Source organism: Grampus griseus (genome assembly GCF_964374135.1).
Source record: "Grampus griseus genome assembly, chromosome: 19".
NCBI classification, from domain to species: Eukaryota; Metazoa; Chordata; class Mammalia; order Artiodactyla; family Delphinidae; genus Grampus; species Grampus griseus.
Genome location: NC_139013.1, coordinates 12,460,875 through 12,603,996, shown reverse-complemented (window position 1 = coordinate 12,603,996; position 143,122 = coordinate 12,460,875). Strand labels below are relative to the sequence as shown.

The window sequence follows — 143,122 nt, the reverse complement described above, 5'->3', positions numbered from 1 at the left end:
AGATCTTCTGTTAGTTTTCGGTTGGTTTTTTGTGAGAACTGTTCCACACGTAGACGTATTTTTGATGTGTTTGTGGGGGGAACTGAGCTCCATGTCCTTCTACTCCACCATCTTGATCCCCTCCCACCACATCTTCTTTATCCATTCATCTGTTGATGGACACTTAGGTTGCTTCCATATCTTGGCTATTGTAAACAATGCTGCTGTGAACATTGGGGTACATGTATCTTTTTGAGTAAATGTTTTCATTTTCCTTAGATGTATACCCAGGAGTGGAATTGCTGGATCATGTTATTTCTATTTTTAGTTTGTTGAGGAACCTCCATACTGTTTTTCAGAGTGGCTGCACCAATTTACATTCCCACTGACAGTGTACAGGGTTCCCTTTTCTCCACATCCTCCCCCTAATTTGTTATTTGTGGTCTTTTTTATGATAACCATTCTGACAGGTGTGCAGTGATATCACATTTTGTTTCATTTTTTAAAACAGCTTCATTGAGATAGAGTTCACAGGCCATAAAATTCATCCATTTAAAGTGTGCAATTCAATAGTTTTTAGTATATTCATAGATATATGAAACATTCATGATAGTCAATTTTGGAACATTTTCATCACCTCAAGAAGAAACCCCATACCATTAGCTATCACCCTCTAGCCCATCCTTCCCAGTCCGAATCAACCACAATTCTCTCTCTCTCTCTCTCTCTAAATATATATATATATATGTATGTATATATAATTTGGTTATTATGTACATTTCATATAAATGGAATTGTACAACATTATAACATGTGGCCTTTTGCATCTGGCTTTTTTTTTTAACCTTACTGTAATGTCTTCAAGGGTCATTCATGTGTCAGCCCTTCATTCCTTTTTATTAATAATATTCCATTGTATGGATATACCACATTTAGTTTGTCCATTCATCAGTTAATAGACATTTGGGTTGTTTCCAGCTTTTGCTACTATGGATAATGCTCCTATAAACATTTGGTGTTTGTGTAGACATAGTTTGCTTTTCTCTTGGGTATATCCCTAGGAGTGGAATCATTGGGTCATGTAATAACTCTATGTTTAATCATCTGACAAACTCCCAGACTGTTTTCTAAAGTGGCTGCAGCATTTTACATTTCCTCCAGCAGGGTATGAGTGTTCTTATTTCTTCACGTCCTCACCAACACTTATCAGACTTTTTTTTTTTTAGGAGTTTATTAATTTATTTTTGCTGTGTTGGGTCTTCGTTTCTGTGTGAGGGCTTTCTCTAGTCGTGGCAAGTGGGGGCCACTCTTCATCGCGGTGCGCGGGCCTCTCACTGTCGCAGCCTCTCTTGTTGTGGAGCACAGGCTCCAGACGTGCAGGCACAGCAGTTGTGGCTCACGGGCCTAGTTGCTCCGCGGCATGTGGGATCCTCCCAGACCAGGGCTCAAACCTGTGTCCCCTGCATTAGCAGGCATGTTCTCAACCACTGCGCCACCAGGGAAGCCCTGACTTTTTATTTATGGTTACCCTAGTGGATGTGAAGTGGTACTTTATTGTAGTTTTTGTTTGCTTTTCCCTGATGACTAATGATGTTGAGCATCTTTTCATGGGCCTATTGGTCTTCTGTATGTCTTCCTTGAAAAGATGTCTATTCAGATCATTTTCCCATTTTTAACTGGGTTTGTCTTTTTTATTATTGAGTTGTTTAAGTTCTTTATATAATATATTCAAGATACAAGCCCCTTTTTATATATATAATTTGCAAATACTTTCTCCCATTTTTTGGGTTGTCTTCACTTTCTTGATAGTGTCCATTGAAGCACAAAATTTTTTTATTTTGATGATGTCTAATTTTTTCTTTTGTTGATTGTGGTTTTGGTGTCATATCTGAGTTTCATAGTTTTTCCTCTTACATTTAGGTCTTTGATCCATCTTGAGTTAATTTTTTAATATGGTATGAGGTAAGGGCCCAACTTTATTATTTTCTCTGTGACCATGCAGTTGTCCCAGCTCCATTTGTTGATGGGACAATTCTTTCCCCATTGAATGATCTTGGTAACCCTGTGGGAAATCAGTCAGCCATAGACGCAGCTCTGTCTCTAGGTGTGTTCACACACTACACTGTGAGTCTACAATATCTCCAAACTATGCCTGTACAAGATCATGTCATCTGCAGTTTACTTCTTCCTTTCAATCTTGATGCTTTTTTTTTTTCTTCCTTAATTGCTCCAACTAGAACTTCCAGTACCATGTTGAATAGAAGTGGTGAAAGCAGACATCCTTGCCTTCCTCTTGATCTTAGGGGGAAAGCATCCAGTCTTTCCCCACTAAGTATGATGTCGCTTAAGTGTTTCATAGATGCCTTTATCATGTTAAGGAAGTCCCCTTATATTCCTAACTTGCTGAGAGTCTTTGTCATGAATGAGATTTTGCCAGATATTTTCTTTATATCTATTGAGATAATCGTGTGGTTTTTGCTTCTTATTCTACTGATGTGGTGTATTACATTAATTGATTTGGGGATGTGAAACGAATCTTGACTTCCTGGAATAAATCTCACTTGTTCTTTGTGTGTGTGTCCAAATGCAAATTTTATTCAGAATAATTAGGGTTTGCCTATAAGCTGATGGATGTAATACACAGTGGCAAACAGCAGAGTTCATGACCTACTTCCTACAGATGCTGAAAAGTGGCTTGAGTCTTGTCTGATTCCAGTTTTATGTCAGAAAATTTGTAATTGGCTATAGGCCAGCCATTAAGACACAATACCCAGGTCTATCCAGGAAAGCTCCTAACCGTCAATCCTGGGTGTGGATCACACCTCTGCTCTTGGCCTAGATACTGGCCCCAAAGCAGCAAAGTGTTAGACATGATCAACTTCTCCTTCTGTGGAGCAATAATGGAAAACCCACATGGAGCCATCTTTTCCAGCCAGAGCTAGAAGGCAGAGGAAAATCCCACTTGTTCTTGATGTGTAGTTATTTTTATATGTTGCTGGATTTGGTTTGTTAGTATTTGAAGATTTTTGCATCTGCATCTGTATTCATAAGAGATACTGGCCTGTAGTTTTCTTGTGATATCTTTGTCTAACTTAGGTAGCAGGGTAATACTGGACTCACAGAATGAGTTGGGAAGTATTCCCTCCTATTTATTGGAAACATCTGTGAAGAACTGGTATTAGTTATTATTTTAATGTTAGGTAAAATTCAGTGGTGAAGCCATTTGAGTCCAGGTTTTCTTTGTGGAGAGTTTTTAGATTATGAATTAAATATTTTTACTTGCTTTGGGTCTCTTCAGATGCCCTATTTCTTCTTGACTCAATTTCAGTAGTTTGTATCTTTCTAGGAATTTGTTTTTCATCTAAATTATCTAATATATTGGCATACAGTTGTTCATAATATTCCTTTTTATTTCTGTAAGCTTTGTATAATGTCCCCTCTTTTGTTTCTAATTCTAATCATTTCAGTCTACTTGCTTTTTTTTCTTGGTGTACCTAGCTAATGTTGTGTTCCTATCTTGATCTTTAAAAGAACCAACTTTTGGTTTTTCTGATTTTCAGTATTATTTTTTTATTATCCATTTCACATATTTCTGCTCTAATCTTTATTGTTTTCTTCCTTCTGCTGCTATAAGTGTAGTTTGTTCTTTTTCAGTGTCTTGAGGTGCAAGTTTAAGTTATTTATTTGCAATGATTATTTTTTAGTATAGTATTTACAAATATAAATTTCCCTTTAAGCACTGCTTTTGCTGCATCCCATGAATTTTAGTATATGATGTCTTCATTTTCATTTATTTCAAAGTCTTTTCTAATTTCCCTTTAATTTCTTTTGGTTATTGAAGAGAATATTGTTTAATTTCCACATACTTGTGAGTTTCCCAAATTTCTTTTGTTATTGATAACTAATTTATCAAGTTATCAAGTTATCGAGTGCCTAGAGCCCATACTTTTAAAGAGGATAAGAGAAGAGAGGAGAGCAAGCATATATTTATAGCTTTTGTTATATTAACCTTCTTACCATTTCTTGTTCTCTTCATTTGTTCTTGTTCATTTCAAATTACCATCTGGAGTCCTCTCCTTAGCCCAATACAACTTTGCTTTAATGTACTTCCTTTGTGCTGTTGTTGGCAGTTATATTACCATTCTATATGTTATAGGCCCAACAATACTATATGTACATGTATGTATGTACGCATGTGTTGTGTGTGTATACACCATTATTTCTTAGAATAATTTTTCTTCTGCTCTCTCTCTCCTCTCCTTTTGGCCCTCCATTAAGTGTATACTGTTTTGCTGAACGGTGTCCCACTTTTCTCTGGGTTCTGTTTATTTTGTTCATTCTTTTTTCTCTTTGTTCTTTAGAACACATAATATCTCTCTTCAAGTTTGTTAATTATTTCTCCTGTCAGCTCAGATCTACTGATTTGTTCATTTCAGTTAATGCACTTCTCAGCTCCAAACTTCCATTTGGTTCTATTTTATAATATCTAACTCTCTATTGATACCTTAAATTTGGTAAGTCAGTATCATCATACGTTACTTTTACTTTTTAAGTCATGATTCCCTTTAGTTATTGGGACATATTTATATAATGGCTACTTTGAAGACTTTGTCTGTTAAATCCAACATCTGGTTACTCTCACAGGCAGTTTCTCCTGCCTGACCTTTTTACCAGTTGCGGGGGGTGGGGGCAGTCACACTGTCCTGTCTTATGGAACCCAAACCACTCCTCCTTCCCAACCAGCACTGTCCAATAGAACATTCTGCAGTTATAGACATTCTGTATCTGCATTGTCCAGTGCAACAGACACTAGCCAGCTGTGGCTAACGAGCACTTAAAGTGTGGCTAGCGTAACTGAGGAACTCAATTTTAAATTTTATTTCATTTTATTAATGAAATAGCCATACGCGACTAGCAGCTACCTTCTTGGATAATGCAGTTCCAGGCCATGCACAGAGGACCCAATTCTCTAGAATCCTCTACCCAAGTGTTCCTGAACCTGCTTCCAGCACCTGGGTGGACCTTGTCATGGTCCTTCTCGCCCCCAAACCCAGGGCAGGTCATGTTGGTGTGCACACCTCTAGATCCAAGGGGTGGGCAAGAGGTGATTTGAGATGGACCAAGCTCCACCATGCAGATTAGGGTGCCCTCACACATGCATGGATGACCCCACAAGGGTTCAGGATGTAGACAGGAATGGGAAGACAGGGTGAGAACTATAGGTAGGGAGCCTCCATTTGCACTGTTGGTCCAGGATCCACAAATGTTAGGGAAGGTTTTGACTGGCAATGTCCCATTTCTTACCTATGTGGTGGCTACACATGTGTTCAGTGTATAATTTTTTTCAACTGTATACACATGTATAAATTGTGTATATACACACAGATATACTATATGTCACAAGTTTTTTTAATGATTTAAATTTTTTACTACTATTAAGTTAGAGCCCAGGTTCTTCTCATGACACATAAAGCCTTGTACAATCTACATTCTGCCTATATGTCTGACCTAATCTCCTGCCATCCTTCTCCCTCACTCTCAGCTCCAGCCACACTGACCTTCTTGCTCTAGCTAACAGGTCAAGTTATAGAGGAGCTTGCTGGAGGGGAGCTTAACTGGCTCTGCAATTAAAGCCATTTTTATTAGCAAAGCAAAGAAATGCCTGTGATGGGGGTTGGACAGCCAGTGTCAGGAATGATGTAGCAAATGCAGCCTACTAGAGGTTAGAAGGAAAGGGATCTGCTTATATAAGCAAGCTGGAGACAGTTCTGAAGGCAGACAAAAAAGGAGCAGTTGTGGTTGAAGGAACCATCAATCAGGTTCCCTGAACAGGTGGAGGCTGGGGCTACTCCCAGCGGAAAGCTGGGCTCAGAGCTCCAATTACCAGCACAGAGAATCCAGCTATCAAAACTGATGCCAGAGGGGAGGGAGAGGAGGAGAAAGAAGCCTGAGTCAGTGGAAAAGAGCGATTCCAGAGCACCTGAGGTGACTGCCGGACCACCAGAAAGGGAGTTGGAGACCACTAGCAGTAACATCTAACTCAGTGGTTTTCAAAGCAGGGTCCCCTGTACCAGCAGCATCAACTTGACCTGGGAACTAGTTAAAAATGCAAATTTCCAGGCTTCCCTTAGTGAGAATCAGAAATTCTGAGGGGAGGGGAGGGCCGAGCAATCAATGTTTTAACAAGCCCTCCAAGGTGATTCTAATGTCCAACAAAGTCTGAAAACCATGGATCTGACTTTAACGAGCGTGGACTATGTGCCAGGCGCTATTCTGAACGATTTACCCTATGAACTTACTGGCCTGCATAACAGTACCATCAGATAGAAGTGCACCATCTTGCAGGCAGGAAAGGTGAAGCAGGGTGATTTACGTAACTCACCTGAAATCAGAGGGCCGGACAGAGAGGGGCAAAGACACAACTTGGACCTCAAGCCTGTGCTGTTTCTCTCCCGCCATGCTCACCTGTGGTGATGCTCTGACTAGCACAGCCCCTGGCGGGCTTCTCAAAACACTCTTGCCGGAACCCATTCCGAGTTTGTGATTCGCTGAAGTTGAACCCAAGAATTTGCATTTCTCATAAGGTCCCAGGTGATGCTGATGGGCCTGGTCCAGATTCCACAGTGTGAGAACTTCTGTTACACTGCCTTTTCCACACGAGCACTGGGTCCAGCTAATGGAAACGTTGACTGGGTCTTTTTAAACAACTCCATGTGCATAACCCCCTGCAGGGACTCTTTGTGCTACAAATAACAGAAAACCCAAATTCAAACTGGCTTAAGCAGAAAAAATATTTATAGGCTGATCTAATTTGAAACAGGTTAAGTTTGCCTTCAGGTACAGGTGGACCCAGGGCCAAGGAGGTAGCTAGGATTCTCTTTCTCCTTCCGTCTCCCAGCTCTGCCTTCCTTTCTTGTGTTGTCTTCATTCCCAGGCAAGCTCTCCTTTCACAATGGGCCCCTAGCAGCTCTGGCCTTAGATTCTACCAGCTGGGAAACCATATGATAAAAGGAGTTCCCCTTCCCTACTAGTTCAGCAGAAGCCCACCCTGGCTCTCGCTGGCCAGGTTCAGATCACAGGCCCATTTCTGAACAGTCACTGTGGTCAGGGAGATGGAAGATTCTCTTTAGCCAGGCCTAGGTTATGGGCTCATACCCAGAGAAGCAGCAGGTGGACTTTGCTGCCCCCCAAACACACAGATAAAGAGTGAGGGATAATCTGGGGTGCTGCAACATGAATGGATGTTGGACAGGCCAATATAACCAATGTCCACTACACCGCCTTCAAAGGAAGGGGCACCAGGAAGCCAAAGTGTGTGCCCACTCCTTAAACACTCGTAAGATGGGTCCAAGCACAGAGATCATGATAAAAGAGGAAACCCGGAGGCTGATACACTTTATTATTTCATTTATACACAGTAAAGAATTGGGGGAAAAAAATAATCTACGGTATTAGAGGTCAAGTCAGCACAGTGGTTATCCTTGGGGAGAGGGGGGTGTATCAGTTAGCTACTGCTGCTTAACCAACCTCCCTAAACTTAGTGACATAAAATAGTGGTAACTGATTACTATTATCACTCATGTTTCTGGAAGTTGGCTGAGCTCGTGAATATGTGATTGCAGTGTTGGAATTCCTTGAAGGTGATGGGCGGACACAGCAGTGTGTCTAGACCCAGGAGGCATCCAATGGGAGGCAAGAGCAAGCTTGACAATCTGTAGTGTCTTTGAGGGCCCACAGCACCTCACAGGGGTGTTGTGAAGATGCAAAGAAATCATGCAGGTAAGGGCCTCACATACGGCCTGACACGCAGTAGGTATCCCCTGTGAAAATTAATAAAAGGAAACCAACTAAAATTGGAGTCAGAGAGGCCTGTAGAGGGAGGTCTCATGCCCTAGCACTCGTCGTCAGTTATCTCAAACAGGAGGAGTATCAATTACCCAGACGGGAAGATGCCAGTTACTGACCCCAGCAGGAAGAGAGGTGCCTTGCACTCCCAAACAGGAAGCACAACTACTTTACTACCCTAGCGGGGGGAAGGAAGACTTCCTTCTTGTCTTGCAACAAGCCCAGCCAATGGAAGACACCACAGTTCAGGCAGTGAGAAGCCACTGTCACCTGAACTTTTGTTTTCCACCAATGAACTTTCATTTTTTCCTTGCTGATAACTTCGTTTCCTTGTCCCATCCTCCTTACTATAAAAGCCTTCCATGTTGTGTAACTTCCAGGAATATCTGTCTGCCGTGTAGAATGCTGCCCAATTCATGAATTTTTAAATAGTGCCAATTAGATTTCAATTTACCCAGGGATATTTTTTTAAGTCTTTTATTTTTTTTTTAATTGGAGCATAGCTGCTTTACAACGTTGGGTTAGTTTCTGCTGTAGAACAAAGTGGATCAGCTATATGTATACACACATCCCCTCCCTCTTGAGCCTCCCTTCCACCCCACCCCCCATAAATTTTGTTTTTTAACACCCCTAAGATGTTAGCAGTTAACTCACTCACCACGCGGTCACCAGTTAAGATGTATTTGGCTACAGATAAGAGGATCCAAGTCAAAAGGGCCTGAATCAGAAGGAAATGCGTTACTTCACACAGCAAGCACTCCAGAGGCAGGGTGTTTTGGGGTTGTTAAATTCAAACAGTTAAGAAAATTGTATTTTACTTCCAAAAGAATTTTACTTAAAAGTACCTATATTTATTGAGCTCCAAATAATCACCGGGCATGGAACTGGAACTGGAGACATAGCACAGAAAGCAGTGTCCCTTACCTGGCTCAGTGATTAAGTGGCTCAGGTCCTTTCTTCTGCCTGACCTCCTCAGCATGACAGGTAGGTGAGTCACCATATGGTGGCATATGCCCCCAGCATCACCTCCTTACACAGTATATCCAGAGGCACAACAGGGAGTCTGTTCTGCCCACTCTCCTTTTTAACTCAGCTTTACTGAGGTATAATTTATGCACAATAAAATATACCTATTTTAACTGCACAGTACAACCAATCCCAAAAGATTCCCTCTCCCCCTTGCTATTTTAAGATACAGTTTTATCACATATTTTCAAATGCCTAAACAATGTTTCTGTGTGCTTGGTTTTGAGCTTTATAAAATAGTATCATCCTATATGAAATCTTCTGAATTTTGCTCCTTTCACACATTATTTTTCTTGCGCACCTGTAGTTCCTTCCTTTTCATTGCTGCATAATGTTCCACTGTGTGAAGATACAATTCATCCATTCTTCTTTTGGTGGACATCAGGTTTGTTTCCGATGTTTTGCCGTCAGTGCTATTACGTACTTTCTTGGACACCTTGCCTGGTGCATGTGCTGATGAGATTCACAACATGTCTACTGTACACCCAGTAAAAGTTAAAGCAGTTCAGAATGCTGCGCTGATGTCAGGGCACATTAAACAAGACCTCGAAAGCGGGCTTCATGGTCCAGTTCAAGAGTTACAGGTGCACACGACCCACATCTTGTCGTTTCTTAATTCAGTTAATGGATATTACTGACTCTGTGCCAGGTTCTGGAGATAAAAGTGGTGACCAGAAGAGACTTTGTCCCCATCCTCATGGATTTATCTTTCTAAAGAGGGAGACAGACATTTATATCGTGAAAGTGTCCCTCCTACTGTCTCCTTGTGGCTTCTTCTTTGTCTTTGGACGTAGAATATCTTTGCTGGTAGGTTCCAGTCTTTTTTTGTTGATGGTTGTTCAGCAGTTAGTTGTGATTTGATGTTTTCGTGAGCTCAAGTCCTTCTCCTCCGCCATCCTGTCTCCAATCTCCGGGAGACAGACGTTTAGACGCTGACATCACAGATGGTCAGGGCTGGGATGGGGGAAACCCAGAGAGCAGAAGCCCAAAACGGATACCTGACCCACCCTGGGGGATCAAGGGGGCTTCCTGGAGGAGGAGACATCTTGAGACCTGAAAGATGTGTGTGATTAGTTGTGAAGAGGAGGTAGGGAGAAGGGGGGGGTGCTTCAAAACGAGGGAAAAGCATGTACAAATGTTAGAGGTGAGAAAGAGGAGAAACATAATGAGAACCACAGATGTAATTTAAAAATTTCTAGTAGCCACATTAAAAACCAAAACCAGGTAAAATGAATTTTAATAACATTTTATTTAACCTGATAGATCCAAAATATTACCATGTTAACATGAGATCAATATAAAAACTATTAACGAGATATTTTACATTCTCTTTCTTGTGCTAAGTCTTTGAAATCTGGCTGGTATTTTACACTTAGAACACACAGCAGGTCACACCAGCCACAGTTCAAATCCTCAACAGCCACACGTGGCTGGTGGCTGCCTTACTGAACAGCACAGCAAGAGCCTTGTGACTCAAAGCATTGGCATCATTTGGGAGCTTGTTAGGAATGCAGAACCTCAGGCCCCTCCCCAGACCCACTGACTCAGAATCTGCATTTTAACAAGATCTCACGGGATTTATATGCACATTAGTTTGAGAAAAATGGGTCCAGTTCTGCCTAAAACACTTCTGTGGCTTCCTATTGCCCTCCTGATAAACGCCCAGATATTGACCTTGGCAATCATTCATTCATTCCTGTTACTGAGTGCCTACTGTGTGCCAGGCCCTGTGCTGGGTGATGCTCAGGTCTCCAAGACAGACCTGAGTCGTGGAGCTCCCAGGCAATTAACAGATAAGTACCCAAATCCCTGTTTCATTTCGACTATGTTAAACATAATGTGCTTGAAGTTACAGAGTGCAAGGGGTGTTACAGGAGGCCTGACCTGGCTTGAGTGGAGGGGGCATCCAGAAAATAACCCAAATAAGGAAGAGGCCACTATCACGGCAGAAAGCCACACGTAGATTAAATGTCCCTCTGAAGGGGTGGGCCTGCCAGGCAGCACCAGCCATCCACGGTCACTAGGAGGGCCGTTTTCAGGCTTCAGGGCCACGTGGAAAAATGCCCGGCGCGGTAGAGTTTCAGGAAATGGGAGAGCCAGGGGCGGAGCCAGGGGCGGAGCCAGTGATAGGATCACATCCTGCACAGGTGTGTCTGCATTTGGAAAATGAGGGGAGAGGGAAGAGAGAATCAGGAAGGTGTACAGTTTGCCAGAAGGGGGAGGACTTGGGGCAGGGAACTGTGGGTCCCCTTTTCTTTAAAGGCAAGGTCTTTTATTTTATTTATTTATTTTGCGGTACGCGGGCCTCTCACTGCTGTGGCCTCTCCCGTTGCGGAGCACAGGCTCCGGACGCACAGGCTCAGCGGCCATGGCATGTGGCATCTTCCCGGACCGCGGCACGAACCCGCGTCCCCTGCATCGGCAGGCGGACTCTCAATCACTGCGCCACCAGGGAAGCCCAACGCAATGTCTTTTAATAAAACATACCTGGATTTGCTTTAAAATTAACTGAGCAGGGGAGGAAAAGGTGCAGAATATGGATGGAACAAGAATGGCCGCATGCTGGTTAACTGCTGAAGCTGGGTGATGGGTGTTCATTAGACTTCTCTCTGCTTTTGTGCATGTTTGAAATTTTCCCTTAAAAAGTTAAAAGTGTTTCTCTTTGCAAGTAATTGGGGATGTTGAAAACAGATTTTTGGCAACTAGAAAAGAAAGTCATTTAACCTCTTCTGAACAGAAGAAATTGCAGTATTCAGAACTGTGAACATCTCAGGGACCTCCCTGGAGGTCTAGTGGTTAGGACTGCGGGCTTTCACGGTGGAGGGCCCGGGGTTCAATCCCTGATCAGGGAACTAAGATCTTGTTAGCCATGCCGCGAGGCCAAAAAACAAAAAACAACAACAAAAGAAGGAACCTGAGCTTCTCCTTTAAGAATGGAGTCCAGGTCCAGGAGGAAGGGGGTTGAAGGCACAAACAGAACCAACGGTATTCCTGGGTTCAAATCCCAGTCCTGCCACTTACTAGCTCTGGAACCTGAAGCAACTGAGTTAAACTCTAAACGCCTCACTGAAAAACCGGGATAATGACAGCAGCTGCCTCCTAAGGGCCATGTGAGGTTATTACTGAGTTCATACATGCAAAGGGTGTACACTGGTGCCTGGCCTGAAGCAGCGCCATGTCAGCGTGGGCAGCACGTGCCAGCCAGATGTGAAGCCGCAAAAGGTCTCAAAGCAGATGCACCCATAGTTCCTTTACACAGAATTCACTGATATCGGAGGATAAGACAAGAATTCTCCCAACACCAACGTACTTTAGTAACCTTCCTTTAGACGTACAAAGTCCTTTTCTACAAGTCAGTTGTTCCAAATGCTTGTCAAACACCGTCTAAATGACATAAGTCCTGTCTATAATGATAACTGTGAAAATTGACGGTAGAAAGTTCCCTAAGTTGATGTGATTTCAAAAGGAATCTTACAGGCACTCCTCCGAAGTCCGGTCTGGGGTGACTGTACAGTGTGCTTGAGAAACACACCTCTGTCCTCCTCCTGCCTGGCAGGATTCTGTAGGTAACACAAATGATTGAGAGGTCTCTTCCTCTTAGGCTCAAACAGCATGTGACCTTTTTCTTGTTTAGTTAACTCTCTCTCCCACAACAGCTCTTGCTGTGTTATGTTAGTAGTCAGCGAAAACGTGTTTGTTGTAAAAAAATTTTGCAACTCCCCTACTCCCAACACTCAGAAATGACCACTGGTTACATCCTGTTCATCATCTTTCCAGATGATGTCTGGGAGTGTTTCAAGGTAATATGAGTGGGAAGAAAGTGGGAGGTATGTGGATTGGGCAGCAATGGCTGGGCTGAAGGTTGCTGGGGCCAAGAGAGGGTCCGTGCCGAGGCCCAGGTGAGAACACTGGCCACGCTCAAGGGAAGAGAGGAAGTTCAGTGTGTCTGCAGCTCAGGTGGTCAGGGAGACAGGCTGAGCGACAGTCAGAGACCAGATCACACCAAGTCTTCAGCATTAGTCTAAGGAGTTAGGACTGGGTCCTAAGGACTCTGGAGAAACATGGAAAGGCTTCAAGCAGGAGGGCATGATCAGTTCTCTTTCACAAAAATCCCTCAGCTGTCAAGTGGGAGGGGGGTTAAACAGTGAGATGGGAGGCCAGGCAGAGACAAGGTGGGAGAGGACAGGGTTAGACCGAGGCAGGGCCATGAAAGGTGAGAAGGGGCAGGTGGGAGAAGCGTCCAGGAGTCCTAGTGGTCAAGCTCTGGAGGATGATGGGTTGGGCTGCAGGGTGGGGATGGGGAGGGAGGCATCAAGGATGCAGCCCCGGGCTCTCTCTGGGAGCCTGGGGTGTGGAGGAACCACCCCTAAGATAGGGACCAAGAGGAGGAGCAGGTCTGCAATGTGGGACACGGTGAGTATTACGGGCTCAGGGGTCACCCGGCCTGAGGGCAGGATGGGGAGAGAGGGCTTCTTGAGGCCTCAGGACCCTGAGGTCTGGGGCCCAGGGAGGAGGTGGGGCTAAGGGCAGAGAGTGGACATCATCAGCACAGAGACAGGAAACAGACCACAGAAGAGGGTAAGATGGCCCGGGGTGGAAGGGGAGAAGAGCCCGCCAGAGTTAAGAGGTCAGCGAAAACAGAACTTCTTGCAAAGAAGCAAGACACAGGAGAAAAACCAGGGGACAGGATTGTCACAGAAACCCAGGAAAGAGTATCCTTACGGAAGGTGGGCATGGCCAACACTGCCAGTTCTTGCCAAGATGGCCCATAAGATGAACACCAAAAAGTGCCCGCTGAGCCAGGTTTCTCATTGCCAGAGAAAGACGTTAACAAAGAAAACGAGGGGGGAAGGTGAGAACGAACCCTCTGGAGCTGGATTAGTCAGAGACAGCAGTATGGACTGAGGTATATTTTTATACACAGATATCTGTATCTATACATACACACACACACACACAAGTATAGACGTGTGTATACATGGGTTTGTACACATACATTTTCCCCAGCTCTGTCAGCTGAGAGGGACTAGAAATAGGAAACCTCAGCAGCAATGACCACACTCAGTGTCCAGACCTTGGTGTCTCATACCATTCTCTATCAAAGGAACCAGGGCTCCCTGGAAAGGGGCTGATTCTAGGGCTGGGGCAAGGAAAATGCAACGTAAGCCTGGAGCATCTCACAGTGCCAAAATGTAAGGAAGTGCTCAAGGAAAAAAAAGAATAAAGAATACAGAGCCAAACTCAAAGAGTCCCTAGGGCCAAAACTGAACAATTTGAGTGGAAAAGTTAATTATGATAGTATTGGGTTATACCCAAAGAATAAAATAAATACCCATGAGTCCATACTGATATAAATTAATGATTGTAGAAATAAAATAAATGGGGTAGAAGGGACAAACCTTCCTACAGAAGAATTCCCAGTAATTAATGTAGGAGAAATGAGGAAAATAGAAAAGTGTCATTAGAACACACCACAGTAATGATTTCTGCAGGCACGGTCCACAGATGAATGCCAAAATTGGTGGAACTTTGAGGAGAAATAGGACATTTGCACAGCCTCAAAGGATCTTCCTGTGTTTATCAGTTACTGTAGTGGTTCTGACAATATGAACACAAATTCTTTCATATTTTCCCTCCAGGAACTGGAGCTTACGGGCTGGATTCTGTGACCTGCTTCTAAACAGCGTAAGGGAAGGGAAAACCTGTCAGGTTACAGCTGAGAAACCTGGCGGACACGGCTGTAACGAAGTGATCCGGGTTACCATCACCTGAGTGATATTCTTCCCCAAACGTACAATCCCGGTCTAACCATGAGAAAAACATTTAGACAATCCCAGACTGAGGGACATTCTACAAAATACCTGACCGGTGCTCCTCAAAACTGTCAAGGTCAAGGAAAACAAAGACTGAGAAACTGTCACAGACTGGAGGAGACCAAGGAGACAGGACGAGTAAATGCAACAGGGTACCCTGGATTGCATCCTGGAACGGAGACAGAACATTAGTGGGAAAATGGGCGGAATATGAACAAAGTCGGGAGTTTCAGTAGTAGGATACTAATCAACATTCATTTCTTAGTTTTGACAAAGGTACTGCAATTAAGTAAGATGCTAACATTAGAGGATGCTGAGTGTCAGGTATATGGGAGGTCTCTGTACAATCTTTGCAACTTTTCTGTAAATCTAAAGTTATATAAAAAAAAATTTTAAAGTATCTACTAACTGGGCTACAAGCAGTCACCAGCAGAGTCCCTAACTCCCTTCATCTGACTCTTCAGGTCTCATCTCATGGGGTCTCTACGCCAGGAAGTCCTCCCTGATACCTTCAACTAGGTCAGGTGCTTCCTCTGGGCTCCCCCTTCCCGCCCTGACCCCATCTGGTAAGGGGTTGTCCCCCCACGATGTGTGCTCTGTGAGGGCAGCATGGAGGCTGTTTCAGTCGTCGCTGTGTGTCCCTTACTGTGGGAGCACCCACAGGTGGCAGCTGTGCTGGATCCCCACCACCTTCCCAAGCCGACCCTAACCCTTCTGAGCCAGAGCCTGCCGGACCCCACCTTCCTGGTTTCCCCTGCCCCATCACCCAACCCAGGACGAGTCTAAGGCTATGTAAATGGTCTGTCCCACCCACCTACCAAAACAGGGTCAAATCACGCCCAACGCCTGCCCATAATACACCAACTATCAGGGATACCGTGTGAATGTGTGAGGTGACCGCCCAGTCCACAGCCCTTCCCAGCAGACAGACATCACTGTAGGAATCCTCCAGCTACAGTGGGTTGAGCAAGATTGGATGCTGGACGCCAGCAATCCAAGTTCTGTCTGGGGGAATTTGGAATGGGGACAGAAGGGCTGTGGGGCACCGCAGCTGCCTGCAAACAGAGGAAGCAGCAGATGCAAACAGCAGCAGAGACCACAGGGCCTGGGGAAGGAGGGAAGCAGAGTCGCTGCCCCACGTTCTGACTCTATTCTGTTCTCAGGAGGCCCTGGTCCATTTCTCTGTCATCACCCGCAACCAATCCATTGTGGGTTCTGCCTTCAAAATACATCCAGACGACCGCTCACGCCTGCCTATGCCCTGGTCCGGGCCACTGTCATCTCTCGCCTAGACGACTGCAGTAACCTCCTCACAGAGCTCGCTGTTCCCACGCCCAGACCTCGGTTCCATTCATGCTCCCTTCCTTAGTGATCTCATCCTGGGCCTCACTACCATGAAAATGCCAACGGCTCCCAAGTTTATATCTCCAGCCCAGAACTTGCCCCTGGATGCCAGACTCCTGTATCGTGGTGATGCTCATCCCGCTGGGATGCTTACCATGTCCACAGGCTCCCTCAGCCCCCGCCCCACAGCTCAGGCTAAAAATCTTACAGTCGTTGACTCCCCTTTCTCCCCCCACACCTAAGTCCTGCCCACTCCTTCCTTCAAATTACACCCCCAAACCAACCACATCTGCCCACTTCCACTGATACCACGCCGGCCAAGCCACCATCGTCTCTCAGCTGCACTAGTGCAGCAGCCTCCTCGCTGGAGCCCTGCGTCCACCTTGGTGCCCACATGGCAGCCAGAGGAATCCCATTAGGACGTGAGATCACATCACTCTTCAGCTCAGGATGCTCCAACTGCTTCCCATCTCACTGCCAATCAAATTCAAGCCCTTCCCAAGGCCCATCCAGCCCTGCATGCCCCCTTGCCCTCATCTCCTTCCTGCTCAACGGGCTCAGTCTGGTCCAGTTCACTCCTTTCTGCTCCTCCCACACACCGAGCACACCTCAGGGCCTTTGAACTTGCTGTTTTTTCCAGCTGGAATGTCCTTCTTCCCAAAACAGGTGCATAGCTGGCTTCCTCCTTTTTTGTCAGGTCCCTCCTCCAATAACATTTCCTCAAGGATATCTTATTGAACCCCTCCACCTAAAACAGCAGCTCTTGTCACTCTCTATCCCTGCCCTCAGCCTTCATAGCTCATATCACTAATATTAATCTTTAAAAATCATCTACCTTTGGGGCTTCCCTGGTGGCGCAGTGGTTAAGAATCTGCCTGCCAATGCACGGGACACGGGTTCGAGCCCTGGTCTGGGAAGATCCCACATGCCGCAGAGCAACTAAGCCCGCGAGCCACAACTACTGAGCCTGCACCCTGGAGCCCACGAGCCACAACTACTGAGCCCACGAGCCACAACTACTGAAGCCTGAGCACCTAGAGCCCGTGCTCTACAACAAGAGAAGCCATTGCAATGAGAAGCCTGCGCACCGCAATGAAGAGTAGCCCCCGCTCGCCGCAACGAGAGAAAGCCCGCACACAGCAACGAAGACCCAACGCATACAAAAATAAAATAGGGCTTCCCTGGTGGCGCAGTGGTTGAGAGTCCGCCTGCCGATGCAGGGGACACGGGTTCGTGCCCCGGTCCGGGAAGATCCCACATGCCGCGGAGCGGCTGGGCCCGTGAGCCATGGCCGCTGAGCCTGTGCGTCCGGAGCCTGTGCTCCGCAATGGGAGAGGCCACAACAGTGAGAGGCCCGTGTACAAAAAAATAAATAAATAAATAAATAAATAAAATAAAATAAAAAAATTTATTTAAAAAAAAATCATCTACCTTCCCCACTAGAACGTAAGTTCCACAAGGACAGGGCTTTTGAGGGTCTTGTTCACCATTATAATACCAGCACCTAAAACAGTACTTTAAACAGTATTCCATATCTGATGAATCAACAAATAACAGAACCCAGGAATCAGGATGTTGGTTCCAAGTAACAGAAAGCCCAATTCAACTGGGCTTAAATGATTAAAAAAAAAAAAAAAGATTTATTGGATTCCCTAATAAGAAAGTCCTGAAGTAACTCATTTCAGGTGAAGCCTGATCCAGCACTTGACAACATCACCAAGGACCTGATGCCTTTCTGTTTCTCCACTAGGCCTTCCAAGAAAATAGCTTCATCCTTGTGGCCACAACACACTTGGATGCATGCTTTGTAGTAATTAGCATCCCTGCTGTATATTAGATGTTTGCCCCCCGTCAGACCCTGTGCTCCTCACAGTAGTCCTCTGAGATGAAGAGTATTATAATTTCCATTTTACAGTGAAGAAATGGAACCTCAGAAAGGTGAAGTCACTTATTTAAAATCACACCACTAGTAACTAGGTTAATAACGCTCTAATTCCTTTTACTATCACTTCTTTAACAATTATGGAAATTTTAAGGCTGATGAACGTGCTGCTGCTAACAGCTGTCACACGCTCAGCACTTACTATGTGTCAGGTATCTTGCTAGCACTCCACTAACTTCTCTGTGCCCTGGTTCCCTCATACATATAAAGGCAATAATAATATTACCACATAGAATGACTAATGAGGATTAAATGAGCTAATACATAAGATGGTAAGATCTCAAAAAATATTTGTTTGTTTCAGTTAGCTATTGCTGGGTAACAAGTCATCCTCAAAACACAGTGGCTTAAAATAGCAACCACTTATTTGCTTCTGATTCTGTAGTTTGGACGAGGCTCTGACTCAGGATGGCTCGTCTCAACGCCACATGGTGTCAGCTGGCAGCTGGGCTAGACTATCTGAGATGGCATCACTCATGTGTGATTTAGCACATCGGCTAAAACGGTGGAAGAGCTGGGGGATGACTGGGCCTCTCTCTTTCCACGTCTCTCTCCACTGGGGGAGCTGGACTTCTTTCTGCGGTAGCCCAGGGCTCCAAGAGAGTAAAAAAGCACAGCTGCCAGGCCTCTTAAGGCCCAGGCTTCCCAACCAGCAGAGCATCACTTCTACTGCATTCTGTGGGTCAAAACAACTCACAGACCAGCCCAGATAAAAAGGGAGGAGGAGACTCCACCTCTTCCAGGGAGAAACAGGAAAGAACACGTGGCCGCCTTTAACAGCAGCCATTTTAATCTCATGGTAACAGCCTCCTCACTGGTCTGTCTACTTCAATCCTCGATCCCCACACAACAGCCTGAGGGAGTTTTTAACACTCGTAGCTGACCATGCCTGCTTCCACTGTTTAAAATTCTTCTACAACTTCCCTGGGAATTCCAGGAAGCTGCGTGGAGAGGCCAAAAAAAAAAAAAAATTCTACAACTTCCCACTGCACGTGGGCGTAAGGACACAAACTCCTTACAGGATCCACAGGGTCTGGCCTCTTGCTCCCCCTCAGCCTCTAGGTTCCCAGCACCACACACACACTTACCTCTTAACAGAGTTAATGCCTACCCCATCACCTCAAACCTCACTTCCTAGGGTCCTTGACTTCCTTGACTTTCTGTCAAGTGCTCTTATGACACTCTACCTTTCTTTGTAATTTCATATTTGCGTGAGAAGTTGACAATCTGAACCTCCACCCCGGAGACTGTGAGCTCTCTGGGGACAGGGAAACTGCTTTGTTCTCTGCTGTATCCTCAATCCTGAGCACAAAGCAGAGGCAAGATGAAATGTTTGTCGAATGTCTGAGACCTCAGAAAACGTTAAGGCAGCCCCTTAAGGTTCTGTGCATAGGGGATCAACAGAGTCCCTAGAATGCTAGGATCAGGAACTGTACTACTGAAATCATCCATCCATTCATTCAGTAAATAGTTATTGAGCCTGTACTACATGTCAAGAGCTCTTCTAGGTGTTAGACATAAAGCATGGAGTAGACAAAAGCTCCTGCCCTCATGAAGCTCATGATCTACTACGGGGGTGGGGGGGGAGACAGACAATAAACAAGATAAATAAATTATGCACCGTGTTAAGCAGTGATATGATTAATGCTAATGAAAAAGTTAAAGGGAAGACAGATATGAATTTTTTTTAAATAAGTTTATTTTTGGCTGCGTTGGATCTTTGTTGCTGTGTGCGGGCTTTCTCTAGTTGCAGCGAGCAGGGGCTGCTCTTGTGGTGCGCGGGCTTCTCACTGCATTGGCTTTTCTTGTTTCAGGGCACAGGCTCTAGGCGCGCGGGCCTCTAGTTGTGGCGCACGGGCTTAGCTGCTCCGCAGCACGTGGGATCTTCCCGGACCAGGGCTCGAACCCGTGTCCCCTGCATTGGCAGGTGGATTCTTAACCACTGCGCCACCAGGGAAGCCCAGATACAAATATTTGTGGCACCATTCTAGAAGGGTGGTCAGGAAAGATCTCAAGGAGAAAGTAACATCTGAGTAAAGACCTAAAGGAGATGGTGGTGAGCCTTGACTATTCGGGAGAAGAATGTTCAACATAAAGAGAACAGCAAGTGCAGAGGCCCTGAGGCCAGTGTGGCTGGAACAAAGGGAACAAGAAGGGAGTAGATGATGTCAGACAGGCAACAGGGACAGATAATGCAGGGCCTTGCGGGCCATGGAGAGGAACGTGGCATTTACTTTCTGTGAGATGGAGCCACAGGGTACCGAGCAGGGGAGGGATGTGACCAGACCCAGGTGTCCACAGTGTCCCTTTGGCTGCATGTGAGAAACAGACAGTGGGGAGCAAATAGACCACTGAGGTCTAGGCAGGAGATAAGGGTGGACAGGGCCAGGGTGACAGGAGTGGAGGTGGGAAGAAATGGTCCGATTCTGAATATACTTTGAAGGTATTTGCTGATGGACCAGACATGGATAAAAGACAAAGAGGGGAACTAAGGACAACTCCCAAGCTTTTGGTCTGAAGGACTACAAGAATGGAGGTGGCATTTAGTGAGAATGTGGGAGGTACACGTTTTTGGGAAAAAACCAGGAGTTCAATTTCGCAAAGATTACTCTCAGTATCTCTAGATATCCAGGAGGAGATTATCATGTTGGCAGTCAGTCAACAGGCCAGGAGAGGGGTTCTGGGCTAGAAATAGAAATTGGGAATATATATTTCCATGCTCATCACAAATTCCTCACAGGACCCACATGATTTGACTCCTGCTGATGTCTTGAGGTTCATCCTGCACCTTGCTAAGTCAATAGTTCACACACAAATCCTGAGCCCTCCACTTCCTAGCCATGTGATCCTGGGCAAGTTACTTAATTTTCTCTACCATTAGTAATCTTATTTGCAAAAGGGAGATCATAGTAGTACCTGCTTCCTATGACCGTTCATTCAAAAAAAGTTTTATAATCATTTTTGATATGTCAGGCACCGTCCCACAGTGCTGGAGAGATTCCTTTCGCGCCCGTCTTTGCCTCCCTCTCCCACACAGCCTGTGAACTCAGCCTTCTGGAAGTCTCCCCCACCGACACTCATCCTCCCCTCCCATCCAAGGCCCCTGCCCTGCTCCATCCCCGACATCTCTTGCCTAGGATACCACAGCTGCCATCCTGGGCTCCCAGACCCTAGTCTTTTCCCCGTCAATCTATTCCCAGCTGGCAGCAAATTGGGCCCCTTCCCTTCTGGAAAACCCTCCGTGGCTCCTCACTGCCCTCAGGACAAAGTCCAAACTCCTTAAAGAGCCAACAAAATCTTCCACAATCTAATTCACACAGCACTTTCAGTAAGATTTCCACCAACACCAACCACCTGCAGGTCATTCACACACCAGGCTATTTCTCATTGTTGCCTTTGCGCAAGCCATTCCACCACACCACCGCCATCCCCAAACGTCCCTCCGTCTTCAGGTCTCAGCTCAGACAGCACCTTCCCCCCCGGCAAGGTTTCCCTACCGGCGCCGGGCCTGGGTTCTCTCCGCGTTTCACGCTGCCTCCGTTAGCGAACACACGCAGGCCCGTAACGGGGCCTTTGCCCGTCTCTCCTACTGACTGGGGCTTCCCGCGAGCCGGGCCCAACACAGAGGCTAGTGACGCCCCACGTGGTGGGGCCGCTTCGGGCCTCCGCGCTTACCTCCTGCTCGGTAACGATGAACGCCTAACCTGCACGCTCTCCCGGCACAGCGCAGTCACCCTTGTTCCGCAAGCCTTAGAGAACTCAATACTCCCGCAGAGTCTGGCCAAAGCCACCCAATCACGGCCTTCTCCTCCTCTACAGCCCGCCTTAAGCATCCGGGCCCCGGCTGCTTCTGACTGTCCATTGGCTACCTGAGAACCCGCCCCTAAACACGTGAGCGAAAAGAATTCTGGGCTTTGTAGTTCAGCAACGAAAACGAAGAGAAGAAATTTCCAAATAGAACTCCATTTCCCAGGAAGCCCCGCGCCCCGGTGGCGGGGGACGATACCCTTTGAACCTGACGGCTCTTGATTGGCCGGTTAGAGACAGAAGTTTCCAAATTACTATGGAAACAGGCCCACTTACCTGGAACCCCGGGACTTTCTTTTTGCCTGAGAATCTTAAAATGCTTTGCTCCACAATGGTTCCGAAGAGTGAGACAAGACGTGTGGGGGGTAAATTCCGTACCCACTGCCTGCCTGCCATTCCCCAGGTGGCACCAATAAGGCCTGCAACATGCACTCAGCACCTACCGGATGACCGGCAAAATGAGCCATGCCTGTGCAGACTCTGTGGAAGCCCTGGCTTATTGCGGCAGAACCTGATGTTCCCCAGAGACAGGCCAGAGCTGGGCCTTTACCTTTCAAGGTCTCAGTTTACCCTAGAAAAAGCACGTGTGGGCTAGCATCCTATCCAGGATTTGTGTCTAGATTTCCACAGCCCCAGACCTCCTGCAGTCCCATGCCTGCATCAATAGCCGTAACCTCCCCAGGGACCAGGGACTCATTCCACACGACAAAGCTCTTCCAGCACCGCCCCCCCCTTCCCCAAACACCGTTCCCCACCACGCCTCTGAGGGCTGGGTGAGGGGAGCCGAGGGCCTGCAAACGCTCAGGCGGGAATGTGAGAAAGCTCTTTACTGGGAGGTACAGCAAGGAGGAGCAAGGCCATCTCCCCCTACCTGCCCCCACCCCCTCCTAGGGCCCTGGGGTGAGAGGGAATCTCCCCCTCCCCACACTGGACCACCACTGTCTTTGGTACAATAAATAGAAAACAAGGGGAGAGAAGGGACCAAGGGTCCAGTCCTTAGTGGGGAGATGAGCCTAAACCCCTCTCCTTGAACCCCTGCCCCAGGCCCCAATCAGTGCAGGCCTCACCCACCCCGGCTGGGTAGCAGCAATTCCAGTCAAGGGGAGAGATGAGGATGGGAGCCCAGGGCCCCCAGATTGGGTGGTGGGGGGGTATGGCTTCAGGAGGGGCCCCAGGGAGGGGGCAGGGTCATGAGCTGGCTGCCGTGCTCTGGGGTATACCACAGAGGCCCAAGTGCGGCCCCAGAGTGGCAGGGTCATCAGGGGGTGGGAGGGGTGGACGACCTCCTGTCATCCGAGTCCGGAGGGCTGAGGCAGCCGGGTGCTGGGGGGCAGGCGCTGGGTGAGGCTGGGAGCAGTCCGGAGGGCCGCCCACCAGGCTCACATCCATCAGCTCCGGGGGTGGTGGCGAGGTTGGTGACGGGGGACGGCCAAGGCATCGGGGTTGAGGGGGTAACTGGGCCCCGGCCCCTGGCAGTGATGAGGCAGAGGCAGGGGCCTGATGTGTCTTGTGCGGCACATCACCCCCTGCCCAGGGGCGCAGTGGCTGGGAGGGCAGGACCTAAAGGAGCAAAGGAGCAGTTGGTGATGGAGACCTAGGTCCTGAAGCCCCAGACACTCCACCACCCACTTCCAAAGTCCCCAAGGTCCCATTACCTGGGGGCTGTTCATCTCACAGTCAGTGACGGGGGGCCCAGGGCCCCCACAATATCGGTTGCTATAGCGGTAGGTCCGGTTGTCACTGGAGGAGCCACTGGAGCCTCCTGGAAGTGCCAGGGGAAGAGAGGACAGGCCTTAAGCGAGGAAAGGCAGGGCTGAGTTTTCAGGTGGCTGAGTCTGGTTCATGGTCCAGGCCCAGGTCTGGGCTTTGGGGCCAGCACCCAGTCGAAGGATCAGACCCAATTTTGAGATCAGGGGTCAGAGTTCAGTTTGGGGTGTCAAAGAGTCAGAACCAGTTTTAGAGCTCTGAACCCAAGCTCAGTGTCAGAGACCAAATCAGGGCCAGTCTGAGCTCGCCTACCCCACCCATTCTGGAGTTGAGAATCATGCAGTTTCATAGCTCTAGGTGAAGGCCCAGTGACAAGGTCCCCCCCAGATCAGGCCAAACCAGAGCTGCCCCGACCCCTGTTCTACCCCATCTGGCACTGAGCACCCACCAGAGCTGGAGATGGAGCTGGCGGTGCTGGAAGAGGGGCAGGTATCGAGGGGCGCGGGCGAGGTGGAGGCACTGCTGCCTGCCGGGCCCGTGTTGGTGGCCTCATCAGCCGTGCGGCGGAAGAAGCCGTGCTGCAGAGCCCCCAGTGGGCTGATGCGGGCGGCGGGCTCATACTCCAGCATGCGCAGCACCAGGTCCTGGAAGCGGAGGTAGTCGGCGGGGCTGTGGCCCGGCTCCCCCGCCCGCCGGCCCCCGGGCCCGCCCGTCTGCACGCCCAGCACCTCCTGCAGCCGCCGTGTCCCGGGGCCCTGGTAATCCTGGCAGGGGGAGGTGGGAGGGGGGGCAAGAGAGTGGCCGTCAGTGGGCAGGAGGGGCAGGGAGACACACACGGGGAAACAGAGGCACAGGAGAGAAAGTGGAAAGAGAGGAGCTAAGAAGAGTTGTGGGGTAGGTAGTAGGAGAGATGGGGTGGGTGGGGGAGGAAGGAAAGGACAGACGGGGTGGAGGGAAGAGGAAGGAAGGGAAAGACACAAGGGAGGGGAAGCAGGGAGAGAGGGAGCAGGGAGCCCCAAGTGTGAGAGTGAGGGGCCACCGGGGTAGGAGGAGCGGCATGGGGCAGGGGCCGCACCTTCCTGAGTTCCTTTGTCCTTCGCAGGGTCCAGCCACCCCCAGGCAGCCGCTCAAAGTACTTTCGAGCCTTGGGTGCCTGGTCCAGCATGGGGGCTGGTGGGATGCCCAGCACCTCCACAATCCGGTTCATCTGGTCCACCTGAGAGCAGGCAGGCAGTCAGGATCATCAGGCCGGCCAGGCCTCCACCCCCTCCAGCACACCCCCTCCTCAGGAGCACACCTCATTGGAGCCACTGAAGAGGGGCTCTCCAGTGTGCATCTCCACCAGGATGCAGCCCAGGGACCACATGTCAATGGCCAAGTCGTAGGGTGTGCCCAGGAGCACCTCGGGCGAACGGTAGAAACGGCTCTGGATGTACTGGTAGATCTGGGGGAAGAGAGAGGGCAATAGTCAGAGGTCCCGCCTCCCCAGCTCGCACCAGTGACACCCCCACAGCTAGGAGGACTGACTAAGGACAGGTCTCCTGCCCCCAAAACTGGGGACGGGGGTCTCCAAACCCTGATGTTATCAACACCAGCTTTCCAGGAGTCACTCTGCTGGCCTAATCTGATCCTGATCTCCATTTCTGCTGGCCTGATCCTGATCCCCTCTTGGTCACCAAAGGCTGGGAGTCTGTAAACCTAGGCCCTTCCCACCCTCCCAAACTGGACACTTTTCAAACCACTACCAGCATCATCTTAAATGCCAGCTCACAGGAAGCTGCAAAGCTGAAGAGCCCCACCCCCTTCCATCCCCAGCTTTAAGAGCACAGAGTAAACAAAACTTTGTAAACTGCCACGCCAGGCTCAAGGCCACCCAACTCCTCCTCTCCAACCCTACAATCTGGCAGCCTCAAAACTGCCTTGTTCTCCCAGGCTCCACTCCTCTTTCCTTCCGGCAGTATACCTGTGGCCCTCTCCTTCACCCACTAGCCCCACCCTCCGTACCCGCACACACCCCCATCCCAAGCACTATCCCTCAGGCATCAGCCACTCCACGCTGCACATTACGATCCCATCCCCTCCTAGCCTCGCCCCTTGGCCCCAGGCCACCAGTTGGCCCCGCCCACATCCTGGCCACACCCACACCACTGGCCCCACCCCGGGGCCGCACCCGCTGGCCAAGCTGGCAGGAGCTGCCGAAGTCCACGATTTTGATGGCGCTGCGCTTGGGGTTGCAGAGCAGGATGTTCTCGGGCTTGAGGTCGCAGTGAATGATGCTGAGCTCGGGCGTGGCCAGGAAGAGCAGCGCCGTGCAGAGCTGCTGCGCTAGCTTCCGCGTCAGGTTCAGCGAGACGCCACGGAAGTGCGTGTTGCGCAGGAGGTCGTATAGGTTGTAGGAAAGCAGCTCGAACACCAGGCACAGGTGGTTCCGGAACATGAAGTGTCGCTTCAGGTGCACTGCCGGGAAGAGGACGGAAATGGGCCGAGGGAGAAGAAACTGAGGCTCAGGGAGGGCCAGCGGCAGCCTGGGGCCCACGCTCATAAAGAGAGAGGCTGGAACCAGATCTGTGTCTCTGCTTCTGGAGCACAAGCCAAACTGTGGTGCGCCCACAGGTACCAGCTGCTAATCAGGATGTTTTTATATGTCTATAACTTGATTCACACAGGAAGTTAATTTTCAAGTCTCTGTCAAACTTCCTGATTAAACCAAAGAGAAAGTTTCCATTTGGTGCTGATGGGTTTTTAACACTATCCTACACTTCCTCATTTAATTTTATAATCTTGTTTTAGTCTCAGTTCTGTTTATTTTTGTGACAAGGGATGCTTGCTTTCCATTTACTGTAAGGTTGTATATTTTCCTTTTAAAAGAAATGCATTCCTTAAATCCACTTGCTTTTTCTAAGAGGAATCAGTACAGGAAAGAGGAAAAAGACTGGCATAGATGTTAAGAGTAAAGGTTCTGGAGTCCACTGCCTGGTCAGATTATAGCTCTTCTGAGTACAAACACTGTGACCTTCTGCAAGTGGCAGCACCTAAGTGCCTCTGTTTTTTCATCTCCAAGCTGTGGGCAATGATAATGGGGCTTCGGTGTGGGTTAAACAAGTGACTTTATGTAAAGTTCTCACAACAGAGCATGACCCTCAGTGAGCACCGGACAAACTCTGACCAGCATTCTCATGTGAATAGGGTAGACATCCTGAAAGCGGCAGGAGAAATCACTGATGTCCGGGAATTACAGACCAAACCCTGCCCTGAAGACACCAGCCCCTTCCTGTACCGAGGGTGACCCATCCCCAGGCAGCTCTGCCCCAGGCCTCACCTATATAGTACTTCATCTCTGTGTCATGCTGGTTCATCAGCTCCAGCAGCCGCAGCTCAATCTGGGCCTGGTTCAGGAAGGCCTTTTTGTTCTTGATGATCTTGATGGCCACCAGCTCCTGGGTCTGATGATCATAGGCTTTCACCACCTGTGACCACAGGCATGTCACAAAGTGAGGGAACGGGGGCGTGGAGGGCAGAGCCAGGTACCACCACTCTTCTCCCTCCAGTAAGGAGACCCACCAATATCACCATCAGTAACACTAATAACTCAATTTGAGTGCTCACCAACAGTCAGACATGAGTGTAAACACTGGATATGAGATAACACAACAACCTTATGTGGAGAGTCCTGTTATTTGCACTGTTTTACAGAAAAGGAAACTGAGGCACAGGTAACCAAGTGATTGCACTGGGGTGAGTGGCCCAGCACAGAACTTGAAGCCACTGAACCACTGGCTGTGTGGGTCAATATCAGTGGGTGCCCGTACCTCCTAACCCCTGGATCAGGGTCGGGTGGGGGGCATCCCGCACCTGGCCAAAGGAGCCTTTGCCAATGAGTGAGTCAATCTCATAGCGCTCCAGCCAGCGCTCGCCACTGCGCACGATGTAGTCATGGTTGTCATCGTCATAACCGTGGTTCAGGACCTTTTTCTCCTTCTTGGTGCTCGAGTCCTGAGGTGGCACCTGCTGGGCCCGCCGCTTCTTCTTCGCATAGTATACCTGCCCGGCCGGCCGGGAGATGAGGACTGATGAGTGACCGATGCCAGGACCCCTCAGCACCCAGCCAGTGTCCCTCACCCCCTGCCCACCTCATTGATGTGCTTGTAGGTCTTGATGAGGTCCACGGAGAGCTTGCGCAGCGGGGCTGAGGTCGCGTCTCGGAAGGCCAGGGGCAGCCTCCGCGGCAGTAGCCGCCCATCAGGCAATACCTGGGGGAGGCGGGGTGACGGGTGAGCACTGAGGACAGGCCTTCACCTCTGACCTCAAGGAGGAGAACTCAGTGGGCAGCTGGCGCATCATTTCCACACACATTATTTAGCTGGTCACTGTCTGACAGCCCCACTAAGACAGAAACTCCCCAAGGGCAGAAACTTTATCTTGCTCTTGCTTTATCTCCTGTGCCTGGAGCAGGCCTGGCACATAGTGGGTGTTCATTAGAAATCTGCTGAGTGAATGAAGTGAACTATTTACCCCTTTCTTTCATCACATACCTTTACTCTTTTCTAAACCTCAGTGGGAGAGATCAGACAGGAAACCTGGGCTCTGACCCTCCCAATCCTTCACCTGAGACCATCCATTTTGGGTATCCCATGTTGAGGAGCTCCCTATCTTGCTCCATCCTCATCCCTACGGCCTTCCTAACCCTCACCCCCCACTCTGTGCATCTTTGACCAGTTTTCTCATCCTAAGGATCTTGGAACTGGGTCCAGCACCCTAGACCACCTACTCCATCCTGCTTCCAGCTCTACAGTTTAGAGCCTTAACAGTCTACCCTTGAAGGTCTTTACCCTGCGCCCGCAGGCCTTGCTGGCTCCAGGACCCTGCAGCTCAACCTTCTTCCCTTTCAACCCCTCCAGATCTTTCACTCTGGACTTCTTTTTTTCCCCTTAATGAACATTTATCGAGTGCTTACTATGTGCCAGACACTGTCCTCAGCATTTCCAATTGCATTTCATTAACTTGTTTAATCCTCACAACAACCCTGTGAGGTAGGTATCACTATAGGCCCCATTTGACAGAACAGGAAACTGAAACGTGGAGAACCTAAGTAATATAACAGTGGTGCCAGGATTTGAACCCAGGCTCTCCAAACCCTGACTCCACCAGCAACTCCTCTATACCTTCCACTCCCATGGCACCCTTCATGCTCCTGGGAGACTGTCTTGGGCAACCACACCATCTTTTCGGCCCCAAGATCCTTCTATCCCAGCCTCCCCCGACCCCCAGGCAGGTGAGGATCCAGCTGAACGCGTACCTGCGTGTGCTCCTGGGGCCCCGGGAAGCCAGAGAAGGGACCATGGCCCGGTGGGACGGCCATGGTGGGCTCAGAGGGCCGCAGGGGAGTGAGGCCTGGAGCGGGAGCCCGGCCGGGGGGCGCCTTCTCGCATCCTGCACCTCGGCTGCCACCGCCGCTGAGACCTGAGAGCAGGCGGGAGGCGGGGGAACAACATGGAACAAGGGGATGTGTTGGGCAGTACCAAGCGGGAAAGAGGTGGACAACACAGAGAAGGCAGGGCACAGAGTGAGGAAGAAAAGGGTACAACACAGCAGCAGGTGGCAATGAAGAGAGGGGACAGAGAGAAGTGGTAGAGGTGGGGCACAGCGGAGTCCCCAACAAATGATTACCAAATAAATGAAGTAGGCAGCACAAAGAGAGGAACGTGGAAAAGGGAATGATTGGGAGCCAGGCAGGGATGTGGGCCATGACAGGAAAGGACAGAAAGACACGAATAATTGCGGGGGAGGAAGAGAAGAAGAGAGAAACCACAGACAGTATAGGGAGTAGGGTTCACTCTTCTCTCCCCATTTCTACTCATGGCCCTCCCCACACAAGATCCCACCACCCTGTAGTCTTCCCTAACGTTATGACCTCATATTACCACAGCAAGGTCCCTCCACTTCAAGATCTACCCTTCCCAGTTGGTGCCCCAATCCAGAGAACTCTAAGAGCCCCCTAAACCACATGAGGGTCTTCTGGGCCCCCTCCAAACCACAGCAGGATCCTCAGGGACCTCCTGATCACACCAAGGTTACCTGAGGACCCCTTCATAACAGGGTCCTAACCCTATGGCATTCTCACCCACCAGGGTACACCCTTCCCAGGGGACCCTCCCCATATGGTGCTAAGACCCCTTCCCTATCATTTCCTCCCACTGGGGACCACCCCTCCGTAATTTCCCAAACCATATTCCAGTTCCCCCATGCCACATCAGGGCCCTTCCCCACATTACCCCAAGCCCCCGCCCACCCCCAGTCAAGGCCCACTCCTTCTGATGGAAGCAAGGGGGAGGCATTCCTTCCCACGGTTTAGTGGATGGTCCTTGTCTCCCCTACCCTGGCTCCTACCCCCACCCTCCCTAATCGTTTTTTCCTGTCAGGGCCCTTTCTCCAGTCACTCCTCTACACCAGGGTCAATCCACAACTGTGCCCATTCCTAGAAGGCCCCCATAGGTAAATTCCCCAAATATCACAGAGTTCTCCCCTTCCAGAGCATCTATCACACCAAAATCCTCTCCCCACGGGCCTTCTCCCATGTCAATCCTCTTCCCCTACGCCAAGCCTTGCCACTCCACGACCCCTCCTCTCTCTTGGAGCTCCCCCACAAAACAATCTCTTCCTCGGGGCCCTCCCACACCAGGACCCTCTCTCCCAGCCCCCACCCCCTACCCGGGTCGGGGCTGGCGCGCCCACGGGGGGCTGGGGCGCGGTGGGGCCCCCAGTGGGGTGGGCGAGCGGCCAGCATGGCGGCGGTGTCTGTGGTGAGAAATCGGCCGCCTGTCCCGGCCCGGCCGGCCCGGCAAGCCCCGCGGCGGGGAGGACAAGCGGGACAGGCGGCTCGGTGGGTGACAACAGCAGCCGCCGCCCCGCCAAGGGCGGGGAGAGGAGGGGACGAGGGTCAGCCCAGGGCACGCGGGGGAAGGGGAAAGCAGGTGGACGGGGGAGGGGCGGGTTAACCCTCGCCCCGCCAGCACCGCCCCGCTCAGCCACCCGCCCCAGGGGACCCCAGCGTCCCGCCTCCCACCCTGGAGGCCCGCCGGGGCCAGCGAAGCCCTGGCGGGCGGGGCCGGACAGAGCTTGGCAGTCCACACCTACGATGGCAACAACCTTGCCATTGGCCACTGCTGCCAAGAGCTCAACCAATTACAGCCCAGGACAGCTGTTGCTAGGCGACGAGGATGCGGCCGGCGGAGCCGAGACCAAACAAAGAGCGGGAGCGAGGCCCGGCTACCCCCTCCCAGTCTCCCTCCCGAGACTGCTACCTCGGGGCTCGGCCCCTTCCAGGAATCCGACTAAGAATAGCCAGGCAAGGCCTGCACCTGCCCACCGCCCCCCTCCTCTTCTCCCTCGGCCTCATGCTAAATCTCGCGGCGACGCGGGCAGGGCGGGTCCCGTACTACCCCCCTCCCGAGAGCGCGTGCTGCCCCGCCCGTAGCCGCGTCGTTACCTGAGGGCGCGGGCAAGGGAACTCAAACTGCTCGGGAAGCCCGAGCTCAGTCCTGCCCACTGGCTGAAGATATCCGGCAGACGCGGCGAGCCAGGGCCCCGATTACCCAGTAATGCAACCAGCAAAATGGCGACCACAACAAACCGGCCCCCCCCGCCCCGGACTCCGCCTCCCGCCCCCCCAACCTGTTTCCCCCTCACGTGACCCAGGGAAACACTCCGCGCCTGCGCTCAGAAGAGCTTACCGGGATCTACACGCAGAAAGCAACCAACCCCGCCCAAGCGCCGAAATCCACGTTACGGCTGCGCAGGAGGCAGCTAAGGTAGGAGCATGCGCTATATGACCGGATGAAAACGCCCGCCCCCACCACCACGCAAGTTGACCGAGGGCGCATGCGCCCTGTTGATAGAGGTCGCCAAGCAATCAGGGGCAAAGGGAGAGACTGAAGAGTCTTTTAATAGAAAAACACACGTGTTTAACAGTAGCAACACAGTCTCTCGCCATCCTGATGGCGCTGGGCTTCAGTTCTTCACCTTGGGGGGTGGCCTGTGAGAGGAAAGAGATGAGGGGACTCAAGAGCTCATCACCACTGTGGGGCACTCCTAACAAGTATTGACTGGACCCCCTGCTCACCTGTACACACCCACGACCACAGCGTGGTCTCTTTCGTATGGCTCTAGCGTCAACTGCTCCTGGGGCTTCATGTTCTCCTGCTGCATCTTTTTCACTTCAGAGGCAAACACGGCCTCTGCAGAGGCTGTGGAGTCAATGCAGTTGGCCTGCAGAAGAAAGAGGATTTGAAGTCCACAGCAAGGCTTTGGGCTGCTTTCCCTTTTTTGTGCTTCTTTAAACCAGTAGAATTTGTTTTCATAGGAGACTAGGCTTTGGGAATGTGGGGAAAGACTTCGTTAGATAAATTTTCAATTTGGTTTGGATTGGAACAGGAAGCCTTCAACAGCGCCCTATTTTTCTAAAAGCCAGTGTTTAAATCTTACACTCCGGGTTTTTCTTTTTTCTACTTCCTCTTCTTTAACAATAGCAATAATGCAGCTGAGAATGCTAAAACAAATGCAGCAAAGGCTGCAGAAAACAATGGTGAATCTGGTTGAAGACAATGGAGAGGCCTCTGTACTTCAAAATGAAACATTTTTTAAAACGCATCCAGCATTTATCTGGTATTTAGTTTACACCAGGTTCTGTTCTCAACACTCCATACATATTGAGACATTTAGTCCTTACATCAACATTACAAGAGATGGGACTAACATTGCTATTTTGCAAGTGAAGAAACAGGCATATAGGTTAGGTAACTTGCTCAAAGACACACAGCAAGATGCAATTCAAACTCAAGATACTCAGACTCAGCGATCATGCACTTAATCGCTACAGTCTATGGCCTCTTTAAATTCTAAGCTTTTTACTTTTGTAGACATTTTTCATTATGTGCTATTTGATTGGGTGGCTTATAGGGAGCTGGGAATAGACTGACTGGATTGGGGGATGGAGGCCCCCTTGTTTTGACTGGCTGCTTGGCAGTTACAGATAGAGAAGATACTGCCACCCCATCTTAGGACTCCTCTAAGCCCCGCACCTTAATGGAAATCACAAAGTGTCCTCCATTACGCAGGAAGGTGTGGGCATTCAGGGCTACAATCCGCGTCTGGTCTGGCTGGGCCACGTCAGCAAAGATCACATCCACCATTGCTAGGGAGAAACAAGTAGCGGTTAAAAGCTGGATCCACTGGATTTCCCAGCTCCTCCCATGGGGCCTGCACCCCAACACCAGCAGGTTCCTGGCAGAGTCTTCCCTGCCTCCAGTCTCACTTCCCCCTGTTGATCCCCCTCCCTCCAGAGTGCCCCCAAGATGGGTCCAAAACCCACAGTCACACCATTCATTCATTCCTCTTGTAAACCATGTTGCCACCTACTCTGTGGCCAGCCCTGGGCCGGGTGTGGGGGACAGAGAGACGAGTCAGACCCGGACCCTGCCCTCGAGACGCTCCCGGGTCTGGGGGAGGGAGACAGACACGTCATCAAAAAGACAAGTAAAGGTGAGCACTTACAGGCAAGAGCGTCTGCAGGATTGTCAAATGAAAACAAGTTGCAGGACAAAGGGTAAGGTATGAATGCACAGGGGAAAAAACTCACGAAAAGAAAAACCCGGGGGAATGCAAAGTAGTATTTTTAAGGCAGAGTAATTTAAAAAATAAATAAAATAAAATAAAAAACTTAAAAAAATGAAAAGATGGTGCAATGAAAACTGACTTTTTTAAAATCAGGAAAAGCAGACATCAAATTGTTCATACTGGTTACCTCTGGGGGTGGTTTATAATGCACTCCATTTTTACACTACGCTTCTGAATTTGTTTTTAAAACAAAGTTATTTACATTCACAATGGGCCCCTCTGGGCCAGGCCGTACTCCGTTTGTGCTTTCTGGGTTATGATCTCCCCAGACGGTGCTGATGAGGACCGTCAAAGCAGGCTTTTATGCATAAGTCAGGGGTAGTATAAAAGGTACCACACTTTGCAGGGAGGCAGGAAGTACTGGGGTGGGGGAGATTAGGGGGAGGGGCAGGAGATCGGAGGAAAGGAGGTTGGCCCTCCAGACATCCCAGACCCTGAAGCAGGACTGCCACCTCCACAACCTCACCTGGCTCCCCCGACCCTTTTCATTTCTGCAGACTTAAGAGGCCTGTTCATCCACTCCAATTCCATCCAAATCAGGGCTCTGGAGGCCTCTTCCAGGAAACCTGGAGTGGCCTGTCCTACCCCACCCGAGCCAACCCCAGACCCCTCACCGATGAGCATGCGGTATTTGTGCGGGTGCCGAGCATCTTCAATGACAGGAATAATGTTGGTCCTCTTCTTGGCCAAGTTAATGAGGTCACGGCCAGAACGGTGGGAGAATTCAACTGCATAGACCAGACCGTCCTAAAATAAATCAAGATCAAACAAAAACAACGATACTAGTTCTCATGTACGGAGTGCCTACTTTGGCCCATATACTGCATGCATCTCTTTAAATCCCCAAATCCAAACCCTACCATTTAATGACTTGTTATCATTTTAGATGAATAAACTGAGGTCCAAGGGTTATTCGATCCTGCTTTGCCTGATCTGAGAGCCCAGGCCCCCAGTTCAGGCTTAAAATGAGGAAGCTAGGGCACAGAGATGACATCGTCACAGCTAAGAATATCTGCAAGGGGCCAGGCACTGCTCCTGGCACTCTACAGGATTTAACTCATTTATCTTCACAATGACCCTATTTTCCAGACGGGTAAACTGAGGCTCAGAGAGGGACAGTAACTTGCTAAAAGCCACTTCACTGTTAAGAGCCCGCACCAGAGCCTGGGGTTTTTAACCACTAAATTACACAGCCTACAGTCTTGTAGCTGAGTGAGGGGTCATGAAGTGAGATGCATGGGTGCCCTCTCAGCAGGGAGCCTGTCCAGCCACACAGAAACACAGGCCCAGAAACTGACGCCTTCTGTTCTTTCAAGAGAAACCAGAAGACCAGATTTGGGGGGTATCAATTTTTAAAGAGGGCTATCAAATCAAACGTCCTCTCAGCTCTAGGCCCCTCTATCACTGGTCACCCCAATACCCACGCCCCTTCCCTCCAGGCCGAGAACTCAAGAGTGAGGCTGAATGAGGCTTTGGAGACGATGTGGTTCAAGCCGCTCCTTTCACTCACAGGCACTGTGACCAGGAAGGGCCTGGCTCCAAGCCACACGGTGCAGAGAAGTGGCCAGGGCCTCTGACCTCCAGGCTGGCAGAGGAGGTGGCCTTTCCCTCCCTCCCACCCCTTCCTGCCCCCATCTGTCTACTCACCGGGCCTACGATATCAGAGACGTGAGAGACAGTGGTGCCCGAGGCAGCCCCCAGGTAGAGCACCTTGGCCCCTGGCTTGATGTGGATCTGGTCCACGCCGCCCAGGATTGCTGCCGCCAGCTTGGAACGGAAGGGGTTCCAGGCGCGGTACTCGATTTTGTCATCTCCCTCCTGGGCCGGGAGAGATGGGGACAGAAGTCAGTGCCAGGCTCTTCTGTAAGAGCGCACTGCTCTTAACTCCTGGGCCCTCAAAAGCGACGGGGCGCCCAGTCATCGTACAAGAAACGAATGTGGGTACACATCTGTGGCCACGGCAGAGGCAGGGCCTGCCCTCTCGTGGAGGTTCCTGACTCAGGGGCAGCGACGGGGACAATAAACAAACAAGATCATCCCAGGTAACAGCAAGGCAAGACCTATGCATTCATTCTATAGACACTGACCGTGCCCCTATGCTTAGGAACTGGAGAAACACAGTGAAGGGGACAAAGGCCTCGCCCTCAAGGAGCGAGGATACGCTGAACTGACTAACACACATGGCATAATAGCTAGTGACGGGGCTAAGGAGAAAAGATCAAGCCAGGAAGGAAGATCTGAAGCATGGGGAGCAGGGCGAGGGCAGGTGAAAATGAGAAAGGGTGGCCAGGGAAGAGCCAAGGAGGAGACACCTGAAGCAGACCTGAGGCTGAGGGGCCACTCAAATTATCTGGGGACGTGCATTCCAGGCAGCAGGAAAGCCAGCAGAAAGGCGGTGAGGGCAGCTTTTGATAGACAGGGTGGTGCAAGGGGGCCTTGTGAGAGAGACAATGTGACACCTGCCCAGAGCTGCTGGTGATGAAAAGGAACCAGCCATGCACAGGGCTGGGAGGAGAGTGTTCCAGGCAGAGGGAACAACAAGGTTGTCGTTGTGGCTGGAAGACACTAGGTTAGGGGGACAGTGGGTGGAGACAGTGGGGAGGCGGGGCTAGAATGTGCAGGGCCTTCCAGGCCACACCGAGGACTCGGGACTTTAACCTGAAGCCAGCGGGACGTCACGGAAGGTATCTGAGGAGGGGGTGCATGATCTGACTTATGGATTAAGATGATCCCCTGGCTGTCACGTGGAGGACAGACGGTGGGAACAGGGAGACCAGGCAGCCGGTTACACCGTCAGCTTGGGGCTCTGGTGGCTTAGCCAGGCGCCCAGGTCTCACCGAAATCGAGACTCTCTTCTCTCCATAAACCGATTCTCCAGGGACCAGATTCTTGGTGACCAGTGCATCTTCCTTTCCTCGACAAATGAAGACACCTGGGTGAGGGGATCAGAGCAGGGGTGAACACCCCGGCGGGCCACACCCCACCCCTAACCCCAGGGGCTTCCCTGCCTTCCTCACTCACCCTCATGCCGATGAGGCTCGACCATCACATTCTTCCCCGACTGGTTTCCTTTTCTTCCTCCCCGACCACGACCCCGGCTGCCACCAGACTGGAACCCGCCACCTACAAGGCAGAGATGCAGTGAGAGGGAGACCCCACCATGCTTCCCTCCCCGCTCCCCAAGCCCAGGGAAAGCCCCCTCCATCACCTCTTCCTCCCCCTCCTCGCCCACGGCCCCTAAAGCCTCCGCCTCGGCCTCGGCCCTCGCCAAAGCCTCCACGGCCTCCGCCAAAGCCTCCGCGGCCTCCGCCAAAGCCTCCACGGCCTCCGCCGCGACCGCCACGGTCACCAAAGCCACCTCGGCCACTGAAGCCGCCCCCACGGGGGCTGAAACCTGTGGTGGAAACAGAAACAAGAACCATCAACGGGGCCACGGAGCTTGAGAAGTTACTCCTACGCCGAGGACCTCCACTCGGGAGAGAAACGTGTGCATGTGGGTGCCAGGAGAGGTGCCCGCGCGTGTCCACAGCAGCAGAACCATGGACTAACCTGAGCGTCCATGAGCAGAATGGACAAACGAAAGAGGGACGATTCCTGACCAACAACGAAAAGCATCAACAGATCCACACAACAGAGACATAAATCTCGGAATCATGGTAAGGGAAAAAGCAAGCCCTAGAAAACCACATCTAACACAATATCCTCTTTATAAAGGCCAGCAACAACTAAGAGGTGCTATGCGGTGTGGATGTATGTGGTAATCCACGCCCCACCCGCCCCCCAAAAGAGGCAAGAGAATGATAAATGCGAAACTCACGATATTGGGCTTTGGGAGAGAGAAGTTATGGGGTTAGGATAGGGGAGGAAAACACAGAGAGAGGTAGATTTACTGTCAATATTCTGCTTTTCTCGGTTGGTTAGTAAGTGCACAGGATCTGTTCTATTGTCAATATTAATTAGTCTGAAGAAGAGTGTGCACCGTGTGTGTACGTGCACTGTGGCAGTAGGGCCCCCCGGGCCCTGGAAACTTCTTCATGCCCTCCCACTCCTGCCCTCGTGTGTGGCACAAAAGCGCCAACCCCAAAACAGAGGGGAGGCATTCGACATCACATCTTTCCTGCTAACTGATCCCCCTGCCTCCAAGCACGCACAAGTCTCTCCCAACTCAGGGGGGAGAAACGAGCAAAACCCAAAACTGTCCTTTATGGAAGGGCGACTGATCATAGCAGTTTAGGGCCTGTCAACAAGATGGGAAGTTGAAGGGAAAAGAAAACATTCAGAGAGACTTTATTTTCATCACTTCAGGAGAGAGCAAACATTGTTCACTGAGCACAAAACAGTGTCTGAAGCAGACAGAACTCTCCTGGTGCTAACAGATTCAGTATTTGACTTTTCTGTGATGGCTTCAAAGCTGCAGTACTTTCAGAAAACTGCATTATCAAACAATCGTTCGTGTGAAAATTAGTGATGGTTTAAAATGATGTCACTTGATGTAAACTATTCAATAACGAACTTTGCTAAAGTTTTTGCAAAGGTGCATTATATTCCCACCCTATGAAGGCTTCATTCGTTTTAATGGTGTTAGAGATGAAAATGTAGAACTCTGAATAGCTAGTCCTAATTTAGTTGTTAAAAATGAACGGTTTTCAAACTCCTACACCAAGAGTTGTTGACCTCTGGTCTCCCACTCCCTCTGCAGTCTACTGCCCACACAGCAGCTGGTGACTGACCTTTGCGAAACAGCAAATCAGCTCTCATCATTCCCCTGCCCAAATCCCTTCAAAGGTTTTCCGTCACACTGGCTTCCAAAGCTAGAAATCGGTGGGTCTCATCCTTGCCCAGGGCTGTGGCTTAGATTCTCATGTAAATTGTCTGGGGTGGAGGCCTGGGCATGGGGCTTTTTTTTTTTTTGCGGTACGCGGACCGCTCACTGTTGTGGCCTCTCCCATTGCGGAGCACAGGCCCCGGACGCGCAGGCTCAGCGGCCATGGCTCACGGGCCCAGCCGCTCCACGGCATGTGGGATCTTCCCGGACCGGGGCACGAGCCCGCGTCCCCTGCATCGGCAGGCGATCTCTCAACCACTGCGCCACCATGGAAGCCCCATGGGGCTTTTTAAAGTTGCCCAGGTGACTCTAATGTGCAGCCCAAACAGAATCACCACCATTGGGCTTGGCTTTTGCTGACTTTTCTGACCTTTCTCTATGTTGGGTCCCGTGCTCTTCCTCCCCAAGAACAAACTCACTTTCCAGCTTCTAAACCTTGAGCATCTCCTGTTCCCACTGCCTGGGTCCAGAGGACATTGCTTGACTCACCCACCCCACTGCACTCAGGTCTCTGACCGAATGTTCCTTCCTCAGAAGGGCCTTCTCTGGCTACCTGACCTTTACTCTGCTTGCTTTTTCTTCCTATCGGTTATCATACATGGCATCTTAAAGATTATTACTGCCTGCCTCTCCCACTAGAATCAAGCTCCAAATGGACAGAGATGTTTGTTTTGGTCATCACTGCATCCTGCACAACACCTGGCACAAAGTATGGGCTCAACAGATAGTAAATGGGCTGATAACTCTTAAACCCCTGGGTTCTGTCTCATGAAGAAAACACCCTCTCTGTTCATTCAGGAAGCAGGTGATCAGATGGTGACCAGAGCCCCAGTCCCTCCCTCAAGCAGCTCATGCACTGACTACAGGGAGACGGCCATGCCATTCACGACCCTAGAGAGTAGGGAAGGTCTGTGGGTATCCTGAAAAGTTCACCTGTAAGAAGGAGATATGGAAATAACACAGTGTCCACCTCGCAGAGTTGTAAAGATTAAATGACAATACACACAGAGCACTTAATATGCTACCTCGCACACAGTTTGAATATATTATTCAAACTCAGGAGAATGAATCCCTCCTCCTTCCTACTTAGGGGAGAAACCACTAGGCCTAAGAGACCCTCAACACAGGCCTGATAGAACAGAGACCCAGAAAGTGTGGGCACGGCATGGGGCACAGTGGGCATGATACTCAAAACGTATCTTAATCCATTTCAGGTCCTGGGATTCTTAGAAAAATGTACTGAAAGTACCCACTCCTCAGAAAAAGGCACATTCACATACCTTTATCTATAAGTTTTGGCTGGAGGGTCCACAGACCCCCTCCCCGACCCCAGTGTAAAACTGCTCTCCTGCCACAGCCTTCCCCATCTCAAAACTGGAAACTCTACCCCTCCAGTTACACACGCCAAAACCCTTCACTGTCCTTGACCCCTCTCTCTCACACCCACATACAAGCTGTTGGCTCTATCTTCAAAATATATTCCCTGACAATCTGTCAGCCAGGTCCATTGCTACCACCCTGGTCCAAGCCACATCATCTCCTAGTAGATGACAGCAACAAACTTCCCACTGATGTGTCTACTTTCACTCTTGTTCCCCGAAAGTCTTTTGCACACAGAAGCAAGAAGGATCCTTTTAAAGGTCTCAGTCCAGTCTGACTGACCTCAGGTCCCTGCTCAAAATCTCCCAAAGGCTTCCTCTCTCAACCAGATGAAAATCCTCGCTAAAGAGCTGACTCCGGACAACTTCTACAACTTCTTACCCTAACACAGTGAGGGAAGGGTTGGGAAGGCGTATCCTCCATTCCTGGCACAATCAGAGCACAGGATGCCTGCAGGCTTGTCCGGGTCTCAGTGGGAGCCACACTGCCTGGCACTGCCTATTCCACCAGTAGATCCGTAAACACTGAAGAGAAAGGGAACTTGAGAGGGGGCATGGACCCACAAATTCTGCCTCCCCCAGATGACCCCATCTCTCCACAGGCTGAAGTGTGGGGGGAAGGAAGGAAAAAAGGAAACCTGTATTAGGAAACAGACCCTTTCAGTCATGGCAGAAGATTTCCCCAACTCCAGGGGACCAAGTTGCGGGGAGGGGAGAGGGGCTCGACCTGATTCAGGAAGAGCTGAGACACCAGGGAGAAGGACCCTAATTTTGCTCCCCTTGAGAAGAAAGATAAAGATAACAATTAGAGAAAATACTATTATATGTCAAGCACCGTGCTATATGAGACATAACTGCAAACTGTAACATTGTGTAAGTTTAAAGTGTACAACCTGTTGATCTAATACACATATATTGCAAAATGATTACCACCATGTGCTATTTTTTCTTAACATGCTCTCACTAAATTAGAACTGGGTGCCATTTTATTGATGAGATAACTGAGGCTCAGAGAGGTAAAGCCACTTGCCCAATGTCACACAGTAAGTTAAGCATAGTAAGGATTGAAACTTTGAACTGAGGCCCTTCTGCTGTCAAAGCCAGGACTCTCATCATTCCACTAGGAGGGAGGTGTGGAGGGTTCATCAAAATCTCGAGTAAAATCGGAATGAATAAAACCACTCACGCCCTGTGATTACCTGCCTTGCCCACCCCACGATAATCCTATACTGGGCGTGTGAAGTTTCACCTCACCTCTCACCGCGACTTGAGAATCACTAGGCCCAAGAGCTCCTCTCCATTCTCAGGGACCCGCCCCCCTCCGGAGAGTAGAGAGCGGGAAAGTGGGCCAGGGAGGGCAAGCCGGGAATACTCATCTATGCCGGCCCTCTCTGAGAAGCTAGGTTTGAAGCCAAGGGTACTGCTGTTGCGGCAGCGACTGGGGAGCATATGGGGTCCTAGAAGGCCCAGCCCCCGCACCCAAGACCGGGGGCTCTCCGCCTCCCAATCAGGACAAATCCCCAAATCCCACGCCCAGAGATCCAAGACCCCGGATGCCTGGATCTAGATTCTGGTTCAGTACCCTCGACTGCCGCCCGCGGCCCAATATCCAAGACCCCTAATGACTGCCTCAATGAAACGAATCCCAGTTCAGGACACCCCCAATTCTACGCCCAAGACTCTCTACTAACGACCGTGACCTCTGAGAAGTCAATCACAAACCTCTAGACCAGGAACCCGAACCCCAGGCTCAGGTTCGATCACAGGGCGGAACCAAGCCCTCCCATCCCCACAAGAGACCGGAACAAGACCCCTTCCCCACAAGAGACCGGATCCAGGGCTCAGAATCCTTGCCCCCAGGCCAGGACCCCGCCCCTCCGTTCCGGCCCGGCACCCCGATCCCCGCCGGATCCCAGTCCTGAGCTCCGACCCCAACCCCGGGCTCCACCTGGCTTCATAGCGAGCGTGGAGCTGCACGGCTCAGTAATCTGCGGCTTCCCCGGGTCCACGCGTCTGGGGCTTCCGCACGTGGAAAGGAGCGCACGCGCGCGGCGACGTACACTGCGTGATGCAACCACGCAGCCCCGCCCCTCGGAGCCTCAGCCCCGCCCGGAGCCTGGTGTGCGCGCTGTGGGCGGAGATTTCTGAGCCTCTCAGGGCACAGCCCCCTCGACCGTCCTTGGAGCTGCCTTGACCTGTGCAGCGTTCGCTACCCAAGATACGCTCCCCACTTCCCTTTTACTGGTGCGATCACCCCAGTAATCAGGGCTTATCCCCAAACTTTCGCACGGGCTATGCCCTCTTCTTCTCTTCTCTATTCCTAGTTAGCTCCCTAAGATTCCCTCTACACTCAAAAGCCTTCCCTGATCCATTTCCATCCCCAAGAACAAGGGCCGACTCTGGACTCCCATTCATACATTGGAAAAGCATTTGTTGTGCGCCTGAATGTACCAGGCACTGTTCTAGGCACTGGGGATACAGTAGGGAACAAGACACACAAATCCTGGAGCTCATCTTCCAGTGGGGGAAACAGACACCAGACAAGTTATTAAAAGCATGCTGAATGATAGACGGCAATAAGTGCTTCGGAGAAAATAACAAGCAGGGAAGGGGGACAGGGACTGGTGCTGGGACGGGGGTGTGTGGGGTGTGTGTGTGTGTGAAACTGCTTACGAGGTGGTCAAGGAATGCATCCAGTGACTTTTCTTAAAAATTAATTAATTAATTTTTGGCTGCATTGGATCTTGCGTGCGCAGGCTTTCTCTAGTTGCGGTGAGTGGGGTCTACTCGTTGCGGTGGCCTCTCTTGCTGCGAAGCACAGGCTCTAGGCGTGCGGGCTTCAGGAGTTGTGGCACGTGGGCTCAGTAGTTGTGGCTCATGGGCTCAGTAGTTGTGGCACACAGGCTTAGTTGCTCTGCGGCATGTGGGATCTTCCCGGACCAGGGCTTGAACCCGAGTCCCCTGCATTGGCAGGCAGATTCTCAACCACTGTGCCACCAGGGAAGCCCCATGCGGTAAGGAGTGAGGCATGCTCCTATCTGGAGGAAGAAAGTTCCAGGCAGCTAGGATTTTAGGTGCAAAGGCCCTGAGCCAGGAAAAGTAAGGAGGGTTGCAGAAACACTGAGGAATGTGGTCGAGACAGAGTGAGGAGGGGAGAGTGGGAGGAGATGAGGGCAGGGAGGTTAACAAGGCAAATTATGTGAGACCTTGGGGTGAGAACTTTGACTTTTACTCTGAATGAGATGGAGGGTCCTGAACAGAGAAGGGATATGATCTGACTTGGGTCACTCTGGCTGCATGTGGGAAACAGAGTGAGGGAGCGGGGTGGGAGCAAGAAGACCAAGGAGGGGCCTGCTGCAGTGGATCAGGTAGGAGACAGGATGGACCAGATCAGGATGCAGGCAGAGGAAGGAGGGAGGAGGGAGAAGATTCTGTGTAAATACTGAGAATTTTTTGGTAATTTTATAATTTGAATATTCATCCTCATATTCATTCCACAAAACAAAACAAGTGCTACTAAGAGAAGTTACTAACAACCTCCAGGAGAATCCACTGGTCTGTTCTGTTCATTGTTGTATCACTTTGTACCCAGAACAGGGCCTGGCACGGAGTGGGTGCTCAGTAAATGTTTGTCGAAGGAACGAATGAACCTATGCTATCTTGAGTTCTCTGTGAAGGGTCTCAGAAACATTCCTGAAAATTTGTTTACATATATATTTTGTGTGTGTGTGTGTGTGTGTGTGTGTGTGTGTGTGTGTGTGTGTGTGGTACGCGGGCCTCTCGCTGTTGTGGCCTCTCCCGTTGCGGAGCACAGGCTCCGGATGCGCAGGCCCAGCGGCCATGGCTCATGGGCCCAGCCACTCCGCGGCATGTGGGATCTTCCCGGACCGGGGCACAAACCCATGTCCCCTGCATCGGCAGGCGGACTCTCAACCACTGCGCCACCAGGGAAGCCCTGTTTACATATTAAAATGGAAAATCTGCTGAGTCTATGCTGGATTTCTAGGAGCTATGTAATAATTCAAATGGCTCCAATTCAGGGTGATGTTACCTACTACTGGTGGATTTTACTGTTTGCCTTCCAATTAACAATGTTTTTTTCTCTAAAGGATGAAAATCCTCGGTGTACAGTGCAGACTGTATTCTGGAATCCTGGCACCGTGTCCTGGGTCTGAGGTATTTCACCTGCCAACTTGCAACCTGAAATGGCCACTACCAGTGAGTAATTAGGGGGTGCCTTCTGGTTTTGTGCTGGGGGCACAATGGTAACTGAAAGAGTCCAGGCTTCCTGGAGCTTCCAGTCCCCTGGTCCTCAGACAGTGGCAGCCCAGAGGGGTCAGGGCCAGAATGGGGGAAGCACAGGCAGAATGGTCAGGGCTGGGATGGAGGAAGCACTGAGGGCTTTATCGGATGTCCCCCATGTCCTCTGAACTTTCCTTTTACCTTGCTGCTCTGACCACAACCTAGCTCTCCCATGAAGACATGTCTTTCCATGCAGCCCTTCTAAGCAGAGGCTGTTTTCTCTTCCTCAGCCTTCATGCCCCCTGGGCCTCTAGATAGCATAAGCTCCTCCGTGCTCCTTGTCGCTGCTTCTAAACCATTTTCTGCCTCTTCTCTAAGCCCCTTTGAAGTTTATACACAGCATCTGCTCCCATTCTTGTAACCAGCTTTATCAACTCCCAAGTCACTGCACCTCATTGCATCTTTTTAGTTCCAGGCTCACTGCCACACAAGCTGTTCCTCTCATAATTCTTGGTGATTTCCAAATTCAGGTGGATGAACCTTTGACCGTTCTGGCCTCTCGAGATGCCTTGTCTTCCTCTTCTCTAGCGATCTCGTCCTCCACCCAACACTTCCCTCCCACACTTAGACTTTGTGCTGGGGACACAATGGTGACTGTGGCAGCCCCGAGATCCCAGGCCAGTGGGGGAGAAAGGCCCACCCCCATACAGTGGCAACCACAAAACCACAGCCCCTGCAGTCTCAGTTCCATGCATCTCACTGTCTGCCCATCACCTCCTGTCTTTCCCGCTCACTCCCTCTAAACCTATTGCTCCAAGGATCCTTCACCCCCATAAGCTGACCTCCTTTTCCCTGCCCCTCACCCCCTTGTGACCACAGTACTCTCACCACCCAGCCCGAGTCCTCATCCAGTGTTCTCTCCTTTGCTCCCACCCTCAAACTTCTAACTTTATCTTTTGCACCCAATTGAGTCCACTCTCCACCTCCTCCGCACCTGCTCACTGGAAGCTGAATATGGATGGAGAAAAACCCACACCCACTGCCAGAGTGGGTCTCACTTCGGATTCACGACCACAAACCCAGGTGGGCCCTAATGCGGCCCAGCCATCCTATCACATGTCCCTAATTAATTCATTCTCTCGTTTCCTTTTTTTTCTTAATAGTATGGGAAATGTGCTCATTTTAAAACGCCTGATTAAGGCATAACTTACATACCATAAAATCCACCTATTTTAAGTGTATATAGGCCCGCACATTTTAGTAAATGTATACAGTTGTGCGCCCATCACCGCAATCCAGTTTCAGAACAGATCCATCATTCCATTTCATACAAATAAAACCATACAATATGTAGCCTTCTGCGTCTGGCTCTTGTCACTTAGCATCATGTTCCGAATGGTTGCATGTATCAGTAGTTGGTTCCTTTTCATTGCTGAGGATTCATCGTATGGCTATACCACATTTCGTTTGTCTGTTCACCTGTCGAGCCTTCGAGATGTTTCCAGTGTGCAGGTTATTAATGCTGCTACAACCATTCACTTACAAGTACTGGTGTGGACAAATGCTTTCATTTTTCTTGAGAAGAGTCCCAGGAGTCAAACGGCTGAGTCACGTGATCAGAGTATGTTTACCTTTTTAAGAAACTGACACACTGTTTCCCAAAGCAGTTGGACTCATTTTCCTGAAGGATTATTTTATGCTTTCTCTTCTCATCAGACCTCAAAACTTACTCTTTCTTTCTTACTCTTAGCTGATGACCTTGCTTCCCACTTGAATGAGAACATACAAGCAATCATAAGAGAACTGCAGTATCCTCCTATCCCCGTATGTACCAGGCAACGGCACCTGTTACCTCCTATGCGGTAAAAGAAAACTGTTTTTGTGCTCATACACTTCACTTCTGACACCAAATGTATCTCCACACCAAGCAATTCTCCAGTTCTCTGCAGACTCCACCTGCTGACCTATACTTTAATTCGGTTTGGACACTAACTACCCAGAGTTGCCTCAGACCCCACAGGTTAAGGACGGAAAGGAACAGAGGAAATCACTTTAAGTGAGGTGGTTGTGGAAGCCCTCTCTAAGGTAGCAACATGTAAGTGGACATTTGAAGGATGAGAAGCATCTAGTCATGTGATGACAGCTTTTCGCAAAGGAATGAAGTGAAAAATTTTGGCATGTTCAATACCCTGAAAGATCAGGTTCCCAGATCGTAGTTAGCAGGAAGGACAGTGATAGATGAGTCAGAAGAGATTAACAGGGGCCTTGTAGGACAAGGTGAAGGAATTTGATTTTATGACAAGATAAATTTATAGCCAGTGGTCCTATTTATATGTAAAGAAGAGTCATCTAGTGGCTGTGAGGATGAATTACAGGCAGGGAAGAGCAGATGGTACGCTACTGTTGACATGAGTGAGGATGGTGGTGACAGTGGGCACAATAAGAAAGACAGATTCCAGGTGTGTTTTGATACCATCCAGAAAGATTTGTTGATGGACTGAATAGATGGCAAAGGGGAGGGAAGAAGAACAATTCCCCATTTTCTGGCTGCTAGACTGAGGACTGGTAGTGCTATTCACTGAGGTGGGGAAGACCACTACAGGCAGGGCACAAGACAGGTTTCAAAGGGAAGAGAGACTTCAATTTTTTGACTTGTAGTTTGGATGAACAATTAAATCCTTGTTCCAACTCTGAGAGGTAGGTACTATCCTTAACTCTACTTTATTATTTTTTTAAACATTTATTTATTTATTTGGCTACACCGGGTCTTAGTTGTGGCATGCAGGATCTTTAGTTGCAGCATGCAGGATCTTTAGTTGTGGCATGCAGGATCTTTAATTGCAGCATGCAGGCTCTTAGTTGTGGCATGTGGGGATCTAGTTCCCTGACCAGGGATCGAACCCGGGCCCGCTGCTTTGGGAGTGCAGAGTCTTAACCACTGGACCAGGGAAGTCCCATCCTTAGCTCTACTTTAAATATGATGCTTTTGGCTGAATGTTTGTGTCCCCTCAAAATTCATGTGTCGGAACCTATCTCCAATGTGATAATATTTGGAGGTGGGGACTTTGGGAAGTGATAGGTCGTAAGGGTGGAGCCTTCGTGAATGAGATTAGTGTCTTTATAAAAGAGGCCCAGAGAATACCCTTGTCCTTCCACCAAGGGCGCATGAGATAGCCACCTATGAACCAGAAAGCAGGCTCTTACCAGACACCGAATTTACTGATGCCTTGATCTCGGACTTCCCAGCCTCCAGAACTGTGAGAAATTTAAACTTCTGTTGTTTATAAGCCACGCATTTTATGGTATTTTGTTACAGCAACCTGAGTGGACTAAAACGTATGAGGAAACCGAATGACAGAGACATTAACGTGCCAGGGTTATAAACGATCAAGTCAGAATCTATTGATCTTTCTTTTCATTTTCTACTTCTTCCCTGCAATTATTCATCTTCTCATCCATCCATTTTTCTAATCCTCCATTTCTCCATTTTCCCATTTCCCCACCCATCTTATTCCCAATCTACCCATCTATCTCCATCCATCCATCCCCTCACCTGCCAACAAATATTCATCACGTGCCAGATTCCCCAGGCATCGGACACCTGCTGTGCAGGAAGGAATGTCAGGGATGAGAAGACATAAGACAGGCACACTGGTATGCAGCTTAGCTTAAGATATTTATTCAATGCTTTCCCAGTTGGCCTCAGTGGCTCAGCAAAGGGGTAGAGTGGATGAGGGACATACAGTGACAGAGTGCATCCCTCAATTATTGCAACCTCCAGGGGGCTCAGGTCCTGAAGTCCTCATTCCCGGTGGATGACGGATCAGTCCAGACTGCAAGAGACAGACACTTAGCACTTTTTGTAGACTGAGCACCCATCCCGACTGCCCCTTTCCCATGAGGACCCAAGTGCCCCTGCTCCAATTAGCCTGGCTTCCAAGCTACATTCCTCACCATGGGGAGAAGTCCTGTGCTCTCCAGTTTTCCAGTGTTGTCTCCTTCTGGGGGTCATGCCCATCATTGGTCTGGTCCGCGTCAAAGTTTCCGCAGGCCCCACACAGCATCCCAGCATGGTCATCGCCGACCACCACAGCTAGCTGCCCATCGGTGCCAAGCTGCACCCGAACCCCTGCCTTCTGCTGGACTAGCACGGAGCCATCAGGATTCCGACTCACGGACACAGACGTTAACACCTCAGCTGGGAGATCCACTTGGAGACCATTCACCTGGTGGTTGGGGGAGGGTGGGTGAAACACAGAGGTGAGCTGGAACCACAGGAGAGCTGGGGTGTTACTAGGATGGAGAGCCCAAGGAAGACAACAAGTTCAAGGAGTGGAAGCAGAGATGCGGATTCTGAAAGAGATGGAGACCTGGATGATTGCACCAAATGGAGAGATGGAGACCTAAGGTAGCTGGAGATGTGGATGGACGGATAGAAGGACAGGGAGCGGATGGATGAACAGATGGATCAATGCATAAGCGGGTGTGCACACAACATTCCAAGGGCGGCCGGGGTTGGGGGGAAGCACTTGTACCAGATAGATAAACAAACAATCAGTCAAACCCCAGCATCATCCTGTCTGATTCTAGTTTACAAAAGAAAAGAACACTTGGGCATTTCCTGTAAGTTACTGGTTCCCTAACAAGGCAGCTTCATCCCTTATTTTTTCAATGCTGATGTCTGAAGACAAGTAATGACCTAGCAAGTATAATGATCATGTGAGAAAATGACTATATTTCTCCATCACTGGCTGTGAACTCAGTAACCTTGGTAACCTCGTGAGTTTTCCCCTTTAAATAACTGTGTCTGTTGGTTTTTTTAAAAAAATTAATTTATCTATCTATCTATCTATTTATTTACTTATGGCTGCATCGGGTCTTCATTGCTGCACACGGGCTTTCTCTAGTTGGGGCGAGTGGGGGCTACTCTTCATTGTGGCGCACGGGCTTCTCATCGCGGTGGCTTCTCTTGTTGCGGAGCACAGGCTCTAGGTGCATGGGCTTCAGTAGTTGTGGCGTACAAGCTCAGTAGGTGTGGCTTGCGGGCTCTAGAGCGCAGGCTCAGTAGTTGTGGCACACGGGCTTAGTTGCTCTGCAGCATGTGGGATCTTCCCGGACCAGGGCTTGAACCCGTGTCCCCTGCATCGGCAGGCAGATTCTCAACCACTGTGCCACCAGGGAAGTCCTGTTGTCTGTTTTCTTCGATGAGTTAACCCTTCTGAAGTTAGATTCCCTAGCAAGCCTTGTTTCAAAGAAAAGTGCTTTTTTTCTAAATGCTTTTTCATGTGACTCTTCCTCTGCCAGATGATTGGAGAGGTGGGTAGATAGACTGGAAAGATAGGCAGATAGGTCTGAAAAGATGGATGGATGGGTGGGTGAATAAATGGTTGGATGGAAGGAAGGAATGGAGGGAGGGGAGGGGTGAGGAAGAGAGGGAAAAAGGAAAGAGACGTAGAAGGAGGAGAGAAGGAGGGATGGATGCAGTGAAGGATAGTTGGGGAGATGGACGGAAAGTTTCACCTGGCTGCAAGCTTCGACGATGTAAGAACTGGGTCTGAGTTATCTGTGTTACCCAGCACATGGCCTGGTGCGGAGGGAACAGGGATGAATGTATTCACAAAACCAAACTTTTCCTGGGTACCCTCTTGGTGCCAGGCCCTGATCTGGGTACTGGTGACAAAGTGATGATCAAGATGAACAGGATCCCTGCCCACCTGAGGATTGTATTCTAGTAATGGAGAAAGGCAACAAACACAAAGAAATAATGGATAACCTCAGAGAGTGATAAGCACTTGAAGGAAATAAAACAGAGTAACAGCACTGAGACTGGGATGGAGTCAGAGCTTCCATAGGTAGCTGGGAAAGGCCTCTTGGTAGAAGCAATGCCAGAACTGAGGTCTGAAGGATGAGAAGGAGCCAACTCTTAGAAAATCTGCATTGCAGCAGTGGGAACAGCGAATGCAAAGGCCCCGAGGTGGGAACAAGCTTGCTCTGCTGTATGAATAGGATAAAGGCCAGCTTGGCCTATTATCAGCACAGCCAATGAGGGAAGGAGCTGTAGGAGATGAGGTTGGTGAGGCTGGCAGCAGTCCGATCACACAAGGCCATGGAAGGGAGGTGGCTTGAGTTTGGAATGTTGTTCTGGGAAGTCACTGTAGAGTTTTAAGCGCAGAATGCCCTGATCTGATTCACATTTCTAGAACATCTGCTGTGTAGAGAATCGTTTCTTGATAGAGGAGCAAGGGAAGGTCAAGAGCAGGGGTCTGTTCACCTGAATTATGGATCAAGCAGAGGCCAGAGAAAAAGAGGGACTGCTCCGGATTACACTAACAAGAGAACTCAAGCTTCCCTGCTTTCAGCAGGGCTGAGTCTTGGACCAGCTCGATGCCTTGGTGGAGGGATGTAGACAGACCATTCACTGGGGGAGCATTGGCTTTATCGCCCCCCTAGACCCAGAAGACACCAGTGGATGTCTCTGCAATCAATGAACAGGTCATGGAAACAGACATGGGAACTTTAGGGCAGCCTGACATCTGTGTTTGGGTCTTAGGCTCTATTACTTGGGCCACGGATGATTAGACTGAGTCAGCAACAGCCCTCAGTTTGGCCAGATTCTCTCTCTAGAAATTTGGAATTGGGGTGGTGAGAACTGTGGGGTTTGGTAAATGCAAGGCAGTGGTAAGTCAACAGAAGTCAAGGGGCAGAAGGGAGAACCCACTGGGGCTGGAATGGACTCATGAGGCAAACAATGACAGGCCTGAGGGGGCCCTAAGAGCAAGCTGAAAGACGGCTGAGGGAAGGGTCGAGTGGCCTGGGATTGATAGAGTCCAAAGGGTGTTCCCACTGAGCACTGCACCTGGAGTCCATCTTGGTCCCTTATATCCACACAGTCACCACCACACTCCATTCCCATCGAAGTGGTTCAGAGCCTGGGTGCCGGTGGGTTCAAAGCCTGGATCTCCCGGGTACTCTCTGAGTGACTTGGGTAAATGATGTCACCTTCCGGGGCCCTAGTTTCCCCTCTGTGTAAAATGGGGATAATAATAGTCCCTGTCTCATGAGTATGTTGTGGGGAGTCACAGAGAATGAAGCTGATTTGGGGGACAGCAAGTCTAAAACACAGAGGTACAAATTCCGATGACACTGCCAGGCACCTGGATCCAGCCACTCCTGAGGCTCTGCCCCTGGATTTTCTAGTTATGTGGGCCAGTCAATTCATTTTTACTCAAGGCACTCTGAATTTGGTTTTCTGTCACTTGCAACCAACAGAGTCTTGGTTAACACTAAAATCAAAACTAGTAAGTTACTTGAATGTGCTTTTGCTCTTCAAGAGCTCAGCCAGAATAGAGGGACTAAGTTTGAAGTACTGACACAAATAGAAATCCAGAGAAACAAACTGCAGAGATCTGTAAAGAAAACAGACAGCAAGGCAGATGGGCTGCCAGGAATGTAGGGACACTGCAACAGGAAGAACAAAGCTCAGGGGAGACATGCCCCCTGTGTCCAGGCTTACCCACACGCCCTTCTTTCGGGTCACAGTCACCAGTCCATCCTGGAAGAAGATGTGAACGTGGCCCAGAACTGCAGCTTTGCTATCGCAGGGCCAGACATCAGCAACCACACGGTACCACGGGACGGTCTCCTGTAGTCCTGGGCAGCGGAAAGAGAGCTCATAGATGCCAGGGGAGCTGACGACACTGCGGGCCCCATCGAAGGTGGTGAGGTTGGCATCCACAGAGAGGGAACAGAGGCCACGGGAGACCCAGCAGTCCCGGACCCCAGCCTGGACCTCGCATACGCGGCCTGGCGGACAGCTGGCCGCTTGGCACGTCTGGCCGGTGCTCGAGGAGCAGGAACAGCGCTCGCTGCAGTCTGAGGTCAGCAGGGAGGAGTTCGCCTGTGCACAGAAAGGGGCCAGGTTACAGTGGTGCGGTGGACTGAAAAAACAGACACAACCCGTCAACCCTCTGGGCCCATGCAGAGTGACTTTGCAGTAGCTCTCATTAAGAAATGGAGTTTCCCCTTCCTCACGAATCTGGGCTGGCCTTAAGACTATGCCTTGGTTATTACAATGCAGCAGAAGCAACGCTGTGCCAGGTTCAAGCCTGGACCTCAAGAGACCTTACAGATTTCTTCTCTCTTTCTCGGAACCCTTCCCAGACACCACAGGCTAGCCTGCCTGAGTATGAGAGACCCCGTGGAAGAGAGACAGCCAGCCCTCAGCTGACCCACTGGGGGACCACAGATGTATGAGTGAGCCCAGGGGTGGCAGAAGAACTGCCCTGCTGATCCCAGCCCAAACTGCAGAGCTGCAGAATTGTGAACTAAACAAACCGTTGTTTTAAGCCACTGTGTCTTGGGGGTGGTTTGCAACCCAGCAAAAGCTAACTGATACAGGTAGGAGTGGGCACTGGAGATATTCCAGAGTCCTGGCACCCCCAGCCTAGAACAGAGGGCTCTGGAAACCCAATTCCAGGAAATGGACTTTCTCCTGGTTTTCTCCTGTCTGACCGGCTGTTCTTTCTTCACTGCATTTTCAAGTTCCTCCTCATCTCCCAAATCCTGAACACTATCCTGCCCAGGGCTTAGTCCTCAGATCTATTCTTTCTCTATCTACCATTTACTACCTGGTGATCTCACCAAATCTCATGAAGACTAAAAGCAGTGTCTGATCCTCAGCTGCACCCTGGCCCAGGGTGTGGGTCGGGTGTGGGTAATTGTTATAGAGACCATTATTGAGACAACAGGTGAAATTCAAATAAAACCTTTACGTTAGATAACAGTATCAAGTCAGTATTAATTTTCTGACTTTGAATTGTATTGTGGTCAGATCAAATGAGTTTTTTTATTCTTAAGAAATCCTTGCAAAAGTATTTAGGGGTAAAGGGGTACTATGTCTGCATCATACTCTCAAATGGTGCAGAAAAAGCAGTATGTGTGTATGCATACAAACATATATATATATATATATATATATATATATATATATGGAGAGAGAGAGAGAGAGGGGGGATGATAAAGTGGCAAAAAAGGTCAACATTCGAAGTACCTGAGTAAAGGGTAGGCAGGAGTTCTTTGTACTATTCTTGTAATTTTTCTTAAATTTGAATTATTTAAAAATAAAAGTTTGAGAGCTTTAAACAAAATGAATACATTTAATTAAAAAAAAATTACCATCTCTATACTGATGACTCCCAGATTTATGTCTCCAGCCCAGACCTCTCCCCTGAATATCAGACCTACAAATCCAAGAAACCTAGCACGGGCAGAGTGGTCAAGGCTGGCATGGGGAAGCACAGGGGTCTGTGGGGGTCCAGAGGAGGAGCCTAACCCCACCTAGGGGATCAGAGAGGGCTTCCTGTAGGCGGTGAGGCCTGAAGGAAGGAGTAGGAGTAGTTTGGCATCTTCTTCCGCAGAAGTCCTGCACTTCTAGACACTCTAGCCTACCTTTCTGCCATTAATAAAACTGGGAGGAACAGGGAAGGGATGTGGTAATCCATCTTTCCTTTATTTGATAAATATGCTTTTGAAGAAGCAGGACAGCCTAGTAGTTCAGAAGGTGAGCCCAGGCTGCTGGGGTGTGCATCCCAGACTCCCCACTTGCTAACAGGTAGCCTTGGGCTGACTTCTCTCTGTCATCCATAAAATGGGGAAAATAACAATAGTACGTGACTCGTAGAATCGCTGTTACTATCAAATGACGTCTATAACAAACTTGGTGCATAGTAAGGACTCAAAAAATATCAATCACAAAAGTAAATCAACTATTAACTTTCGCTTCCATTATTAAATGACTGTAGCTGTGCTCTGCTATAAATTACTATTATTTTTACTGAGTGTGATGAACATGGAGGGTGAGGCCCAGTGCTCAGTGGGTGCCTTTCAAGCACAATCACCCCCGATTCCTCAGACACCTATGGTGCAAGGATGATGACTAACCCCATTTTACAGATGGAGAAAATGAGGCTCAGGAAGGAGACTGTCGTAGGTCCGATAATGGCCACCCCAAAGACATCAGGTCCTAGACCCAGTAAATGTTACCTCACATGGAAAAAGGGTGTTTGCAGTTGTGATTAAGAATTTTTGAGATGCTGAAATTATCCTGGGTGGGCCTTAAACACAATCAAGTGTATCCTTATAAGGAGGAGCCAGAGGGAAATTTTATGACACATACAGAAGAGGAGGGGAAATGCGACATGGAAGCAGAAATTGGAGTGACATGGCCATAAGCCAAGGAATGCCTGCAGCCACCAACGCTGGGAGAGGCAAGGAACAGCTCTTCCCCTACAGCCTCTGGAGGGAGTGCCGCCCTGCCGACATCTTGCCCCAGTTATCCTGATTTCTGTCTTCTGGTCTCCAGAACTGTGAGAGAATAAATTTCTCTTGTTTTAAGGCACCGAGTTGCGGTCATTCGTCACAGCAGCCACAGGAAACTAACACAGGGACGTTACTAACATTGAGTCACACAGCAGGGAAGTGGTGGCAGCCTCTCTGTCCCCATCCTCGAGGGGGTCAGCACAGAAACTCTGAGTCCCCCTCAAGCCCCTCCACCCTCCCTGCCCATCTCAAGCTCCTGCTTACTGGCAAGTATCGGCCGTCATGCGTGCAGCCGCAGTCTTGGACAGGGATGCAGACACCCTGGGACAGCAGGAAGCGGTCGTCACACTCGCAGCCCTCAAAGCAGCGGGTGGTGCAGCCCGTGAGGCCAGAGAGAGCCGCACAGGAGCCCTGGCAGGAGCGCGTGCAGATGGAGTAGTGGCTGTGGGCAGGGCACTGGAGCGCTGCGGAGAGAGAAGGCAGGGTGGGGTCATGCCTACACACGGCCACTGAATAATGAATGGGGCCTACTGCACACCCAGCTCTGGGCTGCCGGTGCTGGGGACACGGCAATGAAGACAGCTCCAGGCCCTGCTCTATCTGTCAGTGGGACAGATAGCGATGGCCCAGTGTGATCAGGGCTGCATTGGGGAAATACAGACAGAAGGTCAGGGCCAGGATGCGGCAAGCACAGGTAGAGGGGTCAGGGCCAGGATGGGGGCTGTGAGGACCCAGGGGAAGCAACCAGAGTGAGGGCCTGGGCTCTGGCTAAGCAACTGGTGGGTGGTGTGGCTGCCCCGCGATGAGGACCAGGATCAGGAATAGGAGGACCAGGTTTGGGGTGAAATGCTGATGTCATACAGGAACACAGGAGGTGTGTGAGGGACCCTGAGGACACCAAGTGCAAAGTGTCCAGGAGGTCACTGGACCCATGAGGCTGGCAGTCAGGAGAGAGGTCAGACATGGAGACAGGCAGTGTCTACTGCCAGCACCGAGGACAAATCTAAGGCTATAAGGGTAGGTATGGGCCTGGATGTAGGTCCTACCCTGAGGAGAATGAAGGAGACACAGCCCTGCCCTGGGGGCATGAGTGGCCACTGCCTTGTCCAGGAGAGTCCAAGGAGACATGGCCCTGTCCTGGGGGTTTGAAGGAAACAGATAAGCCCTAACTGTGGGTATCTAAGAGGTACAGTCTTGGGCTGGGCGTCTGAGGGAGCTGCAGCCTTGTCTTAAAGGATCTGAGGGGCTACGGTCCCATCCTGGAGGAACTGGGTGAGCCACAGACTCAGGCTTTATTGTGTGAGCTTCTGACCTGCCCGACCCACCCTCCAAGGTCACCACAAAAAAGGTTCCGGATGGGCCTTGACAAGAACTGCATCTGAGGTCTCAGGAGAGCAGGCCCCTGAAAGGAGTCTGAGAAGGGCCGGTCAGCCAGGCAGGAGGGAAGCCAGCAGGGTGTGCTGTGGGAGGAGCTGGGGACTGCTCCTGAGATGCACACAGGACAGGGAGCAGGCCAGAGGGTACCCCCGAGCCTGGGCTGAAGTCCTCCCAGGGGCCCATGGACACTCACGGCAGAAGCTGTCTGTCCTCCAGGGCTTCACGGCCACGCCAGCTGCCTGGCAGGCCGCTGTGTAGGCTGACAGGCTGCGGCAGAGGGTGGCATTGTTGCCCTTCTGGGCACAGAGGTCATACACGCACTGGCGGAAGTACTCAGAGGGGCTCAGAGCTGCATGGCAGGCCGAGAAGGGGCCCTTGGCATCCTGGAGCCGCCCGCAGGCCTCAAGGCTCTCATAGGGCGCCGTCTCCTCTGCTGAGCACAGGGGGCAGCCCTGGGGCCCACAGCCCTCGCCACAGCCCTGGGAGGAGCCGGGTGCCCGCCATGCGGCTCCAAAGGCATCCACGCTGGGGGCCATGGCGCCACTGGGCAGGACAAAGTCATCATTCCAGTTGCCGTTGAAGTTCCCACAGAGGCCACAAAGCCGGTCACGGAAGGGGCTAGGGATGGATATGAGGATGTAGGCATCGCCGTCAAAGAGAAGACGCAGCTCCTTGGTGGTCTGCAGAATCATGTTCCGGCCCTCGGCGGTCACCCGCACATGGCCCACAGCCACAGGCAGGGCTACAGCCTCGCCATCCACAGTGACCTGGATGGAGGGTCAGATGCGTCAGGGCTCATAGAAGCACAGGTAAGGCAGTTCCCTCAGACTCCCAGGATGCAGCTGTCTCTCTCTCAGTCACACTGGGGTGGGGCCATGTCCCCCCCAGACTTCCCAGGGTAGGGTCGTGTCCCCTTCAGAGACCCCAGGGCAGGGCTGTGTCTTGTTCAGTCCCCCGTGGGGCAGGGTCATATCTCGCTCAAAACCCCCAGGGTGGGCCCTGTCCCCCTCAGAGCCTCCAAGGTGGGACCAGGTTGCCCTCAGATCCCCAGGGCAAGGCCACGTCCACTTACCTGTGGCCCTCGAGCCAGGCCCACAACCTGGCCAGCCACAGTAACCACCAGACGCTGGGGATCTCCAGCCGCATTATTCTCAAGCACAATGGTAAAGTCCTCGTCCCCAGGCTGTGGGTGGCAGACCTGGGCCAAGATATAGGAGCAGGAGCCATGCAGGTCATAGGCACGGCCGTCGAGGGTAATGTAGTGGACGCCCCCGCTGGCCAGGCAGCGGCCACAGCCTGTAGGGCGACAGGCCTGGACGCCATCCTGTAACCGGCACTCCTCGTAGGGCCCGCAGGCCGCGCCCTCCTGGCAGCTGACCTGGCCGCCCGGCCCACACTCGCAGCGCCGCTCACACTCAGGACCCGGGTAGAAGTCCTTGCCCAGCGGGTAGTAGCGGCCCTCGTGGAGGCAGCCGCACTGGCCCACAGGCACGCAGGTGTCTCCACTAAGCACAAAGCCAGCGTCGCAGAAACAGCCCTCCCGGCAGGTGGATTCGCAGCCCTCGGGCGCTGAGAGGCTAGGGCAGCTCACAGGGCAGGAGTCACCACAGAGCTTGTAGTGACTGTGGGCCGGGCACTGGAGGGCTGTGGGGACAAGAGGGGAATGAGCCAGGCAGGCACGAGGGAGGAACACAGGGGAGGCACAGAGCGGGAGAACCTGCCCAGGTGAATCTGTATGTTCTGCCTGAGTACATTTCGTGAATGAATCTGTCCGGGGATCTGAGCGGGGTGTCTGATCCACTACATCTAACGGGGGGATTCAGTGTGGGGACCTGGGGTCTCTCTGCCCAGGTAGTGTGTCAACCGGATCAAGTGTTTCCAAAGATCAAGTTGATCTGACTGGGTGAATCCAACCCCATATATCTGACCAAGACATGCAGGAACCAACTGTATCTCAGGGTGTGAATCTGGCCGGATGTACCTTGGGGTGCGAATCCACACGAGTACGCTTGACTGTCAGTGTCTGACCTGGAGCCTCTCACGGTCTCGACGACGGGGTCTGTCAGTGTGTGACTCTGACCACATGTATGTGGATTGGGTGAAGCTGACAGGATAAATCTGACCAGGAGATCTGTCTGAGGGGAACTGCCCAGGACCATCTGACCTGAATCTGTATGTGTCTGCCTGGGGCTATGTCAGGGTCCTGATTCTACGTGGGTATATCTGCCTAAGTGTGTCTCAGTGTAAACGTGATCAAGTGTCTCTAACCAGAGGAGTCTCTGTCTGAGGTTAGGGGACCAGTTCTATCCGCCCCTGTGTATTTCCCTGTAAAACCGTCTAGGGGCATCTGACCAGGTGTAACTCTCTAGGTCTCTCTGACCAGGGGTAGCTGAGAGAATCTACCTGACCAGGTGTCATCTAGCTGTGGAGCTTGGACAGGGTCAGCCACCCCAGTCTATCTAAGCGCATGTATCCTGAGAGGGTACTGGACGCAGGGTTTCCAACCACGTGTATCTGAGTCTCTACCACTGCAGAATGTGACCTGGTATATTTCAGTGTGTGACCGCCAAGATGTTTCTTTCACAGGAGATATCTGGGCTCAGGGGTGGCAGGGTGGTGCCTAAGCCCCACCGAGGAGAAGGCTCTTGTCTTAGAGCCCTGGGAAGGGGGGAGGAGGGGAGCCCCCTGCTATACGGCCCATGCATGGATCAGTACTCACGACAGAAGTCCGGCCGCCTCCACTCGCCAAGCTGGGCCCCAGCGGCCTGGCAGGCTACCACATAGGTGGCCACGGCAGGGCAGAGGCCTCCCGGATGGCCCTGAGCCTGGCAGGCGTCCAGCAAGCAGGCCTGGAAGTACTGCGTGGGCGGTACGTGGCTGTGGCAAGGAGCCAGCGGGCCGTCGGGGGCAGAGATCACGCCGCAGGCGTCGGGACCGCCGAAGGGCTCCTGCTGCTCCTGCGTGCAGGGCTGCGGGCACGGCCCGGGCACGCACTCCCCGCAGCCCTCGGCGCCGCCCACTTGCCAGCCGTCCGGGTTCCCGCCCACCGCATTCAGGTCGTCGTTGGGGTTCTGGTTGTAGTTCCCGCAGAGGCCACAAAGGGTGCCCGCGTACGCCGCCGGCACGCGCAGGCGCACGTTGTTGTCTCCGTCGAAAGCCAGCGAGATCGCCGTGGCCGTGGTCACCACCACGTCGGCGCCGCTCAGGTGTGCGCGCAGGCGCGAGTCGAGCTGGAAGGGCAGCGCCACCAGCGTGCCGTCCACCTACAGGGTCGGGGTGGGAGTGGGGGTGGTGAATGTCGCAGGCACAGGTTCGAATCCCGACTCCACTATCTAGTGGCGGGGGGTGGGGTGGGGGGTGGGGGAGGGGTGGCGGGTAGGGTTCCTGTGCACGTGACCTCCCCCCTTGTAATTATAATAGTAGTACTAATAATAAGCGACTATAGGCACGATGTCACTGGCTCCTCACACTACCCTCTGAAGCAGGTACTGTTCTTAGACCCATTTTACAGAGGAATAAACTAAGGCTCAAGATGGCGAAGCCACTACTCCAAGCCATCCAGCTCCAAGGCCTATACTCTCTCTCGATCCCTCCATCTGCCCTGTTAACCTGTGAAAGGCAATCAGAGTAGTGGCAGACCCCTAACTGTCCCAGGCAACTCCAGGGCTGGTACATGCTCTTGCCTGGCCCACTGACCCCTCACCTGCAGCTGTCGGGGCCGGCGGGCACTGAGGGTGAAGCTGTGGCCGTAGATGTGCAGGGTGACAGTGCGGGTGTAACTGATGGCCTGGCTGCCCCGGTGCTCATTGTCTACAGTGACCGTGAAGTTCTCTACCCCCGGGGGTAGTCTGTGGCAGGGCATACTCAGCAGGTACTCGCAGGCGCCTTGGAAGTTGAAGTGGTGCCGATCCAGGGTGATGTAATGGGGGTCACCCCAGGCCTGACACTCAGCTGTGCTGATAGGGCGGCAGCCATGCTGGCCTGAGGGCAGTAGGGCACACTCTTCACCTAGCCCGCAGCTGGCAGGCTTGCAGACCAGTGAGCCACCGCCAGGCCCGCAGTGGCACCGCTGGGAGCAGGTGGCATCAGCCCAAAACTCGCTGCCTGCCTCGTGGTAGGTGCCGTTGGCCCAGCAGCCGCAGCCACCATCCAGGGGAACGCAGCGGTCGGTGCTCAACACGAAGCCTGAGTCACACTGGCAGCCCTCGGTGCAGGGGCCCCCACATGGGGCAGAGGCGGTGGGGGGTGCAGGAGACGGGCAGCTAGCTGGGCAGGGGGGGCCACAGAGCTCGTAGTGGCTGTTTTCTGGGCAGGAGAGCTCTGTGGGTGGATGAAGGAGTGGGAGGGAAAGAAAGGGAGAGAATGGTGTCAGGAGGTGGGGTCTGAGGATAGGGTAGGAGGAGACAGACAGAGACCACGAGAGACAGAGCAGGAGACAACGAAAGACACAGAGACAGGGAGAGAGAGGATGAGAGACAATCAAAGGGAGACACAGAGACAAGCGCCAAGAGACTGAGAGACAATAACAAAAACAGAGAGACAGAGAGAAAAAACCAAACAAACAGACCCAGAAGGACTGGAGTGAAACCAAACCAGCCCCAAAGAGACAGGACCCCTGCCCCCAGCTTCTGCTCTGTCCCCCAGCACTCACCGCAGCCGGCCTGCGTCCTCCAGTCCTTAATGACAATCCCAGCAGCCTGGCAGGCAGCGGCATAGGCAGCCAGAGCCTGGCAAAGTATGTCCTGGGCCCCACCGCCCAGGCAGACATCCAGAACGCAGCCCTTGAAGAAGCTATCAGGGGCCACGTGGGCATGGCAGGCAGCGAAGGGGCCTCCGGAGCCAGGGGCCAGGGGTCCACAGAAGCCAGGGCCCCTGTACTCCTCCAGTCGGTCCTCGGCACATGTTGGGCAGGACCCCTGACATTCATCCCAGCACAGTGGGTCCCAGCCTGGAACCCGCCAGCTGCCGCCCCAGACGGGTATGGAGGGAGCCAGTGTGCCGTTAGGGAAGGCTTGGTCGTTGCTGGGGTTATGGTCCATGTTCCCACAGAGCCCACACACCACACCGTGATAGCTACTGGGCAGCGTCACCTCCACTCGCCAATCCCAGTCATAGCTGACCCGCAGCCCGAAGTCGGTGGCCAGCACCGCTCTTGATACGCCCTGGGTGACTGAAAGCTGCCCACCGGCCACAGAGACAGGCAATGCCGTCAGCACGCCGTTCACCTGGGGGAAGAGGGGGAAGGGAGGCAAACATAGGTCACTGGAGATGCCGAGACCCGGCTCTGGCCCCCTGCCTCCCTTGCTCGTCCTGCCGTGGCTGGGAGCTGCCAAGGCCTTCCCCGTGACTGCCGGTCATATAGTCATTTGACAAACATTATGGACATCTGCTCTAGTCCAGGCCCTGGAGAATGAAAGCCCACTCTGTTGCTTTTTCTGGGTTTCTCTTTTTTTTTTTTGCGGTATGTGGGCCTCTCACTGTTGTGGCCTCTCCCATTGTGGAGCACAGGCTCCGGACACGCAGGCTCAGCGGCCATGGCTCACGGGCCCAGCCACTCCGCGGCATGTGAGGTCTTCCTGGACCAGGGCACGAACCCATGTCCCCTGCATCGGCAGGCGGACTCTCAACCACTGCGCCACCAGGGAAGCCCTGGGTTTCTCTTTTGATCTTTGTCTCCCTCCCTCATCTCTCTCTCTCTCTCTGTTTCTCTCCCTCTTTCTACATCTAGACCTCTCTCTCTCTCTCCGGATTCTCTATGAGTTTCTCTCATTTGTCTCTCTCTCTGGGCCCCCTCCCTTCTCTGTGTCTCTCTCACTTGTGCACTATCTCTCTCTGCATCTGTGTGTGTGTGTGTGTGTGTGTGTGTGTGTGACATTCTCTCTCTAGGTCCATCTCTCTGGGTCTCATTCACCTAGTCCCTCCCCCTCTCATCATCTCCTGTGCATCTCTGTGTGTCTGGGCATTTCTTCCACTCACTCACCATCGTTTATTGAGGGCCTGCTCTGTTCTGTACTTCATTCTCTCCCTGTGAGCTGACATTAATCTGCATCTCCATTATTCTGGGCAGTCCATCTCTCTCTCTCTCCATCTCTCTCAATTTCTCTTCATGTCGGAGGCTCTGGGCCTCTCATTTGTTCCCTCACAAACAGTCAAGGGTGCTTACCTGGGTCAGACCCACAGCTGAGCACTTTACATGCATCACCTCACTGTGGGGCAGGGCCTGCTATGATCCCCATTTCACAGATGAGGAAACTGAGGCCCACCAAGTCAAGTCATTTGCCCAACATCACACAGCTCATAAGGAGAGCCTGGATTCAAACCCAGATCTCTAAAAAGGCAAATTCTAAAAAGGCAAAATTTAAGTCCTACATTAAAGCCCTTAACAAAGGGCTAGACTCATTTAATTCCCAATAGAGGGGTGATGTTTTTGTTGTAATTATTATTGCTCTTGCTGCCATTTTGTTTCAGGCCTAAGTGAAGAGAGAGAGCACTGAGCTCCTAACTGTGGCTGGCAGGACCCTTCCCACCCTACCTGGGGGCTCAGGGGCCATCCTTACCCGGACTTTGCCGATCTCGCCTTTGTGGATGGAGATGGTGGTGTTGAGGATGGTCACGGTGACCAGCCTCACGTAGGACACAGAGGGGTTGCCCCGGTTCTCATTCTTGGTGGTGACAGTGAAGGATGTCAGGCCCTGGGCGCTGCTCCCTGGGCAGCTGGTTGATGCCAGCACATAGCTACAAGTACCCTGGAAGTCAAAGTTCCAGCCATCGAAAGAGTGGTAGTGTGGGTTGCCCCACAGCCAACACGTGGCCTCGTAGTTGGGCACGCACACACCCTGGCCATTCTTCTCCTGGCATGTCTCCTGTGGCTGACACGTCACACCATGGCACGGGTCTGGGGGCAGAGGAGAGAGGACCTTGAGGGGCTGCCAAGCATACGGCCAGCTACTTCCCAGCATCTGCCCCAATCTGTGCGAGGGATACTGGCTCTAAGGGCAACTGGGGGTGAGACCAGATTCCAGGTTCCTCCCATCTGAGATGCAGGCCCTACGGTCTGCCATTTCTGAGACCAGGCCCTGGGTACCCCTCCACGTCTGAAACTCTGTGTCCAAGACCCTGTCAAAGGTCCCCACATCTGAGACCCAGGCCCTGCTGTTTGTTGTCTGAGACCCAGGCCCCGAGGTCCTTGCAGCCAAGACACAGGTCCTAGGGTCCCTACATCTGAAACCCAGGCTCTGGGGTCCCCTTGCTTGAGATCTCAGCCCCAGAGGACCGAGGTCTGAGACCAGAGACACAGGAGTCCCTGTGTCTGTGATGCTAGCCCTGTGGGCATCCATGAGGACATCCACAGCCCAGGGTTCTCTGTGTCCAAGACCTCGGGCCCGGGTTCCCCCACACCTGAGCTCCCAGCCTCCTGAGGGCCACCACACCTGAGACCCAGGTCCTGGAGGTCTCTGTGCCCAAGACCAAGGTACTTCAGGAACTTTCTGGTGAGAAACTAACCCCAGAGGTCCCACCATTTGAGACCCTGACCCTGGGGTCCTTGTATCTGAGTCTCATAGCCTGGCAATCCCTCTGTGCAAGATTCTATCTCCTTGGGGTTGCTGTGCCTAAGACCCTGGCCTTGGGGATCTCATTTCTCAGGCCTTACCTCCGAGGGTCTCTTTGTCCAAGACTGTTCCTAGGGCCACTGAATCTGTGAACCCAGCTTTTGGAACCCCTGTGCCCAAGACCCCAGCCTTAAAACTCCCTTCTCTCTCCCCCTGTGCCAGTTTTCAGTTGACTGCCCCTTAGCTCCAAATCCACCAATAAAGTTAGGTTTTGTCAGCAGAAGGTGCTGGAGGGTCACGGCAGGAGGAAGGGGCTGCTCTGCTTCCAGTGGGCTTTGCTCTCCAGGCTCCTGGTGGCAAGCAGGGCCAGCAGCCTGGTGGACACCCACTCGGTGAGGTTCACTGGCCCCAGCTGGTTTCCCAGCGAGTCACTCAGGCACCCCGGCAGGTGGCTTCCCAGTGAGTTTTGCCAGCACCCCAGTGGGGGTTTTCCCACCTTCCAGCTCAGCCTGCACAACCTCTCTGCCACCCTCCAATGAGATCTGCCTCTCAGCCTTGGAGTGGGGGCCGTCTTCCCAATTCCTCCCTTCCTTAGGTGCTCTGCTGTAACCTTTGGGGGCAGGGGCTGCTCCCTACATCTGCTCTTCCTGTGTTCGTCGGCGTTCTTTTTATCCCTTAGTAGTCAATCCCTATTACAAGCAAAGAATTCTATTAAACTTTCCCTATTTAAGCTACTGTGTGGCTTCTGTCTCCTGTTGGACTCTGACCAAGATACTCTGGTCCCTGGGAGTCCCTGATATCCTGCCCATCAGCCCTGAGATCTCAGTCAGTTCTGGAGGTATATCCCTTTATCCTCAGGAATAATTCTCTGCCCTCCACCCCGTGAAGTCAGTCCTGTGGGGTGGCTTTGTGGTTTAGACTTAATCCTGAGAGGTGTCCCCTGTCTGAGAGTGTGTCCCTGTAAATCCTGATCTTTCACTTGAGGTGGGTCCTGTATTCAAGACCCTGGCTTTGGTGGGGTCTCTGCCTTAGACCTCAGGACTCTGTGGGTCCCAGTCTCCTCTACCCCTTGGGGATGGTGTCTGAAACCCTAAGCCTAAACCCGCATACCAGTGGCCAGCAAACTATACACTTCCAGCTGCCGGTTTCTGTAAATAAAATTTCATTGGAGCCACACCCCATTCACTTACAAAGTCCACAGCTGATTTCATGCTGCAAAGGCAGAGGTGAGTAGTTGTGACCAAGACCATATGGCCTGCAAGTTTAAATATTTACCATCTGGCCAATTAGAGAAAAAGTTTGCCGGTCCCTGCCTTACACTGACGGTCTCTGCCATCTGCCCTGGGAAACCTATCCCTGAGGGTTCCCACAGCCTGGTTTCCACCATAAGAGTCCCTGCCTTCCAGTCTGAAGGGCTACTGCCCCTGGCCTTGGGAATCCCAGCATAGGGGTCCCCAGGTCTGAGACTTCAATCCTTAGTCCTCTGTGCCTCCCACCGTGAAGAGCCGGGTCATATCACCCTCAGCTGCAGAGTCCCCGTCCTCTGTTACCCCAGCCACACCGGCCCTGGCCCCAGCCCAGCACCTTTGGTGACGCAGCTCAGGACGCCTCCCGAGGGCTGGCACACCTGCTCTGGATTGCAGCTGTGGTCCTGGCACAGCAGGCCTTTTCCGGCGTGGCACACGCACTGCTGCTGGCAGTTGTCAATGAGTACAGTCTGCCCCAGCTGTGGGGACAGAAGACACAGCTATCAGGGCGGGAGCTGACTCTGGCAACTTTGGTGTTCCGGGCATAAAGGGGTCTGGAGGACATAAAAGGGACATCTTCCAGCAGGGTGGCCCCTTGTCTAAGGCACAGCATGGCCTTGGGGCCCAATTTATTCATTCATTCAGTTTCATTCATTTACTCACTCATTTATTTATTCCAAAATAGCTACTAAATGTCTGCTGTATGGGAGAAACACAGGAATTAAGGGCAAAGGCTCTGGAGCAGATTGCCTGGGTCTGAAGCCTGTTTCTGCTATTTCCAAGTTACACCACTCTGCTCAAATTACTTAGCCCCATTATGCCTCAGTTTCCTCATCTGTAAGTTTCAGGTAATAATGGCACCAACTTATGAAAGTATAACTGAGTTAATAATCCATATAAAGTACAGATGAAATGAAAAAGGATTTCCTTTAAAGACCCAGAATGGAGAGGAAGCATGGGTAGCGATGAAATAAGATTGGGAAAATGTTGATTATTTTTGAAGGCTGAGTGACGGGTACGTTGAGATTTACTATACTCTTCTCTTGACTTCTGCCTGTGTGAAAATTTTTATAATAAAAAGTTTATATATAACATTATATAAAAAGTATATATATTATATAGAAATCAATAAATTCATATATATTGTACATACAGCACTTAAAGCAGTAACCGGCACACAGTAAGCACCATACGCCTGTTTGCTGTAGTACGATTATTATTCGTATGAGGAGGCAAACAGAGAGGGTTCCTGCCCTCACAGAGCTCTCAGACCTTTGAGGGAGACAAACTTTAGATAAACACACACTCAAATCAAAGGAAAAGGAGTAACTCTCAGAGAGTGGCAGAGGGAAGCAGAGGGAGTTAGCCTCTGGTATCACAGAGACGAAATCTAGACCTGGATACAAAGCCGAAACTTGACCTGGGGAGCCAGGGGATGGTTTCAAGTTGCAGGACCTATGGTCATATTTGGAAGGGTCTTACCTGCTACCTTGGGGATGGTAGACGAGAGGGAGCAAAAGTGAGGGCTGGAAGGGAGACAGCTGGGAGAGGACAAACCTGGACCACGGTGGGGCCATGGCGAGGGGAAGAGGAGTGGGTGGGAGAGACATTCAGGAGGCCAAGCGGACAGGCCGTGGGGCTAATGGGCAGTGGGAGGGGGGTCCAGCTTGCAGTCCCCAGCTCTGCCCAGGATGACCAGGTCCCTACCTCGTAGTAGACACCGTTGTGGTAGCAGCCGCATTCCTGGATGGGCACGCAGGCTTGGCCGTCGTTGAGGAAGCCGGAGTCACACTGGCAGCCCTCGGCACAGCTATCTGGGCACTGCGGGGGGGCACTGAGTGCCCAGCAGCCCAGGGAGCAGGTGTCTGCACAGAGCTCGTAGTGGCTGTTAGGGGGGCACTGCATCGCTGCAAAGAGGGGGTGCAGGTCAGAGCCCCTGGGAGTGAGAGGCTGCAGGGCCCAGGGTCTGCCCCTTCTGTGCCTCTACCTCCCCCTCTCTCTGCCCCTCACTCACGACAGAAAGATTCGGTCCTCCAGGGTTCGACGTGGCCTCCAGCTGCCTGGCAAGCACTCACATAGGCATGAACGTTGCTGCAGAGAATGCTCTCGTTCCCGCCACCCACACAGAGATCAAAGACACAATCTTTCAAGGGACCCTGGGGGTCCACCAGCTTGTGGCAGGCAGCCAGCGGCCCCGTGGGGCTGGTGAGGAGCCCACAGAACTGCTGCTGCTCGTATTTCTCCTGCAGCTCAGGTTTACACTCCAGCTCCGTGTCACAGCTTTCGCCGGGCTTGCAGGTGGGCAGGCAGGGAGAGCCTGGCACTGCCTCCTGCCAGGAGTTGCCGAACTCATTGGAGCTGCCTGCCTGTGAGCCGTCGGGCTTCTGGAAGTCGTCCTTGGGGTCGCCGTTGTAGTTCCCACACAGGCCACACAGCTGCTGGTAGTAGTTGCCTGGGATGGTGACCCGCACATTGTACGCGAGGTCATAGGCCACGCGCAGGCCAAAGTCAGTCTCTATCACAACGTCTGAGCCATGCTGGGAGGCGCGGACCTGGCCCTCGGCCAGCACCACAGGCAGCCTCTTGTCCACACCATTCACCTGGGAGGTGGGAGATGCCGTGCTTCAGAGGGTACACTTTGAGAGGTCAGACCCTAGATCAAGCCCCTGCCTGACACTGAAGATCTGTGTGACCTCACCTCTCAGGGTCTTGGTTTCCATATTTGCAAAATGGGCCTAATAATAGGGTCTTGTAGTGGGTTGAATGGTGGTTCCCCAAAGATATGTCCATCTAGAACCTCAGAATATGACCTTATTTGGAATAAGCGTCTTTGCAGATGTAATTAGGGTAAAGATCTTGAGATGGGATTGTCCTGGATTAGGGCGGGCCCTATATCTAATGACAAGTGTCCTTAAAAGAGCCAGAAGAGGAGAAGATACAGGGACACACAGGGGAAAAGGCCATGTGAAAATGAAGACAGGGACTGGAGTGATGTGGCCACAAGCCAAGAACACCTGGAACCATCAGAAGCTGCAAGAGGAAAGGGAGGATTCTCCCCCAGAGCCTTTGGAGGCGGTGCATCTCTTGCCAACACTTTGATTTCGGACTTCTGTCCTCCACAACTGTGAGAAAATAAATTTCTGTTGTTTTAAGACACCAAGTTGGTGGTAATTTGTTACAGCAGCCTCAGGAAATGAATACAGGTCTCAATGTAATAACACCCTTATGAAAGCAGGGACCAGGAGGGAGGGGAAGATGGAGTGGAAGGGGTAGATGTCCGGAGGGGACAATCAAGGGGCAGGGAGGTGGAGACTGAGCTACATGGGAGAAGGTCTTGGTCCCCCACTGTAGGCTCTGACTGGCACCCCCTCTCTTTGCAGACCCCATGCCTCCCACATCTACTCAGAGCTCTGTGCCCCCTGCCCCTGGCCTGAGTGCTACACATGCTCCACCCACAGATCACCCTCTACCCCAGGCCCCTTCCCTTCACGTTCCAGCCCTGCTCTCACCGTGACCTTCCACTGCTTCTGCTCCAGCCGCAGGGTGAAGTTGGCCACCTGGACAGTGACCACCCTGGTCACGCTGACTTTCCCATTGCCCCAGGCCACGTTCTCCTGCAGGACGGCAAACTGGGCCAGGCCAGGCTGGGTCCCGCAGGTCCGAGCCAGTGAATACACACAGGTGCCCATGAAGTCGTAGCGGCGGCCGTCGAAGGTGGTGTAATGGGGGTCTCCCGATGCCTGGCAGGTGGCAGAACCCACAACCACACAGCCCAGGACGCCACCGGACGGCTGGCAGGCCTCGTGTGGGCCACAGCTGGAGGGCTCACAGGACACCAGGCCACCCTCCTCACAGTGGCACAGGGAATTGCACCCCGACCCCGGGTGGAAGGTCTGGCCGGGCGGGTGGTAGGTGCCCTCGTACACGCAGCCACAGGAGGGCAGCGGCACGCAGGACTCACCGTTGAGCACGAAGCCCTCATCACAAACGCAGCCCTCTTTGCAGTCGAAGCCACAGCCCCCAGGCACCGGGAGGTCTCCGCAGGACAGCGGGCAGCCGTAGGAACACGCCTCGTAGTGACTGTGGGGCGGGCAGCTCAGGGCTGCAGGGAGAGCAGCCATCAGGATCAAGAATCCCTGCTCCCTGGGGACACCGTGGACCTCCCCCCACCCACACGCATGCACACACACATGCTCTCACACACTCACACGTATAAGTGGTACAGCGGCAAGGAGACCCTCTGTTCAGTGGGGCCTGGCAAACATATCACAGTTAATCTACTCCTGATAATTAAGATACTATTCCAATTTAACGGTGGTCTGGGTTTATCTGTAATGTCTTTAATGACCTTATTCAAGTTGGTAACAAGTTGTGGATCCGTGGTACATATTTTAACCATGCAAATGAGTGTGTGTGTGTGTGTGCGTGTGTGTAATCTATGCAGTGTATTTGTGAATGCAGTATTTTTAGCTTCTTCACTCTATAGCAGTAATGCAGTAGTAGTGGTAGTAATTCTATAGTAAATTAAAATATTTGGCCAGGGTGGTAAAGAAAAAAATGAAAAAGAACCCCTGTTTCTCTCTCCAAACTCCAGTCATCCCAGATTATAAAACAGGTGGTTTCCTCACAAAAAAAGAACAAAAAACCCCCCCTAAAATGGAACTCACTCAAGCCTCTATCTGCACCATCCAATACGATAGCCACATGTGGCCATTTAAATGTAAGTTAATTAAAATTAAGTAAAATTGAAGATTTAGTTCCTTGGTCACACTAGCTCGATTTCAAGTGCCCAATAGCCACACGTGACTAGTGGTGACCAGATGGGACAGCTTAGGTATAGAACATTTCCACCATCACCAAAGTTCCATTGGACAGCACCATTATAGAGCTAATATCCAGTTTACAAGAGAATCAGGGGACAGAGGGACAAATTAAATACACTGTGAAGAAGCAACGAGCCAAATCCAGAAAGTAGGAAATTCTGTAGAATAAATGACCTGTTTTTTCCATGAACAAAGGAAGGGGTGGATAGAGGGATAGACATGTGATAAAGCAAGTATAGTAAAACACAGATCGTAGAATGTAGATGGTACGTATACGTGTGTTCACTGTAAAATTCTTTCAACTCTTTTGTATATTTGAAAATTTTCATAATAATATGATGGAGAAAAAAAGGAGGGGGCTATTACAGGATAAAAATGAATACAGAAAAATCAACCCAGTGCAGTGTGGATTTGGTCTGGATCCTCATTCAATTAAAGCGAAAAAAACACATTTTTTAGACAATTGGGGAAATTCGAACCCAGGTTGGGTATTAGAGGATGTTAAAGAATTAGTGTTATTTTTGTTGTTGGTAATAACAGCACTGTGGTCATGTTGCTTAAAAGTCCTATCTGCTGGAGATGTTTACTAAAGTATTTGTGGCAAAATTCATGTCTAGAATTTGCTTTAAAATATTTCCACAAAATAAAAAAAGAAAGGGGTGGTGGTGGAGGAGATAGATGAATGAGAATAGCAAAATACCCACAAGAGCTGAAGCTGGTGCTGGGCACATGGGTTCAGGCACCCCCCCAGGCCTCCCTCTGCCTGGTGTCTGAGTCCTCACAACCCAGTCTTCTAGAACTTCCAAGGGGTCCAAGGGAAAGAGTAGTTTTAAGGAAATAAGAGATTCTCAATTACTACAGAGGCCATAGAATGCAACAATTAACTGTACAAATTCAGGAGTCAACTGGCCTGGGCTCAAATCATGCTGCCCTGCTGTGTGACCCCAGGCAAGTTACTTAATATCTCTGCGGTTCCATTTCCTTGATGATCCCACCTCACAGGGTGGTGGTGAGGATGAAATGAGAGCTGTTAAGCCCTTAGAACAGAACCTGCCCAGTGGGAAGTGTGCCACACAAGTCCTGGCTCTAATTATGTGAGTTCTTCCTAAAAACGATCGGCCTGAGAATGCACCTCTGATGGAGTTGCATCTGCTTTCCCACTGTCCCTTTTGCAAGTGTGCTTCTCCCACTTTACAGAAGAGAACAATCCCGAATCTTAACACAGTGTGCTACCGTGGGGACGTGAAAACTTCCAGGGACACGAAGGGACAATTTCAAATATTACCATAAGCATGGAGACAATGGATGACAAATCATTACTAGTGACAAATCATTACTGGTATCAAATCAGTTCCAGCTCTGCTCCCGACAAAACAGAAGGAGGGCCTCATAGAATCAGCTGCTTAGGAGTCATAAAAAGTAAGTTTTATGGCATCTCTCAGTGCGACTAACTTCCCTGCAACTCAAAAGGGGTTCAAAGAACGGAGTGACGTTGCTCTAGCAGAACTCCTGCCACTTCCATCCACTTATTAATATCATATCTACAAAATGAAAAATAGAATTGATGCTACACCCTGTCTCCTTCCAACAACAGACATGAACTACTGGGGGAAAAACCCATCCATCTCATTAAGAGATGTCTTTCCAATACATGTTTAATATATATATATATATATATATTTTGCGATACATGGGCCTCTCACTGTTGTGGCCTCTCCCGTTGTGGAGCACAGGCTCTGGATGCACAGGCCCAGCGGCCATGGCTTACGGGCCCAGCCGCTCCGCGGCATGTGGGATCTTCCCGGACCGGGGCACGAACCTGTGTCCCCTGCATCGGCAGGCGGACTCTCAACCACTGCGCCACCAGGGAAGCCCCGTGTTTAATATTTTTTATCAGTTGTGTACTAACGAGACTTGCAATGATAACTCTCTATCCTTTTTTTTTTTAACACTTAGGGTCTATGGTCTCAGGCATTTCTAAAACTTATTAAATGTTGCTCACTCGTGCATATGTTTGTGGCAGAGATGTACGATGGGGATTGTGACAGACGGACGCTGGCCACCCCTTACTCTGGGTTTGGCCATGGTACTGACTTTGGCCAATGGGACATTAGCAAATGTGACGTCAAGCAGAGGCCTGGAGTGTGCTTGCCCACTGGGGGCTGTCCGCCCTTGCTGCTCTTTGGAACCTTGAGACCACTGTGTGAAGAAGCCTGTGCTAGCCGGCTGGAAGATGAGACCAAGCAGAGCAGAGACAAGCAGTCCTGACCGAGATCCTCCAAACCAACTGCCAGATGTGCAGGCAGGGATCCTTAGGAGCTCATCTCTGAATGACAGCTGCCGAATGGGGATCAGACCTGGGGCCACCAGCTGTATCCAGCCATCTTACAAATATTTACTGCATCTGTGACTTCCTAGCTGTCGTGATCCCAGGCATGTAACGAACTTTCTGAGCCTCTGGCTCCTCATCTGTTAAATGGGTATAACCATAGCCCCTACCTCATGGGGCTGTTATAAGAATTCAATGACTTAATGATATTTATACATTAATGAATATACGTAAGGCTGAGTCCCCCAGTCGTCACTCTCGGTACTCACGGCAGAGTTGCTCACTCCTCCAGGGGTGCACAGTGGCCCCAGCGGCCTGGCATGCAGCAGCGTAGGAGGCCAATGCGTCACACAGTGGTCCAGACTGGCCTGGCAGCAGGCAGCGGTCGTAGACGCAGTCTCGCACAGCACCCTGTGGGTCCAGTGTGTGGTGGCACTCCCGGAAGGGCCCACTGGGGTCGGCAAGGATCCCACACTCCTTCTTGCTCTGCAGCTGCTGGGCCACCAGGTTGTCCAGCTTGGGACAGTCGCCTGGCTCAGCTGCTCCACAGCCTGGCCTTGTTTCCTCCTGCCAGCTCTTCCCAAAGGCCAGTGCGTTGGCAGCTTGGCCTCCACCCCTCAGAGCCAGGTCGTCAGCTGGGTCCCCATTGAAGTTCCCACAGAGCCCGCACAGGGCCCCCGCATAGCTGCTGGGCACCTTGGCAGTCACATGGGCATCCCAGTTATAGGTGACAGTCAGGCCAAAGTCTGTGCGCACGACAGCATCTTGGCCCTGGCGGAACACCTGCACCTGCCCATCTGCCGCCTGGAAGGGCAGGTACTGAAGGATGCCGTCCACCTGGGTAGAGATGCGGGAGGACCAAGAGGTCAGGGTATTCAAGGCTCTGTGACTCACCCCTCACTCACTCAGCTCTGGCTACTCTGGGCTCCTTGCTATCCTCTTGAGCACATTATGCTTGGTCCACCTCAGGGCCTTTGCACTTGCTGTTCCCACTGCCTGGCAAATCATCCACCTCTCTTCATCCTTCAAGTATTTGCTTAAATCCAAATCCCTAACCCACGGCCTTCAAAGCCTACAGGATCTGTCTCCCTATTACCTCCCTGACCTAACCTCCTCCCACTCTCCCCCTCACTCATTCTGCTGTAGCCATCCTGGCTTTCTTGAGATTCCCCCAACTCTCCCAGTTTAGTCTAACTTTAGGGCCTTTTCACCTTGCCAAGAATACCGCCTACCACTTTTCTCCTGGCTGCTTCCCCTTCATTCTTTAGGACTTGGCTTAAGTCTAAGCCCCTTCCCTAGAACATCCTGCTTAACCTTGGCTCTTGTCCACCTTTGTGCCTGCACCACCTCCCACATCACTCACTCAGGCTCCCTGCTGCCTCCTTGCTGTCTCCCAGAACATATTAAGTGCACTCCCACCTCTGGGCCTTTGCACTTGTTGTGACCTCTTCCCGGGATACCTCTCATCACTCTTTAGTTGGCCACCTCTACTTCGTATCCTAGGCATCAGCTTTGATCCAAACCCCTTACGATGGCCTAAAAGACCGTACATGATCTGAGCCTCACTGCTCTCCAATTTAATTCTTCAGGACTGCCTCCTTCCCCACCCTTGGAACTCCAGCCATGCAGGCATTTTGATATTCTCCTGAACTCACCAAGCTCAGCCCAGCCTCAGGGCCTTTGCACTTGCTATACCCTATGTACCCTATGCTTGCAACATACCTACCCTCTTCCACATCTTTATTCTTTGTCTGGCTGCCTCCCCATCACCCTTCACATCTCAGCTTAAAATCAAATCCTCTACCCACTAGGCCCTGCGTGTCCCCTCTTTTCTGACTTCATCCCCTACCCACCTCTCTATCCCATCTCCCCAGGCTCACTCTTTCAGGTGCAGCCTCCTTGGCCCCGTGTTGTTCTCCTGAACTCTTCAAGTTCAGTCCAGCCTCAGCCTTTGCACCTGTTGTACCCTCTGCCTAGCAACCACTACTCTTCACCTGGTGGTCTCTTCCTCATCCTTCAGGTTTCAGATTAAATCAAAAGCCTCTATCATAGCCATCCCCTACATCATCTCCTACCTCGCTCTCCCTTCCCTCTCTCCATTCCAGGCCCACTGGTCTCCATGTTCCTCTACCCCTCATGTTTGTTCCTGCCTCAGAGCCTTTCAGTTGCTGTTCCTTCTGCCTGGAACAGTCTTCCATCCACTTCCATCCCTGCCTGTTCCATCTCTTTCTTCAGGAAAGGCAATAGAATGCAAAGGTTAAGAGTATGGACTCTGGAGCCAGACAGCTTGGCTTCAAATATTGGCTCTGCCACTCATTAGCTGGGTGACCTTGAATAGTTGACTTAACTTCTCTGTGCCCAGATTTCTCCTCTAACAAGATTACCTATTTCACAGGGTTGTTTTTACAAAGATTAACATACAAGTTACTGTATGTCAAGCATTTAACACATAGAAGTAAATTATATATATATATATATATATATATATAATTTACTGGGTGGTGGACCCTGTAAGAACCCTCTGTCCAGAACCCTGTGGGCCCACCTGTAAGTACCCCCACACTCCTGTAACACCCCCCCAACACCTTTTGTTCCCGACTTTTCACATGTCACCTTACTCTCTGAATATCAATTTTCCTCCAGAAAATGCACCAATCTTTAACTTTGGAGGGTTCATAACAATAAAACATTGAGTCAACATTTACTGAACACTTGTTGGGCACCAGTGTCTCTTTTAAACATCTTACAGGGCTTCCCTGGTGGCGCAGTGGTTGAGAATCTGCCTGCTAATGCAGGGGACACGGGTTCAAGCCCTGGTCTGGGAAGATCCCACGTGCCGCGGAGCAACTAGGCCCGTGAGCCACAACTACTGAGCCTGTGCGTCTGGAGCCTGTGCTCCGCAACAAGAGAGGCCGCGATAGTGAGAGGCCCGCGCACCGCGATGAAGAGTGGCCCCTGCTTGCCACGACTAGAGAAAGCCCTCGCACAGAAACGAAGACCCAACACAGCCAAAACTAAATTAATTAATTTAAAAAAAACAGTTTAAACATCCTACAAATAGTAACTCGTCAAACCTCCACAACCACCTTGTGAAGCGGCTCGCATTGGCGAGGCACCATCTTATTACCCCATTTGTCAGAGGACAAAACTGAGGCACTGAGAGACAAAGTCACACAGCCAGGGAGAGGCAGCACCGCCAGGCTGGGGGGCCCCAAGCCTAATCACTGGCCACAAGGTCTTCTAGCAGACCCCCACCCTCCCCCAGTGGCCAGACCCCTACTCTTTAAGGGGAATTCCCTGCCCCTCCACCCGGCCTTGGGCACCCATCACTCACCAGCACTCGCCCAGGGTACTCCCGGCGCACGGCCACCTTCACGCCACGAGCCTCCACGCGCACGGCGCGCGTGTAGCTCACCGTCTGGCTGCCCCGATGCTCGTTTTCCACCAGCACCCGGAAGGCAGGCAGCCCCGCGGCCTGGCCGCACGAGCCGGCCAGCAGGTACGTGCAGGTGCCCATGAAGTCGAATCGCCGGCCGTCGAAGCTCACGTAGTGCGGGTCCCCAGACGCCTGGCAGCTCCCGAAGCTGTCGGGGTAACAACCCAGGAGACCGTTCTGGACGCGGCAGCGCTCTCCAGCTGGGCATCCCTGCGTGTCGCTGCAGCGCACCTGCTGGGTGGCGGCGTCACAGGTGCAGCGCCGCCGGCAATACTCATCGGCCCACACCTCCTGGCCGGGCGCGAGCGGGCGGCCCTCGAAGTTGCAGCCGCAGGACGAGGTGGCAACGCAGGCGCCGCCGCTGGCCACGAAGCCCGGGAGGCACACGCAGCCCTCGACGCACGGGCGCGAGGAACAGTTGGACGGCACCGCGGCGGGGTTGCAGGAGGCCGGGCAGGCGGGGCCGCAGAGCTCGTAGCGGCTGTTGGCGGGGCAGGACAGGGCTGCGGGGACACGGGAGTGGGGTCAGGCCAGCACAGTCAGAACGTGCCAGGACTTCCCTCCCCAACCCAGCTCCTTCCTCAGAGCTCCCCATCTCAGTTAAGGACACTTCCACCCTTCTGGGTGCGAAGGCCCCAAACCTCAGAGATATAGTTGATTCCTTCCCCTTTATTCACTGGACAACCAACATGTCGGTAAATCCTGTGAGCTCCATGTTCAAGATCTATCCAGAATCTGCCCCTTTTCCCTTTCACCACAGTCCCCACCCTTGTCCTGTTCACCCCAGCAGCCTCCTGCCTGGTCTCCCCCCTGCTCCCATCCTGCATCCCATTCTATTCCTCACATGCAGCCAGAGGGATCCTGTGAACACTTGAGTTAGATGACATCCGTCTCCTGCTCAGAGGCCTCTTGTAGCTCTGTCTCGCTCAGGGTAAAAGCCAGAGCCCTCCTACTGGTCCATGAGGCTTCCCATAATCCACGATCTGCCCCCATCACCTCCCTGTCCTCATGTCCTCTCACTTTCCCTCTGGCTCACTCCGCCCCAGCCACAGTGGCATCCTCTCTGGTCCTCACACTCCCTCCTCTGGGCCTTTGCACTGGCTTTTCCCTGTGCCTGTATTAGCCTTTCCTCACATGGCATGTGGTTAAGAGAAGGTTACTGGAATGTAGATGGCCTGGGTTCAAATCCCAGCTCTCCCCTTCTTAGCTGGGTGATTGTGAGCAAACAACTCCAATTTCTCTGTGCCTCAGTCTCCCCATCAGTAGAATGGGATAATAATAGTCCCAGTATCACAGGAGGCTCATCTATGTAGAGACACCCCCATGTAGAGCATCATTATGAGCTCACACTGTTGCCTAATCCTGGTCTCTGTTCCAATGGCAGCTTCTCCCAAGGGTCTTCCCTGAGCACTCTCTTCATGAGTCTCCCATTTGCTCTTATCCCATGAACTCTGTTTCTTTTGCTCTCTGAAGCTATTCCACAGGTTACTGCTTACTCTCTGTCTCCCCTGCTAGGATTATAAATTCTGTGGGAGTGGGACATAAATTCTTTGGGACAAATTCTGTGGGAGAATTCTGTCTCCAACATGGCTGAATCTGCAGCACCATGGACGGGGCCCGGCCCCCAGGAGATGCCCAGTAAATACCTCGAAAATGAATGGGTAGATGAGTGAATGCACTCGTGCTTCTTTTGCACCAGGCATTGGGGAACTCGGCGGTGGTGGGGAGTGGTGTTCACTGGGCAGTGAGGACACAGCAGTGACCAAGACAATTCCCAAATGGCCTCAGTGTCTCCCCTCGACTTACCCCTCTCTGGAGTTCCTGTCCCAAGCCAACGGGCCTGGGCCTGGAAGCCTCCTCCTCCTTCCTGTGCTAGCCTTTCTGCCTCCTGAACGTTTCTCTGGGAGCCTCACAAGGGCAGAGACAGGTGTTTTGGTCCCCACTGTGCCCATCGTCAGCACAGGGGTGGGGCCAGATAGGGACTCAGGGAATGCATGTTGGATGAATGAATACATGAGTGAATGAATGATTCAGTGGATGGATACCTGGCTATGGAGCTGGGACTTTATCCAGAAGACATCGGGGAATCGTGGAAGAGTTATAAATGAAGAGATGTTCGCATGTCTGCTTTGGGACATCTCATGCCAAGTCTTTGCACATGCCCTTCTCTCAGCTTGGAACCCACTTCCTGCCCCCCCTTTTTTCTATCTAGCTCCAATCCCTCCTACAGGCTTCAGATTGGGCATCCCTTTCTCTAGGAGATCCCACTTGATTCCCCAGACTGAGTCAGGAAGCTTCTCTGGTCTCCCATAGCCCCTCTGAACTTCCCCCATCCCAGCCCTGACCACTCTGGACTGTCACTGTCTAGTGTGATACATCTGCCCCAACCTTAGGCTCACTGTGGGCACAGCCTGGCCATCTTGGCCATTGCTCCGTCCCTGGCATGGTCCAGCTCCAGGCTGGACCACAGTAAATGCTCAGATATTGAGCAGATGCAAGGGGTCCCCTGCCTCCCACCATGTGCTCCCAGCCCCCACCAAGGTATCACTCACGGCAGCTGGCTGGCAACCTCCAGTTCCCAACAGAGATGCCAAACTCCAGACAGGCCTGGGCGTAGGCGTTAAGGGCACGGCACAGGCTGGCCCGGTCCCCACTGGCCACACATAGGTCATATACACATTCCTTCAGGAAGGGCTGGGGGTCCAGGGCATCACGGCAGACGGCAAAGGGGCCATCGAGCTGGGTCAGCATGCCGCAGAGACGGCTGCCCTCATAGTGCTGGGCCTGGTCTGGGGTGCAGGAGGGACAGTTGTTCTGGCAGCCGTCCTCACATAGGTAGTCCTCGTCGTCCAGCTTCCAGCTACTGGCAAACTCCACAGCATCAGGAGCCTGCTCCCGGTCAGGTGTAAGGAAGTCATCAGTGGGGTCACCATTATAGTTGCCACACAGACCGCACACCTGGCCTTGGAAGTGCACGGGTAGGCTCAGTGCCAGCTGGGCATCCCAGTCATAGGTGACTACCAGCCCGAAGTCCAGCTCTACCATGGCCCGTGTCCCACTCTGGTACACGCGCAGGCGGCCCTCAGCCAGGGAGGCAGGCAGGCGTGAGCGCTGGCTGTCGATCTGCAGAGGGAGTCAGGAGAGGAGGGTCAGATCCCCATGTGGTCTGGCCTTCAGCCCCTCATCTCCTCCCACTTGCTTCCCCTGCTCTAGCTGCGTGAGGATTCCTTCCTCCCATTAGTGCCACTGACCAAGCCTCAGGATCTTTGCTCCTGCCTTCCCCGTGACCTGAAATGTTCTTTCCCTAGATATACACTTGGCTCACTCCCTCACCTCTTACACAAACTTTGCTCAAATGTCACCGTCTCAGGGAGGCCATCCCAGACCACCTTATTTTATATGGCAACTCCTCCCTACTCCCTATTCCCCTTCCCTGCTCTATTTTTTTCCCTATAGTGTCTAACCTTCTAAAATGTCATCTGCAAATATCTGATGTTTATCACCTCTCTAACTTGACTACGCTGTCAGCTCCATGAAGACAGGGCAGCTGCTTCATCTCCAGTGCCTAGAACTGTACCTGGTAGAATAGCAGGTGCTCAGGAAGTGAATGAAGCCCCTGCTGTATTAAATAAACATCCACTGGGCACTGACCCTGTGCCTGGCCCTGGCCTGGGAGATCCTGGAGATACACTGATGACAAAGACAACCCCAGACCCTACTGTCATGGGGCTCCCAGTCCAATAGGGGAGACAGACCTGTCACAAGACAATGACAGATCAGAGTGATCAGGGCTGGGATAGTGGAGGCACAGGAGGCTGCAGGAGCCTAGAAAAAGAGCCAGACCCAAACTTTCAGGTTAGGGAAGGCTTCCTGGAAGAAGAGACAGCTGAGCTGAGCCATAAAGGACCAGTGAGAGATAGCCACGAAAACCAGGAGGGGGAGTGGTGTTCCTCTGCAAATGTCCTGAGTGGAGAGAGAGTCCAGCCAGGAGATAAGGAGTGTGTTCTCTCTGTCCCCTGGGCCCATTTTCCTCTTCCTAAGCATGTCTTTCTTATACTTTCTTCACAAAGTCTTGTCTTAGCCGAGAGGATGGGATATGAAAAAAGGAGTAACAGGCAGAGGGGACAGCATAAGCAAGGTCAAAGGTAAGATAGATCGTTCATTCAGTCAGCAACGCCTCCATGAGCCTTCCTGTGTGTCCAAGTCTTTGCCAGGCAGTGACCGAGACAGCCCACATTCATAGGCTCTCAGTCCAGGGACCACTGTTCAAATCTGTCTTTCCCCTAAGACCAGTGATCTTCATTTTTAAATGACACAAGTAGTGCCTGTTCAGTACAGAAAACTTACAAAATATGCACGAGCAAAAATGAGAAAAGAGAAAATCACCCATACTGCTGTACACATACACACGGGGAGGGGGAAGGGTAAGCTGGGACAAACTGAGAGAGTGGCATGGACATATATACCCTACCAAATGTAAAATAGATAGCTAGTGGGAAGCAGCCACATAGCACAGGGAGATCAGCTCGGTGCTTTGTGACCACCTAGAGGGGTGGGATAGGGAGGGTGGGAGGGAGACACAAGAGGGAGGGGATATGGGGATATATGTATACGTATAGCTGATTCACTTTGTTGTGCAGCAGACTAGCACAACATTGTATAGCAATTACACTCCAATAAAGATGTTAAAAAAATACTCACATTTATGAATCATGCCAGGTTTTTTTCTACCTTTAAATATATTTATACTTAAAAAAAAATAATGAGACCATGCTGAAGTCACCATTTCATGAACTCTTTTCTCCTAAGAAGCTCTTGTGGACATCCTACCATGATCCTACCAGGAACTCTAAACCTTTGTCAGGTCACTGCCCTCTGTAAGGATCTGACAAAGTAATGGACCCTCTCCCTGAAAAACTACACAGCATATGCAAGATTCTGCACAAAAGTTCAAGGGATTTGAGGTCCCCCTGAGCTTGTGTTCAACCTCTCTAGCCTTCGAGAACACTACTTTAATCCACTTGGTTATTAATCTCACAGATCCACCTGCACACTCACAAAACGAGGGAGATACAAGAATATTCATGGCAGTACTGCTTGCCAGCATGAACAAGGCATCCAACCACAGGGGCCTGAGCTAAATGAACTATGATGCATCCAGCCGATGACAAACTGTGCAGCTGTAGAAAGGAAAGAGGAGGCCCCCTTCCTACTGACAAGGAGACAGCTTCAGAATGCACTGTTCAGTGCAAAAAGTCAAGTTCAGAACAGAGCACAAGCACGGTACTGTTTGCTAAGAGAGGGGAGACGTAAGAATGTATTGCTTGTGTTGGCATAAAGAAACCCTAGATGAATACTCAGGAAACTAGTAAAAGCCATTACCTGTGGCGAGCAGGGAAAGCAGGTAAAGATAGGCGTAAAAGCAGGATCTTTCATAACATGGCTTTTTGTTTTGAGCTGTAAATTCTTTTCCTATTTAAAAAAATTAATCGCAGCAACATGGAAGAAACTCGAAAGTATCATGCTGAGCAAAAGAAGCCTTACACAAAAGATTCTTGCACTGGATGATTCCTTTACTATGAAGTTCTTGAACCAGCAAAACTAATCTATGGTGGAAAAAAATCAGAACTGTGATTGCCTCTAGGAGTGTGTGGGCCATTGTTTGGGAAGGGGCATGAGGGAATTTCCTAGAGGGATGCAAACCTTCTATATCTTAACAGAGGTTTGGTTTGCACATTTGTCAAAACTCAGTGAACAGTGATTTGTGGATTTTATTATGTTTAAATTTTGATTTGTGGATTTATTTATGATTTGTGGATTTGATTACATTTAAATTTTGTTTCAAAAGTAAGCAAAAAGAAGTGTGAAAATATTGTATTCTAGTTAACGGTATGCTTGCTAAAATCTTTAGGGGTGAAGTGTATTGATGTCTAGGACTTATTTTAAAGTGCATAAAAAGTAAGAGGGTGGGCTTCCCTGGTGGCGCAGTGGTTGGGAGTCCGCCTGCCGATGAAGGGGACGCGGGTTCGTGCCCCGGTCCAGGAGGATCCCACATGCCGCTGAGCAGCTGGGCCTGTGAGCCATATGGCCGCTGAGGCTGCACGTCAGGAGCCTGTGCTCCGCAACGGGAGAGGCCACGACGGTGAGAGGCCCACGTACCGCAAAAAAAAAAAAAAAGTAAGAGGGATTGTTGAGTGGCCAGAGGGATGGACAGATGATAGATGTGTGATGAACTAAGCAGAGTAAAATGTTTAGAATCCAGGTGATTGGCAAATGGTGTTCACTGTACAATGTTCACTGTACAGCTTTTCTGGGTGTTTGAACATGTTCATAATAATACGGTAGGAAAAAGGGAAATTATTGTTTCTATTTATTTTGCTGTTCTTATATTTCTGTAATTTATATTGGCTGAGTAGTAATCCGTTCACCAGAGGCAGAATAGCCTAGAGGTTAAGACAGAGACTCAGGAGCCAGCCTGGGGGCGTTCCCAGCTCCATCTCTTACTAGCCCTAAGCCCTTGGGAAGTCATTCATCTCTCTGGACCTCAGTTTCCTCATCAAAAGTGTTAATAATAATAACGCCTACCCCCGTAGATTGCTGTGAGCATTAAATGCGTTAACACATGGAAAGTGCTAAGAGACAAACCCGGCACATAAGAGGTGCTCACTACATTTTTAGCGTTTGGTCACTTAAGAAATTACCCACTGCGGGACATTTTGTCTTCTTTCTCTCTCTGCCCGCCCCCTCTTCTTGCTATTATAAACACATCGGCATAAACTTTTTTCCCCTAACCATATCTCTGAGCATTCTAAAAATTTTTAGAAATCGAACTGCTGGACAAAAGGGGTTTAAGGTTCTGCCACTGATTCTCAAATCCCCCCTCCCGAGCCCCCACGCCCTCGGCCCACTTCTCTGCACCCTCCACCCCTTGGCAAAGGGCTGGGGTCTGGGGCCTGACACCCAGGAACTGCCTCCTCCTTCTGCTTGTTGGGTGGCTCATGGGTTTCTTTTTAACCCGGAAGCCTCCCCTGGGTCCTTACCCGAGCGAAGCCAACTTCCCCGCGGGCCAGCGACACCGCGTGGTTGTAGGCGCGCACGGTAACCAAGCCCACGTAAGAGACGCTGCGGCTGCCCCGGTGCTCGTTCTTGGTCTCCACACTGAAGGCAGGCAGGGTCTGGTCGTCGCTGCACAGCTCCGCCATCGAGTACAAGCACGTGCCCATCATGTCATAGCGGCGGCCATCGAAGGTGGTGTAATGGGGGTCACCCTGGGCGCGGCAGGTGGCCGCGGAGTCTGCCAAGCACCTGGCCTGCCCATCCAGCACCCTGCAGAGCTGCTTGGGACCGCACTGCTTGCCTTCGCAGGAGGGCTCCTGGGTCTGCAGGGCTGGGGAGGGAAGAGGGGTGGCCACAAAGAAAGAGTCAGGAGTGTCCACCCTACCAGGAATCCTGGAGCTCTCCCACCCGGGGGAGTTTGGGCAGTTAGCTCACAACTACCCATTCTAGAAGTGGGGGGACTGAGGTCTGGAATCTCAGAGGGAGAGAGCTGCTCAGGCCTGACTTCTCTTAGGTTTTCTGGTTCCCCAGAAAACACAGCTCAGCCCAGAAGAACTGGAAGGTGGTGAAGAACCACCAGGCAGGAACAGTCATGGAAAGGTTAACGTGTGGCTTTTCTCTCCCTGTTTCCCCCTTGCCCCTACCTTCCCAATCAGGCTAAAAGGCTAAGGGATCGTTTTTATTTTTTATTTATTTTTAATTTTTGGCTGCACCACACAGCATGCAGGATCTTAGTTCCCTGACCAGGGATGGAACCCACGCCCCCTGCAGTGGAGGCGTGGAGTCCTAACCACTGGACCGCCAGGGAATTCCCCAAGGGATCTTTTTTAAAGATAGAAAATGGAAGACAGAGACTGTTCAATAGAATGGAAACGGTGGCGTCAGGCCGCCTAGGTTAGAATCCTGGCACAGTCAATTAGCTGTGTGACGCTGGAAAGTAATTTATAATTCTGTATGTCTCCGTTTCCTCACTTGTGACATGGGGGTGATAATAATACCTTCTTCACAGGGATAGTTGGGGAGGGGGGAGTGGCCCGGCTCAAATAAGCTAAAATATAAGCAGGGTTTGGAACTGATCCCAGGTGTTAATTAGGTTAATTATTACCTATTACAATCAATCACCCACCTCTTCCACATTACTATTCAAGCCTGAAGTGGCCCTTTGAAGTTGGGTAGCTTCCATGCCCTGGAGGATGGATGGGAGGGGCATTTTTGCCAGTGCTGGGAACCCTACTGTCTAGGATCCTTGCTTCGGGAAGGGGATCCACGTAGGAAGAGACAGCTCTTCCTCCCCTGCCTCCTAGTCTTCAGAAGCTCTTGCCTTCTGTCTGCTCATAATAATAGCTCACCCTTATGTAGCCGTACTCACTTGCCCGATACCCTCTAAATGAGCTACAAATGTTAACTCACTGCACTGTCACTTAACAACCCTGTGAGGGGTGCAGTTATGATCCCCATTTTACAGATGTGGAAACAGGTCCACAGAGGTGAAGTCACATGCCCAAGGTCACACAAGCAAAGGTGGGATTTGAACCTGGGAAGTCTGGCTTTAGCATCTGTGCCCTCAAACGCGGCACTGCTTGGAGGCAACTCCTCGACAGGCTGGGCCCAAAAGTACACACAGGGCCAGGTCCTAGAAATTAACTATGTTAACACATACAAGACACCTAGAGTGGACCCTGGTATGTTGAGAAATACTCCCCCCACATGGTAGCCATCATTATTATACTTCTAGACCTCCTGAGTTTGGCATTCCTATATGAGGTGTTGGGGGAGTGGTAGTTAGCAACTGGTATGGTTGTGTGTCAGTAGCTAAAATAACAAAATATTCCCAACCTGGTTGGTGAGAAGCTGCTGACCTGACCCGACCCCCCACAAAGATCCCTCCCTCTTGGCACCTTGGCTCTCCACGGGAACCTTTCCGCAATGCCACCCCCCACAAAAGCAACAGACAAAGGGCTGATGCCAGACACCCTGGGGGCTTCTAGGACCCTGCTGCAGTGCTCTGACTGGCATCTCTTCAGACTGGTTGGGACCCTGGATCATACCAGTTGCTAAACACTTAGAGTATTGTTCGTGCAGGGGGGTGGGGGGACAGGGAGGGCTTGGGAAGCCTTAAGGAAAAGAAGGATGGCAGGGAGGATGCAGGTGAGTGGGAGACAGCCCAGCTGAGCCAGGAAGCCACAGATGAGCACAGAGAGGGTGGGAAAGGGGAAAAGGCAAGCGAGCTGGCAAAGGGGTCCCCAGGTGGACAGGGCCAGAGGTCATTTCTGATCACTTACTCCGGCCGCACGCAGCTGCTGTCCCAAAGCTCACGTCCTGGTTCAGCCCAAAGGTGAGCAGCCCAAAGCTGGTAGCAGCCTCAGCCACATGGATACTGTCCTTAGTGCCGAGGTCCACTTCAGCATATGAGAACTCACTGCCTGGCACAACGGCCCAGGTGAGATTGGCCCCCAGCCTCTGCCCATCTATGGTCAGCTCACCAGCAGCCTTTGTCGGTGCCACTACCAGGGCCACGCACTTACAGTTTGGCATGCACTTCACCACATAGGCAGGGCAGTAGGCTGCCACGTCTGGGATCAGGACCAGGTGGGGGTCATAGGTCACTCCATCTTTGGTGGTACCCGTGCCAAACAGCAGGACTTGGATGCCCACATCTGCAGACAGGTAGAGTGGCTGGGACTGCTGGATCTCAAACTCTGCCACGTTACCTGCCTGGAGCTCACGGGAGCCTTTGGTGCCCCCAAGGTTGTAGGTCAGTTTCGTGGCCTGGCTGGCCACGACATAGACCAGGTCGGAGCGGGTCTGCAAGGACAGAGGGGGCACCACATAGTAGGTGCCCCAGGCAGATGTGGGTAGCAGCTGCTCCACCACATGGTTGCAGTTCGTGTTTTTCTGGGCACAGCTGTGGCCAGAGAGGACAGCCACGGGGCTACTGGCGGTGACCTTTGACCCTGAGAGGTTAGCTGTGCTCTGCACCTGGGCCACCTGGTAGGGGTCCAGAGTCACACTCAGGACATTGCCCGCTGAGTAGGACTTGCCCTGGAATGTCACTGACCCCTTCAGCTGTATACTGACAGAGGCACCAGCTGCACCCGCCACCACAGCAAACTCCTTGAGATTCTGGGACGAAGCGCTGGAGGGTGTGAACACAAAGTACTCAGTGCCTAGGGCGCGGACAGGCCACAGCTGTGTCGCATCTGCTGTGTTGGGCTTAGCGTTTATTGCCTGCACAGAGATGGTGCGGTCAGAGTGGACCACCACCGCACGCTGGAAGGTACTGCTGCCGACCATCTCAGCCTTGGCAGTGATGTTGACCATGACTGACTGCCCGGGCCTCACAGTGACCTTCTGTGAGGTGCCGTCTACCTGGCTGAGGATGGAGACTGAGGTGAGGTTGTCCGACAGACTGGAGAGGAGGAGGTAGAGGTAGGCTTTGCTGTACCCGCGATTATAGTTCTGCAGGAAGGCCGTGAGGAATTCCTCCCCCCCGCTGTTCTTGGGGTCCACTGAGGCCTCCTGGGTCAAACCTGGGGTGAGAAAATGCAGCTGTGGGTCTGCTTTATCCAATCCTCCCCATCAGAGAAGTAACCTCATACCCCGTGCCTGGGTCACATGTTGAAATACTAACGTGGGTTTCTATTCTCTCTTCTCTCTCCTTTCCCCTTATTCATGCAGTGTTCACCTACCAGCCTTTCTGGCTTTTGCCTTCCAAAAGCCTGAACACTTCAGACAGGGATCTCAAATTCAAACACTGACGGGGCCAGGCAAGTGATATAAATGTGTGAAACAGAACTGTACAGCTAGAGCATTCACATGCCATGGAAAGTGGGGTGTTGCTATTAGCTTTAATCTGTTGTTATGATGATGGCTTATGGGCTCTTTCTTAAAAATGTCAGATCTTACCATTTTTTCAAGAGAAACTGGATATCTGAATTTCCATGTGAAATCTCCAATCCAGAACTGTTTTAAGTAAGCACTATGGGGCCCAAACTGGCTGGATTCAGGTGCCAGTTTGTGATTTCTGTCTTCATAGGATTAGGGGTGTATGTGAAGGGGAAAAGGGGATTATGGGAGTATGGACAAAATGTCTCCTAGAAATAGAGAGGAGCGGGGACTTTTCAACACCTCAATCTAGGAAAAGATTCTCCAGGGCTGAGAAGAGAGAGGGGGAGGGAGAGAGATCACTTTACAGGATCTTGGAGAGAGTTGTGGTGGTTATAGGACTGTCTGCTGAATAAGGGGAGCCTTGAAGGACATCCCAGTGTCCCATGGGGCCAGGGGATCAGGGGCAATGAATGTTTCTAAAGTAACCGAAATAGATGTTCACTGGTAAAGAGGGCCGGCACGTCCCATCCCTCCCCCCAAACTTTGGCTTTACCTAAGACTCTAGTTCTGGACATAACCCTAGATAATTGGGCACCAAATCCCCCCAGCCCCCCGCCAAGAAAGACTTTAGTGAAATTTTCCATCGCCTCAGCAGAATGAGGCTCTAAGTCAAAACTTTAGTTGAGCTGCAGAAAATCAAGAAAGTAGTAGTTCTTACCTACTTGAATTTGGGGACTAAAGTTTTTACCTGTTTCCCTCTGGAACAGAGAGAGAATGGGTGAATTCCACCACATTTCTCTGCAGGACTTAAAGGGTCTCTCTCCCATCTCAGCTAGCCTGGGGTGACACTGGGAGATGTGTTTGTGGAGGGGGCTCAAATGGAGGGTGCTGACCCAGGCAGGTAGAGTTCTTCAGACTGGAACCAGGACATAGATGGGATTTTGGTCTGACTTACCCCACAGGAGGGTTGCTCCGGCCCAGAGCAGCCACCAGCTCCGCAGAGAACCCATGTCTGCAGTGGAGAAAGAGAGGGGGTCATAGAAGGCGGTCTGCCCCTCCTGCCAGAGGACAAAAGGGCCCAGTCTCAGGACAAGGGCTGCCTGGGCACCAGGAAGGCTGAGGTGGGCTGAATCCAAGGGCCAGTGTGTGTGTAAGGGGAATTGGACATCTGGTGGGCCTGGGGGCTGGGCAGGGAGGGCAGGAGAGAGGTAGGATAGGGAGTTGGATGTCCAGTGGGTCTGCGGGGTGTGGGATGGGGAGGCCTAGAGCCAGGGGCAAGGGTAGGGGACCTGATGTCCCACTTCCAAAGGGGATGCAGCCTCTCTCACCTGCAGGTTCCCGGAGCTGCAGGACTAGCCCCAGGTTCCCTGGGCCGGGCTATATAGTGGAGTTTCTGGACTCCTCAGGCCACGCCCTGGGCCACCTGCCAGGCAGATGATGCCAACTTCTCGGAGGAGGCTGCTGATCCCAGGGCCAGCTGGAATGGGGCCCCTGAGGGCCTGAGAAGGGTGGAGGGCAAGCTTGAATGCCTGAGTCCTGAGAGGGGTGTGAGAACAGCTTGTGGCTGTGCCTGGGGAGCCTGCTGGAAACGTCAGTCCTGGAAGGGTGGTGTCCTTGAGAGAAACAGCTGGGGAGCAGGGTGCTGAGGGCCTGGAGCTGGGTCCCCAGGGGGTGGGGAGCAGGAGTCGAAGGTGGCATTTGGTCTTGTTTGCTGGTTCAATGGCTACATTTTTTTCCTTTGTCTCCTGCCAGGAACAACAGTGAAGGACCCACATCCGGGTCCCCACCCCCCACAAGCTGTTCCCTGGTCCCCAGCCACACATATCCTCTTTCCAACCACTCAGGGTGGGGGGCAGGTGTCTGAGGTGTGCAGGAACCTGAGCACCTGACTCAGAACTTTGTTGTGGGACACAATACCTCCACCCCTAGACCAACAGGTCCTCCTGGGTACCTAATCTGCAAAATAGGAACATCAAAACTAGCTTCACTGGGCTTACTTGTCTCCCAGAGGGCACTCTGTAAACTCTCAAGGAGTGTAGGTGGGAGGCAGGCTCTTCTGGTGTGGTTCGAGGTGGGGAGCAGGTGGCACCTGGGGGCTGGAGCTGTGTGTAAAGAATGATGCAGGACCCTGTTTCCTGGTTCCACGCAGACACTGGGCTTCACTTTCTGGAGAATTTGTTTTCTGGGAGGTGTTTTTTTTTTCCTGAGACGGGACTCGCTGAACAAGTTTTGGGTGATTCTGTGCCCCCATCACCCCAAAATCTGCCTGGGATGGGAGTTGGGGGTGTAGGTCACAGAAGCAGAGATAGCTGAGAGGTGGTGTGGGCATTCTGAGGTGGAGTCCATTCCTCCTGAGGGGCTGACCCAACCCATGCCCTGCTCTCCTCCGCCCAGTCCCAGGACTCATTGCCTGGGGAGTCTCCCCTGGAAATAGCAGCTGCAAAGCCTGGGTGTCCTCTTGGACAACACCCCAGCAGCTGCTGCCCCCAGGACTTCTCCTCTCTTATCACAAGGCTTGGGCCTCTGCATGGTCGGGGTGGATGGGGGCTGTTAGAGCCCCACCCAGGGCAGGTCCCCAGAGGGAGAGAGAAAGGCTCAGAGCTGAATGGGCCCCAAGGTCAACCAGGAAAATGAGGTGAGTAAACAAGAGATTGGATAAGAGCCAGACATATTAAGAAACAGGCAGGGGTGAGGGGACCAATGGGGAGTGAGAGCTTTGTGGGGAGTGGTGCCTGAGTACCTGAGGAAAAGGACCGGGACGAGGGGCTGCTGGGATTCCTAAGGAGGAAACAGCTATTGCAAACCAAGATGTCAAAATCTTCTGTCGGATACACCTTGTTTAGCCTGAGACACTCAGAGAAACAAGGGATGAGGGAGCAGAAAATTAGAGTAAGACTGAGAGGTGATTCTGCCCCCCAATCTCTGAGCCTTGAGGTCTCCCCTGGTTGACCCCAGAGAGATGCCTTCCCCCTCCTCAAAACCCATTGTTGCATTCTGCGGCCAGAGTCCCCAGAAGTGGGGCGGCGGTGGTGGGAAACCTCACAATTTAATATTTGACACCCCTGGGACCTTCTCCCTCCTTTCAGAGCCCAGGGGGTGTGAATGTGGTGGGTGGGTATGGTATGACGCACCCTGTACCCTACTCCATATCATATCGATTCTCAGAAACCCCACTGAGAACCCGCCGAGATAACCTGTGGGGACACTTCTTTGTGGTCAGCGAAATCACATCCATCCTGCCACTGGCAGCCCTGCTCTGAGCCCAAACAAGGGGCGTTTGTGTGTCCAAGCCCTCTATCCTCTCCCTGCTGACAAGATCTGTAGGGGACAGGTCTGTACTGGTCATATGACTTGAGACCACTGGGACCCTCTGGCTTGTCTGGGTTTTAGAGATCCAGGGTACAGGTGGAGACAATTTACTCTGCAGCTCAATTCAGATTTTCTGGCAATTTTGAACTTCGTTCTTTCATGCTCTGGATCCCACAAGGGTCTCTGGACCCCCTTGGGGAGCTCCTTCATCTTGCACAAGTTGCCACTAACCTCCCTGAGGTTCAAACTTGATCTTGTTCCTCCCCTGCTCAAGGAAATTCCATGCTTCCCTGTCCCTGTGAAAGCAAGTTCACACTCTTGGCAGGACTATGTCAAGCCCTAACGCTCCATTTCCTGCACCTTCCACCTTGTCATTGCCTGTGCAGCTCCTTCCACTTGGAACACTCTTCTTCATATTCTACCTGCTAACTCCATGCCTGGAATCCAGACATCATTTCCTGCATGTGTCATTTCCTGAGAACCCGAGCTGAGGCTAATCTCTTTTATTCCTCCTATACGGCACTGGCCATCTGCTCCCTTGCTTTATGGAAATTCCCTTTATTTGTTTTACCTTCTTGAAACTTCAGACCTGCTACAGCTATGTTCCTGTTCTTCACCTCCCCACCCATCTCTCTTTGACCCACCACAATCTGACTTCCATGTGCATCGAAACTGTCCTGCTAAATCCTCCAGTCACCTCTTACTTCCCACTTGATTCTAACTCCTCTTTAACATTTGACGTGAATGCTTCCTCCTCAAAAATTTCTAATGTCTTGGTTTCCATGATGTCACTTTCTTCTGGATCTTGTGTTACTTTGGTCTGTTTCCTATAATAACCCCTTTAACATTGGTGGTCCTCAGAAATAATGCCATTTGCAGCAACATGGATACAACTAGAGATCATCATACTCAGTGAAGTATGTCAGAAAGAGAAAGACAAATACCATATGATATCACTTATATGTGGAATCTAAAATATGGCACAAATGAACCTATTTACAAAACAGAACAGACTCATAGACATAGAGGACAGACTTGTGGTTGCCAGGAGGGAGGTGGGGAGGGAGAGTGATGCACTGGGAGTTTGGGGTTGGTAGATGCAAACTATTACATTTAGAATGGATAAACAACAAGGTCCTACTGTATAACACAGGGAACTCAATATCCTGTGATAAACCATAATGGAAAAGAATATAAAAAAAGAATGTATATATATGTATAACTGAGTCACTTTGCTGTACAGCAGAGATTGGCCTAACAGTGTAAATCAACTATACTGCAATTTTAAAAAACTGGTGGTCCTAGATTCTCTTTCTCTGCTTCTTTCTCTAACTACCTCTTTTCTCCAGGAGATCTTATCCATGTCCATTTATGCTGTCTAATAGAACTTTCTGTGATGATGAAAATTTTCTGTGTTTTGTGCTGTCCACTGTGGAAGGCAATGGCTCCACGTGTCTACTGAGCTCTTGAAATGTGACTAATGTAATGGAGGAACTGAATTTTTAATTTAATTTCATTAACCCATTTAAAATTAAAGTAACCACCTGTAACTTGTGTCCATATTAGACAAGACAAAACTCTAGAATTGTTGCTAGCCCAGGCTCCATTTCATCTACCTAGTCAGCTGCTTATATGTCTGTCACCCACCTACCAACCTATTTATTCTCTTTTATACCCATTTTTACATTCCTGGCCCCCTTGTAGGCAACCATTCTAATGTGATTCATGAGAATATTTTTAATGTCTTCTTGAAATAAAATACACATGTTAGTAAGTGCACAAATCATAAATGTATGTAGCTCATTGAATGATCTCAAAATGAATACATCCTTATAACCTACACCCAGGTCAAGAAAGAGAATGTTTCCAGCATTCCAGCAGCCCTCTTCATTCTCCTTCTTAATCACTATCCACTCCCTACCTCCCATAAGGAGCCACTATTTTGGCTTCTAACACCACAGATTATTTAGCTTGTTTTTGAACTGTACACAAATGGAATCATATGTCTATGTTGTTTTGTGACTGGCTTCTTTCACTCAGTGTTATCCTGTGTACATAACTATAGTTCATTTTCGTTGCCATATGGTACTTGCTTGTTTAAAAATCACTACAGGGACTTCCCTGGTGGTCCAGTGGTTAAGACCCCGTACTTCCACTGCAGGGGTCACGGGTCTGATCCCTGGTCAGGGAACGAAGATCCCTCATGCCGCGGCCAAAAAAAAAAAATCACTACATATTTACCCATTCTACTGTTTCCACTTTGGGCTAATGAATACTATCTTCTGACGCACATGTGCACAGTTTCTGTTGGGATGTGCTGTGGAGTTCCTAATGGTCATGTCTGGGTCATTTGGCTCAGCTTTAGTAGATGCTACCAAACATGTTTCAGTTTGAACTCCCACGATCAGTGTATGACCAATCTGGTTGCTCCACAGCCCCACCAATATTTGGCCTTGTTAGACTTTGTAATTTTAGCCATTTTAGAGGTGTAGTGGTATTGGGTTGTGGTTTTCATGTGCATTTCCTTGATTTTTTAGTGAAAAAATCAAGAATGTACTTGTTCACTTTAGTAATCTATTTGTTGAAGTCTCTTGCCCAATTTTTTTTTTTTTTTTTTTTTTTTCGGTATGTGGGCCTCTCACTGTTGTGGCCTCTCCCGTTGCGGAGCACAGGCTCCGGACGCGCAGGCTCAGCGGCCATGGCTCACGGGTCCAGCCGCTCCGCGGCATGTGGGATCTTCCCGGACCGGGGCACGAACCCGTGTCCCCTGCATCGGCAGGAGGACTCTCAACCACTGCACCACCAGGGAAGCCCTCTTGCCCATTTTTTCAATTGGGTTGTCTGGTTTTTTTTCTTATTGATCTGTACAAATTCTTTATATATTCTGGATACAAGTCATTTTTTGTTAAATGTTTTGCAATTTTTTTTCTCCCACTCCGTGACTTATCTTTTCACTTTTTTTTTTGACCCACATTGTGTAGCTTGTGGGATTTTAGTTCCCTAACTAGGGATCGAACCTGGGCCCACAGCAATGAAAGTGCACCAAGTCCTAACCACTGGACCATCAGGAAATTCCCTTTTTTCACTTAAAAATATATTGATTGATTTGGCTGCACCAGGTATTAGTTGCAGCGTGTGGGATCTTTGTTGCTGTGTGTGGGATCTTTAGTTGCAGCATGTGGGCTCTTAGTTCCCTGACCAGGGATTGAACCCCGGCCCCCTGGACCACGAGGGAAGTTCCCCTTTTCACTTTTTTAATGATGAAAAAATTCTTAATTTTAATGTAGTTCATTTAATCAATCTGTAACATTTCATGGCTGGCCTTTTTTTTTCTGTGTTGAATTCTTCTAATTCAGAAACATTCTATTTTTCCTATTTATGTAGATTTTCTTGGATTTATTTCACCAGTATTTAAATTTTTTTCAGAAATATTATGGGGACAGGAAGTAAGAATTCTGAGGGGACTTAGAGAAAATAGAAAAGTGATGTGAACCCTGCCACCTTGGCATGTGCTCTGTCTGAAGAAACTAATAAACATGCACTCTGAAGACTTTCAAAGGGACACTTTGTGCTTGATGTAATGGTTAGTGAGAGTGAGTGGGCTCTGGTAGATATTGACTCTGATGAGGAATGAATAGGTATTTCTCATCATTCTCAGGACTTGTGATCAAACCCTTTTACACCTGGACTCCGCAGAGTGGATCCTCCTACCTAGAGTGAAAACATGACACCATCCAGGAAGTTGAAAGAATGCCTCCCAGTCAGAGATGCCATTTTTCTCTTCCTTGAATAGGTGAACTACAGGGGTTTGACAGCTTCCTGCCTGAGCCATGCCCTTCTCCAGCAACCACAGATGGAACTGAAAGGAAAAAGGAAAAGCAGCAGGTAGTGGGCAAAATTATCTAACTCAAGATTTCAGAGCTGAGTTGATACAATTCTATGAAGAGAAGCTTTTGGAAAACCTTTAAGACTGAGTTAGGGGACCCTAACTCAGAGAGCTGGCTTCTCCACCCCCAGCACCCTGTAATTCCTTTACCAAAACACATTTCACATTGTCTTGTAATTGTTTTCTTGACTTCCTTAATCTGAATAAGGATGTGTTTATTTTGCTGATCAGTGGATCCCCAGGGCCTGGTATAGTCCTGGCTCATAGTGGGTAGTTAATAATTATTTCCTGATTGAATGGAGAAATGAAGAGAAGCTCTGGAGGGGTGACACAGGTTTGTGGGGTGCAGCTCTGTCTGTTGTATGGCCCTTCGGTGGAAGTTGTCCTTCCCATAGCGATAATGGAGGGTGGTATAGACACTTTGCAGAGGCAGAGTGGGAGAATCAGGCTGCCTGGTCATATAACATGGATACGCTGTACTTCAAGTACACAGCTCAGATCAATGGTCTCTGTGTTCATTTTTTTTTCTAGGAAAAGTGATGTTGGCTATTTTTAAGCTTAGTCAAATATTGCTGTGACACACAACATATATGTATTAGCCAGATCTGAATAAATATAGACCATAGGACTACATATCTGAAATTTACAGAAATATTTAGAGAGAAAAATGCAAATGCCCTGGTGGTTAAGAACCTAAAGTCACTTGGCCGGCTAGTGCCAGAAATGGAATTCCATCTGGCTCTCTGGGCTCCAGGTGCAGTGCTATTTCCACTCTGCCACTGACTCACAAGTCCTTTTGGTGGGGACATATAAAATATTACTGTTTTGCACATGAAAAAGTAGTCGAACAATTCTGGATCACTTAATTGTTGTAGTTCCCACTTCTCTCCAAGGAAGCCCAGTATCTACCTTGAAGGTCATCTATAAGGTGCCTTAAAGGCTCTTAAGTTGTTTGCTTAAATTTGCAATAGTTATACATACTTGTTGAACATTTTTCAACCAATTCAAAGTGTGGAGATAAAAAGTATAAGTATTGCCCACCTACCCTCCTCATTCCCCATCATTTCCCAGAGGATAACTCCAGTTAGCAGTTTAATGTATACCATTCAGTCCTTTATATATTCATATATACTTATATATACACATGCATATATACACATACATAGCTCTTCTAATAAGGAAAAATGAGATCAGTTATAGGTTCAATTGTGTCCCTGCAAAATTCATATGTTGAACCCCTAATCTCCAATACCATAGAATGTGAGCTTATTTGGAAATAAGCTTGCTGCAGATATAATTAGTAAAGATGAGCTCATACTGGAGTAGGGTGGGCCCCTAATCCGATATGACTAGTGTCCTGATAAAAAGGGCAATTTGGACACAGAGTTAAACATGCACACAGGGAAAACACCACGTGAAGATAAAGGGAGAGATTGAGGTGATGCATCATCTACAAGCCAAGAAATGCTGAAAATTACCAGTAAAACCATAAGAAGCTGGCAGAAAGGCATGGAACATATTCTTCCTCACAAAGGAACTAACCTTTCTCCAAACCCTTCTGACATCTTGGTCTTGACTTTCTGACCTCTAGAACTGTGAGACAATGCATTTCTATTCTAAGCCCAAAAAGTGTGTTTTCTCAACACACAGATCCTGAACATGTTTTGTTAGATTTATACTTAAATACTTTATTTTTCTTTGGATCTATTGTAAATAGCATTGTGTTTTCAATTTTGGATTCTACATTTTCATTGTTAGTGTATAGAAATGCATCTGATTTTTGTGTGTTTATTATTCGGTTTTTTTTTTTTTTTTAGAATCCTTGAGATTTTCTATGTAATCATGTCATCTGAAAATAAGGACAATTTTATTCCTTTCCAATCAGTATTTTTTTAATCTTTGTTTTGCTCTGTTTAGCTGGCTAGAACTTCTAGTACTGTGTCACATAAGAGGTGAACATCCTTACTTTGTTCCTAATAAGGGGAAAAACGTTCAGTCTTTCAGCATTAAATATGTTAGCTGTAGGTGTTTATATTCTTGTTTCTTTTTTTTGTGGCCGTGCCACGCAGATCTTAGCTCCCCAACCAGGGATCAAACCCACTCCCCCCGCAGTGGAAGCACAAAGTCTTAATCACTGGACCACCAGGGAAGTCCCTGTTAGTTGTAGTTTTTTGGTAAATGCTGTTTTATCAGGTTGAAGCAGTTCCCCTTTATTCCTAGTTTGTTGGGGTTTTATCATAAATGGTGTTGGTTATTGACAAATTATTTTCCCATGTCAATTGATATGATCATATAATTTTTCTTCTTTACCTGGTTGACATGGTGGATTACATTGATTTATTTTTTAATATTGAAGCAGCCTTGCATACCTGGAATAAATCCCACTTGGTTATGGTATAGAATTCTTTTTACACTTTGAAGGCTTTGATTTGCTAATATTTTTAAGGGTTTTTGAATCTAAGTTCACGAGGGATACTAATTTTCTTTCTCTCTCTTCCTCTTCCTCTTTCTTCTTTTTGTAATGTCTTTGCCTGGTTTTGGTGTCAAGGTAATTCTGGCCTCATTGAATGAGTTGGAGAGTGTTCCCTCTTCTATTTTCTGGAAGAGATTGCATAAAAGTGATGCTAATTCTTCTTCAAATGTTTGATAGAATTCTCTAGTGGAACCATCTGTACCTGGATATTTCTTTCTTTAGAGCCTTTTAATTACAAGTTCAATTTCTTTAATACCTATTCAGGTTATCTATTTTATATTGGTTGAGTTTTTATAGTTTATGATTTTTGAAGAATTTATCTATTTCATCTAAGCTGTAAAATTTGTGAGTGTAGAGTTGTTCATAGTATCCCCTTATTACCATTGTAATGGCTACAGGGTCTGTAGTGATATATCATCTTTTATTCTTGATATTGGTAATTTGGGTTTTCTCTTTTTTTACCCTTGTCAGTTCTGCTCTATGTTAATTAATTTTATTGATCTTTTCAAAGAACCAGCTTTTTGTTTCATTGATTTTCTCTATTAAGTTCCTCTATTCAATCTTATTAATTTTTGCTGTTTATTTTTTCCTTCCTTTTGATTGCTTTGTGTTTATTTTGGTCTTCTTTTACTAGTTTCTTGGGTAGGAGCTTAGATTATTGGTTTGAGACTTGCCTTTTTTCTAATGTAAGCATTTAGTGCTATAACTTTCCCTTCCAGGGCTTCCCTGGTGGCGCAGTGGTTGAGGGTCCGCCTGCCGATGCAGGGGACACGGGTTTGTGCCCCGGTCCGGGAGGATCCCACATGCGTGGAGCGGCTGGGCCCGTGAGCCATGGCCGCTGAGCCTGCACGTCCGGAGCCTGTGCTCCACAGCGGGACAGGCCACAGCAGTGAGAGGCCCACGTACAGCAAAAAAAAATAAAAATAAAAAAAATTAAAAATTTCCCTTCCAGCACTGCTGTAGCACATCCACATATTTTGATGTATATAAATATATATAATGTGCATACTGGTGTCGTTGGATAGAGTATTCTATGAATGTCAATTAGATCCTGTTGATCAGTGGTGTTATTCAGTTCTTCTATATCTTTGCTTATTTCCTCTCTATGTTCTATGAATGGTGAGAGTGAGGTTTTGAATTCCCTAACTATAATTATGGATTTGTCTATTTCATCTTTCAGCTCTACTGGTTTTTGTTTCATGTAGTTTGAATCTCTATTGTAAGTATACATTTAGAATTGCAATGTCTTCTTGGTGGAATGATTTTTTGTCATTATGTAATGTCCCTCTTTATTCTTAGCAATTTTCTTTGCTCTGAAGTCTACTTTATTTGATATTAATATAATAACTTGTGGCTTTTTAAAGTCAATATTTGCATGGCATATTTCTTCCCATCCTTTTATTTTTAACCTACGTATGTTATTATATTTGAAGTGAGTTTTTTTGGAGACAGCTTTATAGTTGAATCATGTTTTTTAAATTCACTCTTTTATTTTGTGTATTTAGATAGAAATTTACATCTAAAGTAATTATTGATGTGTTTGGGCTTAAGATTGCCATTTTATTATTCATTTTCCGTTTGTCCTCTCTGTTTCTCATTTTTCTAATATTCCTGTGGGTTATCTGAGCATGTCTTAGAATTCCATTTTGATTTATATTATTTTTGAATACATTATTTTGGATAAATTTCTTACCACTTGCTTTAGGTATTACAAATTAATATGTAACTTATCACTTAAGTCTAACATCAATATTTTACCACTCTGATTGAAATGCTGAAACTTTACTTCCATGTAGGTTCTTTTACCTTCCTCACTTTCCAAAATATAATTGTTTCAAGTGTTTCCTCCATCTACAGTAAGCACCACATCAAACAATGTTATAATTGATTTTAAATTATATATATGATTTTTAAAACTCATGAGAAAGGTAGCCTATTATATTTACCCCTGTTTTTACCCATTCTGCTATTCTTCCTTCCTTTCTGAAGTTCTGAGACTTCTCTTATTATTTGGAGTTTGAAGGACTTCCTTTACCCATTCTTTAAGGGTGGTTCTTCTGATGACAAAGCCTCTAGTTTTTCTTCATCTAAAAACTTAGATGGACTTCCCTGGTGGCACAGTGGTTAAGAATCCACCTGCCAATGCAGGGGACACAGGTTTGATCCCTGGCCTGGGAAGATCCCACATGCCATGGAGCAACTAAGCCCGTGTGCCACAACTACTGAGCCTGAGCTCTAGAGCCTGCAAGCCACAACTACTGAGCCCATGAGCCACAACTACTGAAGCCCATGTGCTCTAGGGCCCGCATGCTGCAACTACTGAAGCCCGCGTGCCTACAGCCTGTGCTCTGCAACAAAAGAAGCCACTGCAATGAGAAGGCCGTGCACCACAACAAATAGTAGCCCCTGCTCACCACAACTAGCAAAAGCCCATGAGCAGCAACGAAGACCCAACACAGCCAAAAAAAATTAAAAATAAAAATAATAAAAATAAAATAAATAAATGAAAACATTATTTCCCCTTAACCTCTGAAGCGTAGTTTTGCTGGATATAGGATCCACAGTTGACAGTTCTTTTCTACTGGCACTTGAAACATATTATGCCATGCTTTCTTCTCAATGGTTTTAGATGAGAAATCCATTGTAATTTGATCAGCGTTTCCCTGTAGATAATGTATCATTTTTCTCTAGTGCTTTCAATATTCTTCTTGCCTTAGTTTTCATAAGGTAATTATGGTCTGTCTTGGTGTGTATTTCTTTGGATTTATTCTGTTTAGCTTCTTGAATCTGTAGGTTTATGTCTTTTGCCAAATTTGGTAAGGTTTAGTCATTATTTCTTCAAATACTTTTTTGGCCCTGCTCTTTCTTCTCTCCTTCTGATACTCTGTGATACAAATGTTAGATTTTTTGTAATTGTTCTGCAGGTTATCTAAGGATTTGGTGGGGTTTTTTTTTCCTGTCAATTTTCTCTCTGATTTTTTCTTATTGATTGGGTAATTTCTATTGTTCTATCTGCAGAATCACTTATGCTCTCCTCTATCATATTCATCCTGCTCTTGAGTCTTGCCAGTGAGTCTTTAATATCAGTTATGGTAGTTTTCAGTTTTATCATTTCCATTTAATTCTCTTTTACATTTTCTATATCTTTGGTGAAATTTTCTATTGTTTTCATTTGTCTCAAGAGTATTTGTAATTGCTTGATGAAGCATTTTTATGATGGCTAATTTAGATCTTTGTCAGATAATTCTAACATCTAATTCATCTCAGTGTTGGCATCTGTTGATTGTCTTTTCTCATTCAAGTTGTGATTTTCCTGGTTTTTGTTATGATATGTGATTATTTATTATGTCTTGAACATTTTAAATATTATGATAGAAAACTCTGGATCTTATTTAACTCTTCCATTTTAGCAGGCAGTTACCATGTTTAGGTTTAGCAGGTAGGTCCTGGCCTAGTTTTGTGTGCTGTGGTTCCAATGACACTTTAATTTTCAGAGGACTTGTAGTGTTATTCTGTTCTTTTTCCTTTTCCCAGTTCTGGTTGCACTTGCACCCAATTCATGTTGTTACCACCAATGGAAACTGAAAGCATTTCCTAGCGTCCAGATGGTGCTGCTAGATTAGGGGTAGGAGACACTAGCATAAAGGGGTGGAGAGCACTTTCCTGTACTGCCCAGTGCCAGTGGGGCTCCTGCTTGATCACTACTGATATTGCCCATGGGAGAGAAAAGCACATACTTGGGTGCCTTCTGTTGCTGGAAGGAGGCTAGAGAGCCACTGAGCCTGGGCCACCTCCTGTCACTGGGTCAGAAGTTGAGAAATGCTGGTTCACTGTGTTGTTCCTCAAGTCCTAAGGTCCCCAGCCAGCTAGCCTTCTACTTTCTACCTTTCAAAGACCTCTTATGAATGTCTGCTGTATTATTTCCAGAGTTTTTCATTGCACTTATTAGGAAGGGGTAGGGAGAAATGAGCCTCTGCCATCTTGTCTGGAACCAGAAGTCTCCACTTATTATTCTAATAATTTATTTGTAGGGTTTTTTTTTTTTTGGATTTGCTATGTACACTATCATATTGTTTATGAATAATGAATTTATACTTTCTTTCTCATCTTTATATCTTTTCTTTAGGCTCTCTATTACACAGTAGAAAAAAGGGCATATTGGGGGTATCCTAGTCTTGCTCCTGAACAGAAACCAAAAACTTTCAACATTTTGCTACTGAGTATAATGCTTGTATAGTATTTTTGTGGGTACACATCATTATATTTTAAAAGTTCCTTCTATTTTTAGTTTTTAAATCATAAATGAATGTTTAGTTTATTAAATGATTCTTCTGCATCTATCTCAGTGATGTTAACATCCATTGTTGAGTATTACCTAGATCTAGGGTTGCCAGGTCAAACACAGGACATTCAGTTAAATTTGAAATGCAGATAAACAAAATTAATTTTCAGTATAAGCATGTTCCATATAACGCTACTATAACTTTGTAAGTATCTCCCATGAAATTTGTATGCTAAATCTGGCAACCTACCTAGATTCATTATTTCTTTAGGGGTTTACAAAATGGGGATTTCTAATTTATCATTCTTTCTTCATTTATTAGCTACTAAAAGAGAAACATCTGTATATTAATATACTACTATACAGAGAAACATCTCTCATTAATTCTTTGGTTATCCTGAGTTGCAGTGAATACAGAAAAAAACAACTTAAATGCTTCAATTTTCAGATTTAGACAGTTCTCTCTGAAGGTAAACAAACATTGTGTGTGTGTGTGTGTGTGTGTGCGTGTGTGTCTGTGTTTAATATTATTATGAATATATAGGTTTTGAACATATTTGCTCTTTCAATTTCCACCCTAGACCAGTAGGAGCCTCCTTAATTTACGGTATGGCAAGATGTTCCAGGCTCATCTTTGTACATTTCTTGACCAAATCCGGAATCAGCCATTTCTCAGAGAGCTTTGATTCCTATCAGGAATTTACCAAGTTGTATTTAGAGACCATAATCTGGGCACTAGCAGGGGAACTGTCTTTTTGTTTAAATTTTAAAAAATTTTATAGAACATTTGTATGATTCCAAAGCCAAAACTTTATAATGAGGTATCTTCACAGAGGTCTCACTGTCATCTCTGTGCCCTCTACCATATTTCCTCTTTTGCCCTATATGAAACCATTTTTATTCATCTTCCCATTGTTTCTTTTTGAAAATATATATGTGTGTATTTTCATTTCCTTCTTTCTTACACAAAAGGTAGCATATCCTATACACCATCCTTCACTTTACTTTTTTGCGTAACACTTCATCATGGAGATCACACCATAACAACATGTAAAGATCACCTCCATTCTTTTTTAGAGTTGCATAGTGTTCTACTCTATAAATATACCTTAGGCTTATTCAATCAGTTCGCTACTGATGGATATTTTGGTTTCAAGTATTTTTCTGTTACAAAAACTGATATCACAAATAACTTTATGCATTCATTATTTTGTATTTTTGCCACTGTATCTTTGTCATAGAACCCTAGAAATGATATTAAAATGAGAACTTCTGGATCAAAGGGAATATATAATTTGGTTAGAAGTGAGATTGATAGGTAAAAAGCCACATGTATGTGACTTTGCTGGAAATTGCCAGATCCTCCTTCCTGTGGCTTGTACTAGTTTTCATTCCTACCAGCAATACCAGTTTCCCCACAACGTGACAACAGAGTATGATGTCAATCCGGTAGGTGAGAAATTATATCTCAATGTAGTTTTAGTTTGCATTTCAAGTATTATAAATGAGGTCAACCACCTGCTCATTTGTTTAAGGACTTGTGTTTTCTGTGAACTCTGTTCTTCTGTCTTTACTTTTCTTGTTGTGTTTTCTGCCATGCAAAACTTTATTATTATATAGTCAAATGTAATCAATCTTTTCTTTTACTGCTTCTACATTCTGAATCATGGTTAGCAAAATTTTGCCCACTTCAAGATTATAAAGGAATCCATTATGTTTTCTTTTAGTATTTTTATAGTTTCGTCTTTTTAAATACAGATCTCTGACCCTTTTTTTTTTTTGACCTCTAACCCTTTTAAAATTTATCCAGTGTATGGTGTGAGGAGCAGATTTAATCTGATCTTTTTCCATATGATTCTCCACTTACCTCAGTACCACTTATTTTAAAAATCCTTCTTCCCTCCAATGGTTTGAGATGCAACCTTTATCATCTACTAAATTTCTATATGCACGTGGGTCCATTTCTGAATTTTCTAGGCTGTTTTTTTGGTCTATCCATTCATATGCTAATACCTCATTGTTGTAATTACAGAATTTTTATAGTATGTATAACTCTCTGGTAGTGCCTCTCTATCATGGTCCTCTTTCTCAGAGTTTTCCTAGCTGTTCTTATTTATTCTTTCAAATAAGTTTTTATAGTTAACTTTTCTAATTCTAGATTAAAACCTGATGGTATTTTTAAGGGAGCTGCATTATATTTATAAATTAACTTTGAAAGAATTATTGTCTTTGGGATTTTGCTGGTGGTGCAATGGTTAAGAATCCGCCTGCCAATGCAGGGAACACGGATTCAACCCCTGGTCCTGGAAGATCCCACATGCTGCAGAGCAACCAAGCCCGTGCACCACAACTACTGAGCCCACATGCTGCAACTACTGAAGCCCGTGCGCCTAGAGCCCGTGCAACAAGAGAAGCCACCACAATGAGAAGCCCATGCACCGCAACAAAGGGTAGCCCCTGCTCGCCGCAACTAGAGAAAGCCTGTGCGCAGCAACGATGCAGCCAAAAATAAATAAATGCACCCACAAATAAATAAATAAAATTTAAAAAAAGAATTACTATATTTATTATGTGAGACTTCTATCCAAACACACTGCCCTTCCATTTGTTCATGTTTACTTTTGTGTCCTTCATGAGTATTTATAGTTTTCCTCATATAAGTTTTACACATTTCTTAAGTTTCTGCCTGGGTATTTTATTATCATTACTATTTGCTCTTGTGAATAGGGTGTGCTCTTCTATTACCTCTTCTAACTGGATACTGCTGAAGGCCGTTGATTTCTGTACATTAATTGTATGTCATTTAGTTAAGTATGTTACTTAACTAAATTTTCCTATTTGTGGTTGCTCTTTGCTGATTCTTTTATAACCATATAATCATCAAATAGAGACAGTTTCCAGTTCTTATGCCTCTAATTAGTGTTGGCTAATGGCTCCAGCATAAAGTTAAAGGGACTGAAGATAGAGTGCACCCTAAACAGAATACTATCTCCCTCCCTCTGTGACAGGAGACTGGCTCTATCAATTAACCCCATTCTCTAAATCTCTGCTTATGCACATCATCTTATAATGATGATCAAACTTCTTTAAAATACATATGCACATGCACACACACACACACACACACACACACACACACACACACACACACCTTTCTAACAACTCGTTCTGCCCTAACAACAGCCCTCTTACTCCCCTTTCCATCAGAGTCAAGTTTCTTGAAAGAGCTATGTATACTCTCTGGCTCAACTTTCTATATTCTTCCACTTTCTACATTCATTCTTTCTACATTCTTCAGCCCCTACAGTCTAGTTTCCACCCCTACCACTGCACTGAGTTTATGCCAGCCTAGGTTACCAATAATCATTGTAATTATATCCAGAGAATATTTTCCTGCTCTGGTGTGATTTCTCACAAGCACCTCTTTTATGAATTTTCTCCTTCTGTTGGCTTCTCTGACAGCACATACTTATGTACACACACACACACACACACACACACACACACACACACCTGGTTTGCATCTAACCGCTCAGGCTGGAACTTTCAAGCTCCTAATCCTTTGTCACTTCTCATCTTCGAGCCTCTGTCATTGCTGCCTCTTCTTACATTCCATACTCTTCCTAAGCCGTCTCGAGGAGCCTTCTCTCCTTTCCTGGCTTCAGATACCACCATAAGGTGACTCATACCCTATAATGGTTTTAATGACCTTCTGCTTTTGTTATATTTCTTATTGTAAATAAGATCCCACACAGAAGTTATCGATATTCATTATTTACCACCATATAATGGCTGAGATGTAAAAACTTAAGTTGATGGTGCTAGGCCAATACAAGTACAGTGATAAGAAACATGGCACAGTAGTTCTTGATAACACGGGTACAAGTTCAGGAGAAAAATCCATGATTCTACACCGAGTGAGGATTTTGAAAATTTTAAGAACAGTTCTCCTTTGAGTTCCAGATGGTGTGTCTAATTGTCTAGTTGATACCTGTTGGATGTCTCAAAGGCACCTCAAACTTAGTATATCCCAAACCTCATTGTCTCCCTCCACCTACCCAGGTCCTTTTCTTATTCTGAATCTCAGTGAACGATGCCACCACTGGCACCAGTTCTACAAGCCAGAAACCCAAGAGTAATTTTCCTGTTTAATTTTTTAATTTAATATACAGTAGAATTGACATATATGGATGTCTGTTACCACTACCACAATCAAGATACAGAACAGTTTCACCATTCCCCAAACCTCCCTCATGCTGTCCTTTTTCTTCTTTTTAATTTTATTTATTTATTTTTGGCTGCATTGGGTCTTCATTGCTGCGCACGTGTGGGCTTTCTCTAGTTGCAGCAATCGGGGGCTACTCTGCGTTGCGGTGCACAGGCTTCTCACTGAGGTGGCTTCTCTTGTTGCAGAGCACGGGCTCTAGGCGCACGGGTTTCAGTAGTTGTGGCTCGTGGGCTCTAGAGCACAGGTTCGGTAGTTGTGGCGCACGGGCTTAGCTGCTCTGCAGCATGTGGGATCTTCCCGGACCAGGGCTTGAACCCGTGTCCCCTGCATTGGCAGGCGGATTCTTAACCACTGCGCCACCAGGGAAGCCCCATGCTGTCCTTTTGTAGTCCCACCCGTGCTCTCCCCATAACCCCTGGCAACCACTGAATATGTTCTCTGTTCCTACAGTTCTTTTTCAAGAATGTCTTATAAATGGAATGAGACATTAAGTAACTTCCAGTTCCATATATCCATTTGACTCTGGGACATTCCCACCTAAATGTTTCATGGGTACCTTAACCCAACATCATAACCCTCCTTCCAAATCTGCTTCTCCCCCTGTATCTTCTCAGTGAACAATACGCCCTCATCCAGTAGCCCAAGCTTGGTTCTTCTCCCTTCCTTTCATCCCCACTTCTAATGAGTCACTTAGTCTTATTACTTATACTTCCTTTACATCTCTCAAATTCATCTATTTATTTCCAAGTCAACTGCCATTTTTCCAAGGGATTCAGGTAGCCATCTCTCAGCTGGATTATTGCAATAGCTTTCTGGGTTTTTTTTTTTTTTTTTGCTCAAAGTCTTATTCCCTTTGCATCCATATCTACACTGTAGTAAGAGTGATTGTCCTAAACAAACAAAATCTTGTCAAGTTATCCCCCAGCTTAAAACCCTTCAGTGGTTGTCCCTTACACTTAGGAGAGATTTTAAACTCCTTGGATGGCATTCAAGACTCTGCAAATTATGCCTCCAGCTCTCCTTTCCTATCTCAGCTCATCACTCCTGGTCCCCCCTATGTCTCCTACACAGACACTCTCACTTGCGCTGTTTCTTCTTTTAGTCTGGAATGCCCTTCTCCCTCACAGCTCTAAATCCTACTTATTCTTCATGTCTGTTTGGCTATAACCTCCTGCCTGGGTTAAGTGCCATCTACTTTTATTCCTGTAGGAGAACCCCAATGCTTCCCTTATCTTTTCTCTTACTAGAGTGATTTTCAAAGTGGATCTGCAGACCCCTGCATCTCCCCAACCCTTTCAGAGGGTCCCTGAGGTCAAAATTATTTTCATAATAAAAGTAAGTTGCTATTCAGGTTTTTTATTATGTTGAAATGTGCACTGATGGTGCAAAAACAATGGTGGGTAAAACTCCTGGCCCTTGTCCCGCATCAAGGCAGTGGCACCGAACATCCTAGAAGTTGTTGTATTCTATACAACCACTCATAGCAAAAAACAAACAACGAAAACCAGTTTCACTTAAAATCCTTCATGAAGCAGTAAAAATTATTAATTCCACTAAACCTCTACCCTTGTACACTTTAATATCCTATGTGACAAAATGCAAGGTATGTATAAAGCTGCATAATGATATATGATGACTGTCTCAAGAAAAAGCTTTTGTTTATTTGAGTTATGAACTGTACTAGCAGCTTTTGTCATAGTGTAATTTTTTTTTTACATTGAAAGAACAATTTAAAAACTATAGACTTAAGTATCTGGCAGATATTTTCTCACAAAGAACAAAGTGAGCTTTCCCTTTAAGGAGAATAACTGACAGAATTTGTGACAAATGATAAAATCTGAACCTTAAAGGGGAAAAACATATCTGCCACCATGTGCTTAACAATTTTCTAAATATTTATAGATTTTCTGATGAGATCATTGTGGATACTTATGACTATGATTTTTGATATTATATAATGGAAATATTTCAACATTTTTGGAAATCTGAATAACTCAGTAAACCAGTATTTTCCAGATATGTGATGCGTGATGTTATTAAAAAGTGAATAGGTAAAAGATCTGTTCAAGATAGGTAAGAGAGCTATTCAAAATGCAAGACAGACCAACAGATTTTTAAAAGCTTGTTGATATGGTTTCAGACTGTACATCGCAACTAACCTTTAAGAAACTACCATTTGTAAAGTTTTGCTGTAGTGTTAAAAATAAAGAAGATCCACGTTTATCTAGAGAGACTATGAAATATACCCCTATATCGTAACTGCTCCAGACTTTCCTCATATACTTCAACCAAAACAACATTTCACAACACATTGAATGCAGAAGCAGTTATCAGAATCCAGTTGTTTTCTATTAAGTGGGACATTAAAGACATTTGAAAAACTCAAAACAATGTCAGTCTTCTCAACAGACTCTCTTGTGTGTGTTTGCTTATGGCTCTCATTAAGATTGATTAAGCCTACTATACATAATTTCTCACTGATTACAACTAAAAGCTCTGGCCAGAATAGAAAAAGCAACTACCTGAGGACCCTGAAAAGTAATTGAGGGCAGGCATATTGGGGAGGGAAGTCAAAATTCAAAAAATTACTGATATGGTAGTGACGTTTCTGTGGGTTTTTTCCCCCTCCTACATCTCCCTACTTTAACCAGATGGTGATCCAAATCCCAGATCTGGGAGGCAAACGAAGGCAGAAAAATTTTAAGAAATTCTCTTTTCAGTCAGAGGACAGGAAAGGATCACCTATAAGCAGAAAGTGTATGTGTGGGGGGCAGGGAGATGTTGGAGAAGCCAACAGAAAAATTAAATTTTAAAAATTCAAACTGAGAAGAAGACAAAAAGGGGGAAAGATAAGAACAAAACACAGAGGGAACAAACAGAAAACAAATAATAAAATGATAGACCTAAGTCCAATTTATCAATAAATACATTACACTTAAATGAACTAAGCATACCAATTAAAAGGCAGAGATTGTCAGGTTAGGTTAAAACTATATGCTGGGACTTCCCTGGTGTCACATTGGTTAAGAAGCCTCTTGCCAATGCAGGGGACACAGGTTCTATCCCTGGTCTGAGAAGATCCCACATGCTGCAGAGCAACTAAGCCCGTGCGCCACAACTACTGAGCCTGCGCTCTACAGCCTATGAGCCACAACTACTGAGCCCACACGCCGCAACTACTGAAGCCCGCGCGCTCTAGGGCCCACGTGTCGCAACTACTGAGCCCGTGTGCTGCAACTACTGAAGCCTGTGCACCTAGAGCCTGTGCTCCACAACAAAAGAAGCCACCACAATGAGAAGCCCAAGCACCGCAATGAAGAGTAACCCCCGCTTGCCACAACTAGAGAAAGCCCGCACGTAGCAATGAAGACCCAATGCAGCCTTAATTAATTATTTTAAAAAAGAAATGCACCTCTTTTTTTTTAAAAAAAGAATAATCTTAAAAAAAACCCTGTATGCTGTCTGACTTTAGAGTGACTTCAGCATCATGGCAGCGTGACACTCCTTTGTGTCTCCCCTTCAATCTACAACCAGTGAAACATCCATAACTCAACAAAGGTGCCTCATCCCAACACATCAGGATGCCAGAGAATTCCTCACATCTGTACATCTAAAGGTGGGTGGATTGGAACACATAGAGGAGGCAGAACAGGGGGAACAGCAGAGGTGGTTTGTGACCTGACCCCTGGAACCTGGCCATGGTGGCTGATCTTGCAGAGAACCCAGTAGCATCAGGGAGACAGTGTACATGACACCAGCCTCCCGGCTGCAGCAATGCTGCTGGCCACAGGGAACCACACAGCAGCAGCAGCAGGGCCTGTGACCCTGTCCATCAGGGTCCAGCTACAAAGGGACCCACAACTCCAGCCCTGCCCTGTCTGCAGCAGCAGAGCCCACCAACCTGAAAGCCTGGTCATGACAGAGATGCCTGCCACCCTGGCTCCCCCTTGGCTCCCCGCTTTGACAGAACCAGGACACCCCAGATATGGTGGAGGCGTGCACCATCCCAGTGCCCCAGGTGGTGATGCCACATTGGCGGCATCAAGGCACCAAGCAGCTACACTGAGGGCACCAAGGGACCCCTCTGACAGAGGCAGTGGAGAGCGGAAAGTACTCCTTCTCAAACATGTATAACCGGGGGTAGCTCTGGTAAGAGAACCCAAAAGCTTTGCTATAGCGCCACCTACTGGAAAACACAAGAAAGGCCTCTTATTGCTAATGAATCCTTAGCCTCAAGTTCAAGGGGGAAAAAAAAGCTTTACCTGAGGAAGAAGGTTGTTCACTACTCCAAATGCTCCAGCTAAGGAACAACTTATCAGGCACCTTGAAGAACCATGGTAACACGGTATCACAAAAAGACAATGGCAATTCTCCAGAAACCAAACTTAAAGTCACAGAATATTGTGATCTAATTGACAGAGAATTTAAAATACCTGTCATGAAGAAACTCAGTGAGCTGCAAGAAAACTCAAAAAGGCAGCTCAATGAACTCAGGAATAAAAATAATGAACAGAAGGAATACTTTACTAAAGAGATTGAAACTTAAAAAAAATAACCAAACAGACTAGACCTGAAGAACTCGATAAATGAGATGAAGAACCTTTAGAAAGCATTGGAAATAGGGCAGACCACATGGAAGAGAGCTCGAAGATAGAAATCTAGAAATGATACAGGTAGAAGAGGAGAGATAGTTAAGATATTTAACGGATTACTCAGTTTTTCTGGGTCTCTCTCATGTATACATGTTATTAAAATTTGATTTTCTCCTGTTAATCTATCCCATGTCAATTTAATTCTTAGAGCAGCCAGAAGTACCTAGAAGGATAGAGGGACATTAATTCCTCCCCAGTAGTTGATGACAAGGATGGAATGAAACTTTACTGGCTGGACACTACTCGCCCTAAGGCTACTACAGTTAAGAGATCCTGGGACACCTGACAAAAGCAGGCAAAAGGTAAGAATTCTTACCATGTCAGTCAGTCTCCCAGATCTCTGCCTGCAGCATCTGTAGAAACCAAGAGTCATGAGAATTTTCCTCTTTTTTTTTTTTTTTTGAGGATTTTCCTCTTTTTTAAAAACTAGATTCACAGGAGAAAATATTTGTAGATCTAGCTCCTTGGACTCCGTGACTCTTGGTTTGAAGTTTGGTAGAATATTCCTGGTTTGTGGATCCTTTTCCTCCCAAAGATGGTCATTGTTTTTCTTTGTCTGTCTTTTGTGTCCTCTGTCATAAGAAGGAAAACCACTGGCCAGATTAGGTTTTCCTTTCTTTTTGTTACATGTCCTGAGAACCTCACTCATTGACCAGTGAGAATATTCTTTCTGATCTCCTCCATCTGGAAAGTGCACGTACCAACACATATTTGGCAGTCAGTTGAATAGACTGGGATTCCAAGCTGAGTGTTTGGAGTGTTTGTTCAACTGGGTCAGCTCTCAGAGGAGTTTGTCATGAGGGTCTCAGTCCATAAGGGGCCTTTGTCATCTCAACCTTTGTTGTTTCCACTTGTACAATGAAGGTCTTTGAGTTCTTAGACTATTTTGGGAAGTGAACTTTCTGGATCTTGTGAGGGCTGCATCCTTTGCACTCTCTTGTGGGGCTGTCTCTTGTGTTTTATTGGTTTGAGTTACTATTAAGATCCTACTCGTCAATGGCCAAATGATGGCCATTTGAATTGGAAAATTTTCGAAACTGGTAAAGTTTTAGAGAGTTCTTATCCTCAACAATTGTACCTATTTTAATTGGTATGCAGAAGCCCCAAGGCTTCAAAATTCCAAAATAGCTTGATGGAAGGATTTGCTGTAGAAGGCTAATGAATGATTAAAGATATAAATAGTACCTAAAACAAAGGACTGTAAGACTGACATAGCTCCCCTCTATCCTCCTTTATTTGACTACTAATTCTAGTAAACCTCTGACTGAATTGAAGAGACTATTAAAAAGGGTACCTTTAATTTGTGGTTGCCAAGGTGGGGGGGGAAGGGAGAGGGATGGACTGGGAATTTGGGGTTGGTAGATGCAAACGATTATATTTAGAATGGATAAACAAGGTCCTACTGTATAGCACAGGGAACTATATCCAACCTCCTGGGATAAACCATAATAGAAAATAATATTTTTTAAAAGAATGCATACATGGATAAAACTGAGTCACTTTGCTGTGCAGCAGAGATTGGCACAATACTGTAAATCAACTATACTTCAATTTTAAAAGAACTACTAAAAAAAAAGGTTACCTTTAGAAATGGGACCACCTGAGGCTGTAGGTGATCTTCTTCAGGTCAAAGGCCAAACTGAGGGCCATAGTTAAAGAATTTCTTAAGCGCAAAGAAAACAAAAAATAAAATGGCAGTGCTAGGTCCTCATTTATCAATAATCACCCGAAATGTAAATGGATTTAATTCACGAATCAAAAGACACAGAATAGGTGGATGGATTAAAAATTAAAACAACTATATGTTGCCTCCAGGAGACCCACATCAGTTCTAAAGACAAACAGGCTCAAAGTGAAGGGATGGAAAATGATGCTCCAAGTAAATGGAAGCCAAAAGAAAGCAGATACAGCCACACTCATCAGACAAAATAGACTTCAAGCCAGAAAAGGTAACAAGAGAAAAGATGGATATTATATATTGATAAAGGGGAAAAAGCATCAAAAAGACTTAACAGTTATTAATATATATGCACCTAACATAAGAGCACCAAAATATATAAAGCAATTATTAACAGATCTAAAGGGAGAAATTGACAGCAACGTGATAATAGTAGGGGACTTAACAGCCCACTTACATCAGTGGATAGATCATTCAGACAGAAAGTCAAAAAGGAAACAGTGGCCTTAAATGAAACATTAGACCAGATGGATTTGACAGATTTGTAGAGACCATTCCATCCAAATGCAGCAGGATACTAATTTTTCTCAAGTGTACATGGAACACTCTTAAGGATAGATCATACGTTGGGCCACAAAACAAGCCTCAGTAAATTTAAGAAGATTGAAATCATATCAAGCATCTTTCCCAACCACAATGGTATGAAACTAGAGGTCAACTACAAGAAGAAAGCTGGAAAAATCACAAATAGGTGGAGACTAAACAACACGATACTGAACAAGGGGTCAATGGAGACATCAAAGGAGAAATGGAGAAATACCTGAAGACAAATGAAAATGAAAATATGAGATACCAAAATCTACAGGATGCAGCAAAGCAGTACTAAGAGAAAAGTTTATAGCAATACAGGCCCATCTCAAGAAATAAGAAAAACCTCAAATAAACAATCTAACTCTATACCTAAAGGAACTAGAAAAAGAAGAAACAAAAAAAAAAAAAAAAAAAAAAGAAGAAACAAAGCCTAAAGTCAGTAGAAGGAAGGAAATAATAAAAATCAGACCAAAATAAATGAAATAAGGACAAAAAGACAATAGAAAAGATCAATGAAATTGCTGGTTCTTTGAAAAGATGTTAGAAATTGGCAAACCTTTAGTTAGACTCACTAAGAAAAAAAGAGAGAAGACTGATCACTAAAAACAGGAAAAAAAGGAGAAATAACAATGGAAACCACAGAAATACAAAGGATTATAAGAAAATATCATGAACAGTTATACACCAACAGATTGGACTACTTAGAAGAAATGGATAAATTCTTAGAATCATACAACCTTCCAAGACTGAATCATGAAGAAATAGAAAACACGAATAGATTGATCACTAGCAAGGAGATGAAACAGTAATCAAAAACCTCCCCAAAACAAAAGTCCAGGACCAGATGGTTTCACTGGTGAATTCAACCAAATATTTAAAGAAGATTTAATACCTATCCTTCTCAAACTCTTCCAAAAAAATCAAAGATAAGGGAATGCCTCCTAACTCATTTTATGAGTCAACATCACCCTGATACCAAATACAGACAAGGACAATACAAAAAAAAGAAAATCATAGGCCAATATCTCTGATTAACATGGATGCAACAATTCCCAACAAAATATTATCAAACTGAATACAACATTATACATTAAAAGGATCATACAACATGATCAAGTGAGATTTATTTTAGGGAGGCAAGGATGGTTCAACATCAGCAAATCAATCATTGTGATATACCATATTAACAAAATGAAAGATAAATATCATATGATCATCTCAGTAGATACAGAAAAAAATTTGACAAAATTCACCCACTTATGATAAAAACTATCAATAAAATGGGTATAGAGAAAGCATACCTCAACAGAATAAAGGCCATATATGACAAATTCACAACTAATATCATACTCAAGGGTGTAAAACTGAAAACTATGCCTCCTAAGATCAGGAACAAGACAAGGATGCCCACTCTCATCACTCTTATTCAACACAGTACTGGAAGTCTAACCAACGCAATTAGGCAAGAAAAAGAAATAAAAGGCACCCAAATTGGTAAGAAAGAAGTAAAACTGTCACTACTCATGGAAGACATGATTTTACATATGGAAAACCATAAATACACCCAAAAAAACTATTAGAAATAATAAACAAATATAGTAAACTTGCAGGGTACAAAATCGATATACAAAAAACCTGTTTAATTTCTATACATTAACAGTGAGCTAGCAGACAGCTAATATCTAAAATATATAAAGAACTCATACAACTCAAAAAACAAAAAAACAATCAATTAAGAAATGGACACAGATTGGTTCAAGATGCTGGAGTAGAAGGACGTGTGCTCACTCCCTCTTGCAAGAGCACTGGAATCACAACTAACTGCTGAACAATCATCAACAGGAAGACACTGGAACTCACCAAAAAAGATACCCCACATCCAAAGGCAAAGGAGAAGCCGCAATGAGATGGTAGGAGGGGCGCAATCACAATAAAATCAAATCCCATAACCGCTGGGTGGGTGATTTACAAACTGGAGAACAATTATACCACAGAAGTCCACCCACTGGAGTGAAGGTTCTGAGCCCCACATCAGGCTTCCCAACCTGAGGGTCCGGCATTGGGAGGAGGAATTCCCAGAGAATCAGACTTTGAAGGTTAGCGGGATTTGATTGCAGGACTTCGACAGGACTGGGCGAACCAGAGACTCCACTCTTGGAGGGCACACACAAAGTAGTGTGCACATCAGGACCCAGGGGAAAGTGCAGTGCCCCACAAGAGACCAAACCAGACCTATCTGCTAGTGTTGGAGGGTCTCCTGCAGAGGTGGTGGCTCGGAGTGGGGACAAGGACACAAGCAGCAGAAGTTCTGGGAAGTACTTCTTGGCATGAGCCCTCCTGGAATCCACCATTAGCCCCACCAAGGAGCCTGCAGCCTCCAGTGCTGGGTCATCTCAGGCCAAACAACCAACAGGGAGGGAACTCAGCCCCACCCATCAGCAGAAAAGTAGATTAAAGTTTTACTGAGATTTGTCCACCAGAGGAACAACCAGCTCTACCCATCACCAGTCCCTCCCATCAGGAAGCCTGCATAAGCCTCTAACATAGCCTCATCCACCAGAGGGCAGACAGCAGAAGCAAGAAGAACTACAACCCTGCAGGCTGTGGAACGAAAACCACATTCACAGAAAGATAAGACAAAATGAAAAGGCAGAGGACTATGTACCAGATCAAAGAACAAGACAAAACCCCACAAAAACAATTAAATGAAGTGGAGATAGGCAACCTTCCAGAAAAAGAATTCAGAATAAAGATAGTGAAGATGATCCTGGGCCTCAGAAAAAGAAAGGAGGCAAAGATTGAGAAGATGTAAGAAATGTTTAACAAAGACCGAGAAGAACAAACACCTAGAATAATTAAAGAACAAACAAACAGAGATGAACAATACAATAACTGAAATGAAAAACACACTAGAAGGAGTCAATAGCAGAATAACTGATGCAGAAGAATGGATAAGTGACCTGGAAAATAGAATGGTGGAATTCACTGACACAGAACAGAATAAAGAAAAAAGAATGAAAAGAAATGAAGACAGCCTAAGAGACCTCTGGGATAACATTAAACGCACCAACATTCGCATTATAGGGGTCCCAGAAGGAGAAGAGAGAGAGAAAGGACCCGAGAACATATTTGAAGAGATTATGGTTGAAAACTTCCCTAACATGGGAAAGGAAATAGCCATCCAACTCCAGGAATTGCAGAGAGACCCAGGCAGAATAAACCCAAGGAGAAACATGACAAGACACATAGTAATCAAATTGACAAAAATTAAAGACAAAGAAAAATTATTAAAAGCAACAACTGAAAAAAAAAAGACAAATAACATACAAGGGAACTCCCATAAGGTTAACAGCTGATTTCTCAGCAGAAACTCTACAAGCCAGAAGGGAGTGACACGATACATTTAAAGTGATGAAAGGGAAGAAACTACAACCAGGATTACTCTACCCGGCAAGGATCTCATTCAGATTCGACGGAGAAATCAAAAGCTTTACAGATAAGCAAAAGCTAAGAGAATTCAGCACCACCAAACCAGCCCTACAACAAATGCTAAAGGAACTTCTCTAAGTGGGAAACACAAGAGAAGGAAAGGACCTACAAAAAAAAACCCAGAACAGTTAAGAAAATGCTAATAGGAACATACATATCGATAATTACCTTAAATGTGAATGGATTAAATGCTCCAACAAAAAGACACAGGCTCGCTGAATGGATACAAAAACAAGACCCATCTATATGCTGTTTACCAGAGACCCACTTCAGACCTAGGGATACATACAGACTGAAAGTGAGGGGATGGAAAAAGATATTCCATGCAAATGGAAATCAAAAGAAAGCTGGAGTAGCAATGCTCATATCAGACAAAATAGACTTTAAAATAAAGAACGTTACAAGAGAGAAGGAAGGACACTACATAATGATCAAGGGATCAACCCAAGAAGATGATATAACAATTATAAATATATATGCACCCAACCTAGGAGCACTTCAATACATAAGGCAAATGTTAACAGCTATAAAAGAGGAAATCGACAGTAACACAATAATAGTGGGGGACTTTAACACCTCACTTACACCAATGGACAGATCATCCAGACAGAAAATTAACAAGGAAACACAAGTTTTAAATGACACAACAGACCAGATAGATTTAATTGATATTTATAGGACATTCCGTCTGAAAACAGCAGATTACACTTTCTTCTCAAGTGCACATGGAATATTCTCCAGGATAGATCACATCTTGGGTCACAAATCAAGCCTCAGTAAATTTAAGACAACTGAAATCATAACAAGCATCTTTTCTGACCACAACATTATGAGATTAGAAATAAATTAAAGGGCAAAAAAAGTAAAAAACACAAACACATGGAGGCTAAACAATACATTATTAAATAACCAAGAAAGAACAAATCAAAGAGGAAGTCAAAAAATACCTAGAGACAAATGACAACGAAAATGCAATGATCCAAAATCTAGGGGATGCAGCAAAAGCAGTTCTAAGAGGGAAGTTTATAGCAATACAATCCTACCTCAAGAACCAAGAAAAATCTCAACTAAACAATCTAACCTTACACCTAAAGGAACTAGAGAAAGAAGAACAAACAAAACCCAAAGTTAGTAGAAGGAAAGAAATCATAAAGATCAGAGCAGAAATAAATGAAATAGAAACAAAGAAAACAATAGCAAAAAGCAATAAAACTAAAAGTTGGTTCTTCGAGAAGATAAACAAAATTGATAAACCTTTAGCTAGACTCATCAAGAAAAAGAGGGAGAGGACTCAAATCAATAAAATTAGAAATGAAAAAGAAGAAGTGACAATGGACATGACAGAAATACAAAGCATCATAAGAGACTACTACAAGCAACTCTATGCCAATAAAATGGACAATCTGGAAGAAATGGACAAATTCTTAGAAAGGTGTAACTTCCAAGAATGAACCAGGAAGAAATAGAAAATATGAACAGACCAATCACAAGTAATGAAATTGAAACTGTGATTAAAAATCTTCCAGCAAACAAACATCCAGGACCAGATGGCTTCACAGATGAATTCTATCAAACATTTAGAGAAGAGTTAACACCCATCCTTCTTAAACCCATCCAAAAAATTGCATAGGAAGGAACACTCCCAAACTCATTGTACAAGGCCACCATCACCCTGATACCAAAACCAGACACAGATACTACAAAAAAAGAAAATTACAGACCAATATCACTGATGAATATAGATTCAAAAATCCTCAATAAAATACTAGCAAACAGAATCCAACAACACATTAAAAGGCTCTTACACCATGATCAAGTGGGATTTATTCCAGGGGTGCAAGGATTCTTTAATACACGCAAATCAATCAATGTGAGACACCATATTAACAAACTGAATAATAAAAACCATATGATCATCTCAATAGACTCAGAAAAAGCTTTTGACAAAATTCAACACCCATTTATGATAAAAAACTCTCTAGAAAGTGGGCATAGAGGGAACTACCTCAACATAGTAAAGGCCATATATGACAAACCCACAGCAAACATCATTCTCAATGGTGAATAACTGAAAGCATTTCCTCTAAGATCAGGAACAAGACAAGGATGTCCACTCTCACCACTATAATTCAACATAGTTTTGGAAGTTCTAGCCATGGCAATCAAAGAAGAAAAAGAAATAAAAGGAATACAAACTGGAAAATAAGAAGTAAAACTGTCACTGTTTGCAGATGACATGATACTACACATAGATAATCCTAAAGATGCCATCAGAAAACTGCTAGAGCTAATCAATGAATCTGGTAAAGTTGCAGGATACAAAATTAATGCACAGAAATACATGGCATTCTTAAACACTAACAGCAAAAGATCAGAAAGAGAAATTAAGGAAACAATTCCATTCACCACTGCAACAAAAAGAATAAAATACCTAGGAATAAACCTAGGAGGTAAAAACCCGTACTCAGAAAACTATAAGACACTGATGAAAGAAATCAAAGATGACACAAACAGATGGAGAGATATACCATATTCTTGGACTGGAAGAAGCAATATTGTAAAAATGACTATACTACCCAAAGCAATCTACAGATTCAATGCAATCCCTATCAAATTACCAATGGCATTTTTTACAGAACTAGAACAAAAAATCTTAAAATTTGTATGGATACACAAAAGACCCCGAATAGCCAAAGCTATCTTGAGGGAAAAAAACAGAGCTGGAAGAATCAAGACTCCCTGACTTCAGACTATACTACCAAGCTACAGGAATCAAGACAATATGGTAGTGGCACAAAATCAGAAATATAGATCAATGGAACAGGATAGAAATCCCAGAGATAAACCCATACACCTATGGTCAATTAATCTATGACAAAGGAAACAAGGATATACAATGGAGAAAAGACAGTCTCTTCAATAAGTGGTGCTGGGAAAACGGGACAGCTACATGTAAAAGAATGAAATTAGAACACTCCTTAACACCACACACAAAAATAAACTCAAAATGGATTAAAGACCTACATATAAGACAGGACACTATAAAACTCTTAGAGGAAAATATAGGAAGAACACTCTTAGACATAAATCACAGCAAGATCTTTTTTGACCCACCTCCTACAGTAATGGAAATAAAAACAAAAATAAACAAATGGGACCTAATGAAACTTAAAAGCTTTTGCACGGCAAAGGAAACTATAAACAAGACAAAAAGACAACCCTCAGAATGGTAGAAAATATTTGCAAACGAATCAACGGACAAAGGATTAATCTCCAAAATATATAAACAGTTCATGCAGCTCAATATTAAAGAAACAGGGCTTCCCTGGTGGCGCAGTTGTTGAGAGTCCGCCTGCTGATGCAGGGGACACGGGTTCGTGTCCCGGTCCGGGAAGATCCCGCATGCCACGGAGCGGCTGGGCCCGTAAGCCATGGCCTCTGAGCCTGCGCGTCCGGAGCCTGTGCTCCGCAACGGGAGAGGCCACAACAGTGAGAGGCCCACGTACTGCAAAAAAAAAAAAAAAAGAAGAAATAGAATATTAAAGAAACAAACAACCCAATCAAAAAATGGGCAGAAGACCTAAATAGACATTTCTCCAAACAAGACATACAGATGGCCAAGAGGCACATGAAAAGCTGCTCAACATCACTAATTATTAGAGAAATGCTAATCAAAACTACAATGAGGTATCACCTCACACTGGTTATAATGGGCATCATCAGAAAATTTACAAACAACAAATGCTGGAGAGGGTGTAGAGAAAAGGGAACCCTCTTGCACTGTTGGTGGGAATGTAAATAGATACAGCCACTATGGAGAACAGTATGTAGGTTCCTTAAAAAACTAAAAATAGAACTACCATATGACCCAGTGATCCCACTACTGGGCATATACCCTGAGAAAACCATAATTCAAAAAGACACATGCATCCCAATGTTCATTGCAGCACTATTTAAAATAGCCAGGTTGTGGAAGCAACCTAAATGCCCATCAACAGACAAATGGATAAAGAAGATGCGGTACATATATACAATGGAATATTACCCAGCCATAAAAAGGAACGAAATTGGGTCATTTGTAGAGACATGGTTGGACCTAGAGACTGTCATATAGAGTGAAGTAAGTCAGAAAGAGAAAAACAAATATCGTATATTAACGCATATATGTGGAATCTAGAAAAATGGTACAGGTGAACTGGTTTTCAAGGCAAAAATAGAGACACAGATATAGAGAACAAACGTATGGAAACCAAGCGGGGAAAGCGGGGTGGGTGGGTGGGGGGATGAATTGGGAGATTGGGATTGACATATATACACTAATATGTATAAAATAGATAACTAATAAGAACCTGTTGTTTAAAAAATAAATAAAATTTTTTTAAAAAAAGAAATAAGACAGAGAAGCTGAATAGACACTTTCCCAAAGAAGACATACAGATGGCCAGCAGGCACATGAAAATATGTTCAACATCACTAATTATTAGGAAAATGTAAGTCAAAACCACAGTGAGATATCACCTCATGCCCATTAGATTGGCTATTATCAAAAAGACAAGAAATAACAAGTGTTGGGGAGGATGTAGAAAAAAGAGAATCCTCACACACTGTTGGTGGGAATGTAAATCGGGGTGGCCCCTATGGAAAACAGCATGGAGATTCCTCAAGAGATTAAGAATAGAACTACCATATGATCCAGCTATTCCACTTCTGGGTATTTATCTGAAGAAAAGGAAAACACTAATTCAAAAAGATATATGTGCCCCATGTTTATCAAAGCATTATGTACAGTAGCCAAGATATATAAAAAACCTAACTGCACATTGATGGATTAATGGATAAAGAAGATGTGGTATATATATACAATAGAATACTACTCAGCCATAAAAAAATGAAATCTTACCATTTGTGAGAACATGGATGGGCCCTGATGCTATTATGCTCAGTGAAATAAGTCAGATGGAGAAAGACAAATACTGTATGATTTCACTTGTGGAATATAAAAACAAAACAAAAATACATGAACAAACCAAATCAAACAAAACAAACACATTGATACAGAGAACAGAGTAGTGGTTACCCGAGGGGAAAGAGGGTGGTGGGAGGGCTAAATGGGTAAAGGGGGTCAACTGTATGGAGACAGATGGAAACTAAATTTTTGGTGGTGAACATGTTGTAGTGTATACAAAAGTTGAAATATTATATTGTATACATGAAACTTATGATATAAACCAATAAACTATATTAAAAATTTTTAAATTAAAAAACTATAAGCTGTCTACAAGTAAAAGTACGGAAAAAGATATGCCACTCTAACTCTAATCAAAAGAAAGCAAGAGTCATCCTATTAATATCAGACAAAGTAGATTTCAGAACAAGAAAAATGACCACGGACATCATATAATGATACAAAAATAAATTCACCAAGAAGATTTAATAATCCTAAATGTGCATGCACCTAACAACTGAGCTTCAAAATATCAAGCAAAAAACTGATAGAACTGAAAGAAGAACTAGACAAATCCACAATTATAGTTGGAAATTTCAACACCTTTGTCTCAACAATCAATAGTACAAGTAGACAGGAGATAAGCAAGAATAGAGAGGATTTGAACAATACTGTCACGCAACTTGACCTAATTGATATTCCAAAACATTACACCCAAGAATAGCAGAAAACACATTCTTTTCAAGTGCACTTAGAATATTCACACCAAGATAGACCATATCCAGGGTCATTAAAAAAAACACCTTAACAAATGTAAAATAATTCAAATTATGCAAAATTATATACACATGAAAGTATACACATCACACATACACACAAATTATACACATCAAAGTATATCCTCTGACCACAGTGTAACTGAAACAGAAATCAATATTAGAAAGGTATCTAGGATATTCTCAAATATTTAGAAATTAATCACACACTTCTAAACAATCCCTGAGTCAAAGAGGAAGACTTAAGAGGAAATAGAAAATATTTTTAACTGAATGGAAAGGAAAACATATAAAAATTTGTGGGTGCAATTAAAGAAGTTTTTAGAGGTAAATTTATAGCAGTAAACACATATATTATAAAAGAAGTTCTCAAATCGAACTCTCTACATTAAGATCCTAGAAAAAGAAGAGTAAATGAAACCCAAAGCACTGAAGGAAAAAATAATAGAGCAGAAATCAATGAAATTGAAGAGGGAAAAACAGTAGAGAAAAATCAATAAAACTAAAAAGTGGCACTTTGATAGGTTAATACAATTGATAAACCTCTACCTAAACTGACCAGAGAGAGAGAGAGAGAAAGAGAGAGAGGACAAAAATTACCTATATTAAGAATGAAAGAGGAGGGACTTCCCTGGTGGTCCAGTGGTAAAGAATCCGCCTTACAATGCAGGGGATTGCAGGTAAATCCCTGGTCAGGGAACTAAGATCCCACAAGCCGCAGGGCAACTAAGCCTGCGGGCCACAGCTACTGAGCTCGCGCGCCTCAACTAGAGCCTATGTGTCACAGACTACAGAGCCCATACACTCTGGAGCCTTCACACCACAACTAGAGAAGAGAAAACCCGCATGCCACAACGAAAGATCCCACATGCATCAACAAAGATTCCACATGCCGCAACTAAGACCCAGTGCAGCCAAAAATAAATAAATAAATAACACGTATGCCACCATTAAATGAAAACTAGTTTAAAAAAAAAAGAATGAGGGCTTCCCTGGTGGCGCAGTGGTTGAGAGTCCGCCTGCCGATGCAGGGGACACGAGTTCGTGCCCCGGTCCGGGAGGATCCCACGTGCCGCGGAGCGGCTGGGCCCGTGAGCCATGGCCGCTGAGCCTGCGCGTCCGGAGCCTGTGCTCCGCAACGGGAGAGGCCACAACAGTGAGAGGCCCGTGTACCGCAAAAAAAAAAAAAAAAAAAGAATGAAAGAGGAGATGTTACTACAGAACCTACAGGCATTAAAAGGATAATTAGATAATACTGCAAAAAACTCAATGCTCATAAATTTGACAACTGACATGAAATGGACCAATTCCTTGAAATACGCTAACTACCAAAACTCATCAAAGATGAAAATGATAACCTGAGAGCTCCTATAAGTATCAATATTAAAGAAATTGAATTTATAGTTAAATATCTTTCAAAAATAAATCTCCAGGCCCATGGTTTTACTGGAGAATTCTATCAAATATTTAAAGAAGAAATAACGTGAATTCTAAAAAATCTCTTCTAGAAAATAGAAGAGGAAGAAACGCTTTCCAACTCATTTTATGAGACCAGCATTACCTTGATACCAGAAACCGGAAAAAGACATTACAAAGAAAGAAAATTACAAATCAATATCCCCCATGAACTTAGACACAAAAATCCCTAACAAAATATTAGTGAATCGAATCCAACAATATATACAAAAAGAATAAATTTAAAAGGATATCACATAAAAAGGCCAAGTAGGGTTTATTCTAGAAATACAAAGATTGTTCAACATTCAAAAAGCAATCAATGGGGCTTCCCTGGTGGCGCAGTGGTTGAGAGTCTGCCTGCTGATGCAGGGGACACGGGTTCGTGCCCCGGTCTGGGAAGATCCCACATGCCGTGGAGCGGCTAGGCCCGTGAGCTATGGCCGCTGAGCCTGTGCGTCCGGAGCCTGTGCTCTGCACGGGAGAGGCCACAACAGTGAGAGGCCCGCGTAATGCAAAAAAAACAAAAACAAAAAAAAAGCAATCAATGAAATTCATCATATTAACAGGCTAGAGAATAAACACTGCATGGTCATCTCAATAGATACAGAAAAAACATTTGACAAAATTGAACATCCATTCATGGTAAAAAACAAACAAAAAACTTCAGCAAACTCGGAATAGAAACGTCCTTAACCTACTAAAGGACATCTAGACAGATATTTAATGTTAGAAAGTCAGAATGCTTTCCATGTAATTTTGGGAACAAGAAAAGAATGTTTGCTTTACCATTCTTATTCAATACTGTATTGAGAGTCCTGGCTGGTGCAAGAAGGCAGGAAAAAATATATATATACACATTGAAAAGGAAGAAATAATATTACTCAGCCATTAAAAGGAACAAAATTGTGCCATTTGCCGAGACGTGGATGGACCTAGAGACTGTCATACAGAGTGAAGTAAGTCAGAAAGAGAAAAATAAATATCATATATTAACGCATATATGTGGAATCTAGAAAAATAGTACAGATGAACCTATTTGCAAAGCAGAAATAGAGACACAGACATAGAGAACAAATGTATGGACACCGAGAAGGGAAAGAGGCGGGGTGGGATAAACTGGGAGACTGGGATTGACATATATACACTAATATGTATAAAATAGATAACTAATGAGAACCTACTGTATAGCAGAGTGGGAAAAAAAGAAGGTACAATCTGTTTGAAGGACATATATTAAGTTAACCTTAAAAATGCATTCCAATATACAGTAGGTGCAGACAAATACTGTTTGATTCCACTTATATATACGAGGTACCTAGAATAGTCAAATTCATAGAGTCAGAAAGTACATTGGTATGTCAGGGACCCCCCTCGAGGGGGAGGGGGAATGGGGAGTTAGTGCTCCTATCTTTTTTTTTTTTTTTTTGATGTGGACCATTTTTTTTTGTCTTTATTGAATTTGTTACAATATTGCTTCTGTTTTATGTTCTGGTTTTTTAGCCCTGAGGCATGTGGGATCTTAGCTCCCTGACCAGGGATCAAACCCACACCCCCTGCATTGGAAGGCGAAGTCTTAACCACTGGGCCACCTGGGAAGTCCAGGGGAATTAGTGTTTAATGGGGACAAAGTTTCAGTTTAGGAAGGTGAGAAATTCGGGAGATGGATGATGATGAGAGTTGCACAACAATGTGAATGTACTTGGTGCCACTGAACTGTACAGTTAAATATGGCTAAAATAGTGTTTTATATTATGTGACTTTTACCACAATAAAAATATATTTTAAAAAGGAAAAGGAAGAAATAAAACAATCTCGGGACTTCCCTGGTGGTGCAGTAGTTAAGAATCCGCCTGCAGATTTTGACAGATCAAGAGGAAATACACCCAAGCAGCCCCACCCACACCTGGGCCTGATTTAGACAATGAGATTATGGACTCTGAACAGATACTATGATGGGATAAGGCTCTTGGGGACCTTGGGGGGGGGATGTATTTTGCATGTGGTAGAGACATGATAATTGGTGGCCAGAGGGCAGACTGTGCTGGACAGGTGACCCTCATGATGCTCTTGGTTTTCACACTCTTGTGTAACCACCTCCCTTTGAGTGTGGTATAGCCTGTGGCTTGTTACCAACCAATAAAATATGGCAAAGGGGATGGATGTTCATGATTACACATATGTGATGATATGATTATGTTATTTAAAGTTACTTAAAGGCACAGTAGTACCTGTTCTTCCTCTTTCCCTTGCTCTCTTTGAGGAAGCAAGCAGCCATGTTGGGGAACCCCATGTGATGAGGAACTATAGGCAGCCTCTGAGAGCTGAGGGTGGCCTCTGGCCAATAGCCAGCAAGAAACGGAAGCCCTCAGTCCTGCATCCCCAACGAACTGAACTCTGCCAACAACTCGAGTGACCTTGGAGCAGATCCACAGTTAAGCCTCAGATGAGACCACAGCCCTGGCCCTTACTGCAGCCTTAGAAAACCTTAAACAGAGGACCCAGTTAAACTGTGTTCAGGCTCCTGACCTGCAGAAACCATAAGATGAGGAATGTTTTTGTTTTAAGCTGCTAAGTTTGTGACAATTTGTTATACAGCAATAGATGATTAATACAGCATTTGCCTGACCCTGATAGTGAGTGTCTCCTTAAATTTTGCGCCCTAAGTGCCCCCCGTTGCCTCACCCTGGTTCCAGCTCTGGTGTGAATTGTGGTTTAGGATGTGTGCAAACACAGTACCTGAATGAGCAGTGTCACTGGGCCATTCTTATCAATTTCCAGGATCTCTCCATTTTTCGTTCCCACCAGGATATGTCCATGTCCCAAAGTGATGGCACGAATTGAAGGGTTATCTTCCAAAAGCAAGCCTGAGGAGGAAAAAATGCATTTAATACTGCAAATGTTGTATTTAATATAATAAAAAATAAAGCGATTGTAATGATTAAAAAAAAAAAAAAAGAATCCGCCTGCCAATGCAGGGGACACGGGGTTCCAGCCCTGGTCCGGGAAGATCCCACATGCCGTGGAGTGACTAAGCCCATGTCCCACAACTACTGAAGCCCGCACACCTAGAGCCTGTGCTCCACAAGAGAAGCCACTGTAATGAGAAGCCCACGCACCACAACGAAGAGTAGCCCCCCGCTCACTGCAACTAGAGAAGGCCTGAGCACAGCAACGAAGACCCAACACAGCCAAAAATAAATAAAACTAAAATAAAAATAAATTTATAAAAAAAAGGAAAGAAAACAATCTCTATTCATTGATGGCATGATGTGTAGATGATCCCATGATCATGATCCCATGATGTGTAGATGATTTTGACAAGGTCACAGGATAATGTGCAAAAGTAAATCATATTTCCATGTACTAGGAACCAAAAATTAAAAATAAAAAAAATTTTAAATACCATTTGTAAGATCATTAAGTATATGAAATACATAGGGATAATTCTGACCAAACATGTATAAGATCTGTACACTAAAAACTAAAAAACAGTGCTGGGAGAAATTAAGGTATACCTAAATAAGTGGAGAAATATATTGAGCTCATAGATTGGAAAATACAATGCTAAGATGTCAGTTTTCTCCAAATTAGTCCATAGATCCAATACGTTCCCAAATCCAATCCTGTAAGAATTTTTTACAAAAATTGAAGAGCAGATTCCAAAATTCTTATAGAAATGCTATGTATGTAGAATAAACAAAATAACTTTGAAAAATAAGAATAAAGTTGGAAGACTTCCACTACTGAACTTTAAGATTTATAAAGCTATAGTATAAAGCTTAAGACAATGTGGTATTGGTGTCAAGATAGAAAAATAGATCAGGAGTAAAAACAGTCCACAGAGAGATCCACACATGCATAGTCAATTGAATTTTGACAAAGTTTCAAGGTAATTCACTGGGAAGAGTTTTTTCAACAAATGGTGCTGGAACAACTGGGTATCTATATGCAAAAACATAAACTTTGATCAACACTTTGCACCATATACAAAAAACAACTCAAAATGAATCACAGATCTAAATGTAAAATATGAAACTACAAAACTTTTAGAAGAAAACATAGAGGAAAAATCTTTGTGAATTTCCATTAGGCAAAGATTTTTTAGGCAAACTGAGAGCATGATCCATTAAAAATTTGATAAAGTGGATTTAAAAATCAAGAACATCGGGCTTCCCTGGTGGCGCAGTGGTTGAGAGTCCGCCTGCCGATGCAGGGGACACGGGTTCGTGCCCCGGTCTGGGAAGATCCCACATGCCGCGGAGCGGCTGGGCCCATGAGCCATGGCCGCTGGGCCTGCGCGTCCGGAGCCTGTGCTCCGCAATGGGAGAGGCCACAACAGTGAGAGGAGGCCCGCGTACCGCAAAAAAAAAAAAAAAAAAAAGGGCAAATGATTTGAAGAAGCACTCCACCAAAGATGTATGGATGGTAAGAAAAAAAATGGCTCAACACTGTTAGTCACTAGGTAAATTCAGATGTAAACTATACCTGTTAGAATGTCTAAAATTGAAAAGACTGATTCAAAAGTCAGGGAGTATTTGGTGAGGATGTGGAGCAATGAGAACTCTCACACTGCTAATGGGAATGTAAAATGGTACAACCACTTTGGGAATCAGTTTGGCAGCTCCTTAAAAAGTTAAACGTACACCTACCATATGACCTAGCCATTCCATCCCTAGGTATTTACCCAAGAGAAATAAAAGCACACGTCCAACTTGTATATAAATGTTCATAACAACTTTACTTGTAATAGCCAAAGACTGTCAATCAATACAATGGAACACTCAGCAATAAAAAGGAATGAACTCTTGATACACACAATAACATGGATGTGAGAATAATGCGAGTGAAAGAGTGCACACCATATGATTCCATTTACATAAAATTCTAAAATGTGCAAATGAATGAGAGTTTTTGGACATGGAGGCAAGGAGAGGGCAGGAGGGAGAGAGTACAAAGGGACGTGAAGAAAATTTTGAGGGTAATAGATATGTTCATTATCTTGACTCTGGTGATGGTATTGCGTGCACATGTATGCCAAAACTTATCAAATTGTATACTTTGAATATGTGCAGTTTATGGTATATCAATTATACCTGTTTTTTTAAAAAGCACTATTTTAAATAGCTTGAAAAATTGTATTAGGTATAAGTCTAGCAAAATATGTGCCGTGTCTGTATACTGAAAGGGACAAACACTAAAGAAGGAAATCAAAGAAGAACTAAATAAATGGAGAGACATACCACTATTATGAATGGGAAGACAATATTGTTAAGGTGCCAGTTCTCTCCAAATTGATCTATCGATTTAATGCAATCCAAATAAAAATCCTAGTAGCAGTTAAAATAAACAAATTATATAGACATATGTATAATATACATAAGCTATATGTGTAATATGTATGTGTACACATACACACATATATAAGAATGAACATATAGAGAAAAAGAGAATGATAAAGCAAATGTGTTCAAATATTAACATTTGGGGAATCTGGGTAAAGAGTATTTACCAGTCTGAGAAGTTTCTGTAACTGAAATTTCAAAATAAAAAGACTTTTGAGAAGGGTTTATACTGTATTGCTTTGTTGTCTATTTTTTTTAGGTGTTACATATTTTGTGAACATATGGCATATCATTAAATATTCTATACCACTTTTTAAAATTGTGATAGCCTATAATGGATGGATGGTTTAAAGGTTATTTAACCAATCATTTATTGTTAGACATTTACATTTGCTCCTTCCCAGAGTTTAATACTTACCTAACCTTTACTCCATATTTTTGCTGCCTTCTGAATAGTTCAGACCCCTCCCTCCACTTCTACCCTGGGACTAAGTAAATCTCTTCCTTCCTGGGCCTTTGATAGTAATACTGGGGACAGGATATAAACCTAGACCAGGTGTCATCTATCTACTATACGAAGCCCCCAGATGTGTTTTATTTGGCTTGCATGGTGTTTTTGTGTTTGAATTTGTTGTCAACATTTAAAAATTAGAAGACTTTACTTGACAGGGACTTCCCTGGAGGTCCAGTGGTTAAGACTTCGCGCTTCCACTGCAGGGTGTGCGGGTTCAATCCCTGGTCCGGAAACTAAGATCCCACATGCTGCACAGTGCGGCCAAAAAAAAAAGGACTTCACTTGAAACTCTAGATTCTTGACTTCTGTTGAAACACCAGATCTGGCAACAATAGGCCAACACTCTGGCATGGCTATTGTGGCTGGAGTTGAGTTTCAACCACTCTCTGTAGATGAGGAATAGGTTCTCTGCCAGCCCAGCCATCTTTACAGACCTGTCTGCTGGCTCCTGTATGCACTTAGCCTCACCCAGGGCTCTAAAGACACAGTTTCATGAACCCCCTCACTCAAAACAAGAGCTGCTCAGGACTTCTGTTAGAAGGCAGTATAGTCGAGAGGAAGAAAGCCCTGGCCTTAAACCAGGGGAGTTAAATTTTAGTCAGCTGGGCTGGTCCTGGCTTTAATATGCCCACTGTGAAATGACCTAGAAGTGTGGTTCTTAACTGCGAGATGGAGGGGAGAGTCATAATGATAGGGTGCTAGGAAAGGTGGGTCTAGCTTGAAAAATCTCCCTAAATGATTTGATGTCCTCCTTTTTGAAAACAACTGGCTTACCTGTCAAAGATCATCTGCAAATCCAAATGATAGGCTCTGGATTTGAATGCCAGGTCTACCATTTACTTGCTGTGTAATCTTGGGCAAGTGACTTCACCTCTCTGAGCCTGGTTTCTCATGTAGGACCTGAAAAAGAAAGAAGACAACAGCTCCCATTTCAAATCCCACTTGAATCTGAGATTAAATCATGATATATATAAGACACGCATGAGTCCCTGGCACAAGGTAAGGACTCTGTATAAGTGGTTACTTTTACTACCCCCTAAGATTGTTGTGAAGATTAAATGAGATAATGAGGTAAAATGCTTAGCAAAGAACCAGGTACATGGTCAGTGTTCAGGAAATGGCTACTTATGATTATTCTCCATAAAGATTCCAAAGGGATACATTGATTTATCATTGCCAAAGGTAGCAAAGAGAACTTGGAGACAATTTGACTGGGCTTGGGGGAATAACTCATAGACTCTAAGACTCAAGTAGAAATCTGGGATGCCTTCTGGGTGTTAGACAGAGATATGAAAGATGGAACTGAGGGTTGTCAATGCAGAGAAAAAAGGAAGGACTTGTTGCCATTGTTTTCCCTTTTTTGTGGAAATAAAAACACTGGGACCTTAAACTAGGAAGACAGGGACCAGATCTGATTAATCTCTGGGTTCCCCCTGTGTAGGGCTGACACTGAGCAGGAACCACTGACTTTCTTTGACTTAGTGGAAGTGACTTTCTCTTGTCTGAGCCTCAGTGTCCTCATCTGTAAAATGAGGAAACGCAAACCTACCCCTGAAAGTGTTGTAAGGATTCAGAGATCACGGTTTGGATATCGCCTGGCTAAAAGTACTCACACAAACCGTGTCTAGTGTGACAACCCACCACACACCGCTGAGAATGGCGGAAAAAAATTTTTTTTGCATTCTTTTTTAATATTCTTTTCCATTATGGTTTATCACAGGATACTGAATATAGTTCTCTGTGCTATACATTAGGACCTTGTCGTTTATCCATTCTAAATGTAATAGTTTGCATCTACCAACCCCAAACTCCCAGTCCATCCCCCTCCCTTCCCCCATCCCCCTTGGCAACCACAAGTCTGTTCTCTATGTCTGTGAGTCTGCTTCTCTTTTGTAGATAGGTTCATTTGTGCCATATTTTAGATCCCACTCATAAGTGATATCATATGGTATTTGTCTTTCTCTTTCTGACTTCACTTAGTATGATAGTCTGTAGTTGTATCCATGTTGCTGCAAATGGCATTATTTTGTTCTTTTTATGGCTGAGTAGTATTCCATTGTATATATGTACCACACCTTCTTTATCCATTCATCTGTCGATAGACATTATGTTGTTTAGGCTATTGTGAATAGTGCTGCTATGACATAGGGGTACATGTATCTTTTACAATTATAGTTTTGTCTGGTTATATGCCCAGGAGTGGGATCGCTGGATCATATGGTAATTCTATTTTTAGTTTTCTGAGGAACCTCCATACTGTTTTCCACAGTGGATGCATCAACTTACATTCCCACCAACAGTGCAGGAGGGTTCCCTTTTCTCCACACCCTCTCCAGCATTTGTTATTTGTAGACTTTTTAATGATGACCATTCTGACCGGTGTGAGGTGGTATCTCATTGTAGTTTTGATTTGCATTTCTCTAATAATTAGTGACGTTGCACAAAAAAAAAATTTTTATGACAGACTGTATCAAATGTATGCTCCACTGGTGGGAGTGTAAGTTAGTACTATAGTTTGACAGTGTCTGCTAAAGCTAAACACATACCTGCCCTGGAGTATATTCCCATGTTTACCAAAGAAATGTATTAGAATATTCATAGCATCAGTATAGCCCCAAACAGGAAAATATCTAGTTTTAGGCATATTCACACAATGGAAACCATACACAAATGAAAATGAAAGAACTATCCCTACACACAATATGAATCTCACAAACATGTTAAGTAAAAGAAGGTAAAAACACAGTACACACTGTATGGGTCCCTAGAGAGTTTGAAACAGACAAAGTAATCCATGCTGTTAGAAATCAGGTAAATGATAACTTTCAGAGGGGATGAGGGTGGCAGAAAGAGCATGTGCAGAGCTTCTGGGGGCTTCTCTGTTTGGTTTTTTGATCTGAGTATTGGTTATATGGGTGTGTTTACTTTGTGTAAATTCGTTGAACTGCACACTAATGATATGTATACTTCTCTGTACTTATACTTGAATAAAAAGTTTACTTGACAAAACTGTAGCTGGTGTGATGAACAGCGGCCAGAAGAACAGGCTTTGAGGACCGACAGATCTGGGGCCCCGCGCTCTGGTTTCTTTCCCTGTAAAAGAGGGAACATAATGTCTGTCAAGATTCGATGAGGTGAGCATGTAAGACTTAAGCACAGGGCCTGGTCTATATAGGCCTGCAGTTCTCCTGCGTGACCCAACTCCTGGCACCGCTGCCTCACCTTCTCCAGCCCTAATGCGTGGGTTCTACTTGATTCACGGTAATGAAGTAACTGGTAATGGCAGGCTTGGGGCTCCTCACCCCCGGGATGGAGCCCGGTAAGAAGTGTCATTCTCAGGGGCAGCCCCCGTCTTCCCGCCCCCGCGCGGGGGGCAATCCTCGGCTGCAGCCTACTTGGAAACCCCCTAAAAGAGCCCCTCTGCGAAACCCGGCCAAAGGCAGCTCCAGCCCCGCCGCTAAAGATAAAAGAGCACTTTGCCGTCAGACTCTGACAGATCTCTGGGAAACTCTTCTGGTCAAAGAGCAACGAGGCAGCGCGCCGGCGAGAAAACCCGAGAGCGAGAACGCCGTGCGAGACTGCGCCAAGGCGCGCTATTGCACACGCGCACCGCCCCGGGCCCGCCCGCGCGCTCGCGCGGTACGGAGTGCGCATGAGCATATCTTGGGGGAGGAGCTCAGGACTAGGTCGCCCTGCCCTTTACCTATCCGGCCTATCCGGGCCATCCGGCCGTCTCTCCTTGGTGTCTTAAACTACGTTTTCCAGAATCCATCCAGGCCCTGGCTTTCCGGTGGCATCAGCGGAAGCGGTGACTGGCTTAGGCCGGGCTGCACAGAGGCCGGCTTGGTCGCTATGGAGGAGATAGGCATCCTGGTGGAGAAAGCTCAGGTCCGAGAGGGCGAAGCCGACCTGAATGGGATGTTGAGCGACTTCGGGATCCAGGCCTGGGTCTGAGTGTTTTCGGAGGTCTCAGTGGAGAGCTTCGTGCCGTCCCGAGGCCTGGGCTGTGGCTGAGTGATGCTGGGAGGGCAGTAGGGCTCGGAAAGCTGGGCTGGGGAAACGAGTGACATCAGAGGTTCTTTGGGACTGAATGATTTCGAGGTTTAGCTGGGAATGCTGTGACATCGGTGACCCGGCGGCACTAGGGATGGGTCGGTAGTGAGTGATGTATGGGATTCGGCCGTGGGGCCGAATGATATCTGCGGCTGGGCTGGGGAGCTGACTGACATTCGGGTCTTAGCTGGTGTTGGAGGGCCGAGTAATGTATGTGGTCTGGCCGAGTGATGTTTGGGGACTACCTGGGAGCTGGATGACATAAGGGTCTAGTGTGAGCTGGAGTTCTGTGACATGAGGCGTCTTCGGGAGGTAATTGAGTAACGCCCGGACTGTATGAAGGCATGGTGACTTTGTCAATTGAGAGAGCCATGTGATATTAGGAACCTGTTGAGGGGGCCTGGAGGGCATTGGGGTCTAGTAAGGAGTTGATCAGACATTTAGGCCCTAGATGGGAGTTGGGTGACATTGCAGACATGTGACACGTGCCATATGATACCAGAAGATCTGTTTGGAAGGCTGTTTGACCGAGGGGCCTGTGAGGAGTTGGGTGACTTCAGAAACCTGTTTAGGGGACTGAGAGGTTTCCAGGATCTATTTAGGGAGCTGAATGATGTCAGGAGCCTGTTAGGGGCCAAGCGACTTCATGGTGAATTGGGAGGGGGGCTCTAGATACTTTCATAAGGGGACCTTCTTCTTCCAACCTGAGTTTCCCTCCATGGTCTAGGATGAGATCCCAGCCCTGTCTGTGTCACGGCCCCAGACTGGCCTGTCCTTCCTGGGGCCTGAGCCTGAGGACCTTGAGGACCTGTACAGCCGCTACAAGGTACATTCAAACCCAATCCGGACCCTGCACAGGGCCCAGCATCCCATACTTCCCCCACCTTCCACTGCTCCTTGGCTCAGCAAGGCCTGGAGCCATCCCCTACCTCTTCCCTCTCTGCTCACAGAAGCTGCAGCAAGAGCTGGAGTTCCTGGAGGTGCAGGAGGAGTACATCAAGGATGAGCAAAAGAACCTGAAGAAGGAATTCCTCCACGCCCAGGAGGAGGTGAAGCGAATCCAGAGCATCCCACTGGTTATTGGGCAGTTTCTGGAGGCTGTGGATCAGAATACAGCCATCGTGGGCTCCACCACAGGTGCGTGGGGGGTTGTTTACTCATCTGTTCATTCAACAGCTGTTAACTGTTTCCTGCCACGTGCCAGGAACTTACAATGGCAAAGGAGGCAAGACAGTGTAATGGTGTTTTTCAGCGTATTTTTGAGTCTGATGCAAAAGTGGAAATATATTTTACGTTCTCTCTCTCTTTCTTTATGTGTGTGTATATAACTCATGTAGTAAAAGTTTGACCAAACGATAGTTAGCCACACTATGTGTGACATACTCTAACTAGTTTCCCATTTTGTTCTAGTCTGTTTTGTTTTAAACAACGTTCTGGTCATGACTCTCAAATGATTTCACAACTATTACTGGGTTGGGACCTACAATTTGAAAGCACAGGTGAAGTGTTAAGAGATTGGGCTCTGGTAAGGACCCAGTATACGGGAGCTGCTGTTATTACCGTGGGTCTAGGCTCTGCCTTCGTGATGGGTGTTGTCTCTGCATCTTATCTGTCTTTTCGTGCTTCTGGCCTCTGCTCCTCTGGACCAAGCCATATTCTTATCAAGTTTGCGGGGAAAGGTGTGTGACTGGGCCTGGAATTGGACTGATGGGCTGGTAGTGAGGTAGTGAAGGGAGGGAGATATCCACAATGAGGCCTGTGTCTTTGATCTTTAGGACTTAGGGGGACAGTGGCTATCCCTGAGATGGAGACATGGGCAGAAAAGCAGGTTTGCAGGGAGACAGTGAGGGCAGTCTGGGACATCACAGGGAAGTGTCTGGGAGGTCACTGGACAGCCAGGTCTGAAGGTCAGGAGAGAGACTGAGGCCAGAAAGAGATGTGTGTGTCACTACCATAAATGTAGAAGGTGGACTGGGGATGTGAGACTGGAGGCTGGGCAAGCAAGAAGGATTCTGCTGCAGAGACCTAGATGGGAGAGGATGGTGCTGAATCAGGGCAGGGTCCCTGGGCAGGAGGGAAGGGATTAGTCAGAGAGACATTTTAGGAGGCTGGTGGACCGCCATGGTGACTGACAGGCTGTGGAGAGAAGCAGAGAAAAGTCCAGAATGAGGCTTAGAGCTCTCACTAGTGACTCGGCACCATGGGCCTCCCTGAGACAGAGACCCAGGAGGAGCAGCATAAATGGGGGGAAGATACTGAGAACACACTGAGACATGGTGAGTGAGACATGCCGTGGGGATGTCCACGGGCAGGCATTCCAGGAGGCTGCTGGTCACCTGGAGCTGGAGCTCAAGAGTCAGGGATAGACAGGGAAGTTGTTAGTGTGGATGGATGCCAGGGTGGACTGGAGGAGGCAAGACTAGAAGCCAGGAGGGCCATTTGGGGTCTGAGTGAGAGATACTGTCGGCCTGGAGGTACAGCTGTGAGGTCGGCAGTTTTGAGGTTCTGGCACTTCTCATTTTCCCCGCTCCCTTCTTGTCCTCTTCCCAAAGGCTCCAACTACTATGTGCGCATCCTGAGCACCATCGACCGGGAGCTGCTCAAGCCCAACGCCTCGGTGGCCCTCCACAAGCACAGCAACGCCCTGGTGGACGTGCTGCCTCCTGAGGCCGACAGCAGCATCATGATGCTCACCTCAGGTGAGGGGGAGCCCAGGGCCAGGGAGGCCTGAGGGGACCCTGCGGGCCAGGCTGGGAGCCCCAGCTCTGCTCTTCCACCAGATCAGAAGCCAGACGTGATGTACGCGGACATCGGGGGCATGGACATCCAGAAGCAGGAGGTGCGGGAGGCCGTGGAGCTCCCCCTTACGCACTTTGAGCTCTACAAGCAGGTGAGGAGCTGGAGCTGGCAAGGAAGGGAGAGGCCGTCCCCACCATGTCTCCAGTTGGTGATGGACTCCCCGGCTCATGCTCTTCTCCACCTCTGTGCTTCAGATCGGCATCGACCCTCCCCGAGGCGTCCTCATGTATGGCCCGCCCGGCTGCGGGAAGACCATGTTGGCAAAGGCTGTGGCTCATCACACGACAGGTGAGCCGCTTGGCCCCTCCCCCGAGCTCTGACTTTCTGGGCTCTTCCGACCTTGCCCTCAGTTCTCTCATCCTCCCCAGGAAGTAGTGTGGCACAGCGATTAAGAACATGGGCTCTAGGGTCAAAGACCCAGTGTGCGTCTTACTGAGTGGCTGTGCCGTCCTGGGGAAGTGACTTTACTCTCGTGCCTCAACTTCCTCATCTAATAGAACACTCATTTCACAGCATGATTGTGGGGAATTAATGAAATAATACCACGTTTTTCCTACTAATGGGTCATTACTAATGACCCATTAGTAATTATGAATTCAAATTCATGGGTTGCAACCAGCTAAAAAAATTTTAAAAAATGAAACAGAACAGAAAACGTTGGAGTCCACCCCACATAGTAAGAACTTGTATTGTTTGTGAACACACACAAACATTGTACACTGGTGTGCTGTAGTTGTTTACAGATGTATTTCTTCTTGTAGGTTCTAAACAAAGATGTCTGAAAGTCACTGTATTACTGTTTGTAAAGCCTAAGGACAGGACTCAGCTCATCTTAAAATCTTAATATATCTAAGCCAAGGAGCAGTAGAGGGCAGTGGGTAAGCAGTGTGTTTTCTGGGCCAGACTGCCTGTGTCTGAAATCTGGCCCCCCTACACCTACTTATATAAGTTAGTACTACTTACGTAAGTTAGTTTATGTAACTACTTGGCAAGTTAGCCTCTCTGTGCCTCCATTTCTTAATTTTCTGGATTATTCAGAGGATTAAATCAATATAAAGCTTCTAAAACCATACCTGGCACGTAGTAAGTGGACAGTAAATGTTAGCCATTGTCATGATCATTCATTGAACTTCTGCTCTCCCAGGTGCTGGGATATAGGGATGAGTCAGACCTGTCCCCTGCATTGGAGAATCTCCCAGTGTGGCTGAAAAAAAGGAAAATAAACACTTAGAACTCAGTCAGTTAACATTTATTGAGCACCTAATATGTACCAAGCTGTGTTCTAGGTGCGGAAGGCATGGCCGTGAACAGAACAAAGTCCCCCCCGTAAAGGTGATGTCTTAGTTGAGGAAGCACTAACAGATGAATGAAGAGATTATATGTCATGTGGTGCTAATGCCTGAAGAAAACAACTAAGGGGCAGGGGATAGGGAATAACAGGGGCGGCGGCTTTATGTGCCGGGACTGGAGGTGGTCAGGGAAGACTTTTCTGAGGTGACATTTACATGAAGACCTAGAAGAAGCCTTGAGGGAGTGAGTCATGTGGACCCCTGGGGGAGGGAGTGTGTCAGGCTGAGGGACTCGGGTGCAAAGGCCTTGAGACAGGTGTGTGCTTAGTGTTCTAGGAACAGTGAGGAGGCCCCAGTAGTTGAAGCCAGGTGAGCACGGGGGTTATGCTTGGAGGTGAGCTTGGGTGGGAACGGCCTGAAGAGTAGCACGTGCTCCAAAGAAGCAAGGAAGGTAGTGGGATAGCCCTAAAGGAGGGTTGTCAATCCATTCTGCGTAGGCTCTTAGGTAGGGGTTCCCAGAGAGAGGTGTGAGGAGTCTGTCAGGCACACAGTTGGGAGAAGGAATAGCATTTGCGAAGGCCAGGGGGTGGGAAAGAACTCATTTAGGGAGTTGTGAGTAGTGGTGAGTAGGCCATGACTAAACTCGACGAGGGCAGGGAACTTGTGCGTTTGTCCTTTTTTGTGTTTCCAGTGCCCGCCCAGTAGCTGAATTGTGGTAGGTGCTCAGAAAATAACTGTTGAATGGCTGGCTGAAGGAGGAGCTGTGCAGGTCCAGGGATCAGAATGGGCGTGAATATGAATAGTCTTAGTGCTAACCTAAGAGATTTCGACTGTTGTCCTGAGATCAGGGTGGTTTTAGACAGGCAGGGTTCAATAGAAATACAGTTGCCCCTCAAACAACAGAGGCTTGAACTTCGAGGGTCCACTTAACACCCAGATTTTTTTCACATGATGTATGGTTGGATGAATCCGCAGAGGCAGAACTGCAGATCTGGAGGGCCAGCTATAAAGTTATACACAGATTTTATGCACAGAGGGTCAGCACCCCTAAACCCTGTGTTGTTCAAGGGTCAACTGTATAATGAAGCTACATATATAATTTAAATTTTTAAGTACTCATTTTTTAAACAAAAGAACTAGGTGAACTTCGTCTAAAATATGTTTTTTTATTTAACCAGTATACTCAAAAATATTATTATTTTAACACGCAGCAGATACAAAACTTGAGTTTTTTCTATAATTTTTTATTGTAGTAAAATATATAGCGTAAAATTTACCATTTTAACCACTTTATAAATATACAGTTTATAAGTGGCATCAAGTGGATTCACAGTGTTGTACAGCCATCACCACTGTCCACTTCTGGGACTTGTTCATCATCCAAACTGTAACTCCATACCCATTAGACAATCACTCCCTATTTCTCCCTCCCCGCAGCCCCTGATAACCTCTGTTCTACTTTCAGTCTCTATGAATTTGCCTGTTCTGGGCACCTCATATACATGGATGAATCATAGAGTATTTGTCTTTTTGTGGCTGGCTTACTTCCCTTAGCATAATGTCTTTGGGGCTTACCCATGTTGAAACATGTGCCAGAACTTATTTCCTTTTGAAAGCCAAATAATATTCTGTTGTATGTATATAGCACCCTTTATCTATTCATTTGTTGATGGACATTTATTGAGATATTTTACCTTTTTTGTACTGTCTTTTGAAGTCTGGTGTGTATTTCACATTTACAGCACATCTCATTTGGGACCAGCCACATTGCGGTTGCTCAGTAGCCCCTTGCCGCCAGTGGCCACCACATTAGAGAGGGACAGGGCTGCAACTTGCACAACTCCTAGTTTATGACCAGATCTACATAATGGACTTTGTGTCTCCTTTCTCTGTGGTAGCTGGAAGGAGTGTCCTGGAGGTTGCTCCGTGCAACACAAAGCCACATCCAGTCACTAACAAACAAGTTAAACTCTAAGAAAAGATGGAAAGGAGAGGCAAGCCCAGAACCTGTCTTTAACCCCATTGCCACTTGTTGATTGTGTCAGAATATGTGTTCCTGGTTCTTGACTCTTGCATGATATTCAAAAGGGGTCCTTTGAGCTCTTGGTAAGGCAGCATGATGCCTGTGTATGGAAAACCTGTTTTCTTACTGATCTTTCAAGCACTCCGGAAATTCACATTTTTTGGTATGTTGGATTCCATGAATGTCTCTAGCTTTTCTTTGTCGGTATGTCGAAGCACAGACACATTTTTTTTAATACCCTGATTTCTAAATGTTGGGCCAAAAAATGACACATCCATAGGCAGGATTCATGATTTGTGCTGCTGGGTCTCTGTGGGTTACAAGCTGGTCCGCCTAGCTGGATCTGGAACCCAGCCCAGGTCATGAGAGAATGACCTGGCTACTTGGAGTGGGTATCCAAAGAAAAGGATGTCCTCAAGGAATTCTCAGTTTCAGTTAAAGTATTATGGGGCCCTACAGGTGTTCCATTCTCGTCTAACCCCTGTCATCCTGCCATCAGCTGCATTCATCCGAGTTGTGGGCTCAGAGTTTGTACAGAAGTACCTGGGTGAGGGCCCTCGCATGGTCCGGGATGTGTTCCGCCTGGCCAAGGAGAACGCACCTGCCATCATCTTCATAGATGAGATTGATGCCATCGCAACCAAGAGATTCGATGCCCAGACAGGGGGTGAGTGATGCCCAAACAGAGCCTGGGGTCTTTTTTTTAATGAATTTATTTATTTTATTTTTTTGGCTGTGTTGGGTCTTCGTTGCTGCGTGTGGGCTTTCTCTAGCTGCAGCGAGCAGGGGCTACTCTTCGTTGTGGTGCCCAGGCTTCTCATTGCAGAGGCTTCTCTTGCTGCATTGCAGAGCACTGGTTCTAGGCGCACAGGCTTCAGTAGTTGCAGCGTGTGGGCTCAGTAGTTGTGACTCGCGGGCCCTAGAGCGCAGGCTCAGTTGTGGCGCACGGGCTTAGTTGCTCCGCGGCATGTGAGATCTCCCTGGACCGGGGCTTGAACCCGTGTCCTCTGCACTGGCAGGCGGATTATTAACCAGTGTGCCACCAGGGAAGTCCCAGGGCCTGGGGTCTTGGGCAGGCTTGTCATACGGGATGCCCTGGACTGACCGTGTTATATACTATCCAGCTGACAGGGAGGTTCAGAGAATCCTGCTGGAGCTACTGAATCAAATGGATGGATTCGACCAGAACGTCAACGTCAAGGTTTGGGGTTCAGGATGGGCGAGGGGAGGTGTGGTGTGGGAATCAGGAAGGATGGAGGCTGGCATGTGAGGAGATAGGTATTGCGACAGGATGGATATAGTGGGGACAGAGGTCTGAGCTGGCCTGTCCCCGATGCCAGGTGATCATGGCCACAAACAGAGCAGACACCCTGGATCCTGCTCTGCTGCGGCCGGGACGCCTTGACCGTAAAATTGAATTTCCACTCCCTGACCGCCGCCAGAAGAGATTGATTTTCTCCACTATCACCAGCAAGATGAACCTCTCTGAGGAGGTTGACTTGGAAGATTGTATCCTGCTCTAGAAGCGAGGGGAGGGTCACCATTGAGAATGGGGATTAGATCTCCACCTCTGCCATCACCACCACCCAGACTGTGCAGGTGGGAGACCAGGGTCTGGGGAGGGGGATGGTGACAAAGACAGCCCAAGAACGACTTCTGGCTCCAAGCATTCACCCAGTCATGCATGGAGTGGTTTCCTTAACTCACCTGCCATAGATGTGGCCCGACCAGATAAGATTTCAGGAGCTGATATCAACTCCATCTGTCAGGAGGTGAGTGCTGGTTTCTCTCTAGATTGGGCAGCGGGTGTGTGAAGACCCTCCACTCTGCTGCAGTCCTGTCCATCATTGCCTCCCTGGGTCTTAGGCTGCGTCTGTCTTTTCCTGCACCATCATTAGGGGCGGGGAGTGCAGGGAGTAGATTTTAACTGTCATCCCTCAACAGAGCGGGATGTTGGCTGTCCGAGAGAACCGCTACATTGTTCTGGCCAAGGACTTCGAGAAAGCATACAAGACAGTCATCAAGAAGGACGAACAGGAGCATGAGTTTTACAAGTGACCCCTCTGCCCGCACCACAGGGGCTGGGGGTTCGCTCACTTCCCCAGCCTCTGTCCCCAAAGCTAGTTCTGTTTTTTCTTTACCCAGAATTGATTTATTCAATAAACTAACAAGATCAAATCTGTTTAATTTCTTCTTACAAGTTTAACTCCTTTGGAGAACCTGGGCCTTGAATAGGATCCTCTGTGCCCCTCCTGCTCTCCTGACAGATGAGCAGGTACATGGTCTGGGTTACAGCTTGAGAGAGAAGTAAAGAATTCAAACTAGGGCTTCCCTGGTGGCGCAGTGGTTGAGAGTCCGCCTGCCGATGCAGGGGACACGGGGTTCGTGCCCCGGTCCAGGAAGATCCCACATGCCGCAGAGCGGCTGGGCCCATGAGCCATGGTCGCTGAGCCTGCGCGTCTGGAGCCTGTGCTCCACAACGGGAGAGGCCACAACAGTGAGAGGCCTGCGTACCGCAAAAAAAAAAGAATTCAAACTAAATGACCAGAAATTTGGGGAAAAGGATGGAAAATGAGCAGACTGCAGCCCCTGACCAGAAAATAAAGTCTCTATCCATCTCCCCATTCACATTTACCATTCGAGTCTTGGGCAATTCCTGCCTTCTTCACACTCAGAGGGAGAATCAAGGACAGAGAGACCACCCATTAGGGTCCCCCAGAGCAGGGATGAGGGGGTAGGGGGGAGGTTGGATGCCTGGGTTCTGTGAATGTCTCTGGCTCTTCATGCCATCTTGTTGGGGCACAGATGTGTTTGGTAGGACCAATTCCCACTTTCTCTTGAAATCTGTTTAAACACCTCTCCCTCTGGGGAGTCTTCTGATGCCCCACGAAGGGAAGTAACCCTTCCCCTACACTGCCCTGGCGTCGTGCACATGCTGTGCTTTGCACTCCTTACATCTCCAAGTGCTTGCCTCCTCCAGACAGGAACCTCTTGTAGAGTAGTCAGGGATTGTAGCTTGATCACAATTCAAGTCCCAGCACCCACACATGGTAGACATTCAGTTCATGTTCCTTGAACAAAAGTATGAATGTCACTATATATTTGGGAGTGAGATGGGAAGAAGATATAAGGAAAAATAGTTGAGGAATCACAGGTCCTTGAAGAGCCGGGGGTGATTCTGCTAGATAAGCATGGCATGTTGAGCGGAGAAATTAATTCTTCCTCTCTCCTGGCACCTCACGAAAACAAAAGTAAGGTATAAATTCACACAGACACAGGAAGAGAGAGGAGATGGCAGCAACGCAATTTTGGAAAGGGACAGTTACCTGCTGATTGATGTAGCAGACCTGAGGAAACTTGAACCTGAACTCAAGGGAAGCCCAGAAACAGTCATTTTCCCCTTTCAGAAACCAGAGGTGCCAGGTTCTGAAGGTGAGGCCTGGAAACAGGAAGACTACCTGAAAGGCTGTATAAAAACCAGAACTGATACACTGATTATGCAGGAAACAAATGAGCTGTTGTTACTCCAGGCCCTGTGACCCTTCCCCAGCCTGGCTGAAGACCTCAGATTTACTCTGGAAAGGCTGGACCAGCAGTCTCTGGGCTGGTGTGCCTGGAGCAAGGATGAGAGCTGGGCCGTGCAGAAGATGAGATTGAGATTAAGTGAGATCCCTGGGCAGGCAATTGAAGTATTCCTTCTGAGGAAACCAAGCAGCATGAGAGAAACAGGAAAGTGGGTTGTTAAGACACCTAAAGTCCTCATCATTCACATTCAGCAGCAGCTAATATCTAAAACTGATGAGTTTACAAAAGCATGTCACTTAGATATATGGAAGTAAATTTCAAAAGAAACAAATGAGGATGGGAAGTCCTTGCCTCTTGGAAGTAGACAGGGTGAGGGTGACATGGGAACGCTTTTTGTTTCTAATATACTTTATATATATTTGACCTTTTAAAATAGGTACTTAAAAAACGACAGTGACAAAACCACGTGAAAAAAAGGATTTTACAAGTCCTCTTGGAGGGACGGTAAAGGAAGGAAATTGCTGAAGTGACAAACATCCTAAACATCAGTGATAAAGGGCAAAGAGACTGGGAAAAGAACAAAGCCATGTACCTAAGAAATGACAGCAGACCAGTGTGAGGCTAAAGCTATAACTGGTAAGAGGTGGTAGCCACTCACATTAGCTGGGAGAAGGGATATTTGGTATATTTTGTGGGTTGCCCAGCAATCTTGCTGTCTGTGCTTAGGCAAAATTATGAAATGGCCTACCATTATTATGGTCTCAGAGTGACCTTGATATTGATGTTCTGTGAGACTGTTCATGTGCAACAGGATAACAGGCCCAGCTGTGAGCACCAGGCCAGCTTTCAATACCACTGAGGCATACCTGTAAGTGTCAGGCCAGTTCCTGGATGTCAGGGGCTGCTTTTTTTTGTTCTCAAGTACGTGCTACCGCGTTAAGAGGGAAAAACTAAGGCCGGCTTGCTGAACAGCCCAGACACTCGTGCATTTTGGAAGTGTAGTCTTGAAAGCAAGTGTTTTCCTGCCAAGCGAAACGCATATCGCTTTTCTCTGTTCTGCTCTGCAAAGACAAGAGGGAAAAAAAAAAACCTTAAATATATGTAAACCTTTTTGTTTATTTGTTTTTAACTGTAAAAATAATACACATAAAGGAGCCCAAAATATAAGTGTATAATGTAACAACTTATTATAAATAAAACACTTGTGTAACCATCATCCAAGGACCAGGCTGTAGGTTTCCACTGAAAAAGAAATTCCTACACAGCTGCCCATAGGCAGTGATGATCCATTTTGTGAACACATCTGTAATTACTGCAATGGAGAGGGCACCCTGGGTTGATACAGCCAGTTTGGACAAATGTCAATCATTTCCCCAGGTTTCATGTATTCTTTAGTAACATTTCCTTTGAGTACGACCAGCATCAGTAAGCATATCTCAGATGAGACTACAGTGCATGTACTGCTAAGTAGTTAAAAAGGACTCTGTTGATCAAAAATGACTCTGTACGAATGCAGCAACGTGACAAACGTCACCACTGTCTGCACAGACCAGAAGCCATGTCATGATGGCACAGGTCACACCAAAGCCAACCTAGATGACTCAAACGTGGTCTTCCATGTCAGTCTCAAAGGGAGAGGAGGAGGATAAAGGAGCATAAGAAGAAGGAGCCACAAGAAGACAGTGCTCAACATCCTAATGACTACATAATTTTTTTTTACTTGTCCTCACAAATTATCCCAAAATACTACCTGGACATTTTGCTTTTTCTTCAGGATCTTAAGGTATATTTACTGTCTTATGTCATAGGATAGGAGGCTCCAGTGGAACGCTCAGCATGGTGATTCCTCCTGCTAAAGCAGGGACACGTCAGGCCAGGCAGACGCTGAACCCAGAGTCCTGCAAGGGAGAGCAGGGTTCTCCCCAAAAGTGAGCCTGGTGGCCTCAGTGGCCCAGCACCTGCTTATTTTTATATCGATCCATATATATAATTGTGAGTTCATACCACTGCATCTAGTTTCAACGTGCCATCACAAGGTTCATTCTAGTTCTCTCCTTTTCCATAACTGAGGTTCCCCGCTGACAGGGAGAAGCTTGGCTGCTCTCAATGCACTTATTGGGTTGGCCAAAGAGTTCGTTCATAATAGCTTCCAGAGAACCCCGAATGAAATTTTTGGCCAACCCAATAATATATTTACTTACTTGATCAGAACCCCACCTCCACCCCCGCCTGCCACTGCATGTAACAAACTCCTATCACCCTGTTG

At 47.5% G+C, this 143,122-nt stretch overlaps 4 protein-coding genes across 6 annotated transcripts; 1 reads left to right on the top strand and 3 right to left on the bottom strand.

Moving 5' to 3' along the window:
- Positions 1 to 22,582: 22,582 nt before the first annotated feature.
- Positions 22,583 to 31,077, bottom strand: DYRK1B (dual specificity tyrosine phosphorylation regulated kinase 1B). 3 transcript variants are annotated; one of them, XM_082677499.1, is made up of 11 exons: positions 30,950 to 31,077; positions 28,760 to 28,923; positions 27,594 to 27,713; positions 27,316 to 27,504; positions 26,783 to 26,930; positions 25,634 to 25,920; positions 24,761 to 24,907; positions 24,539 to 24,679; positions 23,912 to 24,227; positions 23,412 to 23,518; positions 22,583 to 23,316 (listed from the first exon to the last, which is right to left on the bottom strand). In XM_082677499.1, the coding sequence occupies exons 2-11, from the start codon at positions 28,820 to 28,822 to the stop codon at positions 22,945 to 22,947; spliced, it is 1,890 nt and encodes a 629-aa protein (XP_082533625.1). In that variant the 5' UTR covers positions 28,823 to 28,923; positions 30,950 to 31,077; the 3' UTR covers positions 22,583 to 22,944. The 3 variants fall into 3 exon arrangements, with proteins under 3 accessions (XP_082533625.1, XP_082533623.1, XP_082533624.1); XM_082677497.1 differs by lacking the exon at positions 30,950 to 31,077 and adding an exon at positions 30,172 to 30,551; XM_082677498.1 differs by lacking the exon at positions 30,950 to 31,077 and adding an exon at positions 30,172 to 30,551 and having other exon boundaries at positions 23,912 to 24,107.
- Positions 31,078 to 31,387: 310 nt separating this feature from the next.
- On the bottom strand, positions 31,388 to 41,399 carry FBL (fibrillarin). The gene is made up of 9 exons (XM_082677350.1): positions 41,288 to 41,399; positions 36,344 to 36,529; positions 36,157 to 36,258; positions 35,973 to 36,067; positions 34,783 to 34,953; positions 33,750 to 33,882; positions 32,541 to 32,653; positions 31,583 to 31,728; positions 31,388 to 31,495 (listed from the first exon to the last, which is right to left on the bottom strand). The coding sequence occupies exons 1-9, from the start codon at positions 41,295 to 41,297 to the stop codon at positions 31,471 to 31,473; spliced, it is 981 nt and encodes a 326-aa protein (XP_082533476.1). The 5' UTR covers positions 41,298 to 41,399; the 3' UTR covers positions 31,388 to 31,470.
- A 5,881-nt stretch (positions 41,400 to 47,280) lies between these two features.
- Positions 47,281 to 92,599, bottom strand: FCGBP (Fc gamma binding protein). The gene is made up of 21 exons (XM_082676992.1): positions 92,565 to 92,599; positions 86,500 to 86,556; positions 83,999 to 85,246; positions 81,701 to 82,047; positions 77,213 to 77,783; positions 74,559 to 75,163; positions 71,494 to 72,061; positions 67,582 to 68,174; positions 66,087 to 66,672; positions 65,780 to 65,979; positions 64,410 to 64,551; positions 61,833 to 62,170; positions 59,927 to 60,500; positions 58,979 to 59,595; positions 57,995 to 58,538; positions 56,348 to 56,919; positions 55,469 to 56,042; positions 54,163 to 54,362; positions 51,095 to 51,478; positions 47,536 to 47,807; positions 47,281 to 47,414 (listed from the first exon to the last, which is right to left on the bottom strand). The coding sequence occupies exons 2-21, from the start codon at positions 86,552 to 86,554 to the stop codon at positions 47,405 to 47,407; spliced, it is 9,000 nt and encodes a 2,999-aa protein (XP_082533118.1). The 5' UTR covers positions 86,555 to 86,556; positions 92,565 to 92,599; the 3' UTR covers positions 47,281 to 47,404.
- Positions 92,600 to 130,882: 38,283 nt separating this feature from the next.
- PSMC4 (proteasome 26S subunit, ATPase 4) lies at positions 130,883 to 139,504 on the top strand. Its single transcript, XM_082677496.1, has 11 exons — positions 130,883 to 131,055; positions 131,948 to 132,046; positions 132,171 to 132,357; positions 133,773 to 133,919; positions 134,001 to 134,110; positions 134,214 to 134,307; positions 137,831 to 137,998; positions 138,456 to 138,532; positions 138,672 to 138,840; positions 139,048 to 139,103; positions 139,276 to 139,504. The coding sequence occupies exons 1-11, from the start codon at positions 131,020 to 131,022 to the stop codon at positions 139,387 to 139,389; spliced, it is 1,257 nt and encodes a 418-aa protein (XP_082533622.1). The 5' UTR covers positions 130,883 to 131,019; the 3' UTR covers positions 139,390 to 139,504.
- The last annotated feature ends 3,618 nt before the right edge of the window (positions 139,505 to 143,122 follow it).

Coding starts and splice junctions, on each gene's coding strand:
- DYRK1B (XM_082677497.1), bottom strand. CDS start 30,247: ATGCTGGCCGCTCGCCCACCCCACTGGGGGCCCCACCGCGCCCCAGCC. Junction 27,505..27,593: donor CCTACAAGCACATCAATGAG/GTGGGCAGGGGG, acceptor CCGGCCGGGCAG/GTATACTATGCGAAGAAGAA. Junction 24,680..24,760: donor TCTTCAGTGGCTCCAATGAG/GTGTGCTCCTGA, acceptor GCCTGCTCTCAG/GTGGACCAGATGAACCGGAT.
- FBL (XM_082677350.1), bottom strand. Junction 36,068..36,156: donor CGAGCCTCATCGGCATGAGG/GTGAGTGAGGAA, acceptor CCCCTCACCCAG/GTGTCTTCATTTGTCGAGGA. Junction 32,654..33,749: donor CAAATACCGCATGCTCATCG/GTGAGGGGTCTG, acceptor GTTTCTCCCTAG/CAATGGTGGATGTGATCTTT.
- FCGBP (XM_082676992.1), bottom strand. CDS start 86,554: ATGGGTTCTCTGCGGAGCTGGTGGCTGCTCTGGGCCGGAGCAACCCTC. Junction 72,062..74,558: donor AGTACCCTGGGCGAGTGCTG/GTGAGTGATGGG, acceptor ATCTCTACCCAG/GTGGACGGCATCCTTCAGTA. Junction 68,175..71,493: donor GAGGAGTGAGCAACTCTGCC/GTGAGTACCGAG, acceptor CTCTCCCTGCAG/CCCTGAGCTGCCCGCCCCAC.
- PSMC4 (XM_082677496.1), top strand. CDS start 131,020: ATGGAGGAGATAGGCATCCTGGTGGAGAAAGCTCAG. Junction 133,920..134,000: donor CATCATGATGCTCACCTCAG/GTGAGGGGGAGC, acceptor CTCTTCCACCAG/ATCAGAAGCCAGACGTGATG. Junction 134,308..137,830: donor TGTGGCTCATCACACGACAG/GTGAGCCGCTTG, acceptor TCCTGCCATCAG/CTGCATTCATCCGAGTTGTG.